A 104,874-nucleotide genomic window follows, 5' to 3' on the forward strand; every position below is an offset into this window, starting at 1 on the left:
CAGATGTTACTAATCTCCTGAAATTAGATATGACTAGTCTGGAATTAGACACTACTAATAGATACTGGAATTAGATATTCATAATCTCCTGGAATGGTTTGAGTACACCAGTGGAGCACTGAATACAGGAAACAGTTGTATACCTTATATAGACTTCCAAAAGCTATGCCCCTGAAGAAAGAAAACAATTCATAGGATATGAAGCCAAACACTATTTTGGACGAAAAACTAGCTTCTTAGAAGACAGAAAGCAAGAACAGAAAGAATTAAATGGTCACCGTCACCACTGCAAGAGTTTAAAAACAGTATTCCTCAGGGTTCCATCGGAAAACCTCTCATTAATGATGCTGATGAAAAGAACGAGCAGTGAGACAAGAAGATCCCAGGACAGCAAAAACTACTCTGGGCAGGAGAAACAAAAGAGCAGTGCAAGGAACTTCAGGGTGACCCCCATCAACTATATTAATTTCTCAATTTGATGGCTAGTGATGTGCAATTTAGGCAAATCAATGAATACTGGTGAAAAGCATGTAAACTACTACCTTATATGTTTCCACATCAACCACATGCTCTCAGAAAGGGAACTTGAACACTATGTATGTCCAGCTCAGTGAAATGCTTGCTGACACAATAGCTAACAAGGTGAAGGGATGTATACATGGAAAGTGTTAATGACACAAAGAACATTAAAACTGCTCCAAGAAACAACAGCGTGGACTTATCTGGAACACCATTAGTCCTCCTCTTAAACAGAAAGATACTGCAGAATAAAAGCATGGCAAGCATGATCAAGGACATAGAAATGGGAGAGAAAGAAAAACGGGGCTTGCTCACCCTAGAAAAGCAAAAAATAAGAAGATACAAATAAAAATATGTAGGCAAAATTGGAGTTCATTTCAGAGCCCTTACAATTATTTCAGCTGTAAAGTCCAAATTCAATATACAGTGTGGTCTGAACTCTTATTCTGAACTAGACTGGAGGAAAGGAGGAGGGAAAAATTCCACAGAAATACTATTAAGCAATAAAATACCTCAGTGCCAGGGAATATTATGGAGGGTTCATTTTGAGTACGCTCAACAGGCATGTGCAGGTCAACCAGGGGATCGGGCCCAGCCAGCATGGGTTCATGAAAGGCAGGTCCTGCTTGACCAACCTGATCTCCTTCTATGACCTGGTGACCCACCTAGTAGACGAGGGAAAGGCTGTGGATGTCATCTACCTGGACTTCAGTAAAGCCTTTGACACCGTCACCCATAGCATTCTCTTTAGGAAGCTGGCAGCTCATGGCCTAGGCAGGGGCACTCTTCACTCAGTAAAAAACTGCCTGGGTGGCCAAGCCCAGAGGGTTGTGGTGAATGGAGTTAAATCCAGTTGGTGACCGGTCACAAGCAGTGTTCCCCAGGGCTCAGTTCTGGGGCCAGTCTTGTTTTAACATCTTTACCAACAATCTGGATGAGGGGATTGAGTGCACCCTCAGTAAGTTTACAGATCACACCAAACTGGGTGGGAGTGTCGATCTGCTGGAGGGTAGGGTGGCCCTGCAGAGGGACCTGGACAGGCTGGACCGATGGGCTGAGGCCAACTGTATGAGGTTTAACAAGGCCAAGTGCCGGGTCCTGCACTTCGGTCACAACAACCCCATGCAACGCTACAGGCTTGGGGAAGAGTGGCTGGAAAGCTGCCTGGCCGAAAAGGATCTGGGGGTGTTGGTTGACACCCGGCTGAACATGAGCCAGCAGTGTGCCCAGGTGGCCAAGAAGGCCAACAGCATCCTGGCTTGTATCAGGAATAGTGTGGCCAGCAGGAGCAGGGAGGTGATTGTGCCCCTGTACTCGGCGCTGGTGAGGCCACACCTGGAATACTGTGTCCAGTTTTGGGCCCCTCACTACAAGAAAGACATTGAGGTGCTGGAGCGTGTCCAGAGAAGGGCAACAAAGCTGGTGAAGGGTCTGGAGCACAGGCCTTATGAGGAGCGGCTGAGGGAACTGGGGTTGTTTAGCCTGGAGAAGAGGAGGCTGAGGGGAGACCTTATCGCTCTCTACAACTCCCTGAAAGGAGGTTGTAGTGAGGTGGGTGTTGGTCTCTTCTCACAAGTAGTTAGCGATAGGACAAGAGGAAATGGGCTTAAGCTGCGCCAGGGGAGGTTTAGATTGGATATTAGGAAAAATTTCTTCAGGGAAAGGGTAGTCAAGCATTGGAACAGGCTGCCCAGAGAGGTGGTGGAATCGCCATCCCCAGAGGTGTTCAAAAAACGAGTAGACGTGCCACTTGGGGACATGGTTTAGTGGGCATGGTGGTGGTGGGTTGATGGCTGGACTGATGATGTTAGAGATCCTTTCCAACCTTAATGATTCCTAGTTTTTACTTTCATTAAAAAATAATCCAGCCACCAAGCCAGGAAACATGAAATTATTACTCTACCTTTCATTGGTTTAGTGGTGGACTTGGTAATGTTAGGTTAACGGTTGGACTGGATGATCTTAAAGGTCTTTTCCAACCTAAACAATTCTATGATTCTACAATACATTAACATATTTTTTGAAGGAGGTAGGGAGAGTGGATGAAGGTTCATTATGAAATTGTGCCATGCATGCCCAGCTGTGGTAGAGAGCAACAGAACACAGGACAGGTAGAAATAAATAATGCAGTAATTTGGGTACAGTGCAGGTGGTGAGACCTCCTGAAGCAACATGGCTTCGCCCTGCATGAAGCATATACAATTCTGACAAATTACTGGCTATCTGATGAAGGAGAAATACTTGTTCCTTCTAGGCCTCCAAGGCCCCTAACGATAAATGTGTTTAACGGCCTAGGCAGGCGATCAGCACTTCAAAACTGGATCCAAAACCTGGCAAGCGACTGACTAGGGAGTAGCTTAAAATGAGCATGGAGCTATCAGGAGTCAGCCAGCAGGAAAACACTGCAAAGGCATAAGACTCCGCAAACACCTTTTGTGGGCCGAGAGAGACAGCTCCAGCTAGCTGGGATCTACAATCCTAAAACTGCCGCTAAAAGTTGGTGCTTACAAGACAGTTTTAAGAACTGAGTAGAGCTCAGTTTTGTGTTTAAAAACACAGTTGTTAGTGTGATGGGTTGGCCTTGGCTGGCTGCCAGACACCCACCCAGCCGCTCCCTCACTCCCCCTCCTCAGCAGTCTAGGGGGAGAAAGTAAGATGAGAAAGCTCATGGGTGGAGATAAGGACAGGAAGATCTCTTACCAATTATTATCACAGGCAAAACAGACTCAAATTGGGGAAGATTAATTTATTGACAATTAAAATAGAGTTGGATGGTGAGAAGCAAAGGCAAAAACACCTCCCTCCCTCTTTTTTTCCCCAGATGCAACTTCAGTCCTACATTCCCAACTCCTCCACCTCCTCCGCCGCACCCAGCAGTGCAGGGGGTGGGGAATGGGGGATTGTGGTCAGCCCATAATGGTTCCTCTCTGCCGCTCCTTCCTCCTCACACCATTCCCCTGCTCCAGCGTGGGTCGTACCCACAGGCTGCAGTCCTTCACAAACCGCTCCCGGGTGGATCCACTCCATGGGCTGCAATCCTTCAGGATAAACCTGCTCCACCATGGGTCCTCCATGGGCCACAGTTCCTGTCAGGAGAACCTGTTGGTGCATGGGCTCCTCTCCATTGGCTCCAGTTTCCTTCAGGAAATACCTACTTGCTCCACCGTGGGGTCCTCCACAGCAGGTATCTGCTCCAGCATGGTCCGCTCCATGGGCTGCAGGGGAATCTCTGCTCTGGCGCCTGGAACAACACCTCCCCTCCTTCTTCTCTGACTCTGGTGTCTGCAGAGCTGTTCCTCACGCTTTCTTTTCCCCTCAATCCTCACACACTGCCTGTGCAGCTTTTTACCCTTTCTTAAATACGTTTCCCCCGAGGTGCGACCACCATGGCTGAGGGGCTCAGCCGTGCCCTGTGGTGGGTCCATCGGAGCTGGCTGGAAGCGGCCGTGTCGGGCACGGGGCAGCCCCGGCCGCCCCGCACAGAGGCCCCTGCAGCCCCCTGCCAGCACCCAGGCACCTGCACCCAACGCAAGTAGATACCTGCCTTTCATAAAATCTCTGTTATCTTTGGAGTACGCTCTCTGCTCTGAATATTTAAAGCTAGTAGTTACACTGAGGGTAAAACTTGATTACCTAAAGGCTGACAAGTCTGATAAATCCATGTTAGGCACTTAAAACAGGCATTTAGCTCACAAGTGATTTAACGAGAGAGAGAGAGAGAGACAGATAGATAGATAGTCCTCTGAGCCTGAATCTAGTTACCCAGTTTTAGGCAACCAAATTGGAGAACTGGATCCTTAAAGTATCCTTGTAATTTTTAATTTTTCAGAACTCAGTGACTTATCTTTAAGCACACCAAGTCAAACCATGGGAAACAAAAACTGCCTCAGGTCGAAGACTTTTCCAGTGTCAGACAGCAAAATAAAACTTGTCTGAAATAATCCCACCTCTTGAAAGATTGACATCTTTACCAATGACTTAAGCAGAATTTTAACATGCTTTCTTACTTAGTATTTCTTTCCTTGCTACCATTTGTACTAATCTGAAAGAGATGAATAATAATTCCACACTCAAGAATATTGCTTTTCAGTGCATAAATCATTGAGACTGAAGCTAGAGCTAAATGAGAAAGATGTACTATCCTACTAAAAATATAACAAATTATACATTAGTGATAGCTCTCCCTACTCCAAATGCAAATAGTTCATGTACTCTTTTACCCTCTTCCTTTTGGATTCAATAGCAACTGATGTTTTGTGTCAAATTATTTTTCTGTGCACTGTCTGGTATAAAAGACCTGGTTTATCAAGACAGTCAGTTGTTTGACAAGTTCAACTGACATATGAAAACTTCAGAATCGCATAAGCATTTCCTAATTTTGAAAATCAGGTTCTATTTACCTCTTTATAACTACAACACTAAAGACTTCGAACTAGAGGTACGAAGGCTGCAGTATCTAAATTTTAGGAGCTCTACCACCCAGTGGATTTCCTACAGAAGGCATGCAGAAAATCAGGTACCCAGGAATAAGATGCTGAGAAGGAATGCTAGCCAATACGAAATGACTGAAGCTAAAACAGGAGACTGAAACTAACTGGGCACCTAACTCCAGGCCAAAAGGAGGTGGCAGCCAGTTCACAGCCATAACTCCCTCCTTTCTCAAGTCTGTTCAACCATTTGCAGCAAATTGCATTGAGCTCTACCTCAAAAATGAGAAACATTTCAAGCCTGCTTCAAATTAAGCAAGCCAAAAACAGTTTTCCCCCTTTCTCCAGAGCCTCCTGCCAACAGATGATGGGATACACCCACACATACTCTCCCATGGGTTTGCAGCGCTCTGAGAACACATACTACAGCAGCAGCAGGAATACCTGTTTTCAGCACCCACTGCAATCTGGACACAGCCAAGGCCTCTGAGCAGCTTTGTGGCCTACGTTTCAGACAATTTTGCACATGCTCAGCAGCAAAAAAACCCCAACACACAGGCACACATGCAAATATTACACATTATATCAAATGTAGAAAGTTGCTGCCTATCAGCTAAGCCACGAAAATGAACTGTGTAGCCTGACAAAATTGTCCAATAATGCATACTAAACATCTGTGAAAGAAGTTTGAATTACTATAGTCTCCCTCTCAAGAGTATTGAGAGTTCACATTTGGGCTACTCTAGCAGCTCCCCTTTTGGGCAGAATATGTTAACTCACCCTAACTTAATTCAGAACTGTCAACCAAACAAATATTAATACTTCTGATATGAAGTAAACGTACTTGTTTATCAATTAATGAAGGCAGATCAAATTGTTTATACCACCACTTAATATTCTTAAAGCTTATTTATTTATTAAAGGGACTACAGACAGAAAATATGGCAGAGTTCAAAAACCAGCTTTTCAAGGTGAAATATGTATCACTGTCACAAAGTAAAAGGTGACTTTACGTACGATTTTATAATGGATCTTATCTATTTGTGTAGTTGGTAATATACTGTTGCTCTTGAAGCTTTCAACAGCATTTTACTTATTGCTATGGAAGCAGTGATAAGCTGCACAGGATCACTTATATCATTTTAGTTAAGACACGTTCCAAATCCTCATACAGCCTCTCAGGTTCAACCCTGGTAAGTCTTTGGGATTTATCTGGGGATTTGACCTCCACCTACATGATCCTTGTTACATCACTTCGTGATAGTTGTAGTTCAGCTGTATGTAAGGTATGTTGTGTATGTCATGTGTGACAGTCTGCAGTTCCAATGTATCAACCAGCACATGCAAAAAAATGGACTTCAAAGTCTGGACACTGGACCTTTAAGCAACTGTGTGATTTGAAGACAAGGTGCAACATTTTTCTTCAATGATTTGGAGGTTTGTAAATTAACCTGCAGATTTAACTCTGGCACACTCTCATGGAAATCAGCTTTGTATAAAGGCTACTGGATCAAGTCCAAGGTGTTGAAAAAACAATAAGCTGGCTGCACCACCTTACCCTCAAGAATCATTATGCGTAACAGATTAAATCAACAATTCTTAAATCCTATAACCACTTTTAAAAGTACACTTTTAAAATTCTATTACTCTCTGCTACAACATATTGCATTTTCCATAGTCTGTTGGCACTGATATCTCCTGAAAATGCATGTAATTTATATGCATAGCCTAGTGACCTCAGTACTAAAGAGCTGTCAAACAAATACACTACCTCTCACAGGTATGAGATATACTCTGGGATGTGCATCTGCTACACACAACACTGCATATTCATATATGTATATTTTATAGTTTTAGAATGAAATGTATATGATTATTCTTGATCCATTTGATGATTGAGTCCCTGCCACCTCATAGTAGCAAAATAATCTTTTAAATGAAATTAATTATTTGGACTGAGTTTCCCTTCTGTATCTATGAATTAGTAGTAATACAGTTCAGTTTCCTAAGATTTACTAAATTTTTTTGCAGATCATTTTCTATGACTGTATTATTTTTTAGACTGGAAACTGTTCACGAGAAACTAGCTGTCTATTGAACATAATATCATAAATTAAAACACAGTAAATTACAAATTACGGTTGACTGGACAACCAAGTCACATCACCTTGTTTCTGTTGCCAGCATGTGTTAACATGATGCAAGTATCCATGTTTCCATACAGAAAATAAGCTCTGTGCAAGGCTTCTGTAACTACTGTTTAAAATTTACCAGTCCTGCCAACATCTCTGTCAGCACATTCATTTGCCAAGGTAACTCTTAAAAGTGAACATAACAAGGGCGTGAATACAGGTAAAACACAGCGGGTTTACATTTCCGAACCAGTATCTATAAAATATATATATACATATGTTTACATATGTGTATGTGCATGCATGTGAATGTTACTCATTCACATTAACTCCCTGCCCACTTTATGTAAACTATCACAGCCATCCCATTTGCCTAGGGAAGGAAGACACGAGAGGTAATTTGTGTCACGTTCCACATGCAGTAACAAGGCATTCGACAGAAGAGGATTTAAGAGATGCTAATGAAAAGAGATGGCAACATTGGAGAAGGCTGCAGGATAACGTGCTGAACCGCAATGACAGAGCTTGGGTGCAAACTGGATGAGAAAGGCTGGGATGCGCAGAGGTATACAGAAGGCAAAGCTGAGGGATGCTGACATGGAAGGATGGTGTATAATTTTTGAAAGCTGATGTGCCCTTTCCTCAAGTCGTTCACTGCTTGTTTACCATGATTACCCTTGCTGATTAGACATCCTGACAGCCCCATTATCATCTGCACCGTGTATTTTTCTAATCAGATGGTTTTAGCATGGATACTCAAAGAAAACGACATCAAAAATATCAGAGAAAAAAAAATAACTCTGCTGACTGAAGGCAAAGTTAAGCTATTTCAAAAACTGTAACATCTGAAACAATGAATAATAACATCTGTAACAATGAAAACTACAGGTTTTAAGTACAACAGTCCTCTTAATACTTGCTTTGAAAGTAACAACTCCAGATCTGGAAAACAAAATATAGGGAAAAGTGTCCACTACTAACCGCTACCAATATTTACATTTCACGTCATTTCTTCAGAGATTTAAAGCAACGTTCATGCATTCTTCCTTGTCTTCTTTTGGCTTTTTCCTCTTAGCAAGTGAGTGGACCACGCATTAGAGAAAGACACTGATTATAGTCATTACTGTATCTTGCACATCCTTAGGCACACTATAGCCCGGTTTACACTAACACAAGTTTTGCAAAAGATGTCATATTGCTAAAACCAAGGTCAATTTAGCAGGACCGCCAGGAATCCCAGGAAAGCGATTTCCTTTCACTGCGCTTGTGGTATTTGCTAGCATTTTCTGTACACAGGGTCTGACAACCTCACGCTTGCACCACAGGCACCGGAGAGCAGAGATGTTAGAGAGACATGGATCAAACCGGTAAGGCTAAGGCTCAAGTCAACAGGAGTGGGGTAATTCCCCCTGGCCCCACTTCTCTACGGATTTATGTCCTGAATCCAGTTTAACTGTGGGTACACGGATCTTTGTGTCAATAAATCAAATTCACGCTTTTCTTAAAAAAAAAAAAAAAAAAAAAGAGCTTGTAAGTTACGTTTCCATTTCAAGCTGTGGAGTTAAGAATCGAAGTCAGAGGCAGGATGCGATCCCGCCCTCCCAAGCCTAACAGGAACGGAGGCTGCCTGCCTGCCTCCTCCTTCAGACTCACCACGCTTTCCTCGGCAGCATCCGAATCCAGACACCCGTCCGCCCGTCCGTCGGGGTGCAGGCTGTTCGGGGCCGCTGTCCTCAAGCCACACCGACGGGCAGCGCTGCCCTTCCCCGCCGCGGTGTCGGCCCGGCCCCCGCTCCCGGCCCGCGGCACCGGGCACCCGGCAGCGGCAGCGCTCCCCGGCCCGGAGTCCCGGCACGGCCCGGCCCGGCCCGGCCCGGCGGGCCCCGCCGCGGCCGCCCCTCGGAGCGGCGCGGGCGGATGACAGCCAAAGCCCGCTCGCCTAAGCCCGGCTCGCCGGGAAAAGCCGCTCGAAGGGCTCTGCGATCCTGTGAAGTTCTCCGAGAGGATCAAGCCGTCAAAGCAGCTCGGCGGCGCCCCGCCACATTTCTCGCCACGCCGAGGAAAAGTTGGGAGCCGGCGGCGGGCAGGGCACGGCCGGCCCGGGGCCGCTGGCCGGGCGCGGAGCCCCAGCCCCGCCACCGCCCACACGAAAAGCGACGCGACGCTGCGAGGCGGCCCCGCCCGGGCCCGCGGTGCCCCCGGCAGCGCCCCAGCCCCCGAGGCGCCCGCTATCCGCGGGGCGGAGCTGCCCCCGCCCGGGCGCTCCCCCCCTCCCGCCCGCGGGGGTGTGGCGGGCCCGGAGACGGCGCGCAGCCCGCCTCAGGCTCGGCCCGGCTCGGCCCCGCTCGGCCGGGCGGGCTGTCCTCGCCGGCGCCCTCCGGCTCCGGGCCGCGCTCAGCGCTGCCGCCGCTGCCTCAGCCGCCGCCCCGCGGTCCCTGCTGCGGGGAGAGGCCGGGCGGAGCGGGCAGGCCCCGCGGGGTCCCCGGAGGGGCCGGCTGCCGCTGGAGCGGAGAGCTCCGCGCCGCCGGAGAAAGCCGCCTCCCCGCCGCCCGCCCCTGCCGCCGCGTCCCCGCACGGGCCGCCCCCTGCGGCCTTCCCGCCGCAGCGCCCCCCGCCACCGCCGCCTGAGGAGGGGGCGGCGCGGCTGGCGGCAGCCGGGGCGGCGGGGCGGGGAGCGGGGCCCCGTCAGGGGGGCGGGTGGGGGACGCGCCGCTGCCAGGGGAAGCCTGACACCGCCCCCCGCCCCGGCAGCCGTGAGGGAGGGGATTTGCGCGGGCGGGCGGGCGGTCTGTGCCCCGCCGCCCCGGCACATGCTGCCCGAGGGGTGCCGTGAGGAGGCGGTGGCCCGCAGCCGGTCACAGCCCTGCTCTTGGGACCGGCACCTTTTCCTCGTCGAGGAGGCGTTTCTCCTCGGTGCCAGGGCTGCGTCGGTTTCTTCTTCGGCCACTTTGACCCTCCCCGCCTCACCTCTGGAGGGAGCTCGCCTTCACGCCGACGCTCAGCCCCTGCCAGGCCGCCTGCTTCCCGCCTCCTCTTGCACCCAAGCTCCCCGCAAGCTTTTCCCACTCCTCTGAACTTAGCATCATAGAATCATGGAATCGTTTAGGTTGGAAAAGACCTTTAAGATCATCCAGTCCAACCATTAACCTACACCACCAAGTCCACACTAAACCAATCAAGGGCAGACTAGACTAAACCATGTCCCCAAGTGCCACATCTACCCGTTTTTTGAACACTCCCAGGGATGGTGACTCCACCACCTCTCTGGGCAGCCTCTTCCAATGCTTGACTACCCTTTCCGTGAAGGAAATCCGATTCGGCTTTTCGCAGGGTCCCGAAAAGCTGGAAACAAAGACGGAGTGTGAAAGCGCCGTAAGATGATTCTTCAGCCGGAAAAAGAGTCGGCAAGAAGCTGTGTCATTCGTAACCGAGAGGCCGCTGCACTTTGGTGCGCAAGGTCAGTTCAGATAGATTGAACACAACGTGACGTTGGAAACGCGTTTAAGTGCTTGGGTTTATGGAGAGGCAGAGTTACTCGCTGCTCTCCCCTCGCTAAGAATTATTTTACATATCAGAAATTAACCACATCACACAACTAATCAGAGGAACTAACCACATCTAAAACTCTTAAAACCCCATCAGAAACTTGAGGTCCATTTCTCACATCGATCTTCAGAGTAACAGGGTTTTGGGGACATCAAAACAGAAAAGCCTGGGAAGGCAGAAAGTGTTTGAAGAGCATGCTTTTTCTCCTCATTTCCTGCTGGATTTCCTCCCCCCGCCCCCCGCCCCCCGCCGGGAGAACTCTGGGCAGTGTCCTGGAAACACTGATAGGGGAGCCGGCCGAGCAGGCGTGCACCAAGTGCGAGGTTGCTGTTGTCCCTCAAAAGGCTCAAGCACTTTCCAGGCGCAACATGGAGATACGCACCCTTTGCAGGTCCTGGCTTCCTACTACAACAAGGTCTAGTTGCACACCTTGCCTCCATGTTCTGGTTGCTACGTGAAGGAAGCCTGGGAAGGGGATCCAGGAAAAAGGTGTGGAGATTTCCAAAAGGTTCCAGATCTGGACAATAAAGAGATCAGGCTGAATGAGCAAAAATGAATGTCCATATCTAGAATACATCACTTTCCAGTCTGTCATAGTATTCCGTGGTATTGGTGTAAGAAAATTTAAAGAAAATACTGTGTCAAAGTTATAATACATCTTCATAATACCTCAATTTACCTACTTTAATCAAAGTTAAGTCTCTTCAAATCTTTTATGTCCTAGAATTAAATCTCTGAGAGAAAAATGTTTCATAAAGGAAAAAAAGTTAACTAAATTTATCTAAGCATTTATCATAACATGCATGTTTGCTTAAAAATACTATTTGCTATTCAAGAAAATAAGGCATTGTCGATGTAACAACTTTTTTAAAAAAATAAAGAATTGTTTCTCAATTTTTAGGTGAAGCTGTATTACATAAATTTTAGAATAGGTAGTTGATTTCTCAGTGTGTAAATATACAGCCTGCACTGATTGTTTTGCTTTCTCTCTCCTGGGTTCTCCCTCGAGTCATCATTCTCTGTAGAAATACCAAACCTACACTTATAGTTCTGTAGAGGGGTAGAAGCCTTAATTAAAGCCTAAAATTCCAACACCAGTATTCTTCATTTTATGTAGGTTGTTAAAATATATACTGAAGCCATAAGCAACATTAAGCTTTCCTGTTGCGTTAGAACAAACAGCCCTTTCCACACTAAAAGCTTTTGCATAGCAAATACATTTTAAAAAAAATCTGGAAAAATATAATTTGTAGTAGTACCAGGGAAAACAGTACCTGCTCTTCAAATTCACAGGAAGCCCTTTCTCTTTTGTCCTCTTCAAGAAGTTGCATTTGCTGAGAGACGCTGCATTTTTCTCCCTTCAACCAGGGCACTACCTGGAATGACAGAGCTGTTACTGGTACCAAATCACAACCACTGGTTCCCCATCAGCCCCCTCCTTCCTGCCCCCGTAGCATGTAACTGTGCTTTGCCAGCTCCTGCTTCCAGCTACGTGTTCCTTGCTGTCAAAAAAGCCAGAGGGCCTCCAGTCACGGATTCCACGTCGACTATTCCTATGGATTGTAATCACAGAAGAGAGGGACTTGGTTAAGCTCTCAGTAGCTCACTGACTTCCTATCAGGCAGTGACCGTCTGCTACCCCATGCGCCTGGATGACTGGGGAGCGTTTAAATGCTCCCCTGAGGAATAGGGTACATCTTCAGAGAGCTCTAATCAGGGCTGAGAGAGTCCAACTACTCTCCAACTGAAGCGAAAATTTGGGATGAGAAGCTGCTCAGAGCAATTACTGCTGCTAGCACAGGATAGCTGGGACAGGGTGCTCCATACCACCTCCCAGAAAAATATGCCATAAAACTATTTGATGTCCAAATAGCAAGGCATGCCTCACTAAAGCAGCACAACAATAATGGAGGTGAACACGGAGCAAAGGCAGGACAAAGCTTTTGGAGAGAGTAAGGAACGGCGAGGAAGAGAAGGGGAAGAAAATCAGGGAAGGTGGGATTAGTTGGGAGTTTATGAAGAGAAGCACAAAGTGGTAGCAAATCGCCTTACAGCAAGAAACAGAACCACTGTTGTAAAGGATGCAGGCATCATTCAGGCATTGAAAAAGGCCCAAAAAGGGCAACAGAAGGTTTAAACTTGCTGCAGTTTTAAGGCGGCTTATTATACACGCACCCATGACACATCAAGTCAAACCAAAGAGCCCCTTTTCACCATACATACAAAGTGTGTGCTGGGGACATACACAAGGCGAGAGGGGACCAAAATGGCTCCAGCACTCCATGCTCTGGCATGGTGTGGTCAGCGTACGGTAGGGAGCTGCTGAACTGACCGCCCCTCCTTCTGATCATAGAATCATAGAATCATAGAATCGTTTAGGTTGGAAAAGACCTTTAAGATCATCCAGTCCAACCATTAACCTACACTACCAAGTCTACTCTAAGCCAATCAAGGGTAGACTAGACTAAACCATGTCCTGAAGTGCCACATCTACCCATTTTTTGAACACAATGATCCTCTTGCATCGTTTGCTTCTGAGGCACAGGTGCTACTGAGGGCTTTGTACAACTCCTAGGCACTACGATGTTCAGCTAATTCGCTAAAGACGCTGGAACAGGCTTTTAGTCAGCATAAATTTACCCAAGTGAAAATCTGGTTTGCTAAATATAACGTTTTTCTAAATATCGGTGACCGTTCCAAGCATTGGTATCAGGGCTGTACCTCTTCAAAGGCAGCCTCAGTGATGTGACTAGTAATTATATTTGAATTTATGTCCAAAATTAAATGTAACTAGTTGCATAGCTCACAGATTTAATTCTACTAAATAACCCCCCAAAGAGATCGAACAAACAGATTTAAAATATAGAGCTACACAGACAAAATGAAGAGAAGTGTTGATATGGAACCACTAATGCTCTAAACCTACTTGGCTAATAGCTTGAAGTACGCACAGCAAACTGACAAAAATGATTAATTGCTGTTTACAGTCACCAGTCATTGTCAAAGTAGCAGGCACTAAGAGGCAGAAAACCATCCTAAGTGCTGTCGTTAAATTTGGCAACATTTTCCAGTTCTCATATGAATTCATATGTGCTAATTATGTTCTTATTCAAACCTACTTATTAGCAGGTTTCAACCTACTAGTGGCAGAGTTTGGCCAGTTGCCTAGGTATTGAAGATGACAGGAAAAAAGAAATACCTTTCCACTTTTCCATTCTCTGAAATGTTAGATACAAGTGAAAACATGCTTATTCAGGGAACAAATATTCCTTCCTTTCCAACATCTCCCTAATTTCCATGGCATTTTCTTTCCAAGTTCAGCTTGTGCTTCATTTGTACAATCATTAAACCAGTCCTCTGAGAGCCATCAACAAGTAGGTTCAACACGCTGACAGCTGCAAGACATCATCCATCCAAATAGTTATGTTCAGCAAGGCACTACTGATGATTTCACTCAGCGACCTAAAATTATTGGTGTCTGATAGACACCTCGTGAAAACACAACCATGAATTACCATGTCTAATTTCGTCGAAGTATTTTGTAGTTTTATGTGCAAATTAAATATCCATTTTCTTTCACTCTGTCCGCAATTAAGCAAAGCATCAGTGATAGTTTGCAGCTGGAAATTATAATTAATAAGAAAGGGAAAATCTGGAGCTCCAGCACCTCAAAATAGAAAAGAGAGGGGAAAAAAAGGAAAGAAAAAGCAACCCCTTATGTTACAGTCTTTCACGCCTTGGTCCTCAGCTACCTGGTTATTAAACACAGTCTTCTCTCTCATAGCTTGCTTTCTCATTTTATTCTTTTCCAGCTTATTTACAGTTTGCAAGTGAAACTCCTCAGCTGTCAGTCCACTCCCCAAATTCTTCCTCTTGTTTTCTTTCATGTCATGAACTTCTCATACATACCCTCAAACCCCTGTTCAGCTGTGCCCATCTACATCCCTTTTTCACATTTTCTTGTTTTGTTATTGTACCAAGAATTCTATTTTCTAGACTTCTAGTCTGACTTCACTGTATATTGAGTTTTATCTTCACTTTAATGAAATTAGAATATAGCTGCCAATACCCTTAAAGTAGACTTCCCTAGTTTATTTTGAAGTCCAGGAAAGTACTAGCATTTAAGTAATACTTAATCAGTGCCTTTCTATCTAGAAACTGGGTTTATTAGACACTAGGCCTCTGCTGCTGATGCCTGCTGCCATTCAGGATTTGCTTCCTAGATACCTTGGAAGAAGATACTTTTGAGTAAGGTACCAGTTGGACCACAGAAGATCCGAATTCTGGCACTCACTTTTTCACAAATTTTTCTGTGCCTCAGTCACTGTTTTTTCAAGTGAGAATTGTTTGCCACCTTAGAAATATTACCAGAATAGCTCTAGTAATGTCTATTAGTTGCTAGGAATAATATGTCGGCTACTGAGCACAGGCAGCAACATAGCCCAGTGGTTAGGTGCACACTTTGCTCCCTAGTGAAATGGCTTTAGTTTCTTCCTCTGTGAGAAAATTCTTGTGACCTGTGGCAAATCACTCAGGTCTGTCTCCACAATCAAATACATGGACATCGAGCTCCTGTGGAAATCAAATACCTCTGTAGCTCTAATCCTCTAACCCTTAAGTACCCATGGGAGACATCAGTTAAGAAGGGTGTTCCTTCATAGGGGCAACTCATATCTACCATGCCATTAAGTCATCCCTTCTTCCCTTCCCTGCCCCAGTGGGATGGGGGAGAGAATCGGAAGAATAAGAGTGAGAAACACTCCGGGGTTGAGATAAGAACAGTTTGCTAATTGAAATAAAGTAAAATAGTAGTAGTAATAATAACAACATAATAATAATAGTAATAATAATATCCAAAGCAAGTGATGCACAATGCAATTGCTCACCACCCACCGACCGATACCCAGCCAGTCCCCAAGCAGCGATCGCTGCCCCCCAGCCAACCCCCCCCAGTTTATATACTGAGCATGACATCACATGGTATGGAATAGCCCTTTGGTCAGTTTGGGTCAGCTGTCCTGGCCGTGCCCCCTCCCAGCTTCTTGTGCACCTGGCAGAGCATGGGAAGCTGAAAAGTCCTTGCCTAGCATAAGCAGTACTTAGCAACAACTAAACCATCAGTGTGTTATCAACATTGTTCTCATGCTAAATCCAAAACACAGCACTATGCCTGCTACTAGGAAGAAAATTAACTCTATCCCAGCTGAAACCAGGACTGTACTTTTTAACTTGAAATTTGTACTGTTCCAGGCAATTTGAGGCAGGGCTTAAATTTTGATAAGATTGACTTTATAAATTTAGCTGGACAGGAAAAGAAGTTAACAGAATTGGACTAGGCAACAAAGTTGTAAAGCATCACTCTGCCAGCTTGCAGTGGTGTAGTGACTACACAGGGTAGAAAAGAAATTCTGTTCCACATCTGTAATTGAAGTATAGAAGTTCAGTTAAACAGTAGCATATCTGGTAGCAGAAGAGGTAAGAGGCAGGAAAAATTATAGCACTTGGATTGCTGTTAAAAAAGCAGGTGAAGAAGTGAGCTTGCTGCACAAGAGAAAAATAAACCAGAAAATATCCGAGAGTTAAAAAGTCAGGTTAGTAAAATGAAGAAAAATAGTTCACGCATATCACCAGTAATAAGATTAACTTCCACGAGGATCCACAAATTACTGAAGACAGGTATAGCAGATTGAGAAGATCAGGCATCCAGCTGTTAGCAGGAAGACAGTATCAGTCACCCAGTCCCTACTAAACCTGACCAGCATCAAAGAGTTTTCTGTTGCATGCAGGGTTTCTCAGCAGTCCTCCTCAAAAACAAGCACTTCTCAGTCTTACGCGGCAGAGACTTGAGAAGCATGAGGCTAGCAATGGCTCCCTCGGGAGGGGCAGCCATCTCGTGTCCTTTAGTGTCAGTGCAGTCCAATAACTTTTTAATTCGTCCTTATTCCATCCATTTTTCAGACCAGTTGCCTGTTGAGTTGAACAGAAATTTTTCCTCTGACTGCACATATATTTCTACAAATAACTACAATATCGGTCCATGTGTCCTGAAAACAGGGCCTTTCCTCACTAGATACCTCTGGTCAAAAGACCTGACCAAGATGAAATGTTCTTATCCTCTTGCCAACCAGCAAAGCAGATGCTGCAGGAACATTATGCACCAGCCCCAGGGATACGATGATGGGTGGACATTCCTTTGGCTTCCCCAAAAAAGATTTGCTTCTTAGACCTCTCCCATTCTTGTTTTGCAGTATCCCTTTCTTCCTTCCAAGCATAACACACAAAGTACAATCTCTCCAACACCGATTCAGAGTGAATATCTGTGCTTTAAAAATCCTATAGCTGCTAGAAAGTGGCTGGTAAGCTGAGGTGATATGTCTCAAAATATTTTCTATTCATTTTTTTTTTTTTTTCCAAACAATGCATTTTAGGAAATCTTTGTCTTCAGTAAGTTAGTTGTGGTACATGTCTTAGACTATTTTCAGGAGAGAAAATGGGGAAACAGCCTTCCCCCTTTTTCTGTATTTTGTGTCATTGCCTGTCCAGAACAGTTATTTGCCTTTACTTGCATATAATGAAATTGCCTTTCATCTCATGCTGTGGTCTTTACATAGGTCCATCATTGTATTCATTAGATGCCTGTGGGTTAGAGAAATACTGCCAATAACACAATGGCTAAATGACCATAAAAATTATACATAATCTTGAGTTATTGTCTTTAAAATTGAAAAAAGAAACAAAACTGGAGAAAAATAATCACAATTATTGAGTCCATAAATTGCACTTTTTTATAACATATACTTTGACAGTCAATCTTCTGAGAAAGAAAGAATTTTGCACAGATATATTTCTCCAGCTGCTTTCCATTTCTCCAGAGTTAGTCTGTCAAGTTGAAGCTCCCTTTAACTCCAGAAGCAGCTGGCTTTTGAGTTTTCAGGTTAATCATCAGCAGCCTCTGAGAAATAAAGAAAAAAAAAGACAGGTGATACAGCAGTAACTTCTCCCAAATGCACCAGAAAAATAGGAGTTAATTGCAACAGGAGTTTTCAGAGCCTTGACTTAGTCCATTGTAGAATGAAATCATGAGCCCATGATAGACTGGAGGAATTCAAAACTCCTCGCTTGCCGGAAGGTACACCGCAGTGTCCTCCTGCATCCAGCAGCAGGACAGCATTTTGGGGAATGTCTAATCTGTGAGGCAAAAAGTAGATCTGAGAAGAGGATCGAGCCAGCTGACACTTGTGACCTTAGTTCTGTAAATCTGCCCTGCTGTCTGCTAGCCTGGGCTCAGAGCGTTGATGAGGAGTTCAGGCTTGACTTTGTTCAGCCGGATAATAACAGTGCTCTGCCCTGCTCGCATCTTCGTTGCCTGGAGAGCAGGAACAGGAGCTTGGGTTTGCTCTCCTGTGACCAGCGTGCCCACTGGTTTCCCTCTGGGGAGTTCCAGAGCTTGGGACAAGTTCACACCAAGTGCATGCTGCTCTGCAAGCCAAGAGGAGCTTGAATTCATGAGTGCTCTCAAATTCATAAGTAATTGGCAGTGTGCACATCTCCTGATACCTGTTCAGTTAGCAGTCACATTTATCTATACTTCTGTAGGGGGAAAAGGGAAAAAAGTCTTAAAACTGAGAAACTACCTACATTTCAAAGAAGTATGCAGCTGTTTTCCAGGAATGGGTGATGGGAGGGAGTAACCACATATCTGGACATTTTAACATCAGTATTGTGAGACGTTCACACTTGTACTTGTTAACATCCTTTGTAATCCTTATTCAAAGGGAGACATTTTTATCAGTTTCATATGGGAGCTGCTGGCAGGAAGAAATACTGTAACTTCACAAAACCGGTAATAAACTACAGTACCCTAATACCTGCTAGTGAGAGTTAAGTTTCCAAAGCTGTTTGTATCACAGTCCTTTATGTACTGATTTCTATGTGTTCTGCAGTTCCCTGCCCGCTGAAGTTTCAAAATCTTGAATTCTGTCTAAAGATAATGCAATGTAACATAATTCAGTGTAAGATGTGGACAAAATCAGCTTTGTGTATGCATAGAATTATTGGAGGCTCTTTCCCTTTTAAAAGAGGAACAGAGAAAATTGCTAAGAATATAAGAAGCAGGTTGGCATGCAGTACTGCTTCCCTGGGGCGTGTGGAAGGTGGTTTCATATGAACTAATCACCTGGCTGCACTGGATTGCTGAGATCACATCACTCCATTTATTCACTATAAAATGTTATCAATAAAAAGTAATTACTGAATTCTTCCACTGCTTGGCATAAAGGAGGAAGTTGAAATAGTATTTCTTCAAACTCTCCTGACTCAAGGAGAAACAGTTGCAAGTATAGTAACAACTTGACTGAATGAATTAATCTAAGACTACCACAAATAACACCTTACGCAGAAGCATACACTTACATGAATTGCTGAAAAGAGCAGCAATAATTCCTGGTCAGATGACTGGTTTTTTTCTCTAAATATATGAAATACATCTTAATACATAGCTGTGAATCATTTGTGTATTGCTTCTTGGGGAAAACAGATATACTTTCTGCAGAGCTCCATTCTCCATGAAATCTTAATGGAACCTTAACTTCAGATTAGCTCCGTCAGAGATGATTTGCTGGTTCAAGTCTGCCACTATTGAGCCTCAAGCCTACATCTGCTAAGCTCAATACTGTAAAACAGGGTTTCCTCCAGCAACTTTCACTGGTTTCACTGAGGTGAATCAGGCCCCAAGCTGGAAGCAGACATTATGTCGGAGCTGTCCTTCCACATTGTGAGGCCAGTTCCTGGCATTAGTCAGCTCAGCATAATCCCCAGTTGTTCAGTCAGCTGAGGCAGTACACCTCGCAGACCATGTGTTGTAATGAACAACCCAAACGCGGAGAGAATCAGGTCCTATGGGGAAGAAGGTCAATAGCCAAAGTGGAAATTCTGGTACATAATCTTCCTTTGTTTTCAAAAAGGAGTAAGTGTTTAGTGGTAATTAGCGCTGCTAGAAGTATCCTTCTGAATCTGTTAGATGACTAATGATATCATGGCATAAAATCATAGAATCACAGAATGCTTTGGGTTGGAAGGGACCTTTAGAGGCCATCCAGCCCAACCCCCTGCAGCGAGCAGGGACAGCTTTAACCAGACCAGGTTGCTCACAGCCCCGTCCAACCTGGCCTTGAATGTTTCCAGGGGTGGGGCATCCACCACCTCTCTGGGCAACCTGTTCCAGTGCTTCACCACCCTCATTGTAAAAAATTTATTCCTTACATCTAGTCTGAATCTACCCTCTTAGTTTAAACCTATTACCCCTTGTCCTATCGCTACAGGCCCTATTAAAAAGTCTGTCCCCGTCTTTCTTATAAGCCCCCTTTAAGTACTGAAATGCGTAATGATATTATCCAAGAGGGGATACCTCATCCTTCTATGATAGCCTTGTAACTCACTCCACTGAACTTCAAGTTATCAGCTGCTCTAAGCTGGTGTAGGTCCAGGGCAATCAACAGGGCTGAGCTTGTTTACAGTACCTGAGGCTTTAGCTACGTGGTTCTGCCGTGAGGGGCATTGGCATTATTCTAATAGTTCTCTCAGGACTGCTGTGGTCTGCAATAAAGCACCACCAGGATGCATGACAGAAGAATAAGGCTTTTTAAATAAACAAATACGTTTTAAAATCTCGTTTTCTTCAAGTTGAGAAATCATCATTTACTGTTTGCACGGTAGTTCTGACACATTTCTTCTGATTGTTCCACTTCAGAGGAATTAAATGAACAAAGATCTGTGAAATAATTGGACTGAATTGCAAACCTCAGGAAAGCTCGTTTGGTTTCGTTCCCAAGAGAAGCACTGATTAGATCTGCCTTAAAAAGCCACTCGCATTTAAAGAGCTTGAGTTACAATTTGGAACCGAGCTACAGAGTGGGAGCTCCTTTGAACAAAACTGTGCAGTTCATATGTGCAAATGCAAAACAAAAAGATTCAGAAGACAGAAAAAGCAGAAACAAGGAATAGAAATGTTCAAATGGTGCATGTGAAATCCACATCACAAGTTCATCGTTCTGAAACAGCCTAATCCTGTGAGGAACTGACTGCTGTAGAAAACTGAACACAGCCAAGCTGTTTTCAGGAACTAGCCCCTCTAGAGCGAGAGATGTCCTAATAAATACAAGCAAAAGGTGCACATATATGTTTAGCGTTCCTCCCTGTAATCTCCATGTCCTGATTATAAGTGAATAAACTCCATTTATTTCACCTTAATCTGCACCACGGGGAGAGAGGAACGTTAAGGGGGAAAGATAAGACTGTGTGCAATTCTTTTTTACCCAAAGTGAATGAGCTTTTCCTTGGTTCGCATAAAAATAAATGCTGAATACACAGCAGTCGGCACTGCGTCCTGCTGAAATCAGTGGAAAGCATCCCACACATTTGGGTGTAACAGGATTGGATCCTGGATAAATAAATGAAAGCCTTAGCATCCACCTAAACCCAGTCACTTTTACAAGCAAAATCACAATACAAGCTATTACAAGCTAAACTTTCCAAAGAATGAATGCTAAGCCTCTAATATTGTTTGGTGTTCGGCAAACAGAGGCATTTGCCTAAGAGTAGACCAATGCATAGACAGATAAGGAACCTTCCTGCCTGTTGCCGGAGCGAGCACTCAGCTGTATCATTTCTGTAGCATGGCCAGTTTACAGAGCATTTCACAGAAAAGCAAGTACCTGCCCATGCCAGGTTCTCTGCCAGAAGAAAGCCCTGAGGGATGGGGAGCACATGGTCACTGGTCAGCAGGGACATGGCTCGCAGCCCAAGAGAGGTGCGGAAATTCCTGCTGACTGCCAGCCTACCTGTGCATTCACTTCCGAGCTTGCGTGAGTCAAACTGCCTGAAGACACAGGCTCGGCGAGCCGTGCAGAAGCACTACAGATGCTCAGGGAGCTGTGATTTTTCTGTGAATCTTCATGCTGCTCTGTTTAAACAAACATGACTGCAAATGCAGCCTTGTTAATGTTTCCCAGGTGACTAGCTTGGGATAAGTATACAGAAGTACACCTATGTTTTATGTTGCTTCTCAGGACAATCCGATCTCTTAGTAAAAATAAAACTATACTGCTCTCTCTAGGGGAACTTCAGCAAAATGCTAGTCAGGCCTGAGGCACTGATAGGGATGCAACCCAACTCCTCCAAACAGAATAAATTCGCATTTTCAGCCACATAATGATGGTCCATTAGCAGCAAGCACAAAGAAAGAGAGACACTTACGTGAAATATAAAGCAGGGCTTAAAAGCTTTTCTCATCATGCTTTATGAAGGCAGTTACTGTCATTGCTGGGCCTTGCTAATGAATCGGAGGAAACTCAGTTGACAGTCTGCAGCCAGATTTTGGTAATCACTGATTAAAGATGTCTCTTTCATGAACTCATAAATATCTTTCCTTGGATCTAACAACAGTCTGCCCAGACAGAGATGGACTGTGTGCTGAGATACATGAGACAAATGATGAGTAGTAGGTCTCACTGCTTTCTGTAAGTGCTGTGCCAAGTTGTAAGCTTAGAACTAAATAAACTAAAGAACTAAAGAAAAGTGTATGGGAAAGCTACCAGGGCTAACAGCTCCAAGCATCCATGTGCTGACCCCCATTTCAACAGCACTTTGAGCAGTCTGATGCCTCCTGTCAGAAAGCAGTGACTTATCTCAACCACTGAGCAAAGAGGGGAAGGAAAAATCCTATCCTCTTTATTTTGCTTTGGAGTTATTTTAGCCAACACCGTTTATTTCCATTTACTATATACAAGGCTCAAGGTGTAAAGCATGCCTTGCTAACACCTGTCTTAATAATAGCCATAAAAAGCAAGCATTTGAAAATGCGACAGAAAGTTCAATATTACAGTGAAGAGCACTGAGTCCTGATGTATCTTCATTTATCTGGCACTGTTAAATGTCTTTATATGACTTTCTGGGTACCCGAGAGTAAAGCAGGGCGGCAGCAGTCCGACATGGTTCCATATGAACAACCTGCAGCCTGCAGTACTCAGCCTATGGAATCACTGGCAGATATGGCTGGCCCCAGCTCACACAAATTAGATGAGGCAAAGCTGAAGTCCTTAAGAAAGTAAGAAATGCTTTTAAAGAGCAAATATCACTGGTTGGGGCAGGTGGGACTTGTTGTATTATGGTATCAAGATGACCACAGACAACAAAGGCAAAGACACCAGAAATCTTTGCCAATGAGAACATGCTGTATGCAAGCTTTGCATAAAGAAACAAGCTGTCTGAGAGCTCAGGTCAGTGATTAATGTGCTCCCTCGCTGATTTACCTGAACTAAGCGAGTTACTGGCTCTCACTGCTTTCTTGATGGGAGAGACAGGTTCTTGGTAGATGGCTCTTCCATCTCTCTTTGGAGGAGATATCTTCTTTTGCAGTGTGAGCACTAGGCTACCTATGCCCTAACTCCTTTTAACTTACACACGCACACACACATGGTTAAGGCATGATAACTTGTCATGGACTGGCATAGCCTCGCATAGTTTATCAGGATGTATATATTCATCAAGACAGTGAAATCATCCTAGTTTGGGGCCAGCTTGTCCTAGTTCCATACCAATAGGAGTTTTATTTCAGCAAACTAATAACATGCTTAAAAATCCAATAAAAATCCAAAATACAATGGCCAAACACCCTCCGTAGCAGTAACTATCAGCAAAACATAAGTTTGAAAGTTGATGCTGCCCATGCGTAAGGAGTGAGGAGGGCTATGCATCACCCTGTGCCTCGGCCTGAGTAGGTCTATGGAATTGCCTTGAGGGTGCTCCAGCTATTTCAGTGGTACTCGAGGCAGGGGTATCAACATATCTTTGCTAATATCACTGTAGCAACTATAAACACTATCCTGTTTACTGTCTGCTTAATGTCATGTTCAGAGGGCCAGCAAGGCACTCTAATAAAGTGCTCTGGATTAGCAGCCTGCAAAGAGATTGCAACTAATCTTCTGATGCCTCTTGGAAAGTCAAATGAGAAATGGCAGCACAGCTGCCACTGGGAAAAGGGATTTCCCAGGGTGGTACCTCTTTTGTCATCACAGAGGAGACTCAGGGAAAACTTTGGGTGGTCAGCAAACCTGAGGGCTAGAGACAGACCCAGAGAGTTTTTGGAAATAGCTTCAGAGGCTGGCAGTAAGACAGAAGAACTCATGAGATTAATCCTGCTAAAATCCAGTGTGGCTGATAAGAATTAACCATGTTTGCACCTGCCTATGCACAGAATAACAACTGCATGCTGATTTGATGCTGGTAATGGTGAGAGGGAAAGGAATGTTTTGGCAGATTATATTCCTAAAGGTTAGCTCCCCATTTATTGCCTTACATAGCACCGAAGGACAAGTTTCATGCCCCTAGAAAATAGTATTCCTAAATTTAGGTTATCCTTAAACCCTTTTCTTGCTAAGGGAGATGGGGATTGCTAGAAAGCACAATGTGCTAGGTGTTCTTATGCAGAAATAAGGAGACTGAAACTGAGATTCAGACCCTTGTGTCATGCTACTGAGAGACTGGGGAGGAGGGCTCAGCAGTTTCTCCTGCCTCTTCCACTGCCATGTAGCTGTCTTTCAAAGAGAGAAAATTCGTCCTTTTGGTTTTAGCACCCTTCTTCCAGTGACAAATAATATTTTATTCTAGCATTTGCCTTAACCTTAACCTTAAAGCGTGGGTTGATCAGTCTGACTACACTACTGCACAAACAGCTGGTGAATGGTGCATGCCTGTAATTCAGCAGTAGGCAAGCCCAGATGTCTGTTTTACATGGTAATTCAGAGTCTGATAATTCATTGACATGGATTCTTTAAACACAGAAAAGGACTGTCTTCTCCAAAATCAAAACTTCTGAAATGTGAGCAATCACCATTCATAACGAAACTCCATTCAACTTTCACAACTACATCGACTAAAAATATAGCATAAAAAATAAGAAAATCAACTTCACAAACTTCTGATTGCTAAACTAAGGCCCCAACATTCAACAGCATCAAAGTGTGATGAGGCCATTCTTGACACTGCAGGAATTGCAGATATTTTCAAAAATAAATTACAAAGTTGTATACTACATCAAAACTATTGAAAAGTGACATTGCTATGTGTTATTTTTTCTGAAAGACATACAAGGTACGTCAGGTGGCTAAATCACTGCTGTACTAGTTTCAAAGAAGAACAAAAATAAAACCAGGAAACGATTTAGAAATTAGAATTTTAGAAATTTCTGTACCACACAGAAAAGTGAGTAGTCACTTGAATTGTGGCTACGTTTTGTTTATGCATAACATACAGGAGTGAACAGTAGAGGGTGTTAGCTTAAAGGAAAACTTGAGTTCACTATGGAATATGTCCCGTTTGCTACAATTGACAACAAAAATATCAGGCCCTGGGAAGCACAGCTGTGGTTCAGTGTAAATGGCACTGGGGAACCTGTCCATTGACTCTTCCTCAAGACCAAAGTAAAGAAGTAAAAGAATTGCAAACAACCCCCTATTCGCATCTTGAATCTTACTCCACAAATTCTTTGTGTCCAAAGAGAGTCCAGCTGGGGTGGTTGGGGTTTTTTATGCCCTCACATTATAATGATTCAGCAGGGCAAGCTCAAGCTTCAGTTGGGCTGGGGCAGCCAGCGCAGTCCTTGCGGCCTCGCTGCTGGGAAGGGCTTTGCCTAACGGGGCCCGACCGGAGCTCGGGGCTGGGTCCTGCCTGGGGCCGGGCACTGTGCACACTGCGTCAGCGCCCTCAAGTCACACACCCTCAGAAGAAGCCCTGGGCCAGAGTTTTAGGGTTACTTATACATTTTGTGTGCTTTTCAGGAGCAACAGCCACTTAAATCGGCAAGAAATAAGTATTTTTGAATGTCTCTGTAAGTGCCTGTCTCGGTGCACCGCAGGGCATGCAATTGCACTGCCTCTGAGCCACGTTACAGGAGCGTTTGGCCCCTGGCAGGGCTGAGCTCCAAGCAAACAGCCCCAGTGCTCCAAGACAAGGGAGAGGAGCTCCCTTCCTCATTTGCTTTGCCAGGCTCATAGGAGAAAAGAGCCATGGGGGCTTCTTTCTTCCACTAGTGAAGTACCGTTTGAACAAACACAAAGAGCAAATGTGTGAAGTACAAAAGCAGGCTGGCAAGGGAGAAAGGCACTGACAGGGCCTGAAACTCCATGCACAGCTGAACCCACCTGTAGGTTGCAACAGATTAAAAAAGGTGCTATTTCCTCAGCCAGGAAGCCCTTCTCTGTGTTGTCCAGCTAAAAGACCGGGCTTTGCCATCAGTGAGTTTCAGAATGGTAGTTATGTTAATGTTTTTATGTCATATATGACTTTTTTTTACACTTGAATGACTTTTCAATGTGCTTTCCAGAATGGATAAATGTTCTTTTGATGACTTTCTGGGCAGCAGCTCAGAAAATCTTTTTAGTGAGATTTTTTCGTGGCATGTGGTATCAGTAGGTGTGCCTTTGTTTTCTAAAGCTTTCGAAGGGCAAAGTTATTTCTTCCACTCTTCACATAATCAAGCAGATATAAATGGTAATGGATATAAACAGACAAACCTAAGCCTCTCCTGCAGTATTCACCAGAGGGAATGACTTTAGTGACAGGGCTCTGCTATTTTAGGTGCTGTGGATTTTCTCACCCAGCATCTAGCAGCCAGACCAAACGAGTCTCCCATAAGTCGTGTCATATACACCAGCCTGAACCAGATGTCTTGGAGAACCTTAAGTATCTCAGATAGCACTGGGCAGATGCATTTAGGCAATGGGACTTCATCCTATTCGTTTCAATTCTGTGTGTCTGAAGAGAAAAAAATAGAGATTTTTAAAGTTTCTTGATTTATTTAGACTTCCTCAGGAAGCATATTTATGGCTACGGTATTCATGAGCATCACTTCTACATCCTGAATCACTTCTACATCCTGAATCACTGGATTTTCCTCTAGCTTAGTTCAGTTAGATGCTAAAACCAAATCCTGGACACACACGTGCTCCTCACCAAGTGCTTGCATTTAGATTTCAACTCTCAGATGAAAATTGTCAAGCATGGGTCTTACCACTGACTTGACTAACTTTCTTTTGTACATTTGAGTTCATAAAAACCCATTTAGGTGAAAATGAGACACATTTTTAAAGTACTATATAGTAATAAGTACCAAGTGAATATTTGGGGAATTAACTGAAGTCATGTACATTGGTGTCTAGAGCACCTCTAACAACAACCCCTTAAACTTATCTGGGGCCACTGCTGGAAAGATCATAAGTACGGTGCCATTGACCTCAGTATTATATAGCTTATAAGAAGGCCCAAGCCCTTGTAGAAGTGCTTATAATCTAATTCAAGAAAAAAAGGCAAAACAGCAACAGATGTGCATGTAGATACAATGCATAATAAAAGAAAACTTTCTTTTTGACCACCTACTCCACCTGAGCTACTAATAACTCTTCTCATATTTGTCTTTGCCGGTTTCTGTGAAGGAGTGGACCTGACCTCTCAGCTTCTCCCTGACTTCTTTGAAGTTAAAAAGCACTTGCCACAGCACATACAGACCACACACACACAAGTTCACATATGTGCAGGAACAAAAGTTTCAGCAGGAGACACAGTCAGTGGTGGGAGGGGAGGAATATTGTGTTCAGTGCTTTGGCATGCTGTGAACTTCAAGGCCTTTGCAGTCACATTGTACAGGTTATGGTTAAAACTGGTCAGACTGGTCATTTGAATGCATTGATCTCTTTTTAGGCAATACAGGGTGGGTAGGCTTGGAAAAGGGAGAAAAATGGACCATGAGTTACTAGTCAGCCACCAGCTTGTCACTAGGAAAGTTCCTCTCAGTGGACCAGATTCCACCCTGCACAGTGTCACACATTTACAGGAGAAAGGACGCCCAAAATGCCCACCAACTACAGAAAATGAAGGGGCTTTGCTCTTTTGTGCCATTTAAAAAGCACATCCCCTTAAGCTTTTGCCTTGAGTGTAACCCATTTCTCTGTGGCAGTAACATATGCAATCTCCTGCTGCTCTTACAGCCAGAATTAAGCAGAATATCCATGGTATGAAAAGGAGAAAGAAGAGGCAAAGAAAATTAATTTTGTCAAGGAAGACATGAAGGAAGTCTATGTGGAGCTTCTGTGCTTGGGATGAAAGCACACGGTGACAGCGTGTAGCTGCTCCTTGACCACGAGGGCTGGCAGAGCTGCATGGGACTAGCAAGCACAGCACCACTTGTCCCAGCCAACACTAACGTGGCTAAATGCATTTAGCCGTATATTTAATTAAGAGAACAAACAGATCAACACTCAGCTGCCAGCACTGCAGGCATACTCACAGTGTAATTGTCTGAAAACATAGTTTTAAATTCAGGTGCCAAAAAATATTTAAGCATTCAATACCAAGCTGTTAAATTGAAGTGCTGCCTCTTGTTTGGCAAGAAAGGGTCTGAGTTTCCTTTCTCTGTAAAGCAGCACATAAAAGAAGGGTTGATGGTAAACCTTGGTAGGAACTTTCTTGCGAAAGATTTTTTTTCTCCGGTGATAAACCTCTTATATCCACAGGCAAATTACATACTGACCCCATGTCACCCCTCCTGATGTGAATGAAAAACTGGCCAGTAAGTACCCAAAGATGCTTCTGCTCGGGAAGAAATGGATACCAAAATAAATACTGAAAAGTATAACATACCCTGCCTTGGTATCTAGTCTGTCACCATTCTATGAGTTATCTATTCAATCCAACAGCATCTTGCCTTTTTATGGACAACTCAGAATCACTATCCATGGCCTCCTACAACAGCAATCCCTACAAAAACTTGCCTAGCCCCTGTATTTTGTATGCTTATTTTTATATTTATATTTTTTAACACATTGCACGCCTAGCAAGGGCAAAGCTCTTTCAGTTCAAGGTGACTTTCACGTTAGATCAATGAAAACAACAGGAAAGAATAAACAGGCAGCATCTGTGGGTGGTAAATGAATGCAGTATGTGTGAAAAGACTTTCAGAGCAAAGCCAGGCTGTGCAGACAGGCAGAGAAGATGAAAAACGTGAAGAACAGTAGAAAGAAACCAAAACATTTTCAGCTATATTTCCCATCTGTATTCACTGCATTGCCTGAATTCACCCCCCACACACACCTCTGTGCTCTCTACAGCTTCCTGAGGAGGGGACATGGAGAGGGAGGTGCTGAGCTCTTCTCCCTGGTATCCAGTGACAGGATGCATGGGAATGGTTCGAAGTTGCACCAGGGGAGGTTTAGACTGGACGTTAGGAAGCGTTTCTTCACCGATGGGGTGGTCAAACACTGGAGCAGGCTTCCTAGAGAGGTGGTCGATACCCCAAGCCCATCAGTGTTTAAGAGGCATTTGGACAGTGCCCTTAATACCATGCTTTAACTTGGTCAGCCCTGAAGTGGTCGGGCAGTTGGACTAGATAATCCTTGTAGGTCCCTTCCAACTGAGATAATCTAGTCTAGTCTAGTCTGTTTCTTGGTAAAAGGTTTGCTTTTCCTTTTTAGCCATGAAAAGTGAGTAGATTCACAGTTTGTTGTATCAGAAAGAGCATAGGGAGATGGTAATTCTATGAATTGCTGCTATGTAAGGAGACTATCCCCCCCGCCCCGAAATCTCCCCTCATGTTCCTAGCAAACACAGTCCCACTTCATCTCAGCAAGCAGGGAGACTAACGTCCAAAAGACCAAGGGGCCCCACGCTGCAGAGCTAGACCCTGCAATAGCTCCGGCCAGCGCAGTACCTGGAGCGCCAGCACAGTAGTGGCACTGGCTCACCACGTACTGCACCAGCGGCGGCTTCAAGTAGATGCTAACAGGAGAAGCCAAGGAGGACTAAATGTTAGTGATTTAATCTGAGGAGAACGCTGAGCTTGAAAAGTCAGCATCCACAAGTATTCGTTACTTACTGCTGACCCGAATTTTGTTTTCAAGTACAAGCAACCAAGCTCTGCTTTAACTCTGAGCCTACCAGTAGCTGTGTAGCTCTAGCAGTGCAGGGTGGGTCCCAAACCGATGCAGGCTGCTTATCGCCAGGGCTGATCAGTGCAGGCTCAGTGCTGCAATAGCCGCCTTCATGTGGCTTCTGGTTGACTTAGGGCACTAGCAAATCTGTTTGCAGAAGAAATCTGCCCGGAAAAGTTAAAAAGGATAAGCAGGAGAGGGGAAAAAATGGTAACCTATAGGTCAACACAGATGTGCCATGGAACTCAAACTACATTCCAGGATTAGGGAGAGCTTGGCTGGAGCTCATGAGCTCCTGGGAACAAAGCTTGCTGCAGGTTTGAATAAGTCTGTTCTGTTCTGTATCTTTACAGCAAAACCAGGGAAGATCTGCCAGATCACCATCCTTCTTTTTATGCTGAGCCATATGATGGTTGCCTGGAAGATCTTGTATACCTGTCCATAACCACTTCTCTCTAGATGAAAGGCTATTTCCAGAGGAAAAAGACAAGAGCAGTCTGAGGAAAAGTTCTAAAATATCCCTGTCTCAGCAGCTTCCCTGAAAACTACGGCATCTCCTGTCCTAAATCTCCATCCCTCTTTGACCTTCTTTCCTCTCTGCCGGAGACATAGAACATAAAACAAAGACAAGGTGTGCAGGGATTTCCAGCCTCCACATCGCTGTCTGACATAGAGAAAAGTCAGCTTACAATCACAAAACTGAGCTCAAGACCAGTGCATGCAGGTAGCTGTGACTACCTGTCGCAGCCTGTGTCCTGAATTTCCCTACATCCTGTCCACAAAAGCCTCAGGCAGCTAAAGATCATGTGGAAAACAGGAAGGCAGAGAGGCAGCTGCACAGATGCTGCAGCGCTCAGCTCTGAATTACCTGTGGAGGAAACTGTCTGGAGCAGGGAATGCCACTGCAGACGGACGGTTACCTCTTCTAAACCTGCTAAGGACTGAGACGTGGGGCAACTTTCAGAGGACGGGGTGGCACCGTCAGTGCTGAGGACCCAACCTTAAGAGCTGGTTGGAGTGGAAGAACTAGGCAAAAAGAGCTGGTGTTCAGTTCAGGCCACAGATGTGTCTTTGTTTGTTTGCTTCTAACCTGTTCTTACAGCCCTGTAATTAGAAGACTGAGCTCATGATGTGCTGAGATCAGCCCTCACACAGTTTTGCCTTTTGGCATGTTTTCTATTAAATTGGAACCTGGGTACTACCGAGCTGGTTTGAGCTGTGTCTCTCCAGAAGCAGCAAGGCTTCATCAGCAAACCTCATCTTGTGACTTGGTTAGGGACAGCATTCCTTAGTGCTGCTGGCCTGGCTTCGGGGCCAGTGTGGGGAGGACTGGCATTGCTAACTGCTCAGTTCTCAAGAGCAGTCAGTGTAAGCCTGCACCCTTTTCTGCCAAGAACCCCCTCCTCCCAGGAGAAGCACCTCACAGCTGGGCAAAAACCTCAGGTTTGATGCTAACACCCTCATTTTATCAGCTGGAGGTGGTTACAGGTGGCCCCAGATCCACTCAGAGCAGTGTGGCTGTGTGGTTAGGAGCAGTTATGTGATCTCTCACGGTGTCGTTTATCAAAGGACAGAGCCCTTTGAAGCCCGGTTGTATTTATGCAGCAGTCAAGGTAGCAGTGTTCTCACCAGGCAAGGAAGGAAATAGCCGTGGAGGAAAAAAAAAGGTCCTTTGCATACCTGTGCAGATTGAGTCAAAGTTTGTATAGCAAACTTCTTCCATGAAGCTGCCCTTTTTCTTGGAAGGTAGCACATTGACCTCATTTCATGGTTTCACAACTGAGTAGGAGGTTACTGATGACTTTCTAAAGGAATTCAATCTCAAAAGCTTTTCCACTTCCCCCAGTTTTATCAGCCGGTCTCATAAAAGCCTTTACTCTCACTTCCCCCTTTATCTTTACCTCCCTTGGACCTCAGGAGTTTCATGGTCACACTACCAGTATGACAGCTAACTGGCAGGTGTTCTCTTCCCACACCTTTCTTTTGCTCAGCTGAGCAGTCCAGTATAAAGTATTTCTTTTTTATCTTCTTGTGTAGCACCAGTGAATGCATGTAATGCTGAATGCCAGGGGCTGAGTCCCAACCCCTGGGGTCCAGAGTGTGACCCAGAATGACAAATATAGGTTGGGGTGAATATAACTTTTTTTTTTTTTTTTTTTTTTTTTGTAGACTATCTTGAAGGTGGGGGAGTTAATAGGAAAAGTACCATCTTAGTAGCTGGAAAAGAATCACAAAGAAGTCTGAGCATAGCCTTGGCCAGTCCCAAAGCCAGACAGGCAGCCCAAACCCCACCACTGCCAACTTTGTATGAGGCAGCACAAGGAACCAGCAACCTGGATTTTCGGTGAGCTGGTTATGCTCTATTGACAGAAACTGAAATTAGGCCATCCTTGTCAAGCTCAGCCATCTAGCAAATCTAATTGGAAAATTCATCTTGTTGACAGACCACCATCATACTACTTGCCTCTGTAAAACAGATCAGTGGAAAGAAGCAAGTACATGAAAACACAACCTCCTGTGCATCTGCAGCATGGTGTGGACCTTGGGGCAGAGCTCGCCCAACCAACAGGAACGTTCAAATGAAAAGAATAAATCATCCTGACAATCCCCAGGCTTAATACAAAGCAATGCAACAAAATATTTAACCAAAGTCAGGCAGGAAAAAAAGTCTTGTGGGTCACAGTAGGGAAAATGAATAAATGTTATCCCATGACAGGTGCTTCTTGAGGTCAGACTGCGCACCCAGAAAGGAACAGTGAAATGGATCCTTAATAACAACTGAAAAGGGAACTCATCCATCACCATCCATATTTCTATAATTAATCAGTCTTTAAATATAGCTTGTCTAAAGAACCAACAGTGATTGATCATCACCTTCTACACAGAAGAAGAATTCACCATTCAAACTACCTGTGCTGCCAGTTTCGATCCTGCACTTGGTTAACATTCCTCTTTGTATTTCTCACAAATTTGTATTGCACCCAGTGGAATACTGAGGTAAGTTTTCTCCAGCCATTTTTTCAAGAGAATCCCAGTATCCGAGTCTTTGTCACTGTGGGGTGGCATACAATCCATCTGCAGATACTTGAACAATATGTACTTGCAAAATTGGTGCACACTCCATTTTATTCATGTGGTTGGAATTGCACATGTTCAGCCTCAAATACACAGTAATCACAAGAGACATAGATGATATGATCATGTCAATGCTGATGTAGTCTGATTGAGACATATCTTCTGCTAAAAATGTGAGGTGATAGATTCCAAAGTCCATGTGATTGAAAGCCGTTCTTGGGGGAAAAGTAGATTTTCTGTTCAACAAACTTTTCATTGGGATCTTTTCTTCCAAATTTTATAGGGCTCTTCCATTCATTGGTAGTGCCATTTCCCCCAGAAAACCAAAGTGTTCATGTCCACATTAGAAATATTTCTTCCCAACTATCCTGTCCTAAAATTTCATGAATGCTGTGGTATAATATCACTTCCAACTTTTCCCCTGGGTAGAACAGATCCCCACTGACTCCCTATAACCAGGGACTCCATGTGTGTGCCAGCTCGATTCTCCAAGAGAAAACTCCAGGACATCATGGAGTAAGTAAGGAGCCTGAGCAGCAGAACAGAGGGCAACAGGAACTATCCAAACTGCAACTTCCAGGATAGACCATTCCAAATTACAGTTTTTCCAGGTTTGAATCTTTTTCCCAGGTTTGAATCTTCCCTGAATCAGGTTAGGCAGAAATTTCAATAACCTCTCTCACATCCCACAGAAATATCCTGGCAGCAAGGTCATTCTGGCTACACAAACTCCCTAATTCTCCTTTACTAAATAAAAATATCTGTATGCTTTTTTTTGCTCACACTGAGACAGAAATAGGGATGAAAACCTCAAAATTTTCCGGAAACTGATAGCTCAGTGTTCTCCTGGGAAACACTTACCTGCACAGCAGTGTGCCCAGGTGGCCAAGAAGGCCAACAGCATCCTGGCTTGTATCAGGAATAGTGTGGCCAGCAGGAGCAGGGAGGTGATTGACCCCCTGTACTCGGCGCTGGTGAGGCTGCACCTGGAATACTGTGTCCAGTTTTGGGCCCCTCACTACAAGAAGGACATTGAGGTGCTGGAGTGTGTCCAGAGAAGGGCAACAAAGCTGGTGAAGGGTCTGGAGCACAGGCCTTATGAGGAGCGGCTGAGGGAACTGGGGTTGTTTAGCCTGGAGAAGAGGAGGCTGAGGGGAGACCTTATCGCTCTCTACAACTACCTGAAAGGAGGTTGTACTGAGGTGGGTGTTGGTCTCTTCTCACAAGTAGTTAGCGATAGGACGAGAGGAAATGGGCTCAAGCTGTGTCAGGGGAGATTTAGATTGGATATTAGGAAAAATTTCTTCACAGGCTGCCCAGAGAGGTGGTGGAGTCACCATCCCTGGAGGTGTTCAAAAAACAAGTAGATGTGGCACTTTGAGACATGGTTTAGTGGGCATGGTGGTGTTGGGTTGATGATCGTACTGATGATTTTAGAGATCCTTTCCAACCTTAATGATTCCTAGTTTTTACTTTCATTAAAAAATAATGCAGCCACCAAGCCAGGAAACATGAAATTGCTACTCTACCCTTAATTGGTTTAGTGGTGGACTTGTTAATGTTAGGTTAATGGGTGGACTGGATGATCTGACAGTCCCCACCAGTGGAAAAGCTTTGGGACAGACACATGTAGAAGTCAGCACCAGTGGAAAACTGGGTAAGCTCACTGCAGCAGGTCTTCCCAGAAGCCTTACAGACTGAGTCTGTGAAAAAGGAGTTTTGGAAAAAGGCATTTCATAAGAAAGGCCACAGTTAATAAATCAAATAGGCCTACTGCAAACAAAGGATACTCAGACAAATACAATTTTCCAGTCTCTGTTCTCATATTGATACTTCCCAGTAGCACAGCTGAACCTCTGACACACTCGCTTTCATACCTCCAAAGTAAGTCTGCAAAATCATAAATAATTTAGCATTAACTAGTCAGTTTATTTTTGATTCAAGGAATAAAATTTCACAGCTACAGGTGCTAAAAATCTTTCCTATCTGCAGCCTCATCCATTCCTCACAAGCTCCTTCACCATGTACCCTTAACGTGGCTTCCTTTGCTCTGTGCAGTGGTGCTGAGGCCGTCTTGCCAATCCTTGCTGCTGCATGCTGACTCTAATAATTCTGCTGATGTTGCTTTTACCAGGCTCTGGGGACTTTTCTACAGCAGGACTGTGCAAGCAACAGGGATGCTTTGGTGAGCTGGGAGTTGAAGCGCTCCGCAACTGCAGAGTTTGACACCTTGATGAACACCAGGATGATGAAATGGAGAATGAAGATGCTAGGAGAGAACAGGTACTCTTTAGGGAGAGAAACTATTGACCCACCATGAGCTTTGATATAACAGTTCAACACCCCACACACATGCACCCTGAAATTTATCATGGAACAAATGACTCCATGACTATGGTAACAGAGCAATAGTCTTGTGTAAAGAGGCTTTTCACTGCTTTTCCTTTTGCTTTCACCCATACAAGTTCGTATCAGTCTGCTTTTTAAGTATTCTCATTTTCTAAGCTTGTTAGCTGTTGTTATTCACATGCCAACCATTGTTCTTACTCTTCCTCAGGAATCATCTTCTAGCCACCGCTGGAGACAGGGTCTGGGCTACATGGACTTTTGTCTGACCCAGTACAACCATGCTTATCTTCTCTGGTTTGCTAATAACAATACCGTGTCACTGAAAAGTCATTTTTACAATCATATCAAATGAGACTACCAACTACTAGGCACCATCCTGGCACGAAATGATGACAATCATAATGAATGAATGGCAAAACACCAGAAGCAGGAGGAAAAATGAAAGAGAATAAAATAGGAAGAAACAAAGTAAACAAAATCACATGCTCTATTTTGCTTCATATATTTCTTTAGGGGGGACTTTTAGGTTTTAAATGATCGTATAATAAACCCTCATGTAGCAGAAAACAAAACTGTGGGAGGTATTTGAAGAGTAAAGTTATGATATACAGGGTGGGGAGCAACAGCACAGACTGAGTACGTAGAGAGCACAAGACATGAGTATGATCAGTTTTGGGAATGCTGATTGTCCATAGCTACCACTGAAAACCCTGAAGATGAGGGTTTAAAAATCAGAAGATGTCCTTGGAAATTGTCTTATACATGCACAACATCAGCACTTAGATACACAAAAGGAACATTCTGATTCTTCTTGGGCAACCTAAGAGATAGGAATCTGGAGTTCACCTGTGTGACATTCAGGAAATTTCTTGACCATATCCTATAAGCTGACAGTATCTGTCTGCAGTACAAAAACATTGCCGGACTAAAATATTGAAAGGTATTTCAGCCATACTGCTGCCTTGAATAAAGTGAAAGATGCACTATTAAATGAGCATTCCCGATCACACACAACTCACAAACTGTTTCTTTTCAGTGCACGTGCTCTCTAGGTACCCTCCCAAGATGTTGAAGGAAATTGTTCTGGTCTTGCTCCCAGAATCTAGACAGAATTACCCTTCCTCTTCCCCCTCAGACACCTCAACACATGCCTCCTACACCAACGGAACTGGCCTTGCACATCTCCATGTTTCACTTTTTATGGGGAAAGAGACAGAAAGTTTAACACACTTCCCTCTTTCGATGAGCGGACAATCCTGACAGAAGAGAGATTCGGTTTGGCCAAGTTGTAATATGTTATCAACAGAAAAACAAAAGCTAAATCTGGAGGCTGTTGAGGAGCCCTTAACAACACACAGCTGCAGTAAGTAACAGATGCAAGCATAGCTGAACTGACATCAACTGCTTATTAAACAAGCCATGACCAACAGATGGGAACACTGCTTTATTATGATAGCCTTCTCCAAATGCTGAATGAACTATCTGGAAAATGAGACTGGAAAACAAGTGGGTGCTAAAAATGTGAAATCCTACTGTGGGAAACCCAGCCAATCCACTAGACTGCCAGGTGCCACAGCTGTTATACTCTTGAACCCAGTTCGGAGGAACTAGATTTGCCATAGCAAAGGATAGAAAATTATCATTTTCAAAGGTCTTCCACCTATCCCATATTGGCAGTTACAGTAATTATCAGTGTAATTGCTTCAAGTCACATCTCATTATAAATTAAAAAGGAGATTTGGGCTCTGTTAGCTATGATTTGCTAATGCATCAGGCAATGCAGTCTATTACTATGTATCATACCTGTACTTCACTCTGAATTGTTTTCTGATTTAGTTTTTTACTAGATCACCATTTTGGAAAATCAACAAGGAAATCATGTGAAATGAACATTGATTTTAGGCATTACAGAACAGAGAGAAGACTAGAAAGACAGGGAGAAGAATTTTTCTATAGAAATTAATACATGTTTTTTAAGGTATCTGTAAAAACAATGATTGCAATAACCAGTGAGTTAAGTATTTGTGATCTTGTTCAATCAAATTTATTTGAGTTACCTAGACAAAGGATCATTGGCCCACTAACAGCAGGAATTGCCAGGACTTCATTCACTCTCTCATAAACATACAGAACTAACTAACACAACAGGAGCAGTAGGCATGCACATTAAAATAATAATGTGTTAAATATAATAGTTCTGGAATAAATAACACAAAATTACACATCAACACAATAATGAAGCTAATATACGCTAAATAACTAACACAATTACTTAATCTTTATTCACTTCTGTTAACGTTGTTTCCCTGAGTGGGAATAACAGGAATGGATTGTTGATTCCTCCTAATAATCAGGGATATTTTAGCTAAGCACAAACCAAACCACAAACGTTCCAAAATACTCCATTAATTCATACAGGACCCACAGCTCTGTGGAAATCTAAGGTTTCATGGAAATACAAGGCTTCATCAACCACCTATATAAGAGCCATGTAGCTAAATCCACATTATTTGGAGAGCACAAACTTCCATCTCCGTATTGGGCAATGCTCATTCAAGTTCAGGAGAACTTACTTATAACTTATAACTTAGAACTAACTTATAACTTCTTATAACAGAGAAATGTATGCATGAAGTCAGCAGAACCATAGGAAGAAGTGTTGATTAACACATGGACTAATTACAAAACACAGCCCAATCACATTATTTAAAAAATATATATGCATCTGGAGAATTCTTAAGAAGTGACAAGACAAACCTTTGGAAAGAAAATATAGGAATTGCTGATGGCATTAAATGCTTTTAACACATTACACACATGCTAACATTCACGGAGAACTTGTGTATAAATATGAAGAAAAAGCCTTTACTTCAGGCAAATAGATCAGGACTATTGAGCTTTTTTGAAAGTTAGAAGATATCCAAATTATTCAGGTATTAGATATTACAAGGAAAAGAATATGTGGGAGGATTGTGCATCTTTCAGATAAACCTGTTCCCAGTTTAACAGACTGCTTTTAGAAATCTTGAAAAAAATAAGTAAAACCTAGTTGCTGTAAAAGATATTTAACTACCCATTATTAGCTTTAACTATCAATGGTATTTACAGGTATTCAAAACATTCCTCTGAGATTGCTGAGTATTTTTTAAAAATCTGCCTTTGTTATAAGCATTCAAGAACTAATGGAGTATTGAAAACAGCTACTAGGAAAATCAGGTAAGGGATCACTCTGATGAACATTTGTGTGCCCAGTGTATGAAGGGCAACAATTGAGAACTCAGGGTTATGCAAGTGTCTGAAGATGAAAACAGGATGTTTCAGCTCTCTGACTTTCCATTTCTGACAAAACACAGAAGAATATGTAAATGAAAATACATGTAAGCAAAAAAAAAAGCCGTATCAAATGCCCATGGTGTCGTAAGAAGAGGACAGGGTACCCTCTTTAGCATGTTTGACCTGCGTACTACCTTGAAGTCTTGTTAGAGTCTTGATAGAGTACTATGAGATTATTTGGTAAGGCTAGGCAGGATTCAAGTGCATAGACAGCCACTGCTCTCATTTAATCTTTCCTTCAACCTGCATGGAATGAGTAACAGGACTTGCTGATCACATTAGCATTATTTCACGTTTACTCAGCATCTGCACCTCAAGATGTCCAAAAGGGACGAGTCTGGGATAACTGAGCATTTCCAGTGAAGCAGCCCTACCTCTGGGAGCCATGGTCTCTCACACAGCTACTGGACAAGCCCAGCAGCTCTGATCTCATATAATTCTGACCAGGCCACTCCTAAAATGCAGTGGCACCATAATACCCATTATAAGCAATGTAAATGGAATTTGCAGACAATCCTTAGAAGATGAGTGAGAACATAGAAGGAAAGTTCAGAGGAGCCAAATCAAGTTGATTGACAACATGGTGATTGAGTGAATCTATAATCCACTAGTTCTGGAAGTAAATAATTAATGAGGATGTTAAGAATATGTTTAAAACAGTACAAGGAGGTACAACTAGCAGCTATGGATAAAAATCCTCTTATCTTTCCACTGACAGTAGGATCTTTAAAATGAAGAGCTTACTGTGGCATGTAATGGCATACCTACACTAGCCCAGGTCTCTACTGCAGAGTGACATGGAGTAGAGATACTGATGTCAGCTTTAACTGAGCTAGCTCAGACACTAAAAGCAATTTAACCTCTGAAGCATTGAGCTCCATGTGCAATAATTTAATGTCTGCAATATAGACATGCCTTTAATCTAGCAAGTAACAAACAGTACTCTGCTTACTAGCAGGTATTAAAGTTGGTGTTATTGCATCTTCACTGCTACTATAAATGTTAGGGAAATTAAGGTAGCATTTGCTGGAACATGCTTTATTCAGTTCTTCCCTTTGCTGTGGAAACACATGCTGAGAATAATCAGTGTGAAGAATGGTTAGTTTCCAAAGGAGGTGAAAGAACCTCATCACAAAGAACATGGGAAAGAAGGCTGGTCTAGCACGCAGAAATGCAGAAACCTGGTTCCTTGTGTGGGGATTAACTGAAGGCCCATCAGATCTGTTTAATCCCTAATACTTATAATTTTCCAGAAATATTTCTTTACCTTCAAATTCTTCTTCATTGCTAGGCAGTGAATTTCTTCCTTTCTGTTTTACTTCCCTTCTGGAGACAAACAAAAGATCATCAGACTCAAACATCTTCTCCCTGGGATGCCTTTTGTCTTCTGCTCTCATCTTCTTTTTCTTTTTTCCCCTATCTTCTTTCACAATACTTTTCTTTGCTTCTTCTCCTCCTTCATCTTCCACAGATGAGTGAGGATGGGGCTTTGTGGTCTCTCTGTCCAGGCTGGAAAATCAGACAAGGAAATTCACTAAGCTAGAAGCAGACATATTGTACACTATTTTAAATCCTTTTTTTACACGGCATAGATTTCACCCTTTCCCACATCTCACAGTATTGACAAGAGAAGCACTTATCACACTCTTGACCATTTGACAGGGCTATAAATGTCTTACAATTCAGTTTCCTTTTTATTTATAAAATAAGTAAAGAATAGCCTAAAACAGAGCTCTGGCCCCTAATTCTGTCTACCTCTTATGACTCCAAAAAAGGATTTGGGCAATAATTGTCTTTTATGTTGTGGGCCCAGAGCACATAGTGTTTTACTTTGCATATGGAGTTTGCTAGTTACATTTGCAGAGTGCTTGTTCTGCCATAATTATTTCTTTCCACTGGGACGGCAGGAAAGCACCCCAAACAGATGCTAGCATCTGATATTAAAATTATGAGAGCTATATTAGTACCTCTAAAGATTAGTGAATTAAGCATGACCCCTAGTATACACCACACAAACATCAAAAGACAATCCCAAGGAACCCAGAGCTGAAGAGCTAGCCACGCTATTGTAATACATCTGTGTGCGCTGTGGACTCCTTGTCAGCAGGGGATCCTGAGCCATCCCTTTTACTTTTCTTCCCTTATTTGTACAGGACTTAGCACACAAGGATTGTCTCTTTTTGAGCTTCTAATACCATATTGCATTCAAACTTCTTGTTTCCTTTCTGATTAAATTATGCTTCTACTTTGTTCCTATCAACAATGTTAGCATGCTCTCATTAGATCTGTGCGCACCCATGAGCAATATACTGCACTGTTCCCCTTTGATAAGTATGACATGGGAGGTAGGTATCTGTTTTAGAATATAATAAATAATAAGCTTCATTGGGAACCACGCTTCCATGCCCTCTAAAAGTAAGGGCTTTAATGGAAACTCCAATTCAGTCTGGGCTGGAGCACTGCCATAGCATTGCTAATATTAGTAACTGATTAATGTGTAACTAATAAAACACAGCTGTTTAATGGCTTTGAATGTACACCTCCTCATAAAAGGAAAACAATCATTCAACACAATGTATAGTGGTTACACAAAGAAACAAATATAAAGTAAAATCATGACCAGTGCCAGCGTTTCATGATGCAGCAACTGAGTTAATGTAGTCAATGCCCAGAAGAGGACATTGTGTATGTCTATATGATACTAAAGTGATATGTTAGGCAGCAAGAAAAGAATGAGATTTTACTTTACAAGCATGTGGCTTTACAGAGAACTCAAAACCTACCTGAGAACGTTACAAGCAAAAGACGGACATTCTGAATTAGTTAGTGCATTGTCAGGGACTGTCTACTCAAATCTTACAAAGCAATTCACTGTAGAGAGCTATAGATCCAAGAAGAAGGAAACTTAAAAGGCTCTTAACTATAAAAGCTCTATAATACTAGCCTTCTACCATTAATTCTTGGAAAAGAGACTAAAAATTCAGCAGAACCAGATATCACACATATTGTGGAAAACAATGGAGAAAAATATATTGTAGTAGATTATAAACTTGGGAATGTACAAAAGAAGATGCTGTGATTCTGGCAGCAAATTGTGGAATATTGCTGATCAGTAGTGATCACTGAGGTTTTTATTGGCACACCAATGTACTTCATCTGGGTACCTGGGGATTAGGTCTATGTTGCCTATATGCTAAAAATTACTATTTATGTAGTTTGTCCAATGCCAACAGAGGATCCTGGGAATCCCAAAGGCTCAAATATGTCTAGTTCAGGGCTGTAAGTGGGTATCTAAGTTAAGAGAGTCTCAGTTTCAGATGCTCTGCTCTCTTTGTCATTTCTTGCTAGCTGCTTTACACATTTCACTGCACTCTGTGCTATAAATCTTGACATTCAATATACATCCATGGAGACAAAGTACCTAAATTCCACTCACAGAGCTGCCCAATGCTCAAGTGTTACTGCTCTGAGTCCCACAACATCCTCTTGTGTACCTGGGCCTTGGTGTCTTTAAAACACTAGCAATCAGATGTAAGTAATAGCATTTGAAATAACACTGTTTGGAGGCACTTCTCATGTCCCTTTAATGGGGGTAATTTGAGAACAATCCAAATAGTGCTATCGTCAAAAATAGAGACATTTTGCAGTAAAAACATTGTCATTTCAAATATGGTGGTTTGTTTCTAAAATCTACAACTGCTGCAAGAAAAACAAGAAACAATGTAGTGAAAACTTTGGACCTTAAAACATCTGTAAGACATTGGTGCGCTCAATCATTATGCTTGCAAAATTTATGCTCTATTGCAGGCCATGTTAAAACTGTTTTAGTTTGGTTTAAAGGGGATAAAATGAATGCCTTAACTGAGAGTCTGTATTTTGTGCTGTGGCAACAATATTGTTTGAAATATTTTATTTAGATTTCATTAATTTAATTTCAATCATCTGCTTTACAAACTGGCCAGTGCATTTACAACCAAATCGGTGTTTATTAGCTGGAAACACTATATAGAAATTCACGATTAATATGACTTGAATATGCAGTTTCACAAACTATTTTACCCAGACCTGCCAGATTTGCTATCACTTAATCTAAAACTTAGATCTAATGAGTACATTTCTTTCTCATTTGCAAAAAAATTAGTGCATTCATTTCAGTCAGTTCTCCAAAGAATTCCTCTCTTTGCCAGTGAATAATTCTGTTTTCTCACCATTTGTACATAACAATGGCAAGTCAGCTTGCCAATAAAGTCTGTTTGGAGAATGAATATTAAATTTTATATTAAAGCACTCAGTCATGAAACAAAGCATGTAGAATTGAAGCCACTTTTATTGCTTATGCATTTAGTCACATCTTTTCTTAATAAGGTACCTCATTTAGAATATAATCCAACTCAGTGGAAGGGAAAGACTTCCACAGATTTTGCTGGAACTCAGCTCAGTTATATACCTGACTCTTTTCAACCGGTTGTATGCATTAAGTAGGAGACCATGGTCTTCAGGTTTACTTTTTGGTGAAATGAGGCTACCACCATGTAGGTGATCTGGCCTGGAAAAGGGCATTGATGTACTTCCAGATTTGGAATTCTGCTCAGTAATGTGGGGGGATTCATTTGTTTATGTGCTGTGGCTGCAAGCTGACAGAAGACCAAGTTTCAAACTGCACTGGAATGACTACTAGAAAATGTGTGGGAAACAGGGCTTGAATCAGTGTTGCTTTTTTGTTCCATCATTCTCAGGGAATCCATAGATCAGCCCACGACCGGTACCCTCACCCATCATTTTCAGATGTAATCTTTAACACTGATCATCATACTAGAAAATTTCAATAAAAATGAACTTCTAAAATTGCCCTTAAAGGTGGGATTTGTCCTGTTCAGCCTCTTGGGAAGAAATCTCCCGTGACAGAGATGACACAATTCTTTGGCAGCAGTGCCCATACTACGTTGACATACACTGAAGAGGAAACCCTTCAGTCTAGAATCCCTATGGGATGTCAATGCAGATGGAAGATTCAAAACAAAAGTATATGTTTTCTCACACAAAATGTGGAACTGCGCAGCTCCTTCTGGGAAGAGGCTATGGATGATAAAGGTTTACGTGTGTTCAAAAAAGTAACTGCAAAAATTTGTGGAAAAATAATCCATGAAGGCTGTTAATACAGACACTCCAATTCTGCTTCAGAAGATCCTTAAATCACAAATTGCTAGAGGTTCGGAATGTATTCTGGAGAAATATCCCTAGATGATTGTTCTGATCTTATTCTACTTCTTAAGATCTGTTGTTGCTTGCTGTCAGAGATTGTTGGTGCTCTGAAGGTTATCACAATCCAATGCTGTTTCAAATGGATTGAACTAGAACTTAATACAAGATGAAAAAGTAGTCCACAATCACTTGGAACCACTGCATGTTCAGCATACACTTCACACCAGAAAAATGTTACCCTTGCTGTACATAAGTTCTGCAGAACTTAAGTAGGGGCTGATATTCATCCTACACGCTCTCTCCCCATCATTCCACAGATTTAAGCCCAGTAGAAGATCCAGCATCTTAGAAACAACTTCTGATTTAATGCATAGCTTTATATCACCTACGCACCTGCTATGCCACCTGGACGCTCACAAGTCTATGGGGCCAGATGGGATCCACCTGAGAGTATTGAGGGACCTGGCGAAGGAGCTTGCCAAGCCACTTTCCATCATCTATCAGCAGTCCTGGTTAACAGGGGAGGTCCCAGATGACTGGAGGCTTGCCAATGTGATGCCCATCTACAAGAAGGGCCAGAAGGAGGATCCAGGGAACTGCAGGCCTGTCAGCCTGACCTCAGTTTTGGGGAATATTATGGAGTGGTTCATCTTGAGTGTGCTCAATGGGCATGTGCAGGTCAACCAGGGGATTGGGCTCAGCCAGCATGGGTTCATGAAAGGCAGGTCCTGCTTGTCGAACCTGATCTCCTTCTATGACCTGGTGACCCACCTAGTAGACGAGGGAAAGGCCGCAGATGTCATCTACCTGGACTTCAGTAAAGCCTTTGACACCGTCACCCATAGCATTCTCTTTAGGAAGCTGGCAGCTCATGGCCTAGGCAGGGGCACTCTTCACTCAGTAAAAAACTGCCTGGGTGGCCAAGCCCAGAGAGTTGTGGTGAATGGAGTTAAATCCAGTTGGTGACCGGTCACAAGCAGTGTTCCCCAGGGCTCAGTTCTGGGGCCAGTCTTGTTTTAACATCTTTACCAACAATCTGGATGAGGGGATTGAGTGTGCCCTCAGTAAGTATGCAGATGACACCAAACTGGGTGGGAGTGTCAATCTGCTTGAGGGTAGGGTGGCCCTGCAGAGGGACCTGGACAGGCTGGATCGATGGGCTGAGGCCAACTGTATGAGGTTCAACAAGGCCAAGTGCTGGGTCCTGCACTTCGGTCACAACCCCATGCAACGCTACAGGCTTGGGGAAGAGTGGCTGGAAAGCTGCCTGGCAGAAAAGGACCTGGGGGTGTTGGTAGACAGCCGGCTGAACATGAGCCAGCAGTGTGCCCAGGTGGCCAAGAAGGCCAACAGCATCCTGGCTTGTATCAGGAATAGTGTGGCCAGCAGGAGCAGGGAGGTGATTGTGCCCCTGTACTCGGCGCTGGTGAGGCTGCACCTGGAATACTGTGTCCAGTTTTGGGCCCCTCACTACAAGAAGGACATTGAGGTGCTGGAGCGTGTCCAGAGAAGGGCAACAAGGCTGGTGAAGGGTCTGGAGCACAGGCCTTATGAGGAGCGGCTGAGGGAACTGGGGTTGTTTAGCCTGGAGAAGAGGAGGCTGAGGGGAGACCTTATCGCTCTCTACAACTACCTGAAAGGAGGTTGTAGTGAGGTGGGTGTCAGGCTCTTCTCCCAAGTAGTTCGTGATAGGACGAGAGGAAATGGTCTCAAGCTGCACCAGGGGAGGTTTAGATTGGATATTAGGAGAAATTTCTTCACGGAAAGGGTGGTCAAGCATTAGAACAGGCTGCCCAGAGAGGTGGTGGAGTCACCATCCCTGGAGGTGTTCAAAAAACAAGTAGATGTGGCACTTTGAGACATGGTTTAGTGGGCATGGTGGTGTTGGGTTGATGATTGGAATGATGATCTTAGGGGTCCTTTCCAATCTTAATGATTCCTAGTTTTTACTTTCATTAAAAATAATGCAGCCACCAAGCCAGGAAACATGAAATTGCTACTCTACCCTTAATTGGTTTAGTGGTGGACTTGGTAATGTTAGGTTAATGATCTGGACTGGATGATCTTAAAGGTCTTTTCCAACCTAAAAGATTCTATGATTCTAAATATCTTAAAAGAAAAATAAGGTCTACAACAAATAGAAACTCCATCTCACCTTTTCAGCAATCCTCTAACAGCTTCCTGGGGCTAAGCGTCAAGTCATCACATCCCACCAATGTTTCCAAAATGAAATTAGGGCAATAAATTGACAGATAATAAAATGGTAGGACAGACAGTTAATGCTCTTCTGGTTGACACGCTTGTGGGTCAAATCACTTGGTTGCATGTGTAGAGCAACCCAGTTCACAACAACTGTAGTTAGAGTACTACATATGGAAATTTGACAGCATAGTTGAACTCAAAGTGCACCATTTAGGATTCATGTACAATAACTTTTATATTTTTAGTTTCAAGCACACTCACGTCATATAATCCACCATCTGTACCATTCTTATGTACTGACAGGAAAAGGCATACTTCGTTTGGCTGATTTTAATAAGCCCGCTTCTTACACAGTGTTCCTGCAATAATACAATCAACATTCATCTAATTTAAATCTAAATCTCAGAAACAATGAAGATACATATGTATAAAAAGCCAACTGTTTTAATGTAACTGTAATCAGCCTCTAAGTAATGAAGATAAAAGTTTCAAGTACAAAGTACATTTTCTTAATATGCACTATGAAAAATGCAGTAAAATCATCACAATGGCTTACAAACAAACAAACACAATGAAATGAACTGAAGACTATACTGACTGTGATAAAAGCCACTATGTTTCTCATTTGAGCAGCATGGAGCTTGTGAAAGCCACCAAACGGATTAAAGAGGAAAAAAGAGAGTATGATTTAAGAATAAATTATCCTACAGAATTTCTTGGTTCATGTCTATTACATGAGCTCTTCATTGAGCCTTGAAATCTGATTTACTTTGGTTAGCCCGAGACAGGGATTGGGACAGTGAGTCATTAGTCTGGAAAATTATATCTGCCTCATCAGAAACAGAATAATGGTAATACCATTGCCAGATTGGTACAATCTTCTAGGTTTACTTACTTTCCTGTTGTTGAATATCAGAACTGTGTAGAGTTTATCACCCATTTCCACCCTCTTTGGTGTTGCTATGACAATGGCAGGTGCATAATATTCATTTCCTGTCTGTGTCCCAGTTCTGGCAAACACATAATCTCCAACCTGCACACCCGGAAAGCATCAGTTTGCAAGAACAGTGTAACTTGTAAGTTTTAAAAGACATAAAAGGTAAATATTAAGATATTTTCACACAAATCATCATTCTAACATGTTTCCATGCTTTAATATGGATCTTTAAACGAAAAGAAGAACTTCGTCCTTGTAGGTACTGATAACTCACAATTTCCACTGAATCAGGGAGAGAACACAAAGCAAAAGTAAAGGATAGAGCCCTACTAAATGTACCAGGGCTAAACTAGCAAGATGAACAGAATAAGGAAACTCTTACAACTCTCCAGCCCCTTGAACTTCACGCAAATTTATGGTTTTAGTAAGCTTTTAAACCAACCTTGGGAATTTTAGAGAATTCCATATGTAACTGACTTATACAAAACCGTTTTTCTGGGGCTGGGCTAGATGATCTCTAAAGGTCCCTTCCAACCCAAAGCATTCTATGATTCTATGATTTTAAAAATGAACACAGAAGTCACAATTTTCTATCAAATTCTGGAGATCTTCTCTAGAATTGGATGGTCCCCTTACAGAATATCAGGAACTACCTGATCAGGATTTGCCTTCATTTCAAAGGGAAAAAAAGGCATGTCTCTAGCTTTAAGTGTAACAAAACAGTTATAACAATGCTTTTTGTAGTGAAAACAGCTGTATCCATTCTGCATCCTTTTTGTATCCATCACCACTCTCGTGTGTAAAATAAGAATCACCTGAAAAAACAACTGTGATTACAGGTAGTCAGCTGATAAATTTTAAATAAAACAGAAATTGAATAGGAATTTTTTTTTTTTTTATTACTGTTATTTGCCTTAGTATAAGGTTATCTGCTGGATTTAAAATACATTGTGAAAAACAAATGTTTATAACCTGCTGCACATCACATTGTTTATAAAAGACTCTCCTTGATTCATAATCTATGTGCTAGGAAACAATCATTCTGCTGGTAAATAGCTCACCCTTCTTCTCTAGGTGGCCAAATATTCATTAATAAAGAAAATAATATAGAATTCTAGTAAACAAAGGCATAGGATTACAATGAAAACAAGCTCCAAACAAATGAAAAATAGCATGTTGAAAATAGCATGATATTATTATCACTAAAATCTCTTCTTTAAAATAAATAGATTTAAAAGATTAAAAAATCATCTAACCTTTATTCTGTGTGTGACCAAATGAACAAAATTAAAAATGCATATTTGCTGTCATAAAAAAATACAATTTTTCACCTGCAGATATGGGCATGGCATAGCACCTCCCACAGGTATAGTGAACTTCACAGGTACAATCCAGGTCTCCCCATTGTTGAAGTCAACACGTGCACAGGTAGAACTGATATTCTTTACCACAGTTCCTAAAAAACCCAACATAATAAAATATTCAAATTATTTTTCTTTTACCCCTTGTGGAAATTTTCTTTAAAAATCCTATAGGCTGTCACACATCACTTGAGGTCAAACGTATCTATACTGTACATTCTTCATTTTCATTTAGCTAGGGTAAGCTGTGCTAGGGCAATAGAGAAATTTGTACCTGAAAAAATACAGTCTCAGTAACCATTCTTAATAATGCCATAAAAATAAAACTAAGAATAATTTCCAAGCCCAGGTCTGAAATTTGTAAGCTGATCAGGTAAATGATTGTTGACATAATGAAACTATTACCGCAGTTAAAAATATGTAATTTAAAAAAATAAACAAGTAAAGGTAACACAAAAATAAATACACATACACACACACTCACACACACACACTCTTTTTTTATGAAACAACAGAACACAATTTTACCTACTAATTATTCTGGCTCAAAATTCAACAAAAAGGCAGAAGCATTTAGTGAATTCTTTGAACACACACAAAAGCTCGGCCTTTGCCAAACGCTCAACAGAAACAGTCAAGGGAGACATCAAAGAGGGATAGGTTAATACTCTCGCATACTCAGTTACTCCTTTTAAAGGACTTCCTTCCATACTGTTCTTATATAAACGTATCAGAAGCACATCAGCACTGCTTTCTAATGTATGTCTTTTTATAAATGCATATATATGTACACACAAGATATATATTCATTTTTCATGAATATGCACATGTAATACTAAACCTGATGAAGGCAGAAGTAGCTAATTATGACCAAAACTATGTTTTATTAGTATTAATAATTAAGTCTAAAAAATATTTTAAATGTGGACAAAAATATATACCTGGATAATAAAATCCTGTGACATCTGATCTTGCAATCACCTTTTGGCTTTTGTGAGTCAAAAATACTTGGCCTTTTGTCTTTTTTTAGACTTTGACTTCACAGTTTCTTCTTCAAGTCTCTGTAATTTGATACAATTATTTTTTCCACAACAACTAAGCGAGTCAGCCTCCATCTATTCTTTGGAATTAATTAAAAATTTAGGCAATGTAATGTTATGACCTCTGCAGGTAATTCACAGCAAACTGGAATTATTTTAAACATTCACAACAGTTATAAACAGAGGAAGCTATTTTGCAGGAAGTACTCATGGATAAGATCATCTGAGAGTTTTCACTATAAAACCTTGGTTTACATGGTCATAACACCTATATTTTCAAGTGATCAGGCAGAAACTTACCTTGATGAATTATGGTTCTGGCTGCCATTTTCCTAGAAAAAATTTTACAAAGTTGTACAATTCATATTCAAGAATGAGGTAAGGAAAAATCAGATGATTTGGCAGAATAAGTGAACATGCTATACACATCCATTTTGTCCAGATAGGTTGGTCTTTGCAATAATCTTACTTTCGTTAAAAGTACCTCACTGTATGGAATGACCAATTAAAAAAATCAAACACAGAATAATTTTTTTTTTTTTTAATCTTGAAGTGTCTGGAAAAAAATGTTTATTTACAAACTATAAACTCAAGTTTTTCAGCAGTTCTAAAACATTCCAGCTTAGCAAAATATTAAACCACATTTTCCAGAGCTGCCACTGCCCATCACTCTGCTCTGCGAGTTTGAGTTCTTCTTCCACTAATTCTCCTCTTTGGGGGCCAACTCCCCAGACTACAGCTCCTGTAACGTACCACAGCCAAAAAGAACACTGGAGCTCACTGTTGAATTGCTCATCAATAAGTCTGGGGCACCATGCACCAGGTGGTGAGAACAGAAATACTGATGAGGCTGGCTAGTTGTGGACTGACTTGAAGTCAGTGACTGCAATTACTAGTAACTGAATGATGAATGCAAAAAGCACGATGGATCTCACACGACAATTGAGGCAGGGGGCTGTGGGAAACACAGTATGTGAAAAATAGTCAAAGACTCACAAATCACAAGTGGCTTTACGTAAAAACATACTGTTGGGCTTTCCGAGCTTCTGAGTACTTGAATTTACAGTCCCCATATTTTTTTACCTGAAAGCCTTTTATATCTCACATTAACATTTTATGGAGTCTCAGTGTTATTTGCCTTTAAAGTAAATCATGTTCCTGAATCCCTTTTTTTGTAGAAGAAAGAATTTCTTCCCATTCAGGGCATCTCTCTTACAGGAAGTTTTGAGAGGATCAGGGTATTATGTGTATATGTCAGAATGGGAAAGAGCACTTTATATTTTGCTCTTCTGAGAAAATTAAGAAAATTGATGATATAAAAACATTTTCTTTCTAATATGAAAAAGTCTGTAATCCCAGTATTTTTAGAAGTACATTTTAATAATCCTCTAGAATAACAATGTAATTTATATTTATTACAATGGCAAATTAATTCTTGAAAAAGTCTACTATTTTCTCCATACTGCTCACAATAATCCTTCTAAATTATAAGCATGCAGAGTTAAATAAATCATAGTTTTCCCATTAATTTTTAAAACACGTATGTATGAGCCTACGTCGTAAACAATATGCAAGCATCCATCTTTTATACAGTTCCTTTGAATCACAAAAACATACAGCTTGAAATCTCAAACTTTTCCACACATCTACACCCTGTTATGAAAAACAACCATAAATCACAGACTCCTAAAAACCCCTGCTTGCTAGGCTGTGTATGACCTGCTTCCTTGTCTGACAACATCTTTCTTCCTAAAAATATATTTGATTTTGATACTCTATTTTCCCTTACAGGTAATAATGACAGAAAAGATAGAATAACTTAGTCAAAGTTGTTTGTTCTCAGTTTTGCTATAGCTATCACAAACTCTCTTTTCCAATCTCCCACTCAAAAATCACAAACAACCCTAAAAAAAGTCCTAAAATTAAGCAAAACACACACACACACAAGCAAAGAGATATTTTAAATGGGAGATATGTGGGGTTTTTCTAGTTTATTCTTTACCCCTATAGAATATAAATTATATCAACACTTCTGTTTTTCAGACTCAGTCTAAACCAGAGGCTCTTCACAGCTCTTAACCGACTGCTTGAAGTACAACCTAACAAAGGCTCATTTGAGTGCAAAGACTTACAGCTCCACAGACACAAAAAGGTATTTGGGTAAACCATTTACTTAATTCCTCAGGCTCCAAAGGGACAGCTGCTGCTGAATATTTATTATCAACCAATTTGTAATGCTTGACTAATAACTTGGGCAACTTCCAGCACTCCACTGCACACTGCACAGGCATCCACAATGAGGACACCGAGTCCTGCAGAATTCAGGTGGCTCAGAAATACTGTCTAAATTCAAATCCATCTCTCCTGCCTCTCACACAGCATTTAGGTGTTCAGCACAATTGACCCAGACACTGTCAGAGTGCCCATTTCTGGGATATCATTCTCCAGTATTTTTATTACAAAAAAGCCCCATCTGATTCTCACGGATTTTCACTCTGTTTAGCTCTGCTTCTGTTGAAGGCAATGCATTAAACTACATGAGGTGAAGGAGACTTTGTTTCCCCCTGCCAATACCCGCTGCATTTTAAAATTCCCTTTCAAAGAGATTAGTTTTTGCACTTTCCTTCTGTGAGTGAGAACAGATCGGAAGATTAGCCACAGATCTCCATGTATCTTGGCTGTAACTTTGGCTCTTCACAATCCTGACACCTCCAGAGCCAAGCAACCACTGCTCTTCTCAGGCTGTCAGTGGCAACAAGCCCATTCTGTGTAGACCACAGTCCATTTTTATGAAAGAGCCTAACTTCTTGTAGCTACACACTGTCTGTCCAGCAGGTTGCTTCACTGATGACAATGGAAAATTTGACAAAATGTTTCTAGGTAGTTATATGTAGTCTCCCTAAAGGGACACAAGAACAAAGGCAGGGTTTTGCCAAGCTGTTTAGTAAACATATGAAAGCAAAAAAAAAGTATCAACAGACAGCAATTAGTGATCCTTAAACAGTGAGGAAGAACGAGGACTGTAAGAAATAGGACACCAGGAAACAGAAGAAACTGCCAAGGGAGATCCAGAATTTCCATTCTTGTAAAGAATCAAGTCTCAGCTATAAATATTTCATTAGGAATAATTAAATCAATTGCCTATGAAATGCATTTTTCAGAAAGAACAGACTCAGTGAGCCACTAGAGGTCCCCTTCCACCCAAATAAACATGCTTTACAAAACACATTATGCTTATTAACCATTTTAAGTTATTTTTAATCACATGGTGACCATTCAGCAGGGTCACAAACAAGCGTAAGCCTTGTACGTTTGAGCTCATCCTAAGGGAAACACAGTACTTTTAAAAGTATATTCTTAATGAGAGTTAACCCTTAGCAACGAATGCAGCTTTATTTCTCTGCAGAATCTGAAGTCCATTCATATGAAGAAACAGAAATATTTAGTATGAGAGGAGCTGCTCTTTGTCACTCACAATGGTCAGATTATAACACTGGGGAAAGTAATACTTTACATGAAAATGTTACGGCCATTAATGGAATGCACCAAACTGTCTGGGAAGCTATCATGCTTGGAGAATAGTAACGCCATGACCCCAGTAGACCTGAAGTTGTCTAATGAGAAGTAGGTAGGGGACCCTGAACAATTCCTTTTACTAGGTGACATCATGTTTTAAACAGCTTTATAATTCAGTGAGAAAATAACATAATAAGAAATGATGCCTGACAAGTTCAAAACAGAAAACAGATATATTTTAAGTCAAAGCAGTTACTTATTAGAGAAAACAAAGTAAATTATACATTCCTCATTTTTAATATCTTTGGATGAAAGCTGAGTGCCTGCCTGAAGAGGAAGGTTTTTGCCAAACCATGCTTTAATCTGTACAGCAAAAGGAACAGTGTAGACTGAATAAAATATAGTCTACAATCAGCCCTCCAATTAGGTAATCATCAACGTTCAGTGTTTTATATTTTGCCTGATAATAACTAAATGTGCTTGTTCCTTTTGCAAAGCATTTACTTCTTGCATCACTAGAGGTTTTCAGTCATCTCACGGCCCTGTGCAGATGGATGTCTACTTCATCCTCCTCCAATAAGGCACTGTCATACCCTACCTTTCAGAGATATGTGCAAACATAGCAGCCTGAACACAACTCCCAGAGAAGGTCAGAGCACAGAGGGAGGATAACCAGACCATTAATTCAGCTGTAGGCTTAAACAGAAAGATCTCATAGCAAGGACATCCAAAAAGGATTACTAATTCTTTTAAGAAGTTGTGAAGGTAATTAGGAACCCTTAAAAGCTAAAAACTAAGGGGTTTTATTTTGAATTTAGTGAAAAAAAATGAGCAGGAAATTTAAAAGTCTGCTTTGTTGAGTAGACCTCCAGGATAATTGTGATTGTTCTACCATCTTGCAATGATAATTTTCATTCAGTGCCATATCAGCTATTTCCTTGCTGTAATGTATTTCAGCTGGCAGTTTATTTTTTTACACCCATTTTGTAGACAGACATCACAGTTGGAAAAACCTCCGACAGCATTTTTAAAAGGCTCCCCAGTTTTTTTCTGGCTTTTTTCACTTCTTTTTACACCACATAAACAGAACTCTAATTACAACTGCATTTCTGCCTCTCACTCTCAAAGCCTTTCAGTTGTAGATTAGCAATTACTGAAGATGGTGCTCTGATTAGGTTCCTAAAGCAGGCTGACTCAGGATAAGTGATTGCACAATGTTAATCACATCATGTCTGAGAGCACACGTTGGTTGTTTCAAGGCAACAGTAAAATTACGGTCAACAAATGAAACATGAACAAGTTTCTGCTGCTCTTGTATTGGGACCTTATATGGCAGAGGTAAATCAATAATCAAAATAGCTGTATTAGCAACGTAGTATTTTCAGACTCATGTAAAATGAATCAAGATCATCTGTTTTTCAAAGACATTAAAATGTTTTCAAATGTACAGAAAAAAATTCTCAAAAACTACGGAAAACTGAATTTTATCCTTTCCATAATTACCGATCCTTTCCATAATCACTTATTTTCATATGTGGCCTGTGCTATCATAATATATTCTATTCAATTTAACACAAACAATTTTTTATAAATTATGTCATAGTATGTAAAAGGCCACAGCTCATCATGAAAACTGTTGTTGATCTCAGTGAAAAGAGAGGTATATCTCAGCCCAGGAATGACAAATAAAACAAAAGATTTTTGGTATACTCTGGTAAGCAGAGAATATGGATATTTGGCATAATTTACAGCTGTAAATTCCAATTGTACATTCCCATTCATTGCTGAGAAGTCACAGTTTTGACTTAGGTTTGTACTGTGCTCATTTGAGTTTCATTGAGCTTACCTCTTCAAACTGATGTATGTATGTATGTGTGTGTATATATATACACACATATTTGTATATGTATACATGCATACCTCAGGGCAAAAAAGAACTATTATGATCGTTCGATTATGCTTCCTACATAATACAAAGCACAGGAGTTTCCTCAGCATTCACTGCAACTAAGCCAACCACACCTTCAAGGTCAGTCAGAGTAGTTTCCCTCACCCAATGATACAAAACAACAAAAAAGAAAAGGAGTAATATTAATATATGATATTCATTATTAATTCTCTATTTGTTTTTCCTTATCCTCTATGAGAACTTAAAGGTCTGAGAAAAGATTTTCTTTCTTATTAATTTTCTAGAGAGCTTATTTTAATATTATCATAGTACTACCCTATCTAAACAGCAGTTATGCAGAGGTAGCAGCACTCCCAGTGAGGCACTGTTTGATGAAGCTTTTAGATGAAAAAACTTGAAACCAAACAAGAGAAATGGTTTGTTTTTTTCAGAGGTAAGTACTTTGAATTTTAAAGCATCAATAGTGTATACAGAAATCTTTCCATTCTGGAACATTAAATTGCTTTTAAAAACTTAAAAGTCTGTTCTTCATTTGCCTGAGAATTCAGACTCATATCTTGAAGGTAAAACCATCAATTCATTTTCAAGAATGTTCTGAAAGAGTTAAAATAATAATAGGAGAATACAACATTGTAAGCTAAGATATGTTTTCTGACCACATATATCACCACAGAAAAAGCTAAAATGAAAAAGTATATTCTCTCTTCAAATAGGGCAGCTAAAATAACTTACTAGCCTTATTTTTATATTCATTGCTTCATGCTTTCATTAAATCTCTCAATAGCATTCCAATTAAATTCAGAGGTTCATCTGGGGGACAGATAGATCGATCGATCGATCGATCAAAAATCACAAACTTCAATCACAGTTTCAGAGTAGCTAAACTACTTTCTGCTAATGTATTAATGGAGTGGAGAGAGCACTCTGGCTCGCCAAAAATAGGCATCCACTTCAGGATGAGCTCCAGATGCCACTGACTCCATTCACAATACTGTGTGATTAGCCACCAGTTCATGTATGCTTACATTTTATGGACAACTAAATTTTAGTGTCCAAATATGAAGCTGAATCCTACCTCTTCATCTTTTCTCTTACAAGAAAGATACCATGGAAGATTACAGTGAATTACTCCAATGTTACAAGATCTTTTAGTCCTGTTTATCAGATATTAACCCAACCAAAAATCTTATTTCATAGTTGCCTTTAGTATATCTCTTCTTTCTCTTCTTTCATATACATCTCTGCTGTCATTGCAGAGGAGATAAAGATACTTTGCTCAGATTTGTTTCTAAAAGGATCAATTTCTTTGGCGCTCTCAGCTTCAGAACTTCTGCTTCCCCAGTACTTCAAAAAAGTCATTGAAAGCTTGCTCTCTTTTAAACTACCTTCTTTCCTCTATCCATTTGTACAGCATCATGCTAAATGCCTACTTTATCAGCTATAACCATAGAACAAAATTATTCCAGAAGCACATATTGAAGAGGAATAGCTGGGGGGAAAAAAATCCCTTCTGATCTATTACCTTTGTGTTGTTGCTTATGTGTGAGTCTGAGCTTTTCTCAGTTTCCTTTTTGGTAGCTTCCTGAAGATCAGAGGCTTGTTGTATATATGTTAATGCTGCCAGTATCTCATCTTCTAATAATACTACATCTTCATAGGAAATTGGCCATCCCAAATTCTCTAACACCTCCAGCAAAGCTTCTTTATGCTGCATATATTGAACTGGCCCATCCTCTTCAAATCTTAAAAAAAAAAAAAAAAATTAGTAATCACAAGTAGGAAAAAAATTAATTTTGGCAGTACTTTAAAAATAGAATCACAAAGCATAAAGGCAGAATAAAACATCAAAATTATCCAATCTATCCTCTGTATGCTGCAAGTTCATGTGTTTCATGCAGCTACTGTTGTGTTCAGTCAATCACATCTGGCTTAACCGTATCTCATAGAAAGACATCTACAGAGCAATTCAAGTGGCTGAGCATAGATATCTGGTGCCATTTTAGACGTCCTAGAATATGTGAGGCATCAATAAAGAACTTGCAGATACGACTAAGAAATTATGGAAATCCCTGGCCCTTCTGGAGCACCAGCTAGGGTGAAGTGGCAAGCATCTAGACAATCTAAAATGGCACCAGACATCTATGAAGTCCTGATTTGCCACATCAGTCTTGACAGATCACATAAAAAAGAGACAATCTCCTGCTGTTTATTCCTCTGTCACTCCTGCACTGCTCAAGTTCACTCAGTGATCAGGAGTTTGCTTCCATCCATGGTTCAGATTATATTGATGTCCACTAGACAAGAGAGCCAGTTTAAGCTACATACTGAAGGTACTTATAAACCGAAAGGTGAATCAGATACAGTCATCTTGTTGATAAAAAACAAACAAAAAACTGAACCCTTCAAAATCCAGAACAGGTAGAATTCTTTACATCTCCAATTGGAAGTGACATACTTCTTTTTGGTACTCAAAAAGTAGCTCTTTTGTTGCTCTTCTCTACAGCTTTGCCAACATTTAAAAAAACATGAAACCTAGAATTGGGGAGAGTATTTAAGTGTCTGTCTTACCAACACATACAACCATGGTGATGCCTACCATGTTGCCCTATGCTTTGTCACTGCTTATCTCTCTAATCTTCTAGGAACTGCTCTGTATTGAAATTAACCTGACTGGTATAATTATTTACCTAGATTTTGTTCTCTATTACCTGAATCTACTATTGATTTAAAATCAATGTCAAGCTAACTTATCTCCTGAGTTGGATCTCTCAACCATTTTTGAACACAAGCACAATATTACCACTTCTTCAGTAAATTGAATTTCCCTAGTATCTGAGATAACATTTGAATACACACTAGCGAATGAGAAAGCTCCTCACCAATTATTTCAGGACTCCTGTGACCAAGTTAGTAGACTTTGGTTATTACTGTCTGCCAGATTACTAATTTTGAAAGTATGTTGTCATCCTTTTGTAATACATGAACATGATCATTCAAATTGTAAATTTAGAAGAGAAATAGATCAAGTATTTCAACTTCTATGCACCAATATTAAAAATTTTAATATGCCCCTCTAGCAACAGTCTGTACAATTGCTAGAACTTTTTTTTCCTTATAGACATAATTGGCCATATGTTACCAACAATAAAATATTTTGGATACCACTCTGTCAAATTTCAATACTGTACAACTCATTGTCTATCAATGGACATCTATTTCCTTTTTTTAATTATATGCTGTTCTTTTGTTTAACAGCCTTCACTTCCTCTCTGCACCAGAATGTGGTTTTAGTTCTCCTTATTAATGATAGAACTGTGTATTTTTTGCTCATTAGCTTATGTCTTCTTAAAAGCATTCTAGTTTTCACTCCCATTTTTCTGCCTAGGAATACTTCATGCCCATTCAGTTTTCAATAATTGATCTTCACTTTATTCTCTGAAGTAAACAGATGGTAACTTCACTGATGTCAGCCCTGTTTACACAGTCACTAGTTTTCTAAATCAACATACAGAAATAAGATAGTTAAAGTAGTACAAACTTCCAGTGTGATATACAGCTCCAGCACATGCTTTAAAGGTGCTTATTATACCTTTACAAACCAGCCACGGAAAGTGCTCTTTACCAGATGAGAGAAGATTGACCTTGATGCCAAAGGCAATGACATGCTGCCCTCCCAAGGCCCTGCCACTTGACACATTAAGAATAGATCAGCACCATTCAGATGGAATGCAAGTCCCTTCCTATAAAAATAATCAGATCTGCAAGAAGGAGGTCCAGAATTTAATATTACTCCATATCGCATATACGTTTTTGAAAGTAAGGTATAGTTATGAAATATTTGAAAATAAAACAAGTTGTTTACAGAAATTGTGATTAAAAAGTATCAAATATTTATGACCAGCCTTTCAGAGGTAAGTTAGAAAACCAAAAGGTGACAGCTTACTTGTCTCTTTCCTCCTGAGGTAGTGCTCTCCAAATAAGTAGGTTCAGGCGCCTATTAAAGAAAGCAAAGCAGTGTTTGAGGGAATGAAGTTCCTTGTCCATCTGAGCTTCTCAAAACTAGCAAATAAGCACAGTTTCTTAAGATATCTGCACTGATTTGTATTCCAAGAGAACTGTAACATCAAATTATATCCTTATCATTCAACTATGAAATTATGAACTGCAAGAGAAGATGGGAAAACAGCATCTTCCATCAAGTAGCAGCACAAGTATTTCAGGGTCATAGAAGGATTAATGGCAGTCACTGCTGCTTCCTGCCAGGATTTTCTATGGATGGTTCTCTTCAGTACCAGCAAGGTAAATCAAATAACAAAACTGATTAAATGTCAGTTAAGCTAAGCACAGTTCCTCCAGTTAAACAGTTTCAGAAAACTGTAGCCTGAAGCCACATGGAGAGCAATGCTATTTTTTTTTTTCTTCCTGCTAACATAACCCCTCAGTTGTACCATTCCAATTCTAGTTCATTACACTCTAGCTATGAAGAAAACTACTTTTTCATAGAAAAACAGAAGTGATTATCCCAAAGCAATACAGTTCTGAGATCTTTTAAAAGCACCACTAAACTTTCTGCTTTTGCTTTTTAGACATAAATTATACTCTCTTATTAGGTCATCTAGCTTTCAGTTTCCTCTATTAACATCTCAAACAATTAAGCCATCACTCAATTACTTCATTTCATACTATAAAAATAAATTTCTACCGATGATTCTAGTTGCTGTCATTCTAGAAAAATTTCCACTTCCTTTGGAAATACAAGAACAAATGCACTCTTAGGAAAAATTCAGATTGTAACTATTAGACTTTTAACAGTCTTGCCAGATTTACTGGTGCATGGACAAAAAAGCTCATTAACACCAGATTTTGAATATGAATTTCCTGATGATTCATTTTATCTACTAAAAACCAAACCCCAGCATTTTTAGAATGTAAATTACTTAGTTCATTCACAATCTGCATACTCAGCATGCTCCACTGCCTATTTCATACGTCTAAATGTGCACACTCATAACTAACTCATTTGTAAAAGCTTCTGGCTGTACAAGATCACACACATTTTGAAGCTTCCAGTGTTTTTCTCCTTCAATACTGGATATTCTCTTTGTCAGAGCACAAAATTTCTGCCCTTGCCATTTTCCTCCCTCTAAATCTGATGCTAAGGTCAATCTACATATGGGGAAGATACTGTCATGCTTGCTTCTGTTCTTGAAACCTGCACGCCCTGATGTATTGTCTCATCCATAGATGTCAGAATAAATTTGTGACCAATCACTATTCACAAAGCTGAACTGCAGCCTTTGCAAATTCAGTTACTGGAAAAGTACTGTGGCACTTAGAGCAAAATAAATTTGACTGGGCTGCTGTTTCACATGTAGAGGAAAAGCAATGAGAATTCTTTTCTACATTGTCAATTATAATGATCTTCAGGCAGATCTCTCTTCTCTACATCTTTTTCACAAAAGTAGGCAACTCACTCCTACTATTGTAAATACACTGATTCATTGACCTCTATGGGTAAACACAAGTAAACAGTACCCCCAACCACCAAAGTTTTAGGGAGACTGTGAAAATGCTGTCAGTAGAAGATCATCAGAGTTTAACCAGAAAACACTGTTCTTTCCCTCAAAAATAAAGTCAATAAATGTAAAATATTCAATGGTATAGCAAAGCAATGAAGAATTTGAATTTTTTCCGAAGTCACCATCAAAAATACACCACTTGAACCTTCTATCAAAATGAGTGACAAATCCAGATTTCTATCGGTTCTTCATCAGCCTGGTAATAACAGTATTGACTCAGTGACAGAGCACACAAAACCAATAGATTTTTATTCACTGAATTCCATTAATATTAGACATAAAAAGCAGCAATTGCAAATCATAATTATTGATTTTTACCACAAAAGATGGATACATTTAGAAATAGAAAGTGGGAATGAAAAACAGAGCTATTACATGCTTTAAAAAGAACTGGTATGATCATAGAGCTACAGAGGGAAAAAAAAACCTTAAAGGGCCTCAGTGGAATTCATTGAAAAACAAAGACTAAACACTTGTCATCAAGGTTTTTCTGGTCATATAAAATAATTACTTCTGTAAATGTTATTAGAATACAGCCTGAAAAAGATATCTTATTTATTAAAACAATTCTACTCGAAGCTCTCATAAGGTTACTGGATGACATTAGTAGTCAAATAATTGCATTACTTAAAAAAATGCACAAAGTTAGATTAAGGAAAGAAATAGCTTAGAGTTCTAATGTCCTTGTCCTGTTTACTTCTGATGTGCTTTTACCAACATTTAATTAATAAGCACAACACATACCTCCCTCTGTCTCAAAAAAAAAAAAATTGTCAGTATCTTATAGGTGCCTCAGTTACATTCTTGCATCCATAGTTCAGTGCTAGGCAGCTGGCAGCAAAAAGCAGGCCACTAATTTTAAATGTCACTCTATGGATTTAGGAGCTTAACTGTGAGTTAAAAGTCTGTATGTTTAGGGGAGATTCCTCCCCAGGGATGATTGCTTTCAGGTTTATTCCCAGAAAGTAAAAGATTTCTTTTTTTTTTTTTGTCTTTGAACAAACATAATATGAGCAACATGTTATTTATTATCTCCTTGCCTATTATCTGTTTTTTCATTCTGCATTTTTTTGAAGAAAAGAAACATTTCTCCTACATGTTGATGGTGGATTAAAGTATGCCAATGTGCAGAATTACCAGTACTGAGCGAAGCATATGTCAGCAAATACCCACTGCATAAGAAAAATCTGAAATTAGACTGCAAACACGACAAATTTCTGATGAGTAGACTTGCCTTTCATAGGATTTAATTGCTTGTTCCAGCTTCTCTTTATAGGCATCAAGATTCACTGCCTGAGGATTAATTAGTGTGATCTGCTTCTTGTCGTTGCTAACATGGGCCAACGGTAACATCTATTATACAATAAAAGACAAAGACTTCATTTATCATACAACTTTTCCTCCACCAGAATAACTGGATGTCCATGAGTCCATGTCCAAGGATCAGAATGGACAGAAGGAACACTGGAAGGCTGCAGAAAGAAAAATCTGAGCACCCCAAAGAAATGTCTGAATTAAGACATAGTTCCAGCTTGTTAATAAAATTTTCTGAAATCACACAATCCTTTTATGCAGAAGTTGCAAATTAAGATTCTTAACTACTAGTTAATTCTAATTAATTCAGTACTGTCAAACAACTCACTCTAATAATGGAAGGGTAAGTCAAAAGGGAGACAAGCATGTCTAGATCATGACCATATTCCAGATTGTATTGTTTTAAAACAACACTCTCTTATACTTATTAGCATCTAATTCTAGCATACAGGTCTGATAGTTACTTACTTAAGTGTATTTAATACTCTTACTCTGGAGGACCATATTTTCTAAGAAATTAGAGTACTAAAGATGGAGAGAGACATTTCCTACCACCACACTGATCACCAAAGAGTGAACAAGGTGGATATTGCTCACTGAAACTAGTCTTAATTAACCACAATAAGGCTTAGGAACCTAACCAGGTTGGTCAGAATCAGGAACTTCGATACCTTTCAAATCTCACAATACAGCATCTACATAAGTCAACTTCATTATAAAATAGAAAGTCACACACTTACGAGTAGATCTTCAGAAGGCAGAGAAAAGGGTAGAAAAAGATGACAGAGAGGAGGAAAGATGCCTTCCCATCTCTCAGTCCAAAGTCCCACCATCCTTCATCCTCTTAAATTACTCAGCAGTTCGTATAAGAAAAGCTATTTTATATATCAATGTCCTGATGATGATTATAAACAGAAAAAAATCCAAGAAAGAAATGGAGAAGACGGAGAATGTTACTCTCCCCAAAACTGTCTTCAACACATATGGTTGAGTGGGAAGCTTCTCCAAGTGTCTGTCTGAGATCAGGATATAGATGACGAAAAGATGGATGAAGTTCAATTTAAATAAAACTAAAACCTCTGTTGGGGGAATAAGGCAATCAATCAGAAAATAAAACAATAAAAAGACTTCTTTAATTGAGAACATTTTTCAGTGACCTTTTATTTGTGTTTGAATCATCACAGCCTAGCTGGATTCCAAATTACTGCTGTATGACCATTTTTTCAGGAGCAGTGGTGTGACTTTATATCACTCTCTTTCTGAGGACGTCTTCTCTCTGATTAATAAATCTGTGTCACATCAGTGCCAGACCACATCAAAGCTCCTAATATTAAATTAATCGTAAGATCACTTAGAAGCTAAAGTTAATGGGAACATGTCAGTGAAGTATCTTGCCAGAGACAGATGAGGTAAATCTCTGCCCAGAACTGAGCACTATGAAATCTGACTACCTGTCATTTCCAGGTGGCGTTTGAAAGCTGAAAGGCAATGAACCGAGAGTACCCCTCTTCCAGTTCCATACTGCCATGGTTGCTGTCTGCTATGTTACTCAAACCAAGTTAATAAAAGTTCAGCAGGGCTTCACCATATAGAAGCCCTCTCCTACATTCCCTTACAAATTCCCAGAGTAGCTCCAAGTACAAACAGCATCATTTGCAAAATGAATATTTAATACAGTTTATAAAACACTTTGAATAGAATTTGAGGGGCAGACAAACATAAACACAAACATTAAAAAAATTCTCACACTTCAAAAAAAATCCTTGAAGATCTTGGTTTTGACTTGTTTTTACTAAAACAGAGGATCTGGTTTTGCTTCCACAATCTGCATCCTATAGCAAAAATTCTGAGTCCTAAATTTAAAAAACAAACATGAAAACTTTAAAATGTACAAATGTGTACATTTACTATAAATATTTTACTTAGCTCTGTAGCACATCCTATTCCAAAACACTTGCTCACCCCTTATTATTTAAACAGATGCTGTTCAGCTTTTTCTTTGAGTATTGTTTAAAGAAACAGGTTTTATTAGTTAAAATGAGCTGCAATGTATTCATAGGACTTTCATAGGATGCATCACACAAGAAGCATTAGAGCAACTTGCCACAAAATGGATCTCCTTTAAGTGGAATGGCAATTACAGCTTCATGATACACAATTCATCATGAATTTTGCACATTCTCACAGTTGTCTACACCTACCAGAATTAAATTTTAATTACTGAATTCCAATAGTTTTCAAAAGGTCTAGCGGACACATGTAAACCTTGAGAATGCACAAATCCACAAACTCTGCACCTACGGTTCTCCAAATTACTTTATGGACCTAAAATACATACTCCAGTGAATTAATACGTATCAGTAGAGGCTGTGGTGCTCAAGAAATTGCTGAACACCTGATGGCTGCACACTGCCATCAACTGGTAACTGTGAAAGAAAAATATATAGCTCTAAAACTTAAGAGTAAAGTCTGCAAGAGATACTATTAACTATCAGTTTTGTCTTCTTACTGATGCATGAATGAACATTCAGATATGCATTATACATTTAGTGCACATCAACCATCTGCAATGAATACTAGAGAATGCAATCATGACATTTATAGAAATGAATTAAAAAATCCTTTTGAAAACAGTACCAAGTTTTATGTTTGCTTTGAAACAGCGTAAGAGTTTTACCTCATCAAATACTTTAGAAACTACATGCTTGTCCAGAACTGGGACGTATTTGGTACCATGAGGGACAGCTGTGGGAGCTAAGGCATCCATGATGGTGAGTCGCCTAGCAACCAAGCCATGAGTCTTTAACCAAAGAGCCGAAGACATATCTAGAGAACTAGAAAAAAGAGACTGTAAGACATAGCACAAGGTAGAAACACATTTGAGAAGTTTGAAATGACTGAAGAAAAATATAAACTATAATTTTTGTTATGTATCTATATATGCACACACATACCTTTTAGATGTCCTTTTCACAGCTTTCTGCATTTTCAGATCTAAGATGAAAGATTTTAATTTCATTATCTCACAGTTTTTGTGCACACAAAAGTATACATAAATAAGCTGACATTTAATAGCATCAATCTTTTATTTGAGCCTACTAGCAGTGTCACAAAGACTACACAATAAAGTCTATTTCAGTTGCTAAATTAATCAATGAGAATTATGTTTCCTGTGTTTCTTGGTGCTTGATCAATAGTAACAGTGTCACTATATGCCTCATAAGCCCTAATTAATCAATGAGGAAATTTATAGAATAGTTGGGGACTAATTTTTTTTTTTTAAAAAACATTGAACTTTCTATGCATTTATTTCTTATAACCCAAAAGAAAGATTAACCAGTTTATTCCCCAATGCAAGTTGTGATACCAAGTACTATCACTAATGAGATGGCCAGGAGTGGCTACTTTAAGGTATACCACTGTGAATACCTCTATAAAAGGTATATAAAGAACTAAAAATAAGACACTGAAACATAAAAAAGTCAAACATCTTTAAGTATCATAGGTGAGGTTTTAGAACAACTTAGAGGACCTATCATAAAGTTCAGAGTTGCATGAATTACTGAGAGAAATGAAAACTATCTAGATGTATATCCAATCCCCATTGGAAATATTTTTGTCTCTACATATGCGTCTGTCCCAGAGAGCATGTTTTTTGCAAGTCTAAGCATATTACTAAAGTGCAACCTCCTTTTACATTGGTACCACAGAATTAGAACCACCACTCTCAGCTTTAACCTCAACATAGAACGTAACTACCAATTACTGTATCACAACAACACTCTGTTACTGTATCATAACAAGATTCTCAAGATCTATTTATTCTGTTAATAAGAAGCAACTGTGATCTCCTTTCAGCAGTCTAAGGCATAGCTGTATCACAGCTGCCGCATACCGTGCACATAACTAAGCTGTTGCAAACTATATAGTTTGGGCACTGGCAGGAGCCTGGCCACAGCTGTAAGGACCTTGTTACAGTACCCTCCCGTGTGTCCAGCTCTCCACATCTCTGCTGCGTACCGATCTGTTGTACTGCTGGTCTGGACAGTTTTGCCTCAAATTAGGTGCTGTCAGTTACAAATGCAGCAAGAGAAATCTTATCGTCTGCCCCACCCAGAGCTTCCTGTTCTGTCAACTTGCCTTTGAAAATGGTTGCACATTTCATGCTCTTTTTGACAGAAAAACTCTTTTTTTCAGGAGATATTCCTTCCTCTGGGCTTTCTTCCCTAGATTTCACGCTATGGCTCAGGAATCGCAGCAGACTCGTCTTTGTTTGCTCTGTAGATGTTGAAAGGGAAAGAAAGGAAGAGCTAATTTACTGCTCAAATACATGCCTGGGATTTTTTAGTTCCTCTGTGGTATCCAGTCCCGATTTTTAAGGAACTGCCTACACACAACCTCAAACACAAAATTACTTCAGCACTAATTTGTACTTTGTACATTCCCAAGGATGAAGACTTCTCTCACATCAGCCAGGTAAACTTGGTTTCAGACTGCATACATAGGATACTTCAAAGAGAAACGTAGTGTTACAGGTGTAGTAAGGAGAAATACTAGTGTAAGTAATGCTGTAACTAGTGAAACATAGATCAGCTCTTCATTCTTGCCAATTATGTACTTATTTAGAATAAAAGAAAATAAGGGTTTAATATCTACTATTAAAAAACTGCTTGCAGAGCTTTTAAAACGTTCTGTCAAAATTGTTAATCTTTCATCACAGGGCATGTGATGAAGCATAAATGAGCAGACATTTTGTCTGCCTGGGTCAAATGAGTAAGATGGCTGAAAAGTGAAAATGAAAAGTTAGTTAGAATTTCAGAAAGATGGTTATTTAAATCATCAAAGGCTTCATTTGTTCCTACAACGAGGGATGCTTTTTGCAATTTTCAACAGATCTTTTCAAGTTAGTGAATAAATTCTGCTAACAACTACAGTTCATTTAGTCTTACCTGCATATAATGCTTTCTTCCTTTGGGCTGGACTGTCAGCAGTGGTTTGCCATGTTTGCTGATGTGGTGTCAGTGCTGGCCCTCCTGAAGCACAGCACGGACTACTGCTAAGAGTAGTACTCAGCTCTACAACATGTTCGGTTACAGAAGACACAGTATGTGTCTGCTTGTGAGTACTGCTTGTAAGTGACAAAAAGAAGAAACAAGCAAGAAATTACTTAAAACATGTATCACTGGTTTAAAAAACGCTAAGCCGAAGTCTTCTGGTAATTTAAATACTCATTGCAAATGCTTCCAACAGTGCAAAATATTTTCTCTATTATCCTAGGCTGCATTTCAAAGGGGAGTTCAAAGGAGGTTAAAATATTCTTCATTTTTTAAACTATTTTAAAGTAATTTCTTAGTCTATTTAAAAGATGTCCATTACTTTTAAGGCAACACCCTTGTATAATTTTAATAAGGTCAGAATGTTCTGTAATAGCCACTTTGAATCCTGGGCAAAAGAGTAAACCTACCATCAGCAATGAAAATAACTGACACACACACACATATATATGCACATATGTATATACACACATATATAACTATGTCCCAGCATTAATAAAAAATAAAATATACAAATTCCAAAATAAACACATGTTTACATTTTTATCCTGGACATCCTACCTGCCCTTCCACACATCTGAAATTGTTCCACAGGACTCTCTGCTTCTAATTTATTTCACTTTACCGTAACTGGTTTTAAAAATACCCAAAACCAACAACCTTTCTTTTTAAAAGAGGAGAATGTCAGAGGTTAAAAATGCAAGACAATGAAAAAGGAGAAATGTAATAGATAGCTCCTATTTGTTATTAACGTAATAGCAGTATGAGGACATACTTATTCTCTGAATCATTTTCTCCATTATAACAATCCATCATCAGACATTCAGCATGCAAGGTCTTCACTTTCTCTAGGTCTCTTTCTCCTTGTTCAATCTCTCTTTTCAAAAGATGTATGTCTTCACTCTAACAAAAAGAAAATAAAATATTTTATTACAATTACTCCTAAACATGTTTCATTTCTGAACTCCAACTATGCAAGCTCAGATAGTAATTTTGAATAATGACTCAGTTAGGACAGCTGCATAATCTTGTATACTTTTTCAGGTAGTCTCTCTGTTTCATAAATCAAAGTGTGTTTTGCTGACAGTAATTTTGAATAATGACTCAGTTAGGACAGCTGCATAATCTTGTATACTTTTCAGGTAGTCTCTCTGTTTCATAAATCAAAGTGTGTTTTGCTGACTTTTTGTATGTATGAACAAGCATATAGAAAACAAGATTAAAATGTGCTTGGCAATACAGCCTTTCAAAATATTCTTCCTTTTTAGGAAAAGGACAAACATTCCTTAACAAGCCAGTTACCCCTTGAGATGTCAACAGCCATATTTCTGAATAATGCAATGTGGTCAGTAGCTCCCCTCATTCCAAGCAAGCAAGCAAATAAATCAGTAAATAAATAAAATACAGTACAAGATACGTGCATTACAACGGTTGTCCTGTCATTCTACACATCACAGCTGTATCACATACTGTCCCCAAAAAATGGGAAGTAAACCCCATACTCTTCAAGTAAACATTGCAACTGACAGGGAATCATTTGGACTACAGGAGGAAACAGGAAGGAAATTCCAACAATGAACCCTTTACAACTCCCACAGGGCCAGATGTCTGGAGATGGACAACACAGACTCTGGTCCTCATCCTTCCAACATGTGCAGTGTCACACAGTCCACATCAGCAGAATCACTGAAATTGCTCAGTACACTCTCTGATCTTTCAAGAGCTGGTGTATTTTCCCATCTTCCTTCTAATCGGTGTCTGCAAAGTTCTAAATTTCCTACTACTGTCTTGTTCCTGGTTGCTCGCAATGTTCTACTACCACCATTTCTAAAATTTGTGGAACTAATTAACTGTTAAGTTTAATTAAAAACAAGAATATGATTTAAATGGGTGTTTCTGTTAGTCTATTCAGAAATTTTCTATTGGGCATTGTTAGATTGAGCTGCTTAGTCACACTTGATAGGTCACTGCTATTCTAGTCATTTTACTCATTATAGATCTCTCCCCAGTGGCTATTGTACAGCAAACTTTTAGCAAAATTCATAGAATCATTAATTTATCATCATTCAAATTCAGGTCTGCATTCTCTCATTTATTAACAGGATACAAACTGTAGTTTCATTTTAAACAGTAACTTATTTCTGAGACAGCAGAGATCACGTGTGTTTCTTCCAGAGCTGAATTTGGTTTATATGGCTTTTGGGTTTGGCTTTTGCCGGGGAGGGTGGGTGGTGGTGGTGGTGTTGCAACAGTAGCACTACAAATATTTGGGCTTTTTTGTTGTGGTCTAATAAAATTTCATAAGCAGAAAATGTCACACCCACTGCTTCCACATCACTTCAAATCTGACTAGGATCAACCCTCTTTTTTTAATAATCTATTGTAATATGAAATCATAATAATGCCAAGTCCTGTGGTTCCTTCAATAGCATGAGGAAACAAACATATTTATTTTCAGATACTCACAGCAATAAACTCTGCAGCATCAGGATCAGTCAAATAAATGTTGTAATAATGAAACCGTCCTTCTGTTTCAGTAGATAGTTCATACAAAAATTTATTTGCTTCTATATCATCACAGTTGAAGGATACAGTATGGATGGGAATTTTAGGATGAAGCTGGACTTGAGTCAAAATTATTTGGGGGGGCTGAAAATCAAAAAATGTGTATTAAACGTGTGGCATCTGGAAGTGTATCAAAATATGGAGAATTTGTAAGAACTTAATCAGTCATATTGTTGCTTAGAGACAGATATAGATCAGGTAAAAGAAAACATTTTATATGGATTGCTATTTCATAATTATATAAAATGATCTAATTTAAAACTGAATTTGAAACACTGATAATGCATTAAGGCACAGGACACTAAGAAATTGTAAATTATAATATAACCAGTACTCTGTTTCTGAAGTCTTAAAGGAAATTACTAAAGTATAGGAAATTACTACATTGGTGTTTAGTATCACTAGATGTATATAACTGAATATTTTGAATGTATATAACTGTTGAAATCTTTATTAAGCTAACCTAGTTCAATGACAAGTTGATTCAATACCAGGAAACAAAACAGAGGCTGAGAAAATAGGAAAGCTAGTGTTCCTCCTCCAATGAAGAAATAAAAATTAGGTGAGAAAGTAAAAGATCTACCATCTCTAACTTCTGATAACACTTTGGTTGTTCAGAATACTGTCATAAATCTTGACAAATTTAGCTTTCTCCTGATATTTGCAATGTTTTGTTTGTTGTACTTTAATAGTTAAAAGCAATCTTGGTCATTTCCTCTTTTTCATCTAAAAAGTATAATATAAATCACAAAAGCCATTATTAACTAGGTAAAAAGAAATGAAGTGTTCATTAATTGCTAACTTAATAAAAATATTAAGATGAAGAATCCGAATAAGTGTACATTGAGCCAAATTATTCTTTAATAAAATATGAATATATGCTCCTAGCTAGCAAAAGTAAGTGTGAAACAGTTTTGATCAGTTGTAAATTGAGTTTTAATGAGCGACAGCCAATAACAATCAACTTGTCTTTAGAAAATATCAAAGATTAAAACTAAAATTAAAAACGACATTAAAAGATGCAAGTCAAAGTTTCTCATCTGCTAATTTAAATAAGGTTTACATTTTGGTATTCAAATGACTTTGAAGCATCTAAATCTACACTTCCTCATGGGTCACTTTGCTTTTATGAAGAAAAACAGAACAAAAAGAAAAGTGAGCCTTTAGCGTTTTTCTTCCTTAGCAAGGTATAAAGAAATTATTTCTGCAAGTTCATGATGCTTTCTGAATCCTAGATTTTTTGTATATGATTCAGTAATTAATTTTATTTCAGTCAGCTGAAATCTACTTTTTTTACTTGAAATTTAAATTAAATTTACTTTAGCCCAGCTATTTACCTAAGTCAGAGTTTTGCCACATATCTGCCATTGTGACCAAGCAAAATTTTCAAGGGCAAATAAAGTATTTTTAAAATGCCATTCTCAGCATACCAGCTAGTTTTCACCATGCATTATAGTTTCAAAGCTCAGTTCTACCTAATTTGCATCATTATATCTGATCAACAAGTGTTTTTTTCCCAACTTTTAGTTGGTGTTATATAATGCAATATAATATGAAATAGCATCATTTTAAGTCACGGTAACAAGACTTTCAAAAATAAAAGGCATACTTTTGATTTTGTTACCCACTTAAACCTAAATTTAAAGCAACTCCAGACTGCTGCTACTCCAGAATTGCACCTACATGAGATCAAATTTGACTCAGTAGGATAAAAATGGAACAATATTAATGGCAACATCTTTATAGGAAAATAATGTAAATTAATAATTAGGTCCTTAGTCCTCAGACATGACATAGACTTTGTGTAAGTTCTGCAAATGTACAGAAATGTACAAATGTAAGAAGGCACCTACTTATATATTTGATGTGTTCTTTGGGGAAAAATGTTGAACACAAACAGATTTGTTTTATTTTGCTATCAATAATTTTCTTTTTAGGTTTTCCAAGCCATCACACAAGATTGCAGCATTTTAATATTTAAAACCAACGATATCATGGGACCATGATTATTTTTTTATTTTTAATACATGAGATAACTGTACCAAGTTAGGGAGACATTTTATTTAACACAAATTCTAACCTTGACACTAACATAAAGCTTTACTGTTTAATGCCCTACCAGATCCTTAAAACAACTCATGAGAAATGTCACGAGTTATCACGCACCAAAGACTGGACTGTGAGCTGAGAGTTCTAATCAAAATCTCTTCACAAACAGCACATTTCTCAGATACGATTTTTCAATATTATGACAACATCCAAGAGACTCAGCTCTGCAGGTATGATATTCATCTCATACATTTGCTTCAGCTTTCTGACACCATCACTGTAGCACCATACTACCGCATTTTCCGTTTTCTCATTTCAGAAATACCTGGTCAGGTCTCCCATCAGTCAAGAGGTAAATAGCCTGAGTGTCAGTATCGGCAAGAGCAATCTGGAGAGCTTTGAGTGTATTTGTGGAACTTCCAACCTAAGACACCAAAAAGAAAAAGACAAAGAAACAGCTATAAATACTAACAGTTCTTTGCCTGTGTTCTTAAATTAATAATGGCAGTATACTGATTCAAAGGATATTGCAGAACCGAAATGAGTAATAAAACAGTGAAAATATTTATGTCAAATAGCTAGAAAAATCAAAGCAAGTGTCAAAGCAGCATAAATTGGTACCAAATTGGTATTCAGTGCTTGTGCAAACACATAAGCAAAATGCTGGCAACAGAAATACGAGCTGTAGAAGCAAAAGCAATCACTAAAAAACTCTAAACAGAGAGGAAGATGTAATATAAAAGATACATTCTATCATATTTTCCCACTGTTGCTCCCGATTGCCAACTCATCACACTCCCTTGAAATACATATTTTACTTAATCAAATAATTCAAAAAGTCCACCAAAGAGGTGAACAAATTTATTTCTCAAAAATAGGTAAAGAACTTCCTGGGTTTCTGAACAATTTTTTTCCAATCTATCTCACATCTACCTCCTCAGTACATCAGTGTAAACATCATTTATTTTTCAGTACAAAAGCTAGCTGTAACAACAAAAAATACACAGTAAAGCAATACTGTGCCCCCTAAAAATTCATATTTGACTAATACTAGCACTTTTCCTGTGTCATCCACATACTTAGTGATCATGATCTGTCTTTTTAGACTAAATGCAACTCTAAACTCACCAAAATGCATTTCATGGCTTGTAGGAACCTAAACCCTACAGTGTATGTCTTCAGATTTCCACCTTTCAAACATTCAGTGTACAAAACTTTCCAGATTTAAGGGAAAAGTAATGTTTTATCAGAATGGAAAAGTGTTTCATCAAGTCTTAGTCTTAAGTGGGGCCAAAGCAAAATCACTGAAAAGATATGAATCTGTTTTATGCTAGTATAGCACCTGAGTACCGTTCTGGAGGGCAGTGAGGATTGTACTGGTGTGAGAAGAGACTTGGGATCCACATATATAATGCATTACAGAAGATAAATATAAATCACTAACATTGACCCATACACACAAAAATATGTTGAGAGCGTTATTTCTTCAGTCCTATTAATTGTGTTAAAACATCTTCCAGTCCATCCCTCCAGCAAACAGTTCTATTAGAAAGGGCAAAGTAAATAAATCAAATGAAATAGAAGAGGAGGTACACTCTGAGAGTGACTCTTGTGTGGCTACATGAGAATGTATGGGCCAGGCAACAAGACAGCTCAGATGACATTTTATAATCCTATCTTCTAATTCACAAACAATCCTTACCAGTACCCACTCATAAGAAAAAACTAGCCCAAGCCATTTTCTTTGTGTTAAATATATCTAATATTCCTAATGTTTTAGTAAGCATTATAAAGTTTTAGGCACACATCACTCATTATTATGTGTAAATTGGCCATCTTGGCTCTTTTCAATAATGGTACCTGGTTTTGATCTGATTTGAAACAAAATAACTTCTTCCACTATATCATGGGAAAATACTGTGGATGCTGATGATGTGAGGTAAATAACTATGTACCTTATGGTAAAAGCTGTTAATTTTAGATTTCTCACTTGCTACTGTTACAAATGAACACTGTTTTTATCAGTGTTTAGAAAAAGTTTACATGCTTCAACTACACGGCATTATGACCCCAAAAATTTTAAATGTTATCACCTCTAAAGAATTTTTAAGGAACAGTTAGTTACTGTTTGTAGCTCAGCTTCTTTATTCAACATCCTGGAACCAAAGTGTATAAAATGAGATCAAAGGATCTACTCTAATTAATATCCCAGAGCAAGCAATCTTCTGTCCATTTCAGCTTCACTGTAAAGCCGGCTTTCTGATCTCAGACTTATGCCTGCACTGCTTTGAACAGACTAAAAGGTCAGCGGCAGATGTCATCCCCCCAAAAAAAGGTAGACTGTTCTTGTAACATTCCCTGTACCATTTCAGATATCGAGATCTGAACTTAGATGGAAATTTATAAACAACAATTCACAACTTCATGGATAATGATGAAAAAGGCCATTCCCAAATCCATATATAAGATGGTATCAAATTATAGTAGTTCAAAGTACTATCAGATTTGCATGATTTTGTACAACACATATGACTTAAACAGAGCCAACTTTTCAAGTTTCAAGGAAGGCAGTAAAATTAAGTTTACTAACTTCAGTAATAAGTATTCACCAACTACTCAGTGAGACCACACTAATACTTTATTTTCTCCATGTGTTTGTCTGTTAGTATTTTCTGAGAATACCAAGGTATACACAGCCAGCAGTGTGCCCAGGTGGCCAAGAAGGCCAACAGCATCCTGGCTTGTATCAGGAATAGTGTGGCCAGCAGGAGCAGGGAGGTGATTGTGCCCCTGTACTCGGCGCTGGTGAGGCCGCACCTGGAATACTGTGTCCAGTTTTGGGCCCCTCAGTACAAGAAAGACATTGAGGTGCTGGAGCGTGTCCAGAGAAGGGCAACAAAGCTGGTGAAGGGTCTGGAGCACAGGCCTTATGAGGAGCGGCTGAGGGAAGTGGGGTTGTTTAGCCTGGAGAAGAGGAGGCTGAGGGGAGACCTTATCGCTCTCTACAACTACCTGAAAGGAGGTTGTAGTGAGGTGGGTGTTGGTCTCTTCTCACAAGTAGTTCGTGATAGGACGAGAGGAAATGGGCTCAAGCTGCACCAGGGGAGGTTTAGATTGGATATTAGGAAAAATTTCTTCACGGAAAGGGTAGTCAAGCACTGGAAGAGGCTGCCCAGAGAGGTGGTGGAGTCACCATCCCTGGAGGTGTTCAAAAAAACGGGTAGATGTGGCACTTTGAGACATGGTTTAGTGGGCATGGTGGTGTTGGGCTGATGATTGGAATGATGATCTTAGGGGTCCTTTCCAACCTTAATGATTCCTAGTTTTTACTTTCATTAAAAAATAATGCAGCCACCAAGCCAGGAAACATGAAATTGCTACTCTACCCTTAATTGGTTTAGTGGTGGACTTGTTAATGTTAGGTTAATGGTTGGACTGGATGATCTTAAAGGTCTTTTCCAACATAAACCTAAACAATTCTATGATTCTATGATTTATCTTGCTTTGTAGTCTCAGAGGTATTATGTAGCTTCCTCAATTCCCTCAACCCCAGGAATTTCATGATTAAGTGTGAGGAAGAACTGCCATAATGCTGAGGAGTTTTATTATATAAACATGCTTTTTGTGTTAGAAAATATAACATGGGATATATCTCTATTGTTGTATGACCGATTTTCAGTCCCGTGCTCGTGACATTGCTGTCCACATTTGACACATTAACTGATCCTAAAGCTGCTGACAGTTACAGTCTGGTGGCTGACTGTGGCTGACTACAAGCACTTCTACTCTGTTTCAGGGAAAATCCTCAGATTTTGGCCACTGTCAGAGAAAGAATATTGGGCAGATGGACAGATGTTTGGTCTGAGTTTGCTCTCATGTTCCTATGAAGGCTAAAGTCAGCTGTCTGTCTGTGCACCAGAAGGGACTAGAAATGCTCCTCCAGCTAACTGGCACCAGTTTCCTGTATCACCTCTGAGCCCTAAGTCTGCCAGCAACAGCCCTCATCCATGCAGCATCCCTGCAGCAAGAGTGACAACTTTAGACACAGGGTCTGAGCACTGTCATGGTTCCTGCAGAAATCAAATTGATCAATGTTTGCATTGTGGCTACTAAACATAGCAGGCTGTGAGTTGAATTAGTATGGTCTTATAAACAGGTCCACTGTTAAAAAAATATTATACCTGTCACAGATAATTACGTTGTACTTAGATCTACTAAAGTCTATACATCATCTATATTTTCAGCTTACTCAAGTCAAATACTTATTCAAACCAAAAATACCCCAGCCATACAGAAAGAGAAGACACAGATACAACTCTGTACAAACATGCTTCATGATAATTAGTTTCCATGTTACCTCAAGCCCTTTTATCCAAAGCCAAGCTTCTTGCAAATTTTCCTCATTAACTTCAGCAAGTTTCTCTTGCCATGCCACTGCTTGGGCACTAAATTTCACAAAGTTAAATCTCTTTTTGTGTCTCAATTGTTCCTGCAGGAGACAGCATCTGAATTTTACTCAGTGTTAAAATAAAGAATACTTGTATCCTGAAATACTGACTAATAGGAATTGTTTTAATTAATGTATAGTTTATTATACAGTTACAATAAATTATTATAATATTTAGTTATGGTATACAGAGAGACAGAGAAAATTATTGCCTGTAATTATTAAGATTACTTGAGCTTCCCAATGTAAGTCTCCATTTACTCATATTTCTCAAACTACTTGAACAGCAAATGTCTAGGAGGGCAAAAAAGAGAGATGGAACTGGGTATGAACAGTGACATAAGGAAGAGATTATGACTGCTTACCAAAGGAATTGAAATCAGAATCAAAGTAAGACATCATTTAGAAGAGGACAGTAAGAATCAAATGTAGAGCACTGGCAAGGGGAACTAGGACAGCAAGAGAGGATTAAGTTAAGAATTTGATGAGGTTGCTTTTGGACAGAAGTTATAAGGAGTGAAAGATTTGTGCAAACTAGTACAAACTTTGAGAGCCTGGAATCTTTGCCTCCCTTTCATCACCAATTTTGTGCAGCTGGCTGTGAAAGCTTCTGGCACAGTACCTAATAATTTTCTAGTACTGATCTGTCTAGAGTACCACGTCGTAATACGTCCTATCACTTATGCACTTAGCTCAAAAAACTCTCTCTTGTAGTTTTAAATTTTCTAGCCCTGCTAATGATTGCTATCGATGCCAGACTGTTGGAATTTTTACTTGTCATTTACTCAAGTCTAAAAAAGTTAAGATGAATCATGTTTTAACAGCGCCTGTTTCTCTCAAATATTAATGTAAGCTTAGGTGACATCATTGTAGATTTCTAAAACTAGGTGAGACAAATCCTGTCTTAGGTGTGTCTCCCAGTACTCACTGCTTTTCAGGTACTTTTGCACTTCGCAAGTCCCTTTGCAAAGTTCTGAGTCACTGTAAGATGCAAGCTAGTTCAAAACATTCTACACCCTCTAATGTAAAAGTAGGAAAGTGAATCTAGAACACACATTACAAATCACAACATGCCAGTAGAATCAGATGACTCTGCTTAAAAATAAAAATGGAAATGCCAAAAGGTGTTTCATTGCCTAGGTTTTTTTTTTTTTTCCTTTTTTTTTTTCCCTTTTCTTTTTTTTAGGAGAGAGGTGGCTTGAGGGAAAGAACTGCTTAAGCCTTTTGAATTTTTAACATTTTCTCCAGATTTTTTTCAAATATTTGTACAAATGAGGAAAAAAATACAAAGTTTTAACTGAAAAATGAGCACACCAAGAAAAATAAAAGTATTTTCATAAAGCTGCTATTTTTTTACATTATTCAAAAAATAAAAATAAAAATTAGAGTAACACCATCCGGAAAAGATCAGCCTACTCTAAAATGCTCCTCAGTCTTCAGAATCATCACTTTATCATACCTGTATGAGCTGAAATATTTTCTCCTTCACCAGTGGCAGCTTGTCTTCCATAGACTGGGATGTATCAATAAGAATATAGACATGATCTTCAAACACATTACCAAAGAGCCCTCTGCTTCCTTGTTGAAGCCACTTAATCCTGGGGGAGGAAAAAAAAAAATCAAAACCTGGTCTGTAAGATCTTTGGAGCTTTGTGTATCAGAATCTAACAGGAAGGATTTTTTTATCACTGCTGTACTTCTTATTCTCTTTCCCTGAGCACCTGTTACTAGTCACTCTCAGAAGCAGTATATTGGCCTTGATGAACCAATCCTCTGTCACTACATAAGAACACAAAGCATTTTTATTTCCTAATTTCAGTAGGAGACAGATGAAACAGACAAAGCAATACAGCACCTTTATAAAGTCAATTATCAGGTAGTTTGATCTGGGAAATGTCATGTGGAAGTAACTGTAACTATTGCCCCTGTAACTGTTCTCCAGCCTGAACTCAGGAAATCATTTAAGTATATGCTAATATGCCTCCCTTTTCAGGAAACCACTTGAGAACCTATTCTGCAAGGAACTTAAGCACTTTGAAGAGTCTTAATATAACACAGATGCTTCAATGCTTTGCTGACCTTCAGCCTTAAATACAGATACAGTTTTACATTTTAAACAGAATTTAAGCATGCCTGCCAGTTAAATACGTGCCTACATACTGCTGTGTACTAGAACATTTCCTCAGTAATGGCTGCAGCAGGTCCAAATCTGATTTCCCTTGAGAGTCAGAAACTACTTGTCTACTCTAAAACAGAGACATTTAACAGACGGAATATAATGGCCCTGGGAAAAATATTACTCATCTCCACAGAGACTTAAAAAAATTATATCATGGAAACTTAAAGGAACCTCTTACATTTGCTACTGATAACTATTTTGCTATTAGTTATTTCCCCCAAAGTGTTGATCAGGTCTACCAAGACTTTTTAACAATGAGATGAAACATTCAAAACAGCAAACCCATAATCTTGGCTTTTCAAAAATCCTTTACCTCCAATTTTCCTTTCACAGCATGTTAATGTTATCCTAAATACAGCAAGATGAAGATAAACTAAAAGGAGTAAGAAAACTCTGTTTGACCTTGCTAAATGTAATCAGGCTGTTATACTTTTGGTAGAGAAGCAGCAATAAAATGAAAGTTCACATCCTGCTTTTTTCAGTGAGACATCTCATTGTCCTAATATACAAAACAGAGGGCAACATTTATTCTTTCTCTTGGTTCCACAATATCCATTTTGAAAGTTTCCTTCTTCTCCTAATGTAGATATAAAAGCCAGTTTACTTTAGGGCATCTTTAGGACAGATGAATCGGACCCTCAGATGGCCTATCTTTTTTTTGTAGATGTCCTACCAAATCTAAGAGTGTATCTATACAGCTGCAGAAAAGTAAACTAGGAAGCTAGCTTGAGCACTGAACTTCTGATGACATGCATTACTTAGTAGCTCATGCCCTGACTCTGATCTAAACTGTTCAAACTTGTCTTCAACACAAAATTGCAGAAAGGGCAGATAACCATTATCAGTATGGGCACAAGCCAAGCTGCGCTACTTGGTGTCAGAGGTATCACAAGAGACCCTAGGTACACAGGATGAATGTTGACCCAAGTTTTATTGATGATTCTAAAAGTTCTCTGCCACCTTATGTCCCGATGCTTTTTGGCACTTTCAGCAGTATTTCAATAATGTGCAGACCGACTTTCACATTTGTGTTCCAGAAGGAGAACCAAAGATAAAACTGTTCATCGGTTTTCTTATACGGCTAGTAAGAAATCCTACACACAAGATTCTGATCTAAAATGGATCTCTGGCTTAGTACTGCTACTGGCAGTTTACCAACCACTTCAGCTTATTATGGCAGTAAATGTCAAACATTTCAACACCAATGTAAAATAATACAAACTGATTTTATGTGACAGAACACTAACCTTCCTTCCACCTGTCTGAGAGCCATCCTCATTTTCTCTTCGTACTGCTTATACTTTTCTGTACTAACATATACATGAACTACAGATCCATCTTTCCAGAAGGTATGTACAAACTTGTCACAGTATTTTGCATGAATTACCTTCCTCTTTGTCTCCTACAGCCAAGAAAAACACGTTTTATGTTCCAAAACACATTATTTTGCAGTGCCTTTAATATTTGGTGAACAAACTTCAAAGGTACACGCTTGTTGCACATGAACAGGTGCAGAAATAGACATGAGATAGGGTGGTCACAGAATTTGCTGCTAGCAAAAGTCAATAGAAACTGGTTTTATCCTTGTAGTTAGCAAGAATAGAAGCTTATCAAACAGTGTAATGCTTGAGAAAAACAAATAGAAGACAAATTAATCCAAATTTGCTTAAGGATCTGCAAACACTGGAGCAGCTGAGACTAACACTTCTAAGGAAAAATAAAGATGAGAAGCAGTCTTTGCCCTACCCCGCATAAATACATAGAAAAACAAGGCACTGCTTAAGCCAGCCCTGATTCTTCCTTGCAGATTATATGTCTACCAGGAAGAAGTCCTTGAAACAGTCATTTTCAAATAGCCCTTTGAAACAATCTTATTTATGACCATCTTTGTCCCATTCCACTAATAAGCTGGTTTTAACAAAAATTAGGTAACAATGGACCATATGCTTTATCATAAATTCATCTATCAGTCAAGTTTCCAAGTTTTAAAAGAAAAATCAATCAACTCAGAGGACATGAGGGAAAATTGACAATACTCACAGCATCAGTTTGTGAAGATTCATCCTCTGGTTTAGTTTTTATGTCAACAATCCCATCCGCATGGCGAAAAGTACAATCAGCAAGCGCATCGTACAATGTGAGCTTCTGAGCTTTCAAGCCATACTTCTGCAACCACTTCTCAGAAGACAAATATTTGTCACATGTATGCTTTTGTAACAGATGATCAGCTTTGGTTGCTAATAAAGAAAATAAAACAAATGAAACCTCCTGTATGACATGGTTCATTTTGGATAAGGTATTTTCAAGAACAGGTTATGATGCTGCGGTCAAAATTCTCAAACATGTTCTGCTTCACCAACAGCTTTGGAATGAGAGGATATTTCTGACTGATTTTTAATATTCTTTACTTTGGTTGTGCGTTGTTTTTTTTTTCTCATCAGGCATTTCTTCACAACAAATTCCTTTGTAAATGGAACAAACCCATGAGAAGACAGACAGCAAAGAAGATATTAGCTACAGGATCAACATATAAAGGGAATATTCTTAGTAGTATGAAGGTTGACTTAGTCTTCATACTGGTTGAATTAGAAACTGCCAGAAAAGATTCCTGTATAACATATCTAACTTCAAGGAGAATCATTTGAGAAAATGAAACAACGGAAGATATAACTGAAAATACAGTTGAGAACATCAGCTAACATTGCCATTGGTCTTTTCCAGAGAAGGCCGTTTAAAGTAAAAGGCAAACTACAATGTCTTTGGAAGAGATTTTACTGTGTTTCTCTGCAATATTGCCTTTTTATAGGCTGAATATTGCACCATGCATCCCAAGTCACAAGTCATTTGTGTACCACCTTGATATTTTCTCCAGTTCTACACCCTCCATTTAGCATCTTTAATTGATACTGAAAGAAGCAGGGTATTTTTTGTCTGATCTGGTATGACTGTTCTCATGTTTACCCTTTTATGTCATATTGTCTTAGAAGTTTTGTAAGGACCCTCTTAAGGTTGGGCACCGCACATCTCTGGATACTGGTAATAGGATACAGGGCTCTACACTCACTCATCGCTAGCTCAATAAACTACACCTAAACCAAATGACCCAGCAGTGGGTCTCATAGCAGGGTGAATTCATTTTGTCAGACTTTAATTTCAGTGGACTTAGGTGGTATAAATGTCTACTCTGTTTAGATGCAGCTACAGTGACAACAGTATTGAGATCCTAAGTCTGTAAACAAACCTATGGAGACAGTTACTGCCTTAACACACACAGAGATCAGCCAGCATCAGGGCAGGTGCAGGGTCAGAGACTGTTCATGTGGAAACATTTGCTTTCTGATTCATTGTGGTCCTTAGAATAGCCAAGTTGTCACAAGTGTCACAAATACACTACATAATTTTAAAAAGAAAACTGTCATTTTCTTTCTTCCGCATGCTTTACATAAAAAGTCATGTCTCCGTTCAGGTAACTAGTGCATTATCTGGAGAGTCAGCAGAAAATTTGTCTCTTTTTCTCTGTTTCTTCTCCTGAAGAAAATTGCAATCTTAAAAACAAACTACATTTTGCAGCAGAGCATTTTAAAGAGATCAGGAAGGCAAAACCAGGAAGAAATGCAGGCAAACAGAAAGACTGCAGTTATTTGGATCAATGGGCAACAGGCAAATAATGCTGAAGAACTCACAAAATAAATCACACTGTAATTTCATTTAATTTATTTATGAAGTGATTATGTATGAAGACAAACACTAAAAGAACATTAAAGCTGCATAGTCAGGAGCACATAAATAAACACTGAAATTAGGGCTGCCCTTGCAGCTTTATTGTGGTCTTTTTGTTCATATGCATTATGGTATAGCTGTTTAACTTCATATGGGAAGTCCTGCTAGTTCAAAAGTTGCTATTATCAGTATAAAAACTGTATTACGCCCTCACAGAAGAACAAACTCAAGCTTGAGTCCTGCAGAGTTATGTTATTGACAGATGTTCAAACAGAGAAAACTGAGGTACTTCCCCAGCACTGTGTAGAATAAAGTTAAAAGATTTACTGGCCCAGGCAGAGAGGGAGAGACCACAAAAAATGAATTTCAGTGTCTTGAACTCCAGGCAATTTCTAAACCTAGTCACTGGTGAACTAAAAATGGTGTGTTTCAGGCTGAGCTGTTAAAGTTCAGCAAGTTTAAGCAGTGGTAAAGAGAGATTTGTAATGGAAAGTTTTAAGCAACCCTAAGTTTAGATGCCAAGTATAGGTGCTACCTGTATAAAGACATTTCTGAGAAAACCACCCCAAATTGACATGTAATCAATTCACAAATAAAATATTGATCATGAATATAATAGTAACTCTCTTGAAAGAAACATAAATGATACCATCTCGAGAAGCAGGCTGGTCAGATCCTGATAAAATTTGCTGAACTTGTCTTACTGTACTCCTCGCTTCCTCCAACTCCTTCCAGATCAGAAAGACATCTTCACGGACACCAGCTACTGTGAAAGAAATCATAAAAAGAACTTGACATTTTGAAACAATTCCTGCTTTTTATAACTCCTCAATTACCACAAAGACATTGGTTTCATCCAGATGTTGCCATATAACCTTGTTTTCTTGAGATCCCATTGCAGTGACAAGTGCTGTTCTTTCACAGATTTCAAAAAAGGGCTCAAAGCTGGCACCAGGACATGAAAGGTGCTTAGCCTGGTGCAAGTAACCTTCAGAGCTGGCCGCAGATTGTTCCCACAATGGAAGCAAATCCTTTTTAACACTCTCAGATAATAATAAACTCCACAAAGAAATTCACATGTTGTCTCCTGGACTTCATTGCAAAACCTGGCTCCAAATATTGGACCCAACTTCGAAACATTAAAGAGAAGATATTTTCAACTCTTTCAATTCCCTTAAAGTACATAAAAACCTTTATTTAAAATTACATCTTCTTTTCCTGAAGAGCATGTGATGAAATTTTGCTAAGATAAGTTTATTTTCATCCTAACAATTCTCAACAGTCATAAATAAATGCTAAAAAAAAAAAAAAAAAAGTTTTGCTATCAGGCTATATTCTCAAAAAATTGGAAAAATCCAAAGCTGGAGTTGATACAAGGTTTTCTTAATCTCAATAGATATGTTTCTCTTTATTAAAAAAATTAAAATATGTATTTATTTAGTAGAGTACAATTATTAAAATTGAGGCACCATGTATACCTCAGCAGTATGAACACTACTAAAAAATGTGTTAAATTAGGTTAGACTCAGAGTTTAAATTGCAATATAGGACAATACAGAAAAATTGTGTGTAGCGTTACAGTAAAAATATAAAAATAAACTTAATCATTAGCTATCTGAACCACAAATGCAGACTACAGCCTATTGCAGATTACAACCTATTACTGAATTGCATATAAAGATGCTGAACAAGGCAAACCAATGCTTATCATCTAGTGCTTCAGTTAATATGCAGTGGTGGTTCACTGTATAAAAGATAAGACATGCAAACTTGTCTACTAAAGTAGGCTATCAGTAAACAAACAAACCTGATCATTTTGTTCTTTGATAAACTTCCCTGAAATACTAATATGAACGTTTTACAAAGTAACAACTCTATTTTAATTGTGAAATGCTTTTAGTTTCCAAGAAATATTTTGAAATGTGTTATTGTACACTGCCATCTCCTGGGACCTTCCTGCATTTCAAAAACATCTGTTTCAGCCATTAGGACGAAGATCAACATTTCCTAAATCATAGAATTACAGAATGCTTTGGGTTGGAAGGGACCTTTAGAGGTCATCTAACCCAACCCCCAAATCACAAAATGCTTTAGTAAAGCAGATCATTCCACAACACAAAACACAAAAGGGAGAAAAAAACCTCAGTCTGTTACCATTACCTTTTAAGTTTAAGAAAAGTATTCTGTTCAAATACTTCAGAAAGAAGTCAACTTTTCTTTTACAAACAATCCCTCCCCAGAAATCCAAAACATACAAAATCTGAGCATTGGCAAAATTCCAGCAAGTAGGGACCTAGAGATTTTCTGATGAATAGTCAGCCATTGAATAGATATATACACACCTGTTGTCACAGTTAAAACCACAAAACACACATATTCACACCACACATGCACATATTTCTAAGTTTAAGTCTGTTGAGAATGCAGTTCCAGTGGAGCTGTCTCCAACTAAATCTGGATATCCTCCATAAACTATCAAATACTGGGATCCAAATTTAATTTTATGAACATTTTTAACACTATGTTTGAAAATATCAGAAGAAGTATGCATATTTCAACTACCTTTAAAACAATACTGATGATACTGTGTTGCTTCATTTCCCCTTAAATTGATGCTATGGACTCATCAAATTTACAGGATTATTGTTACTGTCCCTAGTAAGATACGTGTATTGAATTGGTATTACACAAGAAGGTATTTTTTCCTTATTTATGCTGCAGCACAGCAAAGTAAAACTGCACGCACTTTCAAAGCAAGTACGTTTGATGACATTTACTATACAGGACAAATGCAGGCATCAACAACTGCACATTGTGAAGGTCTAGTTGCTTAGAAAACCTTTTATCTGGCAACAGTTTTTCCTGGATCCAACTGGGAGAGCAGGTTGCAAGCAGTGACAACCAGAGCAACTTTCTCGACACGGGAGGCTCACCTCCACCTCCACCTCGGCCTCTTTTCCTCTCCAGCTAGGGAGGAGTGGGAAGGAAAAGCTGTGCCTTTTGAAACTGAGCCTCCAAACTCAAAATATACATACACATACAACACATAGTATCTTCCAGGTGTGGTTGTCGACCTGCGGCCCGTCCCCCAAAGCGCACCAGTGAAAAAGGACCAAGAAAGCACAAACCTCTCTTCAGTTTAAATTCCCTGCGCTCGCACCTCAGCTGTGCCATTTTTGAGGGCCACCAAGGGAAAAGCAGCTGAAAGTCACCCCCCTGGGGGGTGCAGTCCCTAACCGCTCCAGGCCCACAGGCTTCTGCACGCCTTCAGGCACCTGTGTCCCAGGAAAGACCTCGTCTTAAAAAAATCGCTTTATCCCCAGAGGGAAAGGGCCCTCCCCCTGTCCCCCCAGCAGCCGCCCTGGCTGGCGGTTTAACGGCCAGACCCCTGGGGACCCCCTGGTTCTGATTCAAAAACCACCACACAGCAACGGCAAAAGGGCGGCCACCAGACACGCACGAGGGAACCGGCCTTCAAGCCCTAACGCCTGTCCCCGGTTTTTGCCGAGCGCAGTGGGTTGGTTTTGGCAGTCACCGCGGCCATGGCGGCCCTGCGGAGCACCTCACCCTGGGTAGCGTTGGAGACGTGGCCTGCCCTCGGTTAAATGGCATTTCTGCTCTAGAAGAGGGAGGCCCTGAAAAAGAGGAAGAGGATGGGGAAGGGTGCGGGGAGAGCCTGCGGTGAGGGGCAGAAGCATTTTGCTGACACTGGCGAACTGAGGAGCAAGATGGTAGGTCTAAGCAAAAACACAAACACACTTGAACATGTACACGGAAACTCATAACTGCCCTCATTTCCATTTCCCAGTTATTTAACACTGTCAGGCAATCTTAAAAGAAGCAGTTTTTCCACACCTACCTCCCAGAAGACAAACTCATCCAGTTTGACAAGTCACTGTAACCCATTTGATTTCATACTCGAGATACAAAACCTGCTGAGAAAAAAAGCCCATACAAAAAAAAAAAAAAAAAAAAGAAGCCTGCAAAATCTACAGTATCTTTGAAACATCAAGCAAATACCAATGCAAAAGCAACTCATGGAAAACAAGCATTTCTTACTTCTCTGATTATCTGACTTAGACCATGGAAGCAAGCAAATCCAAATATAATGGAATAAGATCTATTTAAAACTTTATTTGCCTACAAGGCAAGATGGGCAATGTCATTTTTTCACTGCCGGTCCCGTCCTCAGCCTCTACGTGGCAGCAGAACATAGCAATATTCCCTCAAGCGTTGATTTTTAAAATCCCTGCTGAAGAGGGGAATGAATGGAGGTACAAAGGAGCACAGGAGGGGACTATGCAGCTTTACCTGCGCACCTGCCAGCCCAAGGAGCACTGAAACTCACCGCAGCCCAATCCTGCCCCTCTCCCACTGGGCAGAGGGACAAAGCAAATGAACTTTGTATCCCACGTGGTATCGCAGAGCGGCTATCTGCATCACTCTCTACACATAAGCAAAGAGATCTGCCAGGCCAAGGTTAGGCTGCTAAGACTAGACAAAGCACATGCAAGGAAAAAGCAGAGGCAATGATCTTTGCTACAGCTTGTAGGCAAAGTAGCTCCTCTTAAGTCATTATCCTGGCTCTCCAAAGGGAGGGTTTGGTCTCTCTCATGTCTGTGCACATAAACAGTGCAGAGTTCTTTGACTTTAATGTCATACAGGAGGCTGGCACTCTTATGCATCCCACTTTACACACAGCAACCTGAAATTTTCCCTGTGACCATCAGGTAAATGTGGAAAATCAAGCACACCTAACAATACAGCCTTACACTGTTCACAAGGAGGTCAGACACATCTCTCTCTGGACTTGTCACAACAGTCAAATCCTGACTGCAGTCCATATGCATTTTCTTTACACATACCGGCTCACCTATTCCACCACACAGTAAAACACTGCTCAGAGATTTACTGTTGTTTCTATTTCAGTCAACAGAGACCCGCTATTCATTTCAGGATCTAGTTCAAAATGCCATTGCTTTTCAAGCCCTGTTTAGCACATCTCCCTGTCACTCCAAGCAGATGACAGAACTGTGCCGCTTCCAGCAAGAACCTTCTTCTCCACAGCTTCCACCATCTCTTGCCCTCTATGTCTTCAAGTTCCAACTTAAATTTCACCTCCCTTCCACTTATTATTTTAACTACGTAACAGGATTGCTTATGAATGCATCATTTGCAGATGAAGAAGCAACACAAAGAATGTGGGCAGAAGTGATAACAGGAAAATCAGTGCTGGATGAGGAGATATCACCACATCGGTGAAATCAGGCTTATGTAAAAGCATTTCTCCGCCTTAAGTAAATCTGAGTCTGCCAACATATGGACCTTAATTCTTTATTGGCTTACACCTGTTTTGATCTCAAGCACCCACTCAAAGTGAGTGTGAAAAAAAATTCAAATTTGGCGGTTTCTCACACTTGCTTTCTAAATGACTGCTCAAGATGCAAAACAGGGGAGAATGGAGCTCTTATCTAAAGTTTTAAATAGTTCACTTCCAACTTGTTTTCGTTAAGCAGATGAAAAAGAGTGAACATGAAGATATCCTGTATTTCAGTGGATACCCAGAAAACTATCAGATGTCCTTAAAACAGCTTTTCCAGTCCATAAAACATGAGTTTCAGTTTCCAGCTGTTGCGTTTGTGGTGCAAAAATAAACATAAACAAAATATTCCTGTGCCTCCCCTTATTTTCAAGAAACACCACATTTGGAAGATTAAATCTCTGGTTCATTCTCTATTTATTTCCTTGCATAGTTTATGCCACACATCCAAGAATGAGTTTCAGAGCCCATTAGTGAGTAATCGACACTTTATTATTGCCTTCTACACCCTTGAAGGAGTCTCTGAAACAAGAGACATCAGACACAGACCAGAATAATGTCTCCAATGTGTTTTCTTTTCTGAAAGGACTTCAGATTCTGCATACAACTGAAATGCTCTGATTGGCTACCAGTGATGTCACGACTGTGCTTATAATACCCAGTAAATGCAGAAAGCTAATTGTGTTCCTTTTTAATGTGTAAATTCTACTCCATAATAGCAATAAGACACAACAGACAATGCCCTTCAAGGGGATTACTGCCCTTTTGAGCAATTAAAGCTATTCAGCTTTCAGCTTTAGAAACAGTGGTGAAGAAGTAATTTCAGTCATATAGGAGCTCTAGGCCCATCTATTGAAACAGGCTGACTGCCTGGGGGAAGAGGAAGCCAGCTCCCCCCACGCACACCCCGAAATGGGGTCCAACAAGGAAGCACTCGTAGCAGACTGAAGGCAATCATTATACTGCTCTGAATTAGTACAAAACAAGAGATAGGGTTTTGAAGCATACTCTGCTGTTGGTTTCTAAACCCTCCGTGGGTGAGCCTTGAGTGCCCTTCACAAGCCAAAAAACAGGTGACACCTCACTCTCTTATTTCTGGTCCCCCCACCATGGTTCTATCACGCTGTTATAATCACAGTCCTAGTGAAGAATAGGTTAGTACACAAAGAACTAGACTACAGCCCAGGAAATATGGGCCATTTATTCCAAGACGGACAAACGACCTTAAGTGAGTCACTAAATCCACCTTATGCCATCCATTCCCTAGCAGTAAGAAGAGGCTAACACCGTTCTACCTTTGGGGCAACTCTAATGCCCCTGACATAATGGGGATGTGAGCCATGAGAATAAAGAGGTCTTATGCCTCCTGATATTTAAAAGAAATAATTTTTTAATTTAATGTCCTGCTGATAAAGATATCAGACTTCACATACACAGCCTCACTTCACAAGCTGGTCTCCTCCCAACCTGGATGAAATCCCAGTCCAGTCCCACTGAACAGTAAGGCTAACTTGCCCTGAGGAAGTAGCACTGTGACTAATATGAAACACACTGAGAGCTTTCTGCCCAGCTCCACCCCCCAGTAAAACAGTTTCTTTCTGTTATTTGTTTCCTCCTGGGTTTTTTTTCATCAGTTCCCACCCCCTCTGACCCTTTGCACCTTCTTCTCTATGGTTATTTTACTGTGCTTGTTGCCTGTCTTTATGACAAATTCAGATCTTGAGAGAAGCAAGTCAACCTCATGTGGATTTAAACCCCTTACATTATGTATGAACTTGACCTGTATTGATGTGGCTGTTGTATCAGATAGGCTTCCACACTATTCCTCTTCCTTTCTGCCATTTCTCTATACATTTCAACAAGGCCACTGGCATAAGCACACCAGTACTATTCTTCATCTGCCTAAATAAATGTTGGTCTCTCTTTTTTCACTTCTCTTTCATTCTTAAATGCACACCCTCTACTCTCTTCACTTCTCTCTTTTCCTTTCCCTCTCCTTCCCACCCACAGAATTTCCATTCGACCACTCCTGTCCTCACCCCCCATGCCTACAGAAGGCTTCTTTTGATTTTACACTTAGCGAGTTCTTATATTACATTTCTAGGCTGAAACCTCACTGTGAAAATTACTATCATCGTGGGTTTTATATTGTCTACCTAGAGGCATTCGCCCTTTCACTTTTCTGGAGTTCAGGGCACTTAGACCTTTTCCATCCTCTTCACATTTTGGTGCAGGTCCAGTAGCATCTCTGTAGTCATTCTTCTCAGCAAAAGCATGGAATCTGTAATACAAAATGAGTTTTCACCAGTATGTAAACTACATAAATACTTTCCTAATTTTAACGACATGTATGTCACACACGCAAGATCATAGTGGTGCACAACTTTGGAATTATTTGCTTATCTATTCAAGATATCTAAACCTTCAGCTACAACAACACGATGAATATTATCAAACCTTTTATATACATTTATGTACGTTCTGAAGTCTTCTCATGAAGAACATCCTTTCATTTTGGTATCTTTTACTCTGAGGCACCTTCCTTTTCAATCTCCGGGAAATCTATTTTTAATTAATGCTTTTAACATGCTGAGCAAGCATGTCATTTGAGATGTCTGAGATGACACTAACACCTTTTTATCAGATTATCCTCCCAGTTGAAAGCCCAACAGGAACATTTATTTCATTATCGACATACAAATCAGGAAGTCAAGCAGACTTCATTTACCCTCATTGTCAAAACAGAAAAGCTCTCACAGCAGGAAGAAGATGCACTTTTAAAAGAGAACTACACTAGAAACAGGCTCAAGCCATGAAAAGCCCATGAACTTGACCATTCCTGGGAAAGCTGACTTAAACTTATGGACAGTTACGGGGCAAATACCCACCAGCAAGGTATTAATTGGCCCAGTAAGTCTCTGCACCAAAGCTAGACTCATGTAAAAAGAAGATAGTGGGAATCATATAAAAAAAAAATTATTCCTCTCAGCTCCCTGCCACAACTCTTATTGCCTCCTTCTCTACCATACAAGAAACATTCGCTTTCCTTTTATAAAGGAGGTAAAAACACTGCCAAAAGAAAATGAAGGATGGTGCCTGGCAATGTACCTGGTGTCATGGAGGTACCACAGTTCTAAATGACCACAATCATTTTAGACACACATGAGACCAGAGCAAACATAACACCTTCCCACAGTCTTGTTTTTTGGCAGAGACTCCATCTCTTAAAAGCTACTTCTAAACACAGATGGCTATAAAAGAGCTAAGCAGCTGCCATCTTACCAATTACTCTGCTGTCATTTGGGAGATTTCTACTGTTGGAGGTCTTCCCACTCTTGCACAAACAACAGTGAAACAGAAGGAGCTAGCAGCCATTTCACAGCTCTGTAACTGTACGGTGACTTCTGTTAAGCAGACAAACACTTACTGACTCCTACTGCCCTCCTGCTGTTCAGCATGAGTTTGCTATTGCAGGGTTTTGTGTTTGTTCATTTGTTTTCCTTATTTTGATATCAGAATCAAGATTAAAGTTTTATTATCCCTTTTACTGAAGGCTGATTCTCACCACACGGCTGATTCCCAGGATAAAGTAGCCAACAAGCCATGTGGAATATATCAGTTTCCACCAACCATACCAAATAGATGCTAGAGAGCATGGTACAGAATGCATTTCCACACAACCAGGCCTGATGGATAACACCACATCAATTTTCTATTGTTCCAGGAACCGCCCATTTAGGACAGGCATTACCTTTTCAGTACATGTCTGTATGGCACTTGATCCAACAAAACTCTAAATCCTTTGCTGGTGCCTGTGGATATTACTGGAGTACAAAGCAATACCATAAAAACCTGTTTCAGTTTATGTTGTGACCCTTTTCCCTGAACAATTTTTCAGACTTCAAAAGAGGAGCAGATGACAGACAATTTAGGATATAAAAAAGGAATGGCCTTTCTGCAAGCCAGTGAGCATATATGTGGAAGAAGCTGGTCTGTTCAAGTAAATCCCACATTTTAGTTGTATCTCTTAGACTATTTCTCCAGTTTCCCCAGATAGCTTACTGAACTGCTTTGTCTCATTTTCCTCATGAGTAAAACAGGGATTATATTCAGATATCTTCCAATACCATTCCTAGCAGGAAAGCACTTTACAAGTACTGAAATTACTACTGTGTGTGCTTCTTTGTCATACCTGCCAGAGGCCAAGCAGCTCAACTCTTTCAGAAAAATAATAGTTTCATCTTCCCTAGCATTGAAAGAAACAGTGTTGACTGGACAGGGGCCATCAGAAACCTTCTCAAGAAGTAGCTGCTTTGTGTCCACTGGAACATCACCCACAGCAAAATAATAAATGGCTTCAACCTGTCATTAAACAGAAAAAAAATTGGGAATTGGAAGACATTGTTTTATATAGATGCCTGGTGCTCATTCAAGCACTGTCCTGTGCTGAGTACTGGTAGGAAAATTTGGCAGAACCGATACATTACTTGGGCTATAAGATTTTCAGGTCTTCGGTTCTCCCTCTCATTTACACTAGCAATTCAAATGAAGTCCACACGAAATTTCCTGAAGTGAGAAGAGAACCTGGCACACAGGCCCTGGATCTGATTCTGCCCAGTGCAAGCCCCTATTCACAGAAGTTAACTGAAATCAAAGAAGGGTGTAAGGAAGGACCAGTGTATTATTAGTCAGGACAAGGCTCTGTGCCACATTCCACTTTTATGAAGAGAGATGCTATGCCTGTGCCTTGCCAGGGCTGAAAATCAGTAGGAACTTTTATATCAGACATACTTTTACTGGCAGCATGTATTTTGAGGGTAGGAAAGATGTATCATTCTTTGAATGCTACTGCTGGTATTTACAAATAATTTGTATTTTTTATATTTCCCAAGGCAGAGGGAGCTTGGCAGGTTTATTAGGACCACACACACGTATATTCCGAAAATGTTATTGCAAGAAGAGAGAGAAGCTGAAGAAATGTACTTTATTTATTGCTTGAGTATTACATTATGAGGAATTTGATGTTACATGCACTTATCCATGCTAACAGTCCTCACGGTAAGTATGCTTCTTGAATTTTCACCATCATTAAAAACAAATATAACAACAGCTATACCATGATGATGTTCAAGACAGTAAGTAGAGCGTATCAGTCCTATGGCATGGTACATACCAACTGATAAATATCTGATAAATAGTTGTTTAACTGAAAAAATACACTGAAATATAACTAGGACATACACCACAAAAGAGAAGACAACTATCTGAGTCTCAGATGGCACTGAGGAAATGTTTCTGCACCCACACAATTTCATGCAGTAGTGAAGCCAATTCAGTATCACTTGTGTGTTCATGCATTTCCACTACTGCCTTTGATACTGATTATTTCAGCTCCCTGAGTCAACAGACTGGCACATGAACATCTTTTGTCCAGTTTGTACTTGAAGCTTCCAGGCTGTAGGATCCCTGTACTGTCCCACATCGTAAGCATGTTGATACAAACTGTCATGGACTTCTGGACTTCAAGCTCCCTCCCTCCTCTACCTTTTGCCACAAATAATTGGGGCAATCCTCAGCACTGGAAGACATCTCTCCCAAGCAGCAGCCCAATCTCAGGCTAGACCAGGCAAATTAACGAAGCAGCACCTTGCCACCTTGGGCTTCCCTTGGATCTTGTAGAGGGGGCGAGACACTCCATGTGGGAGGCAGGGCCCATAGTTACAGACCACACTTGCTTGGGAGCAAGCAGGTCTGTGGTCAGCCAGGTGTCTTGGCATCACTGTTAGTGGCAGACAAATACTAAGGTTAAAGAGAAGAATGAATGTGTTTCATTAAAGTACAAGATTAACAAAATATTTATTAGCTTTAGAAACAGGTGCACAGAAACAAAATGAAAGAACTCTTGCAGCTATCTGTGCTTTAGTTCAGTTTTACAAGGTTCCCTCTTTGTTTCATCGAGCTAAAAAGCTATCTGAGCATGCACACAGCTCTCCCAGCTGAGACCCCGTCCTTGGACAACACCTTGCTCCTATTCTTTTTGCTGAAGAAGCTCCTGACCTGGAGGAATGCGTGCATACTGCACAACCACTTTTCCCTGCGTTCCTTCAGATTCATATCTTCTCCCTCTCCCTCCTAAAAGACTGTCAATAATTAATAAACTTGTTATTCAATAAGGATATAAATTTTCACACTTCCTCCAAAGGATTTACTGCCTGCATCTGCAACTTTTAAAATGCTGACATTTCTTGGGCATAGCTGATGCAGAACCAGCTCCTCACAACAAAATAAACAAAACTGCTAACCACAGACAATTCACTCTACTTAACTACAAACCCAGCAACACCATACCACAAAGGAAACGTTCCTTACAGATTAGTGGGGAAAGGTTAAGAGCTTTCCATTTAGTCCTTCATATTTTGAAAATTATAATTTATGCAGCCATCTAAACAAGCAAACAAACTTCATACAAGAAAAGGAAGGAGAACAACATGAACAGTTCCTCACAGTCTTTTCCTCGGTGGGGAGGTGTGTTTTGGATGGGTGACCCACACTTTGCAGAGTGGCACCTGTGCAGAACCACAAGTTAAACACTGTGGATGCATCTGTGGCAGGTAGAGCTCAAAGGACTGCAACCTTACAGCAGAGTGATCTTGAGCTTGGGACTGACAGGTCACGAGGAAGGGAAATCTAGGGAGTCACCACACATGGGAAGAAAAGCTCAGCTAAAGGAAAAGACAGGAAGAGCCAAGTATAGGGAAAAAAGAGCTATTGTTTTGGAGCAACTTCTGTTGATGAAGCCAGTTCTGAGGAATGAGTCATTTACAACTGTTCAGTCAGTATGCAGCTTTTGCCTAGGACTGAATGGGGTTGAATGGGGTCTCCCCCAGCCCACAGTACAGTGAAGCCTGCACTCAAGTGAACTGTCAGTTATGAATGATAATGACTGTATTTAGGAGTAATTGAAATTTGTTTTATGTAGAGCACCTGCTACAATTGACTACCCCAGATTACCCATTAGCCCACCAATGTCCAGAAAAAAATAACAGATGTCTCACTGTTGGACAGATTTTAATTTCTGTTTATTCATACACAGGCCCACCAGGTCCAACAAGCCTTTTTTTCATCCAGATAATACTGAAATCTAAATATGATGTTTTTCGTTTCCCACCAGGAAATCAGTAATATACTGCAAATTGAAAATGTTAATAAAATTTATGAAGGAGGCATTTAAAAAAGCAGTGATAAAAAACCTCACTGTTGCGCAATTTGTTCCTCACCCAGTTCCTTTTTAATATCAGTTTCCAAACATCAAGGTTCATCTGGATGAGAATCCACCAGCATAGGGAACCAGAAGACAAATTTACCTTCTCCTTCAAACAATGCCTCAGAATGAGACTTACAAAGGAGTTAGGACTCGATCTGTGCACAGGGATGGATCTTAAATGGCGGTGAAAACCAATTATTCTAGTCCACACACAGTAAGCCAAATTTTCCATTATATTCGGGTGCTAGAGAACTGAAACAATGTACATTGTAAGCAAATTTCATAAAATATCTCTTCAACAACACAGGTTTTAAGTGACTAGCTCAAATGATGGCATATATGTTTTATGTCTTGTGACTCTGCTATAATGAATAAAGTAATATGGTACTTTCAGAAACAGACAGAATTTAATTGCAGCAATACCTGTGCATGCTTTGTCTTTTTCTCCTGGAAGAAACTCTAGCCATAATCTGGCTCATGAAAAAGAATTTGCATACCCCTACCATGAGTTAATGCTTAAATAAATCTCCGTATTTACTATTTTGGATTTTAAATACAATTTTTCATGAGCACTTTGGATACCTAACAAAATAAAAATTATTTCCCTGTCTTCAATAATGTTGATACTAGCCATTTTTTCATAAACTGTAAACTCTGAAAAACATACATGACAAAGAAAGTGGATGGGAATATGTTTTCTCTTTCCCTTAATGATTGAATATGTTATTTATTCTGTGGACTCTAGAAAAGAAAATAAACAAGTTTCTGCATTCAAAATACAGTACATTTACATAAAGAGGGCATCAGTAAACATAGTATGCAGATACACTTGGGGAAAAAAAAACCTTTTCAAATGCCATCATTAATATTTATCTTTGCAATATTCATCAGGGCAAATCACAGTAGCCAGTCTGGCACTGAATATTCTTGGATTTACTTGAGACTTCTGAAAAGATGTATGAGCTTACCGCCTCATCACTCATGGCTTCCAGCAGGGCTTCAGCAGAGTTGGTATGGCTGGCAGCTGTCATATGGTCCAGCTTCCAGAGCCACGTAACAGCAGACTTTACAGTATGCTCAGACACAGGAGTAGATTTCTGTTGCCACTTCATAAGATCCTGAGCAGCCCTGAAAATGACATTAACTATAAATCAGAAATAGTGAGAATAATGTTGGCAGAGCAAAAGAGTGGAGCTCTGCTATTGTTACTATTCTTTTATATTCTTAAGTAATAATTACAGTAAACCACAGATACTAAATCTAGACTCGCAATAAGAGAAGTAGAGGAAAAATAAAACCCTTACAAAAATACTGTAATTTTTATAAGAATTTTTTTTGAGACAACTGTTTCCAAAGTAGGGTCAAGAGAGCTAAAGTGCTTTAAAAACAGTTTCTAATTCATATCTCCCCTTAACACAAAAACACAATCAAGTTTTTAAAATATGTGTATGAAAAAAAAATCTGGCTTCCATAGGTCTCTTTCCACAACTTGCTGCATGACTTTTGTGTCAGATCATTTTAACTGACGTGCTTTTTTTGTCGTAGGGCTGATCTTTATCTACCCATCAAAATAAAACTTGTGATGCTAAGCTTTTTGATTTTTTAATTGATCAAAGGCCTCAGTCTTAATGGCAGTACAGAAGTACAAAGTATATAAGCATGTATGCCTGTATGTACAAATGCACTTTGTACATAAAAAGACAGAAAGCAAATAAAACAACCAATTGGTTCCAGTATCTGTGACATTCCATCAAGCACTATTTTGAAGAGCTTCCTGCATATCTAAAAGGTAAGTATGTTTTCCAAGATTCTTTTAAAGTAATAATTTATATGCTATATTGTCCTTTGTCTCCCTCCTGCGCAAACAAATCAATGAACACAATTATTGTGCCTCAATTTTGACTTGGCTTTGCAGATCATTTGTAAAGGAAATGTTTTATGTGCTTCTCAAAAGCTATGGAAGTTATCTTCTACTTTTCAAATCTCAGTCGTGTAGAGAATTAAGATAGGGCACCAGAATCAAATCTGTAGGACAAAGCTTGGGTAAAACAAATTTAAGAACCACAGTATAGTCACAAATTATCATTGTGGAACCAATTTTTAAATCATATGAACTAATTAGTGCATCTTTTTTTCATAGTCACAAAATTCCAGTCATCTATCCAAACCCAAGCTTATGCGTTCAAACTTTTATGCATATATGAGAATTTGTGCAGAGATACATAAATTTGAATAGCTGCTTCTATTCTTCTATTTGTAACTAAACCCAGATTCACTTACTCATGTTAGGGAACAAGCAGTTGTCTTTTGTTATGGAAATCCAGTATTGTTTCCTAGTTCTGCTACTGATTTCTGTGACCATGGAAATCCATAGAAATACAAATGACTATGCCTGTGCCTATGGCACTTGGGGGAGTGTACATTTAGCTGTAAGGCAGAAACCTGTAACGCCTAAAGACACAAGAGTGCCTAGGCAGTCAGATGGGACCTCCCTGTTTCACTCGGTAATACTTAGATGTGTGAAGAGCATTACTGCTATCATAAAGTCCCCCTGATCTTTCTGGTTTTCTGTGCTACATTTGTAGAAGGCCTATATCAGTATATATCTATCAGTTCTGTTAGTCTTTATCTGTTCTTCAGGGTAACAAAGATCTTCTGTTAAATGGAAGTAGCAAGCTCAGCATGACTGTGGGTGAAACTTGGTGGAAGATCTATAGCTATTACCATGACATGAATCAGGACAAATTCTGCTACAGAAAGCATATCATCCAAACACAAGTCTATATGACATGAGACTCCTTTTTATTCTTCAGCAATGGGCAGACATGGACTTCTTTGTTTAGCCTGGAGAAGAGAAGGCTCCAGGGAGACCTTACTGCAGCCTTTCAGTACTTAAAGGGAGCTTATAAGAAAGATGGGGACAGACTTTTTAATAGGGCCTCTTGTGTTAGGACAAGGGGTAATGGATTTAAACTAAAAGAGGGTAGATTTAGATTAGATATAAGGAAGAAATTCTTTACTGTGAGGGTGGTGAGACACTGGAACAGGTTGCCCAGAGAAGCTGTGGATGCCCCATCCCTGGAAACACTCAAGGTCAGGCTGGACAGGGCTCTGAGAAACCTGATCTAGTTGAAGATGTCCCTGCCCAGGGCAGGGGGGTTGGACTAGATGACCTTTAAAGGTCCCTTTCAACCCAAACATGATTCTGTGATTCTATGACTCTATGATTCTTTCTGCTTACCGAATGAGGTTGAATTTGGCAATTTGGGTCACCTGTTCCAGAAGTACCATAGTAAGTGCATCCCGACATAGATCAAATTCAGTTGGAGCTGCAGTACCAAAATCCAAAACAATGACAATGCAACGTTCTTGAATCACTCCAAATATCTGCCGGCTCTCACTGGTTAACCATTCCATTCGCTGCTTATATAACTCAATAGCTCCCATTAGACAATCCAGAAAATGAAGAATCAGTTCTTTTTTGGCTGTCAGCTTTATTTAAATAAGGGAGAGAAAGAAACTGAACATCAAAACAAATAATACAAATGCAGCCCCAAGCTTAGCACAGCTGCAATAGCTGGTCTGCAATTGCCAGATATGCCAGCCAAGGTAGCAGTGAAAAAAACCCCATTCTTCTTCCACTATTTCAAGAGCAAATACTTGACAAATGCATCTAAGCTATAATAGAAAAGACACTGCATTTTGCTCTAATTGCTTTTCATTATCTTTTTATACGAGCATGGGACAGTGCCAGTGGGTTGCCTGACTTGTCTGTCTCAAGACTGGAGCAATTAGAATGAGCTGAACACAGGCTAGGATGTAGAAAGGACTGCAGAACAGATGGGTAAACAAACAAGGACACAGAAACTTTGTACCTTCTTAGACTAGAATTTTGACTGGCTCTTAAAATTTTGTACAGCGATACAAGGGAGCATACGGTTTGGTTCTGGGGCACTTCAATCCCCACCTTGTCTTTAGCATTTGAAAGGAAAATGTAAAATATTTCCTGTTTGTACTATTACTTCACTAACAATGCCCAGCATTACAGCTTAACTATTTGTGGGTAGGTGCTCAGGCAAATTTAGTTCAGTCAACTGCAATCAACAATTAAAACTTCCCATACCATATCAGTAAAATAAGAAAAACCTAGATTCAGTATTAAAATGAAAGACAGCAGACCCTCCCTATGAATATAGGTATACACGTTCACCATGAAAAATGATTTGTGTGTTTAAAAATTCACCACAGGTTCCAGTAAAGACATTCCCCCGGTATCTCTGACCCATGTAAGCTAATTTAGCTTCTACCTCCAACTACCTTTCCAGGACTAAGTACAAAATCTTGGAGATACAAATGTTTTTAAACAAGAACACTTATCAGGGAGAAGATACTTTATGTGTCAGTCTGCACAGTTCTTCCTCTCATCTGTACTTTTCTCTGTTCTTTAATGTCAGCTAGGGCCCTGTAATGTGCCTCCCAGATACAGAGTCTCAGGCTGCCTGCCAAAGGAATGTAGGCCTGGGAAGGAGCACTCAGAAAATCCAGTTTCTTCTTATGACAGCCAGACTCATACAAAGCAGCTTATTGGAGTACATCAATCAAACTCCATCTTAAAATCAAGCAGTTTTCTTGCACCACCCCTTCATTTGTAGTTGGCCAGTCCAGATTCCCATTTCTCCAAGGGCTGGAAAACTTCTGACTGCCCAGCCTAAATTTATTCATAGCAATTCATACCCATTTATTCTTGGACTAGCATGCCTTTTAGCATAGAAAACTATAACTTTTCCCTATCCCTGTAATTTGCCTTTCTGTAGGCATTCAAGGGCAATAATGCTACCCTTTGTCAGTCTTCTTCAGTCTTACATACTCAACATCAACCAAGCCGTCTTATAAGATCAGCACTCCATTGCAGTTCATCCTACTTGCTCTTCCCAGTACCTGTTCTCGTTTGAACTGCTTCTTCTCAGCCTGTGGTAACTGTACACAATATCATAAATGAGATCTCACCAGATCTTGTATAGTGGCATTGCTACCTTAATGCTGCCAGAAATGTCCTTCCCACAGCTCCCAACATGTTCTAAGATTAAAAGGTATTATGTAGATATTTAATGTGAAATTAATGGGAAAAAATTAGGGGAAAAGGCTCCCTGAAATGGTTCCTTTCCCATCTTTAGGCCTTGTGCCTCAGAAGTGACTCTGGCTATCAGAAAAAATTACAAGCCATTTGCTTTTGTAAAATCCTTTATGAATTAACTCTCTCCCCTCCTCGCTCACATGCATCTCTCTTCAATCAGAATCCATCCTTTTAACAATGGGGCCGCCAGCAGCTGTTGCTAAGACATTCCTTAGAACATGAGCCTGGGCAGAGATCCAGCTAGCTGTCTCTATAGAGTAGGCTGAGCCTTTTGTGACCTGCTGGCACCAAGCAAAGCAGCGCTTTGCATCAGCAATGACAGCTCATTATGTCTTCTTATTTCAGCATCCCCATTTGTTTTATTGACTACGATTTTATTTTTTTTAACTCAGCTGAGCATCTTCTTTTTAAGTGTTCCCTCTTTCAAGACAGGGTAAATGTTGCTTAGAAACTGTCTTGTCTAGAAAGATTTACTGCAATGCTGCACCAAGGCAAGAGCGTAAGACTTTGCAAGGGAAAAAAGAAAAAGGTATCTAGCTTCTCTACCACAGGTTATTATCACTAACAGTTTGCCATAACAGAAAAAAAAATGACCAAAAGATAAAGTTCTCACAAAGAATGTAAGTATTTCATGCCATAGGGAGATATTTTAGTCACATCATTCTGCTACAGTGATAATAACTTCTAAGTGCATAGGAAAGTTACCACAAATCAGTCAGACTTACGTTATACACACTGCCATCTTGTGCTCTCTTGTATTGAGGAAACAGACCATCTGCATACCGAGAAGCCACAAGTTTCCCCAAGGTGGTCACATAATCTACAGTAAAGGTTACAAAAGATCAAGTTGCTAATCGTAAGGATTACTTCAAACAGGTATTTTTCCGGTTGATGTGCATACCATCCCTGTGTGAGCCACACATATCTGTATTGGAACTCTTGACGTTAAGAAACTTGAGAGAAATTCTAATTATTGTTTTGTTTTACAACTTTTTCTGGCTATCTCTATGTTGGGGCCATGAGGGCACCAACAGGCCTTGATTGCCGTGATCAGCCTCACCTGGGGTTTCCATTCACAGGGTGCTCAGGCCTGGGGACCCAGTCTTTGCTTTAGCTGTGTCGTAGGTGTACCTGTCTCAAGTTCTGCTAGTGGACCTCTCTCCTGGACAGACCCCTCGGTGCTATATTATAGCCTTGTCTCCAGTTCTGTCTCCTGGATGTGGATCTTAGACCTATGCTGTGGCCTTGTCTCCAGTCTTATTTCTGGCTCCATCTCCTGCTGCTCCTGGCTGCGGTCCCTGGCTGGACCCTAGACATGGTTCCTCACCTCACCCTGCCTGGGACTGTCTGTGGACACTGTCAGCAGCACCCTGCTCTGCCTGCGGTGCTTAGATGCTGCAGGACTGCACCCTGGTCAGTGAGGGCACTGCCTGGGCTGTGGTCCCCTTTGGCTCCTGGCTCATTTTTCCTCCATGGAGCAGCCCTGCTCTTGCTGCTCCCTGCCAGCTTAGTCAGAAGCGGGGAAAAACCCTGCATTTAATTATTTATAGCCCAAAAAGCTACATGGGAGTACAATAAATGAAAGGTTTAGGCACTTAAACTTCTGTATTATCCATTTACCTCATGACAGGACTTGCAAATATTTGTCCATCAAACAAAATACAAAATCTGGTACAGATAATGCTGTTCTCTTACACAACTAAATGGCTGCAGAAGTGGGTGCAACTAAGGAAAAGGTTGCACTCTGCTCTTTCAGTAGCTAGAAATCTTCTACAGGATCTCCGCTGATAGGTGGGAATATTTAACATCACAAAGCAGCTATTCTGTACAGCATGCGGCCCTGCTAAGCTAGTACGATCTGCTCCTAAAATTACACTGTAACAACATTAACCCTGCTTAACAGCTTCTTCTTCATCTACAGCATACAGGATTTCAGGATCTGCACTGCTGGTCTTTGAATGCCCCATGGGCACAAGCCAGCCAAAATCTTAAATTATGCAACCTAGAACAACTGCAGTACATTACAATTCCTACTTCTTAGGCAGCAAGCTCTTCAAAGAAAAGAATATCTTACCATACTCTGCAAAGCACTATTATGACAGTGATTAATAATTATTAGCAAACTTTTCCCCTCCAGCTGTCAGATAACTGCAAAGGAACATTTTTCTATAGCCTGACTTTGCACAAAAAGCAGCCTGAATTCTAATCAAATTTAACTGCTTCCTTAAATCTAGATTCCCAGAAATAATATACTGTTCCCAAGCAGGTTGGCTAGCCCTGATGATCAACTAGTAGATCACAGATTATGGCATGGCGTACATTATATTTGCCATATAAAAATGGACAGAGACCTTATGGTGTGTTATCTATAGCTAAATTGGAGAGGATTTGAACTGGAGCCTAGGGTAAAGCAACAGTACAGTTGAGTAAGGAAAGCCCTGCTCAGATCCTGAGTCCTTCTCAGATCAAAAGGAGATGGAGCTCCTCAGTTCTCTGAACTGGCAATGTCAGCAACTGTGGATACAGCTTCTCTTTCTGCCATTATCATAAGGTAAGAGACAACATGAAAATCTCCTCTGTGCACGCTGGGGTGCAAAATGAGCATGACCCTATGGACTATTGAAAGTCAGGGTTTTTTTAATTATTCTATTATTGATTTGTCTTGTACCTTTCCTGTGCTGGAATCCAATCTGTGACAAAATCTGGGATAGGGACAATTTATTTCTTTTGAGCCCATGAAGTTGAAGCCATTTAGAAGATGAAATGAGGGGCTGTACATCCATGTCCCACTGACTGACTGCCAGTCTCCTTTCCTTCTCTTTTGACTTCTTCTGGTGGGCCTCGTGGGAGTCTTCAGGATCTTTTCTGTGCTTTGAATCAAAGGCATCTGTTGTAAAGAGAAACGAGGGAAACACAACATTTATACTTGAACCAAATGATTCACTTGAATTGTCTCCTTTCTTTAGCTGTATTCTGTGGTACTCTGTAGACATATGTCTCGCCTCTTGTTTTCTTTTGTTATACTGAACAACGTTCTGAATCTGGAAAGCTGCTCTCAGTCCTACACATCTACTTGCTGTTATGTCTTTTTATTCATCCATATACATCTACCTTCAGTTTATTTAAGAAAATGTCTCTTGTATGCTGAAATCAAAGTCCTGAAAGCTAAGTCCCGTTTGCCAAATGGTAGTTCTTCCACTTCCTAGAACATCTCTCCTAAATCTTGGGAATCAGAACTCATAATAGGCATTCAACGATCGTCAGACCATCACTACATGCACATTAGAAGCCTTATGCAATAAACAAGGATTTCTTAACAATTATATGTTGAACTCCTACCATAAGCAACAGCAGTGCTAGCAGCAGATCCTGACCTTATTGCAAGGCTGGTGAAACTCCCTCTCCTCACATCGTTTACCTCAAGTGTAAACAACGGTACTGGCAGTATCTGCTCCAGGCTGTGATGGATCGTGTGCCTGCACAGGAAATCATGGACACGAAGGCCCAGTTTCATTTTAAGTTCTACAGAACAACATATCCCAGCACCGATGTATAGTTGGCTGGGCGAGCTCCACTTGAAACTGGCAGCAGAGACAGCCCAGAGCCTAGAGTGATTGAGGCAGAAATGGAAGCGACGACAACAGTAATGCCTCTGTTCCTCAGCACAGAGGTTCTAGGAGGACTTTGGTATTTCCTGTTCATTCCCAAAATACTCTGCACGAGCTAAGCTGGCTCTAGTTGATTAAATACCCTTGCTGTATCTAAGTTTATTTTCTGTGGACTTTTGATATTTCTGTCCACTTTTCCCCAGCATCAACATTTTCTGGAGTATCCTAGTCCCCCACTGCCCACATGCTGCAAGTTAGCTGTAAATGTACCACATGGATCAAACCGGCCCAAAATATAAAGAAGGGTACTTCTGTCTTTAATGACTAAAAAATAACCTTCAGTCTAGTATGGAATATGATCAGAACTCTCTGCTAAGACCAAATGTTACAACAACTGACCTGGTTACAAAGGTTCATTAGACAGACTGTTCCTCAGTTAATAATACATCAAGGAAATGAGACTGTATCTTCAGAAATCATCTCTCAGTGACAGTAGCTTGCTATATGGTGCAGACTGACACCAGCTCTTTCACAGTCACCAGTCCTACAAGCAGGGCACTGGGCTGGCAAGCCTGTGAAGGTTGACATTTTACCACCACTCCTCCTCCACTCAAAACAGAAGCAGCAGTGAGAGATGTTAACTCTAGAGAGAGACAGGTGAAGGTTTACAGCTGTTTGAGCTTTGTATACAGTCAGGCACTCTTTATAGTCACTTGAACACTCATTCCCAGTTTCCTCCTCTGAAAACACAGAAAGGTCAGCACGGCACCCCATATACAGCACAGGTGAGACTGGCACAGCTTCAGAATGGCTTGTACACAGCCAGCAGCATGCACACCACAATGCTGCAAATGAAACTGGAAGTCATCCAGGAAAACACGGGAACCTATGCAAAAACAGTCCTAAAATACTCACAGTCACTCCAGGCAGGTCTCTTACATGGACTGCCAGTCATGATAGGTCTCTTGATTGGCAGCTCCTCTTTGATTTCTTCTTAAAAACCTGAGGAATTGTTACGTTTTTATAAAATTAAAATATTGCCATGTACAGGTCAATATGAACTGGAGAACAGCTCCACAGGCTCAGGCAATAATAAACTGCAGAAGGTTGAGATCAAGATTTTCCTCAAGGAAAACAGTATTATAAATAAAAAAGGATAGCTACTCCCCATGCCAAGAAAGGCTGAAGTCAGAGTTGACAGGTAGCCCCATACTCAGAAATGGGAAAGTGGGAAATTGGCAATATGGTTTCCCTTCCTTCCCTCTAAATTATCATAAAAGAGAGCCAATATAGAAATTTCCACACAGATACACTAGAAAAATGAGTGTGATGTTTTGGCCTGCTGTCAGCCAGTTGTATTATGTTCTATTATTGCTTTGCATTATACCTTACCTTTGCTATAATCCAATTTATGACTAAAGCTGGGAGTATCTGAGACGCAATTTTGTGAAGAGATTCATAACTTTGCCTATAAGACTACAAGATGATTCACAAAGAAAAAGAATTATGCGTGTATACATGTACATCTATGTGGTATAAGGCCCAGCTGTGAATAAGACACAACATATGAATAGAAACCAAAACGCCAGACAAAGCAAGGTAGCATATATTGGCTGAGTGTATCGCTTTGAGACATAGTGTTTTGCCATTTACTTGGTTCTTCTTTTAATAAATAATATGAATGAATAAGGGATATTTATGAATCACTAACAGGCCAGATGCCAGCTATTGTCATTAAGCAGCTTTTCCTATGGGAAAAGCAAAAATGGGATAAAATAATAACCCAAAGACTTAGCCTCCTCCCTCTTTCTTCATTACAGAACTGAACATGCTATTTATTCCCCTCATGTGGGTTTAAATACCCATAAAGAAACACAGAGACCATTTTGGTCTCTGCCCTGCTCATGCAGGAAGACATGAACAATATAAAAGGCAGGGAGGACTTTAAAAAAACAGGAGTCCAATATGAAAGGCAGGGACAGGAATCCATTCTGCACCCTAACACCAGGCATCGCACGGAAGATGCCCCCCAGCAGCACAACCCCTGATAAGCAGGGACTTGGTGCCCGCGCAGTAAGAAGGAGCCCTTGCCACAGAGGAGCCACAGCGGGCAATG

General features: G+C 40.2%; 1 protein-coding gene across 1 annotated transcript; it reads right to left on the reverse strand.

The window, feature by feature from the left end:
- Positions 1–39,590: 39,590 nt before the first annotated feature.
- Positions 39,591–103,713, reverse strand: VWA3B (von Willebrand factor A domain containing 3B). Its single transcript, XM_075726659.1, is given in 28 exon segments — positions 39,591–39,867; positions 46,024–46,121; positions 46,658–46,795; positions 48,031–48,155; positions 49,002–49,068; positions 49,071–49,121; positions 56,048–56,267; positions 58,469–58,519; positions 61,339–61,457; positions 64,096–64,252; positions 64,373–64,412; positions 65,559–65,696; positions 66,368–66,549; positions 67,248–67,375; positions 68,939–69,121; positions 71,412–71,510; positions 75,444–75,575; positions 76,993–77,131; positions 78,960–79,114; positions 79,753–79,940; positions 82,082–82,198; positions 88,909–89,033; positions 90,945–91,114; positions 94,985–95,144; positions 97,258–97,508; positions 99,876–99,970; positions 101,819–102,037; positions 103,674–103,713. Coding segments are annotated over 28 exon segments (3,864 nt in total).
- Positions 103,714–104,874: the final 1,161 nt, after the last annotated feature.

This window comes from Pelecanus crispus, chromosome 1 (assembly GCF_030463565.1).
Source record: "Pelecanus crispus isolate bPelCri1 chromosome 1, bPelCri1.pri, whole genome shotgun sequence".
In the NCBI taxonomy this organism is placed as follows: domain Eukaryota; kingdom Metazoa; phylum Chordata; class Aves; order Pelecaniformes; family Pelecanidae; genus Pelecanus; species Pelecanus crispus.